Genomic DNA, 144,179 nt, shown 5'->3' on the forward strand with positions numbered 1-144,179 from the left:
ACAAAAGTCACTTAAAATAATAAGTGAAAAATGTCAAAAATAGGAAAAATAGGTTCTGTGCGCTGAAAAATGCTCCTGATGGATTCTGATGGTAATGCTGATGATCATGCTGTGTGCAACCAAAGGATATGCATCTACTCTACGTGTCTGGACATGCATGGTCTGCGAATAGACTCACAAAAGTGCCAGATTACTTCATATTCTAAACTGACTTGACTGAACTGAACCCTAGTCATGATGTAGCTTGTCCACGGACACATAGGGTTGGATGTGTCACGTGACAAGGACATGCATGATTAGGCAGATCATAGTTGCATACCCTCACTTGCACAGTTAAGTCACTTAAACATATAGGCATATGAACAGTCACTTAAGTCATTTATTAATAAGTGACTTTGACATGACATTTATTAAAAGCAGGTTGGACAAATGGCTAAAAGACCTATAAAAGAAGCCCTTTGGGTGCTAGAGAAGGCAGAAAGGTAGAAGACAAAGTAATATTGACAGCACCCTCTTCTCAGCAGTACCCATCAGCCATTAGCGTTTTCAACCAGCCCTGGCGTTTTCCCTCAGCCTCTCCCACCAGAGTTTTCAGCCCTAAGCACCCTAAATTCAGCGATCAGCCCTCACGGATCAACAACGTTTTCAAATCACTCCAGTACAACCAACGTTTTCAATTTTTCAACCATCGCCATCCTCGACAATAGCAGATCAACCCACAACCTTGTCATCGTCGTCGTCGTCACAATACCAAGTATCTCCAACAGTACCCATTAGCACCTCAGCAGCACCGCAATACAAGTACCCCTCGTCGTCGTCGACGGCGCAGTACCGCAACATCTAGCACCCCTTGCATTTTGGCTTGGCTAGCCCATCATAGGAATCATCATGACCTCTAACCCAACAGTACCCGCAGTACCAAGCACCAAGTACCGGCAATACCCAGTCCTTAGCCTTACAATATCAAACATCTATGCAGTATCCTTCAGTATCTCAACAACAAGCAGCATCTACATTAAGTACCCATTAGCAACTCAACATCTCAGCATTTTGTATTAGCATCATTGTATTAGCATTTTGTGCAAGTAAAAAAGCAAGTACTTGCCCTGGAAACAGAGCAAGGGGTCCCTTGGGACCCCACATGCCGTGTCGTCTCTCTACGTCTCTCTGTCATTCAATTCACTTCTTTCAAGTGAAGTAAAGTGACCTTGTGTTTGTGTGGAGTACTAGATCCGAGCTAAATTTTTAAACACTTCCGCTGCACTTGACACAAAAGTATGGGTAACTATTGACTCCACTACAGGTCAAGAACAGTTAAATCAGAATTAGCTGAAGTGAAGAAAGTGCGCAAAGTATACACAAGGGCAAGCAATTATCAAACGATTCCATACCACACTTCCCAAGCACTAAGGACACCTTCCAGTTACATAGTGACAGTTAATTTCATCTCATATAATGAATCCCATTGTAAACATGACTCTCATGAGTCACCTTCACGAAAGGGAGAGCAGACCTTTTTAAGCATATGGCGGCTCAAAGACTTGTTCTCTTCGTGAGCCGCAATCTCATTGCTGTGGGTCTTGGAATTCTTATCCTTTGAAGCATTGTTACTGAGCTTAATACGCTTTTTGGAGGGGTTAGCAGGGGAGGCCTTGCTCAGCTTCCTCTTTGCCAAAGCAGTGGCGTAAACCTGCTTGTCCTTCTTGTGACGCTTTTGAAACCCTTCCTCCTGCGCTTTTACGCGAGGCTTCCTCGCAGCATCTCCTTCCTTCTGCATGTTCTAAGCTCGCGAGCCGCTGCAAGTAGGAGTTGCACCTAGCGAATAGTGAGTAACTGGCGTTGCTATAGAACATTACAGGACATGTGCAAATTTAACATCAAGCATCTAGCACTGAAGTAATGAAGTAAACAAGTACAAAGTGCATTGGCAAATTTTTTTTTAAAGAATTTGCATATATGATTGTTACCTCTATAGCTGTTGTGAAATGGTCCGATTTCACTTCATAGGTGAATTTTAAAAAAAGAATTGCATGTGTATTTATTACTCTAAATCAAGAGCATTCAATTTTTTCTTATTTCTCGTAGAGAGAGAGAGAGAGAGAGAGAGAGAGAGAGAGAGAGTGAATGTGTGTGTCAAATGTTGCCATAGTTGGAGGGTCTTGATTGTCGGTCATAAAACCTGGTGCAAAATATATATGAGGAGGAAAAACTTGGATAAAGGGCTGTCTCTGTGCTACAGAACGGTTGTGTAGAGGAGAACGTTGGTTTACAATATATAAGATGCATTGTCAAACAAGGACATACGTAGATTGACATCAACCACCTAGGAACAAAATAAATATGTACAGAGTGTATCGAGTATTGAGTACATAAGTTGAATTGTCCAACTATGAGAAAAGAAGTATGTACGGTCTATTTGGTATATATACATGATGATCCAGATTGAGCATGTACTACTGAGGAAAACATGTAGTTAGACTTAACTTAAGGAAGCATTGACAAACTCAAAAAATACAAAAAGCATCAATAGACTATAAAAATTAAACTGCACTACCGACCTAATAATCGTGTATGGGTGTCGTCCAATTGTGCAACTGGAGAAAAATGTTTGAGTCAAGCTACATAAAAGCAATGTGAATAGCTAAACATTTCGTCTTGCAACAAAGCGTCACAGAGTGAAAATGTTAAATATATAGTGCATGTCATGCATAAGTTCCATGCAAAAGTATGGTGGAGAGTTGGCATTGTGGTCTCTCCAAAAAAAAAATAAGAAATGGAAGTCGTGCCTTGCCCTGCCCCATAGCATGTGTTGTGCAAAGCAAACGCATAGGCATGGGGAATTGGATGCAGATAACGGACCTTGCAGTGTTTTCTAGTTGGAGTCATGCTTATGCAATTGAAATGTCCAATGTTGTGAATATATTTCCTCTCTGTCAGACAAAAAACACGCGTCAAAACAAATACAAAAGATGCAAGAGATAGATTTAACTTAAAAAGAAGTAGAGAAAACTTTATGTTCTACGTCATAGACGGTGTAGGGTTTGTTGTAGTGATGAGTTCTCAGTTCATGTGCTCGCACAATCACTACAGTAGAATGGATCAATCAATATTAACTTTTTATTCTAAGGGCACCATTAAAGTTTCTCTTTGTTGCATTCATGAAGTTCTCATTTGAGATTTTTTGCTACCTCCTTTGCCTTTCACTAGGGACAAGCGAGCGATGGATCAATTGCAAATTAACGGGAGGGATTGGAAGACCTCCAAAAGTTAGTGTTAAAAAGTCCTTTGACCTTAGGCAAGCTAGGGATGACCTCGAGGTGGGAATCCTACCCAAGCATGAGGTGCTTGTCGGCTTGCTAACTAAAGTGCTTAAAGTGTTTGTGGGAACCTTGCCCAAGCTTGAGGTGATTCTCATGCTTAAATGACTAAGGTTCTTGAAATCTCCAATGTTTTCATGCTTAATTGACTAAGTGCTTGAAGTGTTCAATTCAAAACAAATGACTTAAGAAGCATAAAAGACACATGTCAAAATCCTCCACATGCGGCCCTCATGATGTTCTTGAATCCTATTGGATAGGATTTAAAGGGGTCCAATGAGAATTTAGATGCATAAAAATAAATAATTAAGTTCTTTCTCTCAAAGAAGAAAAAGAGGACACATGTCCAAATGATATAATTAAATAATAAGAGAGAGAGAGAGAGGTGGACCAAGCATGAGAGGGGGTATACTCTCCCACACCACACAAACTCTCTCTCATTGTGTGAAGTGCAAAGTGCAAGAGCTCCATCTCCTTCTCCAAGCTTGTTGAGAAGTAGAGAGTCTACACCAACGCTCTTGGCTATGGAATGCAAATCCAACCAAGAGTCATGCTTCAATGCTTAAGCTTGCCATCTTCTTCATCTTCATTACTATGCTATTATGCTATGCTAAGCAAGAAGAGTGATGATAAGTGAGGAACTATTTCTTTCTCCTATGAATGATTCTTCTTCCTCTTCCCTACCCTTATTCCCTGCTAGCTCTCTCCACCTTCAAAGGTGTTTGAGGCCTTGGGACTAAGACTTGGGATAGTTAATGCTTTTTGCAAATTTTATGTTATGCTCGTAATGCATGAAGGTTTCCATCTTCATAGCATCACCAAGGTTACAAGGAACACAAACATTGTATTCTCTCTTGATGGGAGAATCTATAATACAAACGCCTTTTGGAACGGGGGACCGGCTCCAAAGTAAATCCAGTCCTCAATTATTGTCATGTTCTCTAATACTCTCTCTCATAGCATCACCGAGGTTACAAGGAACACAAAGATTGTATTCTCTCTTGATGGGAGAATCTATAATACAAACGGCTCCAAGTAAATCCGGTCCTCAATTATTGTCATGTTCTCTAATACTCTCTCTCTCTTGCAAAAGTATTGTTCATGCCAAGTTAATTAAGTACTATGTTCATGTTGCCACCATCAATTAAGTTCACCTTCTATGTTCTCAAAGTAATCTCACAAAAATGCTCACTTTAATTCTCTTAATTCCGCTATTCTCAAAGTTCGTAGGCCATTCCCATTACATTGGTATGAAAGCACTTGGTTTCTCTTTTCTTACTTAAGAAGAGAGGTCCTTAAGTAGCATATTAGTGGTTGATTTTGTTAATTATATTAGGGTAAGTGGGATTGGGGTCTATTATCAATTTTGTTGAGCCCACTATATGGGATATGGTGCACACCTCGGGAGCTTTGGTCTTAATAATGGAGTCTTTTTAGACTTTCCTACGGCTTTACCATTATTGAGCCATAAGAAGTCCGAAAGGAGCTATCCCTCGATAATTCTACTATGTTAGACCCACCCCACTACTCTCTATAATTAGCCAATTTGAGCCGTGGGTGTAGATACTTAAGTGCTTACTTTTAAAGGCTAAGAGGAGTAGCAACTAAGGTTTTGAATTCCCAAAGGATACACTAAGTAAACACATAAGTATAATTAGCATGGCTGACAATAAACAAGAGAGTAGAATGAACATTGATAACTTTGATTTTGCACATGAAGGTGCTAATGATGATGCCCCCATGTTTATCAATTATCTTGTTACTAGGTTGCATCTAGCTATGGGCAACCCTACTTAGCAAGCCGAAGTTACCCAACAACTTCGTGCTTATGGGATTTCCCTTCCTCTCCAAGAGGAGAGAGAGTTTAGGAGGCCTCTTGATGAGACTTCCAAAAGAAGACTCCCCCCCATAAGAGAGGAGGAATCCAAAGAACGAGAAAGAAGTGAATCCCTAAGTTCCTCTAAAGAGTAGCTTTATGAAGACGGTGGTTTAGACTATTTCCAACTCCTCCCAAGAGAAACGGTCAACCCATAGTCCTTATTCTCGTCACTCCGAAAGGGAAGAGAGGAAACAAAGGAAGAAAAAGGCAAGAAAGAGGCCAGCCTCTTCTCCTTCTTCTTCACCTTCCTCCCCTTCCGACAAACCTATGGCTATTCTCTTAGAGAATACAGGAGAGGAGGACATCGCAAATCATACCCGGCATGGTGAAGATCACAAAAGCTGAAGAAGTTCGAAGAGGGAAGAAAGAGTATCTCTTTTCTCACCTATGATGGCACCTTTGGTGCCACAAACAAAGTATTGGCCTTCATCCAACAATTTGATGTGGCCTTTGGAGACGAGGGCTTCACGGAGTCCTCCAAGCTACACCATGTAGTTATGCACTTCCAGAAATCTGCTCGTCAATGGTGGGCTAGCCTTCGTGGCAATGGCGAGGCCCCAAAGACATGGAAAACGCAATGAGTTTCCATCATGAAGCAATTCCTTGCAAGTGACGCAAAGGACAAAGTGCTTACAGAATGGTGGAGCTTGAAATTGCTCTTCAACGAGTCTATCCACAAATATATAGACAAGTTTTGGGATTTACATCTCAAAGCTACAGTCTTTCAAAGGATGGATTTCTCCAAGCAAAAGCAACAATTTTGTGCGGTATTACCTGAAGAAATGGCCGAGTATGTCAACTCACAATGGCCTAGCACTATCACCGAAGCCATTCACCACACTATGGTTGCTTCAAGGATCAATTTCCAACAAGGGGTGAGAAGAAATCTCAAGCCCATGGAAAACAAGGATCGAAATGAAGCTAAAGGAAAGAGCCATGCTCAAAACTCTTCCCAAGGCATCACCAACACCAACAACAACAAGGCCAAGAAGAAAGGAGCTTACAAAGGTAAAAATAAGCTCTCTCTCTCGAAGAATTAGAGGCCTTTCATAAAGACCATACATGCTTTAAGTGTGGGGAGCAAGGACATGGTTATCGTTCTTGCCCCAAAAGAAATGTACTCAATGACACTCCTAGAGCTTCCATGGTTGAAGCTCCAAAAGAGGATACTCATTGCAAAGGCTCATACCTCTCCTATGATTGGGGAAAAGTAAGGGAGCATGATGCCCTTATTCTCTTTGACCCTGGCTCTACTCACAACTTCATATTAATGGAGTTGATCACTAAGTTGGGCATTCAAGCTTTCGAGATGGGAGATACTGTAACTGTCGATGGAGCTTTCAAGGGATAGCAAGCCTCCGTTACTCCCTTGATTGTGAAGTTGAGGCTTCATGTCCAAAACTACGTTGACAAAAAAGACTTTTTTTTATCTCTCCTCTCCAACATGACAATGTTATCCTAGGGGCACCATGGTTCAACGGCATGGCTGCCAACATGAAGTTCCTTGAAAGGACAATCTATTTCACCTACAAGGAAAAGAGCATGTACATAGATGCTAATGATTTGGGGAACACCATATCCCTGATAAACACGCTTGCTTTTGATAAGTCAATGAAAAGCTCTATTTTTGCGTATATGATTTTTGTTAGAGAATCTGTAAATGATTCTAATGTTTTCACAAGTAGCAATAAAGGGAATCAAGAGAAATTAGAGTTGTCTGATTTCCTAAATGGATTCCAAGATGTTTTCATTGATGACATTCCTAGTGAGCTACTGTTGGAATTAGGGTTGCAGAGAAACACACGCAGCTTGGAGAAGATGAAGGAAGCTCAAGGCACACAATAGAGAGTGTGTTACTTAGTGAGCAATGGAAAGATAGATAGCCCTAGAGTGATGGGCGTATATACAATGCACGGGGGAAAAAACCTCCTAAAGAGGGAAAAAATGCCCCGGCGGTCCTAGTGTGTTCACACACATCACTACCACATGTATATGGTAACAAATCCCCCCTGGAGTGATGCGGTGAACGAGAGCTGACACATGAGTAAAGGGAAGTGCCATGATCTGAGGACAGGATCAGTCCACAAAGGGGAGTAAGCCCAAAGCTTTGCGGAAAGCTTCAAGCTTCTCACGAGACAATGCCTTTGTGAAAAGATCTGCAAGGTTGTCCTGTGTTGGCACATAAGCCAAGCTGATCTCTCCTGCTGAGAGCCTCTCCCTAACATAGTCGTAATGCACCTCAATGTGCTTTGTGCGAGCATGAAAAATTGGGTTCCTCGCAACTGCCAATGCGCTCTGACTGTTAGTGTAGATAGTGTTGGCAGTGTCCTGTCCAACACCCAAATCAGCCATAAGGTGTCTGAGCCATACACACTCAACCGTAGCTGTGAAGACTGCCCTGTACTCAGCCTCACAACTCGAAGTGGCCACAGTAGGTTGCTTCTTGCTCAACCATGATATACATGAACTACCAAGCATGAAACAAAAACCACTTGTGGACACTCGCGTGTCAAAACAACCAGCCCAATCTAAGTCCGAAAAAGCATGTAAGTTTGGCGGCAATGATCCCCCCTTGGGATAAAACAAGCCAAGATGTAAAGTGCCACTAAGGTAGCGGAAAATCCTCTTGACAGCCTGCCAATGCTTAGACCTTGGGCTATGCATAAATCTGCTGACCTGTGAGACTGCAAACTGAATATCCGGCCTCGTGTTGCATACATAAATGAGGCAGCCAACAGCAGTTTGGTAAAGAGTGACATCAGCAGGATCGCCAACATCATGTAGACTCAACTTCAAACCTGTTTCCATGGGAGTGGCAATAGGTTTGCAATCCTCAAGTCCAAACTTACATAGCAATGTCTCTATGTAACTTTTCTGACACAAGGCAATACCACCATCACACTGCTTAAACTGTATACCCAAGTAATGATGCAACATCCCCAAATCTTTCATCTTGAAAGTAGCATTCAAATCAGCCTTAAATTCAGCAATATGTCTCTCATTTGGTCCAGTGATCAGCAAATCATCAACATAAAGAACCACGATGAGAAATACATCACCCTCACGCTTTACATACAATGTGCTTTCTGTTGGACTGTTACGAAAGCCTTGTTTGACCAAATGAGTGTGAGCTTTCTCATACCAAGCTCGAGGAGATTGCTTCAACCCATACAAAGCCTTGTTACATTTGCACACTTTGTCCTCTTGTCCTTTTATGACAAAACCGCGAGGCTGCGTTACATAAACTTCCTCAAATATGTCACCATTCAAGAAAGCAGTAACAATGTCTGATTGATGTACATCCCAACCAAAATGAGCTACCAATGCACATAGAAAACACACAGTAGTCATACGACAAGTGGGAGCAAAAGTCTCTTCATAATCTATGCCTTTTTGTTGTGCATAACCCTTTGCAACAAGTCGAGCCTTATGGCGATCGATCTCACCATCCGGCTTGCGTTTCAACTTGTAAACCCACTTTGTACCAATGGCCTTTTTGCCAGGAGGCAAATCACATAAAGTCCATGTGTCATTTTCTATTAGTGCATCATATTCTGATTGCATGGCAGCCATCCAATTTTCTGAATTCTGTGCTTCATCAAAAGTCAGAGGCTCCTCAACATCATGTAAACTAGACACAGCCAAAGCATAACAATCTGATGCATAAGATGCATGGCGAGAGCCTGAACGAGTACGAGTAGACAAAGGTGCATCCAATTTACTGTCACGCAAAGTGTGCACCAGCCATTTTGGCATACCTCTAGCCTGCTCATTTTCAGCCCTTTCCTCATCAAGTACATCATGTACATCTGCATCAGTAATAGGCTGATCTAAAACATTTTCAGAAACCCCCATAGGCTGTACATTTACCTCACTGGAACTTACATTCGTATTTCCACCACTGAAAAGAGGCAACAAAGTGTCATAAATGTCCTGTGAGCTTACATTACTGTCTCTAGTACATGACAGCAAGGGCCGAACAGAATCTTCCACAAACACTACATCCCAAGAAACCAGAATACGTTTTGTTTGCGGATGATACAACCTGTAACCTTTGCTTTCAGCACTATAACCAACAAAAATACATTTGACAGCCTTATCATTCAGTTTTTTGCGCTGCACTTGTGGCACCAAAGCATATGGCAAACAGCCAAAAACACGAATGTGCTCAATAGAAGGCTTTCTATCATGCCATGCTTCATATGGAGTAATAGACTGCAAAGCTTTCGTAGGACACCTGTTAAGTACATAAGTGGCACACATGATGGCCTCAAGCCAAAAAGAATGTGGTAAAGCTTGACTTTTGACCATACATCGTGCCATTTCCATCAGTCACCTGTTTTTCCTCTCAGCAACACCATTTTGCTGAGGTGTATAAGGCACTATACATTGGTGTTTTATCCCACGACTAGCCAGAAATGCATTAAATTCATGAGACATATACTCCCCCCCTCGATCGGAACGGAGGGTGCCCATAGTACATTTTGAGACATTTTTAACCATAGCCAGAAATTGTTTGAAGCACATAAAAACTTCGGACTTCGCTTCAAGCGGAAATACCCATGCATGCCTGGAGTAATCATCAATGAAAGTCACGAAGTACAGGTAATTGCCCAAGGACGGAGTTTGCATGGGCCCACAAACATCACTATGCACAAGCTGCAACCTGCATGTGGCCCGAACTGAACCATCCTTTGGAGACGTAGAACGCTGCATCTTACCCAAAATACAGCCTTCACAAACATGTTTGACAGGTGCTTCAAGAGGTGGCAAAGAAGCAACCATATCAGATTTCTGCAAACGCAGCAAACTGGCAAAATTCAGATGACCAAAACGTGCATGCCAAAGTTTTGCATCTGAAATAGCCCTTGAATCTGCAACAGCATTTGCAAAATTTTGTCCACACTTGTCATACAAAGTGAGCTTATACAGCCCACGGCACAAAAGGCCAGATGCAACAATTTCATCACCAAAACTGAGATCATGAACTGTACATCTGTCATCCACAAATTTGACTACAAGTCCAAGTCTAGCAAGTGTGGATACAGACAAGAGATTCTTCTTGATCCCAGGTACATAAAGTGCATCAACAAGTGTGAAGGAACTGCCATTAGCAGTAGTGAGCACGATCTTTCCAACTCCATGAATTGGATAAGAGGCGTTGTTGGCACAAGTGACTGAATTCCCATGAGGGTCAGACTCAAGAGAGGTAAACAATTCACGATGTGAGGTAATGTGCTTTGTAGCACCACTGTCGAAATACCACACATGTGAATCTGCAGCAACGACTGACAAGAATGTATCATGGATAGCAGGATTGTAAGTGCACTCTGTGCTAAAAGCCCATTCTGCATCAACATCAGCAACACAGTCTCCTTTCACAGAAGACTCAACAATGGCTGCATTTGTAGTGGAACCAGCATTTGCAGTGGAACCACCCTCTTTCTTCTTAGCCTCTTTGGACTTCAACTTAGGACACGACTTGATCAAGTGATCATTGGATTTACAATAATGGCAACGCATCTTCTTTTTGCCCTTATCACCAGAATTGCAAGACGAAGTACTGCCAGCAGAAGCATTAGGAACATAATTTTTGCCACTCGCAGCAGAACCATAAGAAGTGGCTGCATTGCTGTTACCACCCTTTCTTTGAGAAGCAATAAAAGCCTGTTCAACTGCACGCTGCCTAGTCCTGTTTTTTCTGGAAAGTGACTCTTGCAACAGCAATGTGCATAATGCATCAAACTTGACAACTTCAGGATTTCCTTGGGTCATCAGTCTCCAAGTACTAGCAAAAGTCTGGTAGGAATCTGGTAAGGCATCAAGAGCAGTCTGCACAAGGGAACTGTCTGAAATGACTTCACCTGCAGAAATAAGCTGCTCATTGATATCCTTGACACTAGCAAGGAAAGTGTCCATATCATCTTCCTCATGCATAATCTTCGACTCCAGCTCTTTACGCAGCAAAGCAATTTTAGCCTCATTGCGGCTTGCATAAAGACCTGCTAGAATATCCCAAGCCTGTTTTGTAGATTTGCTGAACGGATGTGAGGAACAATGGTGCGCTTCACAGACAACGCAATCAATGCATGAGCTTGCGCATCCTTAACATCCCAACGAGCTTGTTCTGCAGTAGGCAAAACAACTCTAACAGCTGCAATCCTTGCAGCAAGACCTGCAACATCCTCAATATCGCCTACATCCTCAGAACCAGGACGTACATCAATGCCCTGCACAATGTTCCAGACACCCTTTGACACAAGAACATGTTGCATCATATAAGCCCACATAGGGTAGTTGTCCCCATCCAACCTGTCCTCAGCAGCAAACATCTTGAACACATCTGTGTTGTTGTTGTTAGCCATGGTAAATGCTGCACCTGATGTGAAAACTGCCCGAAAATAGGATAAACAGAGCGGGAACAAGCTGTGCTATATAGCACAAACCATAAAAGACTGTAAGGCGCCTGTTATGCAGAAAACAGCACTGACAGAAATTCTGCACAAAATGACGAAATAGCATGTGCAGTACTGTGTGTAGTGGAAACGGAGGCCGAAATGAGCCCAAATCAATATTCTGAGCAGACCAAGCTCTACGAGCTTGCCCAAAATTTTTGTCGACGTGCGAACGCTCGCCAAAGCTCACTGAAATCGGAGAAAGTGAGCAGGCGTGTGCTGGAGAAGCTAGCGACTAAGCCCGGGAGGACGTGACCTGCTCTGATACCAATTGTTGGAATTAGGGTTGCAGAGAAACACACACAGCTTGGAGAAGATGAAGGAAGCTCAAGGAACACAATAGAGAGTGTGTTACTTAGTGAGCAATGGAAAGATAGATAGCCCTAGAGTGATGGGCGTATATACAATGCACGGGGGAAAAAACCTCCTAAAGAGGGAAAAAATGCCTCGGCGGTCCTAGTGTGTTCACACACATCACTACCACATGTATATGGTAACAGCTACCTCCAAAATGAGGGGATGATGACCATGCAATAGAGCTTCTACTAGGAATCTCACCGCCTAATAAACCTCCTTATTGAGTTTCACAAGCTCAACAAGAGGAGATCATGAGGCAAGTGCATGAATTGGTGCAAAAGGGGATGGTGAGGCCTAGCTCTTCTCCATTCTGTTCACCAATACTTTTAGTGCAAAAGAAAGATGGCACATATCACATGTGTGTCGATTATAGAGCATTAAAAAAATGATTTCCCGTGCCGTGGGTAGAAGATCTATTTGACAAGTTACAAGTTTTGGCATGGCAAATACTCCAGCCACATTCAAACTCACGATGGACAAAAATCTTCAGGCCACTCAAATTCTCTTGAGGAGTACAACTGACATCTCTAGGTAATCTTTCAAGTTGTGAGAGAGAATACGCTTTTCATTAATCAAAAGAAAAGTGAATTTTTCCTACAAGAGATTCAATATTTAAGTCACATTATCTCTCAAGATGGTATATGTATGAATCCATCAAAGCTGGAGGTAATAAAAGCATGGCCTAATCCAAGGAATCTACATGAGCTAAGAAGCTTTATTGGTATGTGTTCATACTATAGATGCTTCATAGCAAAATTCTCTCAAATAGCAGGACCATTGCATGACTTAACAAGGAAGAGCGTTAAGTACTCATGGACTGCTAAAGAACAATTTTCTTTTGACAAGCTCAAAGAGAAGCTTACCTCCCAACCAGTCCTTATGCTTCCGGATCTCTCAAAGCCATTTGAGGTCCAATGTGATGCTTGTGGTGATTGCCTTGGAGCAGTTTGCTTCAAGAAGGGCATGCCATAGCATATGAGAGCCGGAGGCTCAATGCCGATGAACGGGTCTTTGGGCATATACGAAAAAGAGCTTTTAGCTATTCTACATGCCCTAGACACATGGAAGCACTATCTCTTGGGGACTCCATTCATCCTACGAATGGATCGCAAAGCCTCAAGAAATTTATGACACAAACCAAGCTCTCCGACAAACAAATGAGGTGGGAAAATTTTCTTTTGCAATTTAAATTGCGTGCACCAACCATTTTGGCATACCTCTAGTCTGCTCATTTTCAGCCCTTTCCTCATCAAGTACATCATGTACATCTGCATCAGTTAGGCTGATCTATAACATTTTTTGAAACCCCCATAGGCTGTACATTTGCCTCATTGGAATTTACATTTGAACTTCCACCACTAAAAAGAGGCAACAAAGTGTCATAAGCGTCCTGTGAGCTTACAAAACTGTCTCCAGTACATGACAACAAGGGCTGAACAGAATCTTCCACAAACACTACATCCTGTGAAACCAAAATACGCTTTGTTTGCGGGTGCTACAACCTGTGACCTTTGCTTTCAGCACTATAACCAACAAAAATACATTTGACAACCTTATCATCTAATTTTCTGCGCTGCACTTGTGGCACTAAGCCATAAGCCAAACAGCCAAAAACACGCATGTGCTCAATAGATGGCTTTCTATCATGCCATGCTTCATATGGAGTCATAGACTGCAACGCTTTTGTAGGACACCTATTGAGTACATAAGTGGCACACATGACAGCCTCGAGCAAAAACAAATGTGGTAAAGCTTGACTCTTGACCATACATCTTACCATTTCCGTAAGAGACCTATTTTTCCTCTCAGCCACCCCATTTTGCTGAGGTGTATACGACACTGTACATTGGTGTTTTATCCCACGACTAGCCAGAAATGCATTAAATTCATGAGACATATACTCCCCCCCTCGATCGGAATGGAGGGTGCCCATACTACATTTCGATACATTTTCAGCCATAGCCAGAAATTGTTTGAAGCACATAAAAACTTCGGACTTTACTTTAAGCGGAAAAACCCATGCATGCCTGGAGTAATCATCAATGAAAGTCACGAAGTACAGGTAATTGCCCAAGGACGGAGTTTGCATGGCCCCACAAACATCACTATGCACAAGCTCCAACCTGCATGTGGCCCTAACTGAACCATCCTTTGAAAACTTAGAACGCTGCATTTTACCCAAAATACAACCTTCACAAACATGTTTGACAGGTGCTTCAAGAGGCGCCAAAGAAGCAACCATATTAGATTTCTGCAAACGTAGCAAACTGGCAAAATTCAGATGACCAAAACGTGCATGCCAAAGCTTTGCATCTGAAATAGCCCTTGAATCTGCAACTGCATTTGAAAAATTTTGTCCACACTTGTCATACAAAGTGAGTTTATACAACCCACGGCACTAAAGGCCAGATGCAACAATTTCATCACCAAAACTAAGATCATGAACTGTACATCTGTCATCCACAAATTTGACTACAAGTCCAAGTCTAGCAAGTGTGGATACAGACAAGAGATTCTTCTTGATCCCATGTACATAAAGTGCATCAACAAGTGTGAAAGAACTGCCATTTGCAGCAATAAGCACAATCTTTCCAACTCCCTGAACCGGATAAGAGGCATTATTGGCACAAGTGACTGAATTCCCATGAGGGATAGACTCGAGAGAGGTGAACAATTCACGATGTGAGGTAATGTGCTTTGTAGCACCCCTGTCGAAATACCACACATGTGAATCTGCAGCAACTGACAAGCATGCATCATGGACAACAGGATTGTAAGTGCACTCTGCGCTAAAAGCCCATTTTGCATCAACATCAACATCACAGTCTCCTTTCACAGAAGACTCAACAATGGCTGCATTTGTAGTGGAACCAGCATTTGCAGTGGAACCACCCTCTTTCTTCTTAGCCTCTTTAGCCTTCAACTTAAGACACTGCTTGATCAAGTGATCATTTGCTTTACAATAATGGCAACACATCTTCTTTTTGCCCTTATCACCAGAGTTTCCAGACAAATTGCTGCCAACAGAAGCATTAGGAACAAAATTTTTGCCACTCGCACCAGAACCATAAGAAGTGGCTGCATTGCTGTTACCACCCTTTCTTTGAGAAGCAATAAAATCCTATTCAACTGCACGCTGCCTAGTCCTATTTTTTGAGGAAAGTGACCCTTGCAATAACAATGTTCATAATGCATCAAACTTAACAACTTCAGGATTTCCTTGGGTCATAAGTCTCCAAGTACTAGCAAAAGTTTGGTAAGAATCTAGTAAGGTATCAAGAAAAATCTGCACAAGGCAACTATCTGAAATGACTTCATCTGCAGAAATATGTTGCTCATTGATATCCTTGACACCAGCAAGAAAAGTGTCCATATCATCTTCCTCATGCATAATCTTCGACTTCAGCTCTTTACGTAGCAAAGCAATTTTAGCCTCATTACGGCTTGCATAAAGACCAACCAAAATATCCCAAGCATGTTTTGCAGATTTTGCTGAACAAATGTGAGGAACAATGGTACGCTTCACAGACAACACAATCAATGCATGAGCCTGCACGTCCTTTACATCCCAACGAGCTTTTTCTGCCGTAGGGAAAACAATTCTAATAGCAGCAATCCTTACAGCAAGACCTGCAACATCCTCAACATCGCCTGCATCCTCAGAACCAGGACGTACGTCAATGCCCCGCACAAAATTCCAGACGCGTTTTGACACAAGAACTTGTTGCATCATGTAAGCCCACATAGGGTAATTGTCCCCATCCAACCTGTCCTCATCAGCAAACATCTTGAACACATCTGTGTTGTTGTCAGCCATGGTAAATGATGCACCTGATGTGAACACTACCCGAAAATAGGGGAAATGAAGCAGGAACAACACATGCTATATAGCAAAAACCACAGAAGACTCTAAGGACCTGTTATGCAGAAAACGGCACTGACAAAAATTCTGCACAAAATGACGAAATTGCCTGTGCAGACCTGCTTATAGTGGAAACGGAGGCCAAAATGAGCCCAATTAGAAATCTGAGCAGACTGCGCTCTACGAGCATTCCCAAAAATTTTGTCAACCTGCAAACACTCGCCAAAGCTCACTGAAATCGAAGAAAGTGAGCAGGCGTGTATTAGAGCACCTGGCGACTAAGCTCGGGAGGACGCAACCTGCTCTGATACCAATTGTTGAAATTAGGGTTGTAGTGAAACACACACAGCTTGGAGAAGACAAAGGAAGCTCAAGGCACACAATAGAGAGTGTGTTTCTTAGTGGCAATGGAAATATGGATAGCCCTAGAGTGATGGGCGTATATACAATGCACGGGGGAAAAAACCTCCTACAGAGGGAAAAAATGCCCCGGCGGTCCTAGTGTGTTCACACACATCACTACCACATGTATATGGTAACAACGAGGACCCTTGGTTTCTCTACAACTTTCACTTCAACCTCTGACTCGACATTGATTCCGAGTTGATGAAGATGCTTTGCTTTCCACTCTTTATTCTTTGCAATTTCAACTGCCTCCTCAAAGGTCCTTGGTTGCTTAAGCTCCACCTTCAAGCACAGACTACTCCTCAAGCTTGCAAAAAACCTATTCTTCTTCAACATGGCTCGAGTAATTTTAGTCCCCAAAGATGTACACCACTTTGTTCATAATGCATTGCATACCTTCACAAATTCTTCTATGGTTTGGCCTTTACTCTATACCAAGCCTTGAACAGACTGCCATACCTTTTGTGGGTCTTCCACCTATTGAAAGTGTGTAAGAAAAGCATGTCTTACCATTAAATCATAAGGCATAACATGAGGAGGTTGGGATGATTGTAGCTCCTTTTTGTAGCTTTCCATCCATTCTCTAGCATCTCCCTTCAAACAGAAGTAGAAGATTCATAGCACCAATGTTGGGTCTTGCTTGTCACCAAGAAGGCAAGCAAACTCCATTTTCTCAATGAACCCTTTGGAACTTTCATTTGATTTTCCATCTCGTTTTCCACTAAACTCTGGAAAACTAAACTCCATGTCGTCCAAAACCTATTAACTGAAGGTATCTTGAATAGATTCCTTCGTGGAGGACACCAAAACACTATTGGGCAAAAGAAAAAGTGGGACACTACTATAGATTTATAGCCCAAGAGCGTTAAAACTTCAACCTCAGGACCAAAAAGTATACTAAAACCACTCTTAGTAAACCCCAACCAAAAGTCCTATGCTCCTTTGGGAATTTACAAGCACACACTGTTTTGCAACTCCGCTTTCATGATGAGAAAAAGATTAGAAGGATGCACATTGTGCTTGATTGAAGTCTACTTGATTATTGATTAGTGATCATGGCTTGATAACAAGCTAGTTATAAGCTTTATGTATGCCATATGCGGCTTTCAAGGGTCAAAACCTATGTTTTTGATGCTAAAAGTGGATATATCTAAAGTGACAAACAATGGGGTTTTATGAAGTAGAATTGCAGTGCTCAAGGTTCTCTATGGGCTTGTCTTTATGACTCGTCAATTGGAGCTACGATGAAGAAGTTATGCCAGTTTGAAGTTGGGATTGATTGCAGAATTGTTACCGGATTGGGAAACTGCAGATGAAGGATCGGAGATAAAATAAATGCATGGGCCTGAGGTGCTCATCTTGTAGTGCATGTTGGTCTCTTCAGATCGGCAATAAGAGTTACGATTGCTAGGATACTGTCAACTTATATTTCACTGGGGGCCACTTTCGTACTGGTTTGGTCGCCTCAGTCAATGTGCCATTTGAGAATTTCTAGGCTTCAACCACATTTTGGAATATCATGCAGTTAGTAGAGCAATAAGTGCTTGATGAGATTTCAGCTAAAAGGGGAATGCCGTGCTTGGAAGTGCCTTAGCCGATATGTATGTCAAATGTGTTGTGACAGGCAATGCTTTGGTTTTTGATATGTTGTGCTTGGCAAGAATTGTAGACATGTAGTAGTGTTAGTGTGTATACGCGCTTCACCAGGGGCACTTTTCTCCCACTGGGTTTTTCCCCCTGGACATCTGGTGTGAAAGGACACCTTATCTCTTAGGGTCTCATATAAGCCTTGTAGCTCTGAGTTTGTATATACTCTATTATTCTAATACAGAGAGATAGACTACAGAGATCTCGTACGCAAGCTCTGTGTCTTCTCCTTCTCCATCTTCTTCCTACTCTGAGTTGTTGTCTTCCTTCTGTTTCCTGTTTCATCATCTTCAACAATTGGTATCAGAGCAAGGTGATTTCCAGAGCCTCTACTTGCGTTTTCGCGTCCGCGCGCGCAATTGCAATTTTCAGGCAGTTTTCGGAAAATTTGCTCGTGGGAGCATCCTCGACGTTCCGGGAGTATTCTGAGCAGTCAACCTGCAGCTTTACCCCCCTTTTGAAGCCGTTCGAGCCCGCAGAATTTTGTTCTGAGCAGCGTAGCAGAAGTTACTTTTCGGAGGCGTTTAGATCAAGAGGGTGTGCTTTTTGACAGATTTTCTTCAGGTAAACAGTTCTTTTGGGAAGCAGCTTGTCTTAGCTTTGTGCTAAGATTTTGTGTAGAGTTTTGCTTGCATTGGAGAGGAGATTTGTGAATCTCTTAGAGGTTCTTTTGCTCTCTTGTGTGCATCCACAGTATGGCTCAATCTACGGAGAAAGAGATTTTTGGTGCGTTTACATCCGAAGACAAATTGGATGGTACCAACTATTCTCTTTGGTCTTTTATGGTCAAAAATGTTTTGGTTGGTAAAGGATTGTGGGATTATGTATCTGGAGATGAAGTTCGTCTAGGTAGCATTGCACCTGCCACGCCTGGTCATGGTGCAGCTGTTGGTGCAGGACCCTCACAAGTCACTCCAGAGCAAAAGAGATGGGATACTAAAGATACACAAGCTATGGCTGTGATTGCCTTAACCATAAAGAGGACAATCACACCACATATCAGATCTTGCAGAACTTCTGAGGATGCTTGGAACACTCTGCAAGCTATGTTTGGAGGAAGAAACGCTGCCAGAATAGAGTTTTTGAAGAAACAACTTGACAAAATACAAATGGACGAAGGTGACGATATCGTCGAGCATCTTACAAAAATCAGGGATCTTAAAGAGCAATTGCTTAGCATTGATGAAGTGATTCCAGAGAAGGACTTAGTTTCCAAAACACTTAATTCACTACCACCATCTTATTTGACTTTTCAGACTTCTTTGACTCTGTCTTTGCGAGCTAATCCTGAGCCTCTTCATTTTGAAGAGTTAGTGGCTTTGCTATTGCAGGAGGATCAATCACGTAAGAATAAGTCTTTACATGTGGATGGTATGGATCATGCTCTTGTTGTACATAACAGAAACAAGGGTAAAGAGAGTGCTCATCACTTCAAGTTTGGTGCAGGACAGTCTTCAGAGAAGTCTAAAGGTGATTCCGACAAGTCCAAGAAGAAAGGTAAATGTCACTACTGCAAGAAACCTGGTCACTACATTAGTGAGTGTAAAAAGCGAATTGCTAAAGAAAAGAAGAAAGAGTCAAGTTTGGTTGTTTCAGCTTCTGGTGATTCTTCTACAGCTAAAGAAGAGTCTGCAAACTTTGTGCAGGATTCTTATGCTTTCTTAGTATATTCAGATTTTTCTGCTTATAGTGTTGACGAGACACAAATGATTTGGTTCTTTGATAGTGGTGCATCCATGCATATTACTTCAAGGAAGGATTTGTTTTGTTCATTGGATGCAGCTCCAGCAAGAAAGAAGGTGACATGTGCAAATAATGCTTCTTATCCAATCAAAGGCATTGGTAAGATTTTGATTACCATTTCAGATGGTTCAGATTTATGCTTGCCAGATGTCTTATATGTTCCAGGGATCAAGAAGAATTTGTTGTCTGTATCCTCTCTTGCAAAAAATGGTCTTCGGGTCATTTTTGAGGATGACAAATGTGTTGTACGAGATCGAGAGAATGGTTATTCTCTTATCACTACAGGTACGCTGGAAAATGGACTATTTGTGCTAGATCGTTATGAAAATCAGATTCAAGTATGTATTGCAGAAACAAAGACTCAGGCCATGCAGGATGCTGAGTTGTGGCATGCTAGATTTGGGCATGTTGGTTATGGTAGTTTGATGACTTTACAACGTCATAATATGGTGCATGATTTGTCTTTATTGGAGATGCCACCAAGACATGTATGTGAAGGTTGCGTTCTTGGAAAGATGCACAGATTTGCATTTTCGCAGGATGGTTCAGTTAGAGGGACACGAAAGTTGCAGCTTGTACACAGTGATGTATGTGGTCCTATGAGGACGCCATCTATAGGAAACAACCTTTATTTTGTGACCTTCATTGATGACTTTTCCAGGTTTTGTTGGGTGTATCCACTCAAAGCAAAGTCAGATGTGTTTGCAATTTTGCAACATTATGTCGCCATGGTTGAAAATGAAACAGGTTGCAAAGTACAGACTCTTCGTACCGATCGAGGAGGTGAATACATGTCAGGTGCATTTAAGGATTTTTTGGGAAAGAAAGGCATTAAACACCAATGCACTATGCCATACACACCACAACAGAATGGTGTTGCAGAAAGGAAGAACAGGTCTTTAATGGATACGGCTAGATGTATGCTCAAGGCTAAGAGTTTGCCTCATAAGCTATGGATGGAGGCAGTTGCTTGTGCAACACATGTTTTGAACAGGTGTCCTACTCGTGCCTTGAAAACCATTACTCCATATGAAGCTTGGTATGACAGAAAACCTTCAGTCAGTTATCTTCGTGTTTTTGGTTGTCTTGCTTATGCTCACATCCCTCAGCAGTTACGTGGGAAGCTTGATGATAAGGCAATCAAATGTATATTTGTGGGGTACAGTAGTGGAAGTAAAGGTTATAGACTTTACAATCCTGCTACAAACAAGATTTTTGAAAGTCGTGATGTAATTTTTGCAGAAACTATTGCTCAACCTATGGTTGCTTTTGATGTACCTCATATGTAGACACATGATGTATTTGAAGGTTTGCTTCCTTCTTTTGTGGAGAATCAAGAATCACAATAGGTTGATAATCTTGATCAATCTTTTGATCAGCATGTGACACCTCATGATGTAGAGGAAATTGTGCGTGAAGAGCAAGAAGTTCTCAGGGAAGAAAGAACCTTGCCTAAATGGGTTCAAAAAACTTTGCAGGATAGCAAGTTGGATGCACCGTTGCCACGAAAAACACGTGCTGGTACTACTTTTGGCAGAGAGCAAGTAGATTTGGCTTGCTTTAGCACTCTTTGTGATGCAGATGAGCCTGATTCATTTGAACAAGCTTTAGAGTGTGTTCAGTGGAAAGATGCCATGCACCAAGAAATTGATTCTATTCATAAGAATCATACATGGGATCTAGTGGACTTGCCTACAGGTAAAAAGCCTATTGGTACGAAGTGGGTTTTTAAGGTAAAAAGGAAACAAGATGGTACTATTGACAGGTACAAAGCAAGGCTTGTGGCAAAAGGCTATGCGCAACAGAAAGGCATAGATTATGATGAAACCTTTGCTCCTACTTCTCGTGCGTCCACAGTTAGATCACTAGTTGCAATTGCTGCTCATCATGGTTGGAAAGTGCATCAGTTGGATATCAAAACTGCTTTTTTGAATGGTGATTTGCAGGAAGAAGTTTATGTAAGTCAACCAAGTGGTTTTGTTGTAAAAGGTCAATAGCAAAAGGTATGTAGATTGCGTAAAGCTTTGTATGGTCTCAAACAGGCTCTAAGAGCATGGTATGAGAAGATACATACTTATTTGATTGGCCAGGGATTTCAGAATAGTCCAACAGAAAGTACTTTGTATGTCAAAAAGAGAGATGGAGTTCTCATTATGTTAACACTTTATGTGGATGATATGCTTCTTACAGGCAATACTACAGATGAAATTGAAGCGTTTAAAGATGCTTTGAGAAAAACCTTTGAGATGTTTGATCTTGGTTTGCTACATTATTACTTGGGTATTCAGTTTGTGCAATCAGAGGATGGCATATACATGTTGCAGGCAAAATATTTGCATAAAATTTTGGACAAGTTTGGTATGAAAAATTGTAAACCAATATCTACACCCGTAGAAACTGGATCCAAGTTGAGCATGCACGATGCTGGAGAACCTTTTGATGTACATACTTATGCAGTAGCGGTTGGTTGATTGATATATTTGGCAGGCAACACTCGTGCAGACATTCAATTTGGGGTTTCACAAGCAAGCACATTTATGCACAGCCCAGGTATGCATCATTGGCAGGCTGTGAAGCGCATGCTTCGTTACCTTTCAGGTACCCCTAATCTTTCCATGTTCTTTCCAAGGGGGGATATGTATGGAAAGCACAGTTCTATGCAGCTGCTTGGTTACAGCGATTCAGATTGGGTTGGTGATTTTGACACACGACATTCCACAAGTGGGAATTGTTTTTTCTTGGGAAACGCATGTATATCTTGGCTAAGCAAGAAGCAACCCACAGTGGCTACATCAACTTGTGAAGCTGAGTACAGGACAGCTTTCACGGCAACAATTCATTGTGTATGGATACGCAGGTTATTGACAGATCTTTGTGAGTATCAACAGGCACCCACTACCATTTTCACTGACAGTCAGAGTGCTATGGCAGTTGCAAGGAATCCAGTATTTCATGCAAGAACAAAGCACATAGAGGTTCACTACCACTATGTCAGGGAAAGGCTACATGCAGGGGAGATCACACTAACTTACTGTCCTACACAGGATAACATTGCATATCTATTTACGAAGGCGTTATCACGAGAAAAGTTTGAAGCTTTCCGAAAAGCTTTGGGCTTACTCTCATACACATGATGATTTGCTACCTTGTACGGATTCACACTATCACTACAGGGGGGATTTGTAGACATGTAGTAGTGTTAGTGTGTATACGCGCTTCACCAGGGGCACTTTTCTCCCACTGGGTTTTTCCCCCTGGACATCTGGTGTAAAAGGACACCTTATCTCTTAGGGTCTCATATAAGCCTTGTAGCTCTGAGTTTGTATATACTCTATTATTCTAATAAAGAGAGATAGACTACAGAGATCTCGTATGCAAGCTCTGTGTCTTCTCCTTCTCCATCTTCTTCCTACTCTGAGTTGCTGTCTTCCTTCTGTTTCCTATTTCATCATCTTCAACAAGAATATTGTTTATTGGATACTGTTGATAGCATGATAATATGCCCACTGGCGTTGGTAATGCCTAGGTCGATATGTAGTCAAATGTGGTGCCCTCACAAAGGCGGAGGGACTTCCCATCCAAAATGTCATCGCTCAAAATGCCTTGATTGCGGGATATGCCTAGCAATGCCTTAATTGATATGTATGCCGAATGTGATGCAAGCACAAGGAATGTAATCTCTTGCGGTGCTTTCGTCGTAGCTACGACATGGAAGCCTTGAGATGCTTTTGTAGCATATGAGGAGAAGGCCTTTCGTCGAAAGCAATCACCTATACTAGCATCTTGAGGGCATGAGGCACTACCTTGGTGGTGCATTATGAGGATTAGCCGCCCAAGGGATGCTGCCCATAAGGGCTTAGGCTTATTGTGTCATAAAATATAATATAATTGTGTCACTTAATATGGGAAGATAAAAGGGGAACAAGAGTTAGGATATATATATATGTGTGCTTCTAGACCTATCTCAACAGGGGACCAAAAGGAGGAACGGTTGCATCTCAATAGGGGTCCAAAAGGAGACGGTCTACCAAAGAGCAATGTGCAATAAGTGCTTCTAGACTTACCTCAGCAAGGGACCAAGAGGAGAGATGGTTACATCTCAAAAGGGGTCCAAACGGAGGAAGTCTATCAAAGAGCAACGTGCATCTAATGGAGCCTAAAAGACCTTAGGATTAGCTTCATTAAAGACCTTCAAAAGTTAGTGTTAAAAAGTCCTTTGACCTTACGCAAGCTAGGGCTAACCTCGAGGTGGGAATCCTACCCAAGCATGAGGTGCTAAGATGCTTAAAGTCGTGATGGGAACCTTGCCCAAAGCTTGAGGTGATTTTTATGCTTCAATGTCTAAGATTTTTGAAATGTTAAATTCAAAGATAAATTCTCAAGAGCCATGAACGTTTCCATGCTTGACTGACTTAAGAAGCATAAAAGATGAATGCTTGCTTGATTGACTAAGTCCTTGAAGTATTCAACTCAACCAAATGACTTAATAAGCATAAAAGACACATGTTTAAATGATCCTCCACATGTGGCCCTCATGATGTGCTTGAATGCTATTGGATAGGTTTTAAAGGGGTCCAATGAGAATTTAGATACATAAAAATAAATAATTAAGTTCTTTCTCTCAAAGAGGAAAAAGAGGACACATGTCCAAATGAAATAATACAATAATACGAGAGAGAGAGAGAGAGAGAGAGAGAGAGAGAGAGAGAGAGAGAGAGAGAGAGAGAGAGAGGTGGACCAAGCATGAGAGGGGGGTAAATTGTCCCACACACACACCCATTTTCTCATTGTGTGGAGTGCAAAGTGCAATATCTCCATCTCCTTCTCCAAGCTTGTTGAGAAGTGGAGAGCCTACACCAACACTCTTGGCTATGGAATGCAAATCCAACAAAGAGCCATACTTCAATGCTTAAGCTAGCCATATTCTTCATCTTCATTACTATACTATTATACTATGCTAAGCAAGAAGAGTGATAAGTGTTGGGAGTCCCATCGTTGCATAGCTCCAATGACCAACAAAATTATCAATCCGGAGGGATGAGCTATCCGACTAGGGCATGGAAACACTCACACGGTTAGTGAGCTAATCATGGCAACACGAATGGTTAACTCTATGAGGTGAGCTTCTCGGCCTATGGAGGAGCTAAGCCACAATGAAGGGCAATCTCCACATCCACTTCTTTTCACCTCTAATCAATCCAATCACAGACACTAACGATTGCAAGACGCACACAACACTAATCCTATCATGCAACACATTAATTGCAAGCACACACACATAGATCTATTGAGCGCCACACTCCAATCAAAGTTGCATGCACAAACAAGCAAAAGAGGGCAATCACACAAGATTAGAGCGAGATTAATCACTAATTAGTTAAGATCTAGCTAATCTAAGCATCATAGACAATCATAAGAAGCATGAGAGAGGCATAGTGAGAGAGAATGAATCATTGATTAGTGTTAATCAAGTCTCATGAGAAAGGAGAAGCTCAAGGACTCTATAGCCACATACCTCAAGAGCTCTCACCAAAGAGTGCTCTCAACAAATGAGCTTGAGAACCCTAATTTTCTTTACACATGCCTTATGTACCTAGGGTAAAAACATACAATGCCCGAGCGCCCAAGGCCTTTAGGGCTCCACCACTTACTGCATCTGCTACCTATGCACACTAACTGACCTGTTCTTTACAACCTAGAACTCCCATTGAGCCCATAACACATTAAAACATTACAATGGCTTGAAATAAATCAAGAATTTACAATACATGACCATTTTGGAAAAATGTGGAAAATGTGTATCTCCAATCTTTACTACTTCTTTGTATTCATCCTCGATATGTAGCCGTACATCTTCGGTCTTTAGCAGCTTCTGTTAACTGACGTTGACTCAATAAACATTCTCCCCTTCTGATTTTAGTGTCCATCCTTGGGAACTATTGAAAAGTGTCTGTGGAGGCTATGAAAGGTTTTTGATTGGTTGTTGATAGGCTGATTCTCTTCATTTGTCGTTGAACTTGTTGATGAGGTTCAATTTGTTGCAGCATCTTCATTGGTCCGAATATGTTTGTTATGAGAGTTGATGTTGCATTTGTCCGTTGTAATAGCATAATGATGAGGCTACTGTTTATTTATGAAAAGTATGTACAAGGGAAGTAGAATGATGAGGTTCTAAATTAGGGTCTAACATCTGGATGACCAAAGAGAAAAAACCCAGTGGGAAAAAAGTGCCTTTGGGATACGCGCATTATTGGAGTACTTATTAGAATGGAAAATATTAATAAAGTACTCAAGGGATTATTTGCTGATAGATATGGAATTAAAAAGACAGCAAATATGAAAGGGTAGTATGATGGAACATTGGTTTGCCTGTTGTAGTTCACTCAAGGTGCATAGGTGGAAGCAAAAAAGAGTGTCTAATGTATATGTCCAATGATAGGACATCCTGTTTATGCATACATAAAAATGCATGAAAAACAATATGCTGTGCAAGAAAGATTTTGAGGGGTTCTTCAGAAAGATGGTGTAGCTATAAAAGCATACGACTTGGCTTTGCAAGCTTGCACCCATTTAAGAATGGTTTTCGTTGTTGAGGATATGTGCTCTCATCTTACTGTGTAATGTGCGTGAGTGTTGGACTCTACGACACTCTACCAATTGTAAGTTAATAGACGTTGACTCTTATGCTCATCTCATCCAGCATTAGCGACATGAATTTAGATATGATCAACTCTTCCAGCTTGAGCGTAAGCCTAGTAACTACGACTCTTAACACAAAGTTTAATATGACTTGAAGCTTTGGGACTAATGCTTTGCTCATTTTATGGCTCAGCAGCCCGACTCTGACTATGCCAAAGAGTGTTTTTTGCACCCTGGCGACTTGACTTTTTACATTCTTGTGCTTATTACAAACATTTCTTTAGGTAAAAGTAAGATTGAATCCTCAAAAAGAGGATTAGTGAAGGACCAACTTGGCATTGAAGGTTTCTTTTGCCATACCTGTTTTATCATCTTTGAATCTGCATTTTCATTGATTGGGTTGTCCTTCTTTGACTATAAAGACTCTATTATCTCTTTGATTCTCCAATTAGGCATGTTGATAGGAGTCTTTGATGTTGTTGTAGGCCTTTGTTCACTGTTGGCATCTGGCTTTTGACTAGGAGCATTGGAAGATTTAGGAATCCAAATCTCTTGATGACCTTTGTATCTCCATTGTTGACTCTGCTTCACTCTAGGTCTTGTTGAGCTCTTGAGATCTTTATACAATTCTGGTGTAGCTGCAATTGGCTTATGGTTGACTGGTAGCCATATCTTTGTATAACCTGTGCAGAATCCTTGTCTAAGAGGAAGATTCTTTGAGATCCGTCTTTGTTCTGTATCCTCTTGAGAGTTGTGGTTGTGTTTAGTATCTTTTGATATTGTTCTGTTATATACCTGCTTCTTAGGTATCCTAGGATATTGTCGAGGTTGATACCTTGTGGGCTTTCTTTCTTGGGAGGGAATGGATGCTACTTCATATGCTCTAACCTACGGTTTTGGCACCCATACGTGTTTGTTACCTCTATAGTACTCCTGTTCCTTTAAGCTTCATTGTGATGCTATCCATCCCATGTGTTTGTCTTTCTGTGTTGATTTCCTGTCTTTAATCCCAACCGGATCATTGACTTTGACTAAAATGCTCGAAACAAACACTTGGTTGACTATCTTTTGCTTTCTTGAGTACTTGGGATGATATATCTTTGCTTTTTTGGGTGTCTCCTTAGAGGTTTCAATTGGGTCAGAGATTGACTTGAAGTTTTGAAAGCCTAACTTTCTTGAAGAAGCTGATCCATGAGGGTTCTTTGATGTAGAGGCATATGTTGTCACACCTTCTTTGCTAATCGGTGGAGGTTCCACTTTAGCTTTACCTTTGTCTGCAAGATTTGTCTTTGATTCTTGTGACTTCTATAACTCTGAATCTAGCATTCACGGTACCTGTAAATGTCGCTTGCTTCCTCTAAGAAAGCATTAGCATTGTATCTTCTTTGTAGGCCTTGTGTTGATCTAGCCATTGGTGTCCAAGTATGACATCTGCAAGCATTTCCATTGAAGGCTTCACCTGAAATTTCACCTGCTCTTCATGATTTTGGATGCTAAGGATAACAACCATTTCTTTTTGACTTGTAGCCTTACCCATGATTTCTCTGTTACCTAGCTTGCCCTGAGTAATCTCTAGAATGCTCTGAATGTTGTTTGCAATCATATTGCAATTTTCTTCTTTATCCAGTAGAGCATTGCATCTGAGACTTTGTTGAGCCAGCAGAGGATCACACCCGCATTTTTGCTCACACCCATCATTTTGTAACCATTGATTGTAATAAATGTCTTTCCGACATTTAATTTTGATTTGAGCCATTCATTAAGTAACAGGACTCAATTGAGTTTCCAGCTTGTAATCCCGACGTAATTTCACCTGCTGATGTAAATAATTAGAGATGTTTTCACCTCCAAGGCTGAGGTATATAAGCCAAAGTTTTGTAACCTAAAGAAGATTCAATTATTAATCAAAGTGAGTTTTTGAGCGTCGTGACTGTGTCTGAGAGAGAGAGAGAGAGAGAGAGAGAGAGAGAGAGAGAGAGAGAGAGAGAGAGAGAGAGAGAGAGAGTCTTATCTCCTTGCTACGCGAGCTACGGGGCTGCCATTGGAGAAGCGACACCGCCATTGTGTTAGCAACGGTGAGAGCTACGCACAGATACCAAGAGTGCGCGCTATCGGCTTCTACGTGTGGTAAGTTCCTACGAGCTTCGGTGTGAGTTTTCTTCCAACTCGTGTGTCGGAATAGAGTGTGCAGCATATCTATAGAACCACAACGAGTAGAGCTACACATTAGTACCATCGGGGTCAAGTTTCGGTCACCTGTATTTTTCGGCCTGTCTTCATACGCGTTTACCGCACGGAGTGGTTATAGGTTGATTTTGCAGTTCAAGTCTTTAGGGTGTTGTTCTTACCTAGTGCATAGACTTCCCCTTGAGTTTGAGATCGATTCGATGATTCTAGATCCTGTTTCGTATAGCATTCGTTCGTAGTACGGATTTCAGTCACTTGCGTATTTTAGAACTTAGATTTGATTTCCTTAGTAGTGATTGTCATTAGAAGGTCGAGTAGGTGATTTGACACCCACCTAGTTGTTTCCATGCGCCTGCGGGTCAAGCTCCGTCCTCGTCTGACAAATTCTGTTGTTGGTTGAGTTCTCGCTATTTAGCTTCCGCTAGCGGCGTAACCGCCTTAACATTTGGCGCCGCTGCCGGAGACGAGAGCCCTAAGTAGGTGACCTTAGACTAATCCTACGAGGTGAGTCGTATAAACTACTTTGTATACTTTAGTTAGAAAAGATCTAGGAGTGGTGGACTCCGAAGGTCTCGAGAGATACTAGGAAGTGGGGTATTCCTGGGTCTTCCGCGTTGACAGTATTTTTAGTCTAGCTTAGATTAGATTGTTTTTTGATGGTGTTTAAGTGGTTGTTGACATAAAAAGCATTTGCTACTCCTTGTGTGGTAGTAAATCTCTTTATATTTTCAATTGCAAAAAATCCATTTTATGATTAGAAGTAGCTTAGGTAGGGCCTGATTTGATCCTGATCTAGAGCTATCAATTGGTGTTCTATTCGCTTGATGTGTTTGATTGCATGTTAGATCACTGAAAAAGTCTCTTTGGTAGTGAAATATGCAATAAACAAAGTTCAGAAAATTTTTCTGTGTAACTAATTGTTGCTGAGCACTTAAAAGAGCTATTGGAAGAGTTCTGTGCTGAAAAAATGGAAATCTGCAACTTTAGACATCATACGCGTATGATGTCTTAGGACCTAAACAGAGACTAAAATTGAAAATTTGACATTGCCAGAGTGTTTAGAAGGGGGGTTTTACCCTAAGATCAACTTAAAACAAGAGCATTAACACTCAAAGAAACCCAAAAAGACAAGTCGGAGTCCAAGAAACGCAAAGAATAGGAAATTTTGGATTCAAATCTTGTTTTTACATTCAAACCTGACAAAAACACTTGAAACTCAATTATAAACATTGGAGAAGGCTTAAAACCAAAAATAGTCAAAATCTGGGACATAAGACATCATACGCGTATAATGTCTTTTGGCACTTCCACTGCTTATTTTTGAAATCTGACCTGACAAGATTGTTACAAACACTGTAGAAAGCATAAATATCAAGTTTGGACCCAAATTGATGAAAAAGACATCATACGCGTATGATGTCTTTGACCTAATTTTGGACATATTTTGATACTTTGCTAACACAGATCCATTGTAATAGCTGTCTAGAGGTTATATTTCAAGTTTCATCCCATTTTGATCACAATTGACCCAAAAAACAAGTCAAAAGCAGAAAATTGCCAAGAAAAGCCTGAACTAGCCATAGCTTGCTCAAACAGAGTTCAAACTAAATTTTGTGAGTGAACAGAGCATAAAGGGGCCATTGAGAGTGAGCATAACCAAAATAGTCAAAATCTGTGAAAAAAGACATCATACGCGTATAATGTCTTTTTCAGCATAACTGCAACAAAATTCTCACTTGATGAAACAGAAGTTGCCCAACTGACAAGATTAAACAATTGACCAATTATCAGTCAGTTTGGATCAATTCTGACCACAAAAACTTGGGGAAAACAAATTGCCGAGACGGAAAAGCTACAGTCCTTTAGGGGAATTGATGAATTTGAGATCGGGCAGGAATCTCCAGAATAATCAACCAAAACAAGGGGAACCAGCAAGTGTCATATCAACCGAGGGAAGTGTAAACCAAAGTTGGGTGCAACCATTAGAGCCGATCTTTGAAGGAAGTGTTTCTGATACTTCTTCGGAGAGATCTTACGAGATTTTCACCGAAAACTTGGAACACTTGAAGCTGAACAACAGAGAAAATATGGCAGCAGAATCATCAAACCCTTCCGCCACAATGAAGCTATTGTTCATAAAATACCAGTACGACAATGAGCAAGGTGCCAAGATCTACAAAGATGGAATGGACCGCTATTGTGTAAAGATAGAAGAGAGGCCTAGTGAGTTCAAGGACTTAGTGCCTGTGAGCTATAGCGGAGATAGATATCTAGATGACGAGGGTACCATGTACTTGGTAGTCCTAAACCCTAACATTGTGGACAAGTGGGGATTGATGGGCACCAAGGCCAAAATAGATGAAGAACTCGAGGAGAAAGCACCAATAATGAACTTCCCTAATGCGAGGTTAAGAAGAGAGAATGAAACTATAAGGATCAACACTGATAACATCTATGTGGGGCTGTACAGATATAATAATGGGGAGCAAGATCTCTATTATAGATGTGAAGAACCCTACACCGGAGAGTTGACAGACAAAAAAAGACTTTATGTCTTTACCTACACAGAGGGATCGGAAGTGAAAATTGCCGCTTACGATAAGTATGGCAGGCAATACTCAACAATGGGCAAGAAAGAATTAGAAGGATATACATACTTTGGGGGACCACTACATCAGTATTATGTTACTTCTAGCTCACATAGACCAGCACCAACAAATGGAGTGCAAAACTCAATGACAACAGGAGGACAAAGAACTCAGGTTGCTGACTCTTTCAGTCAACCTTGGGACTCGAAGCTCGGACCAATGGGATCATTACATTCCAGAGAGTCAATGGAGACGAATCGAGGTAGTGCAGTTCCAATCCCCACCTATACCACGCCAGGTCCAAGGTTTGAAGCGGAACCATCACATTTACCTCCTAGTAGTAGATTCAGGGCGGGGGAACCGACAAGGGTAACCCATGAAGTCCATGATGCTAGAGAAAGCTTTAGCCGGGACACAGGAGCAATGAGATTGGTAGCAGATCATAGACGTATGAGACCATCTCAAGTAGCCAAGTGTGTGCAAAAGAAGTATGGTGGTTCAGGAGATCCGTATGCACATGTGTCACTCTTTAAGCAAGTCTTAAGAGCTGAGCAGATAACAGATTTCCATACACAATACGAGGGATTTGGTCTTACTCTAGAAGGTACCGCATTGACATGGTTTCAACCAATGAACATAGGGGGATTCCATGACATTGACCATTTGCTAAGAGAGTTTGCTGAGGAATTCTCAAAACGAGGGATTAAGCACAATACGGTCTCACAAATATATGCTTTTAAACAGAGAGAACACGAAAAAGTGAAGGAAGCTTCACTTCGCTTCAAACAATACATTGAGAGATGTCCAGTACGTGAACGACCACAAGATGACAGACTATCTGTTCTCTTTATTGAGGGACTGAGGAACGACACTCTCAAGAAGGACTTGCACTTGAAAGCTTGTACAAGTTTCGAGCAAGTAACGAGAGAGGCATTGTACTTAGTGGATAACTGTACGGTTTATGGGGAGGTGTCAGCGGATACAGATTCTGCATCCAGTAGCTCCTCCTCCGTAGCGAGCGAGACTACCACTAAAAAGAATGTTCAAACAACAACCATGCCAAATGTAGAGCAAATGATAGAAGATGCTCTAAAAAGGATGGCACCATACCAAAAACCACTGCCAAAAACACTGAAATGGTGTGCTATTGAACAAAAATGGACAAATCATCCAACAGAGGAGTGTTATTACAACAAAGGGTATGTAAGGGAGCGCCAGTATGCACCTCCTGCTCAATTAGCACCACCTCAAATACATCCAGTACCTCGATACCCAACGGGAAATGTACCTGGACCTATGGGGATAGAAAGACCGCAACCTGTATTGGGACAACAACCACCTTTACTAGGAGCAAGACCAGTGGGCATTAGATATGCACCAACCTTAGAGAATCAAGAAGAACAAGCCTTAGTGCCTGTTCAAACCTATTATGAAGAATCGGGTGCACACATGTCTCCGACAGTTTATTACCCACCAGAAGAACCAAAACAACCAGAACCATGGGGCATGATGGGGAATGTTGGAATACCCACAGTTACCAGTGCTTCTGATGAAGAGAGATACAATATGGACGCAAGAACCTTGATGTTCATAGCTCATGGAGGGTTAGCAGGACAGAGACCATCCTATCCACAAAGGACGAATCAAATGGGACCAAGACCAGCACTAGGACCCTGTTACAAGTGTGGAGGTGACCATCTGATGAATGTTTGCCCACATACGGAAATCATTAGAATTAACGCTTATTGCACTGAGTGTGGGGTTACTCACTTCATTGAGAATTGTTCAAAGAATCCAAACAAAGTGCAAAAGACGACATTGAATATGTTAGAAACTATTCCTACCAGCAGTGGGTCTGAAAATGAAACTCTGATACCAACGCAAGTTGTTACTAGAGCTCAAGCTAAGAAAACCACTAGAGAACCTGAGAATGGAAAGTTGGCGACTGAAGTGGTTAGTCAAGGACCGCGGAGTCAGAAAAACACATGGAAAGCTAGAAAAGCACGCATGAAGTTGAGAAAAGAACGTGAAGACGCTATTCTAGCTGAGGAACTAAAGCAAACTAAAGCTAGATTAGAAAAACTTGAAAGTCAAAACGGGAAACGAGAGATGAGCCCGGAAAGAACGAAACAAAAGAGTATCAAAGAAACAACGAGCTTAAGCTCAGGGGGATCAGTGCTAGTAGACAAGGTACACGAACCATTGGACGCACTGATGAGAGCTTACGAAGCTAGGTTAAAGAACAACCAAACACAGGAACAGAGGTGGATGACATACCCAAACGCGGAATTGGAAAAGCAGAGACCTGAAATGTGCCAGAGAATGATCGAGACTGCACAAGCCTTATTAGAACCACCAAAAGAAACAATGAATTGTGGGAAGGAAAACCCAATTCAGCAAGAGACTATCGTTTCACGGGTAGCTGAAAAGACTCCTAGTGCACAAAAGCCTGAAAATACACAAAAGGATGACCGCATAGTATTGAACACAACCGATCAGGAGATAGAGAGTTTTCATCCAGTCATACAGAGGATTTACGGAAAAGATGAGAATTACAATGAATTTTGGAAACAAGTGAGAGAGGCAAACTTTGCAAACGAGCTAAGTTGCCAAGCTAATCAGACAAATTGGGAAAAGGACATCAGGAATCCTCCCATAGTGGAATTTGAGGTAGGATCTCAAGTGGACTTGGATCTGCAATCTTACTGGGGAGATGGGGGCTCTGTTAGAACAATGGAGAGCAAACCTCATTCACTGAAAACCTTACCTTCATACTTAGGAGAGTATGAAGCAAAATCCGAGATTAGAGCACTTCCCTCACGAAGAATCTCATCAGAAAAAGTCATGGACTCGCAAGGATTGATAGAGATTTTGTCAACACCAGTGACATGCACTATCACTCTAGCTGAGCTTTTGAGGCTAAGACCACATATGTGGACCACTGTAGGAAAATGCTTGGAGAAATTCGGAATAAAAGATCCAACATCGAGATTGCAAGAGAGCATTGAGGAGCTGAGCAAGCCACAAAAGAACGCTAAGCCTGTACCCTTAAACAAGGTCGGAGAGTATTGCGAAGGTGAAGAGGGAAATACAACCTTACCAGTTGAATTCCAAGGAGTGAACACAATAGCAATACTAGACAGCGGAGCTGGGGTAGCCATAGCTACAAAAGAAATCTGGAAAAAATGGGGGAAACCAGCAATAAGGAAGACTAGGTTGAAACTCCAATTAGCAGATGGACACATGGAGAAACCTATGGGGTTATTAGAGAAAGTTGTAGTGACTTCTTGCGGCATTGAATACGAACATACTTTTGCTATTGTCGATTTTGGCAAGGAGAATAACTATGATATCATACTGGGAAGACCATTCATGAGACAATTGAAAATGGTCCAAGATTGGGGCTACGATCACATATACTTGAGAAATATGGAAACCACTACCCGGGTGAACCTGAAAGACCATAGCTACAAAGATGTGAACCGAACACCAGTGGAGGAGTTTGATTCAGCTACTTTGGCGGGATCTGAATTTCCAGCTTGGTTAGGTAAACCCAAGGAGTTATGGATGTGTGGAGCTTCGAAATGTGGAAGTCTGAAACGAGAAGAATGTGTTTTAGAAAGGGCTATCGAAGACGAAACTTATGTAAGAGAACCCTTTCCAGAGGACATGTTTGAACCATTAGAATGGACACACATTCTAGCAACCCTAGATGTTTGTGCAATTTCGGATGGTCCCACAACGAAATTTTGCGACAAGGACGGGTACGACGTGGTTCCGTATTTCATGTTGAGAACTGTGCTCAAAAAAGAAACAGAAAAGAACGATACACTGGAAAAGGAAGATGAAGAAGAGGTGTTTCACGACATTCCCGATCATCCAGAGTGGGGAAATGAAGCAGACAACGAGTCAACGGACAATTCAAGCGGAAACGAAGAAACTATAACGGATGTCCGATTTTATGATTTTCCGAACCAAACAAAACAACGCCAGAAACACTGTAGAGCAAAGAAAAAAACAAAAGGGGTTAGAACCAATCCGATGCCTAGAATAAGAGGAAAAAATCAATTCCTAATGCTAGTAAAGGCTGAAGATTGTGTTAAGGATAAGATTTCTGAAAGAATGAGAGGCAGTGATCAAAAGAGCTTACGAAAAGACAAAAGAGGCTCAAGAAATCAAGTTCAAAAGAATGGAACGAAAACTGAAACAGAAAAATCAGAAAAGAACAAGCGCAATAGAGAATACACAGAGTCCAAGTTAGAACGTAGAAACAAGTACAGAGAGCTCAAGAAAACTCTGAAAGAAGTTTGGACTACAGAAATTGAGAGTGGAGAGGACGAAAATGTCAAAATCAAGGAAAACATGGATGTTCCCTCTCACTATAGGAAATTCACAATAGAGGATAGGAAGGTGATATTAACCCCACCTATTCGAGAGAGGAAGGAGAACGAATCTTATGACGGACCGGAGGATGCAAAAAAAGTTGATTTAGCAGCTCCAGGTGAGACGCCTAGACCGGTGTACATAGCCACAGATTTGTCTCCAAGCGAGGAAGAGAGACTTTTGAGTCTTCTCAGAGAGTACAGGGATGTGTTTGCATGGTCTTATAAGGACTTAAAGGGAGTTGACCCATCGATATGCCAACACTCAATCCCACTGAAACAAGACGCAAAGCCTAGCAGACAGAGACCATACACATATAATGATACTTTTGCTAAGCGAATCAAAGAAGAGATAGATAAGCTAATGGAAGCTGAATTCATATACGAGATTGAACACACTGATTGGGTATCTCCGATTGTGGTAGTACCTAAGAAGAACGGAAAACTCCGAGTGTGTGTCAACCTAAAGAAAGTGAATGCTGCAACAATCAGGGACAATTATCCCCTGCCGATAACTGATCATGTTCTAGAGCGTGTATCAGGGAAAACAACATACTCCTTTCTTGATGGTTTTTCGGGATATAACCAGCTAGCCATAGCACTGGAAGATCAACATAAAACAGCTTTTGCAACGGAGTGGGGAATTTATGCTTATCGGGTTATGCCTTTTGGTCTAACCAATGCTCCCGCAACCTTCCAGAGGCTGATGACGCATGCTTTCAAAGAATACTTAAGGCTGTTTCTCGAAATATACATGGATGACTTATGTGTACATTCTCTACTGAGAGATGAGCATCTAGAACACCTAAGAAAAGTATTTGAGAAATGTAGGACATATCGCATTTGTCTCAATCCTGAGAAATGTGTGTTTATGGTCCGACAGGGCAGAATTCTGGGACATATTGTCTCACAAAACGGAATATCCACGGATTTAGAGAAGATAAAAGTTATAGTGGATATGCCTAGACCAACCAATGCGAAACAAGTACAGAGCTTTATGGGACATTGTGGATATTATAGACGATTCATTTACATGTACGCTATAATAGGCCAACCACTTTACAGGCTAATAGTGAACTTTGAATGGACAGAGGAATGTGAGGAATCATTCAAGAAATTGAAAGAGGCACTCATTACCGCTCCAGTCTTGAAATCACCAGATTGGGAGAAGATATTCCATGTGCACATAGATGCTTCGGCATATGCAATAGGATGCATTCTGGCTCAGCCAGAAGAAGGAAACATGGATTTTCCTATCTGTTACGCCAGTCGACAGCTCAACCATGCAGAGAAGAATTACACCACAACAGAGCGAGAGGGATTAGGAATGATCTATGCTGTGAAGAAATTTCGGCATTATCTTCTAGCCAACAAGTTTGTGTTTTTTACGGATCACCAAGCCTTGCTCTACCTAGTGAATAAACCATGCAATACCGGGAGAATAGTGAGATGGTTCATTATCTTACTGGAATTCGACTTCACGGTAGTAGTAAAGAAAGGAAAAACACATCTTAGAGCTGATCATCTTTCGCGATTGACGAATGGAGAAGACCCTATAGGAGTAGATGACGACATGCCAGACGCGTACTTGTTCAACATAGAAATGATACCTAAGTGGTCTCAAAATGTCGTTGACCTATTAACCTATGGAGGAGAGTTCGATAGAAGAGAATACAACCTGAAACATATTGCTATTCAGCAATCCAAGAATCTTCAATTGATTGCAGGAAGGTTGTATCAATTGGGAAATGATCATGTTTTACGACTATGCATCAATCCTGAGGAATATAATATATATCTGTGCGAAGCACATGTTCAGGAATGTGCATTTCATTGTTCAAGAAGGAACACATATAGGAATTTGTTACAATTGGGAGTCTATTGGCCAGGAATGAAAGAAAGCGTACATGAATATGTCACAGTATGTATTGTATGTTCATCAAAACCGCCAGCCGAGTATTCAACATTATATCAGATAATGATCGCTCCAGAATGGAGTCAGTATATTGTTGAATATCTCACAAATAGAACTTTCCCAGAAGGAACGTCAAAAGCTCGTCAGAAATCTGTAGAGACAGAAGCTAGAGATTACGCTTTAATAGGAGATCAACTCTATAAGAGAGGTAAAGACAACCAGCTTAGGATTTGCGCATCAGAGTCTGAGTATGTGATAATCCTGGAGCAAGCTCATGGAGGAGTAGGTGGAGGCCATTTCTCAGGTGATAAGACAGCAAAACTTGTCTTAGCCGCAGGAATATGGTGGCCAACATTACATATGGACGCTGAGGAATACGTTAAAAGGTGTGATGACTGTCAGCGGACCAAAGTACCACTTAAAAGAGATGATATGCCGCTTAGACCAATGATGGGGGCAAGAGCTTTTGCAAAATGGGGGATTGATTATGTTCGGACCCATTTCACCTCCTGCATATAAGACTCATGCACAATACATCATTGTGGCTACAGACTATCTAACAAAGTGGGTCGAAGCAAAGGCAACTCAAAAGCAGATGCCAGGACCACGGCACAATTTCTGTATGAATACGTCTTTGTACGATATGGATTGCCAATAGAAATTGTGAGTGATCGAGGCACACATTTCATAAATGAAGTGATAGAGATCCTTCTAGATGAATTCATGGTAATCCATAGGAAATCAGCCCCGTATCATCCACAAGCAAACGGACAAGCTGAAGCAACAAACAAAACCATATGCACGGTCCTCACGAAGATTGTATCTAAGTCGAGAACTGACTGGGACCAAAAGTTGCATTCAACATTATGGGCATATAGGGTAGCATATAAAACATCCATAGGAACGACCCCATATAACATGGTTTTTGGGCTAAATGCTATCTTACCAATAGAATTCTTGATTTCAACCTTAAGGGTGGCTAAGGATCTAGAGTGGACAGGGCACGAGCTCTCTGATAGAATAGATGACCTGGAAAAGCTAGATGAGCTTCGCCTAAAAGCAGTAGCTTCCATCTACGCTCAAAAAAGGCGACAAAAGGAATTTTTTGATAAGCATGTGCGGACTAAAGAGTTTAAAGTTGGGGACTATGTCCTAGTTTACACTCTGAAACAGCATGCTAAGAAGCTTAAAAAGCGAGGGATGGGACCTCTGGTGATTAAAGATCTATCACCAAGTGGAGCCGTCAAGCTTGCTACATTAGACGGAGAAGAAATGCCCAATTGGATTAGTGGGTGCAGAGTGAAAAAGTATCTTTTGCCGCTAACCCAAGACATGCTTCTCAAAATACATCAAGAAAAGTTGCGTGTCCAGAAAAAGAAAAAGATTGAGGAGGAAGCGCAAGCCGAGGCGAAGGAAAGAATGGAGAAAAGAAGACTACTGCGTTAGAAACAGCGCAATGAAGGAGCAATACGAATAAACGCAGTTAGTATAACATAAATGGATAATGACAAAGAAGAACCCATCATTGAATGCAAAGTAAGAACCAACCAAATCAAAGCCAGAGCACTATTGGATTCAGGAGTTCAAGCTAACCTACTTTCACTCAGTTTGTATAGACAATTGACAAATGACACTAAACTACAAACTGCCAAGCAAGAGTTAAAGAGTTACTCTGAGAATGCAATCAAAACTGTCGGATGCACAGTTTTACATATACAGATTAACCAATATGTGTATCCTCATATGTTTTACGTGGTTGAAGACCAAGCTACACAACATCCATTATTGCTAGGACAACCATGGCAGAAAAAATACAATGCAATGATTGACTGGAGTTCTAAATCAGTGCTTATCAAATACGAAGGTGAAAGTCAATCAGTTAAGTTCACCAAAGGAGCAGAGCCAACTCCAAAGGAAGAATCCACGGACAAGGGCAAACAACAAACAGAGGAAAAGAAGAAGCAATGGCAACCAAAAGTTTCTATACAACCGGATTACTCTTCGACGAGGAATTCTCAACAGTGGATAAGGAAGACAAGCAATATTATAACAGCTCAACCTTGGAAAAAAACGGAGTCAAAGATGGTATGGAGACCAAAAAAGGTGGTGCCAGAAAACACAAACAGAGTCTTCAATACCAGACAACAGAGTGATCCCCGACAATCAAGGACAGTGAAACAGATCTGGATTCCAAAGCAGTTCATGACGGCACAAAGCTATAGCAAGCAAATTTGGATCCCAAAGAATTGTAAAAAGGAACTCCCTTCAATACAATCAACGGAAACTCCTAGGTATTTCAAGGCGAGGAAATCAACACAAAGAACAAAGCAGGTTTGGGTCGCAAAGAGTTTGTGGCAAGCACAAGCAAAGCGGAAGCAGATTTGGATTGTAAAAAAAGACAACAAGGTAACGAAGAACACATCTACTGATTTTACTACCGAAGTGCCAAAACCAACCCAAAACCCGACCACCAATCCTTCAATCAAACAAAGAGCAGCTTTATTGGAAAGACTGTTGTATCATCGCTCTACAACTGCATTGGGAACTCATGACCAAAACAACTACAATGCTTCACCCACAGACACTTCATAGTCGTCCGGGAGGACTCAGACTAGGAGGGGGGGAGGTATACAGGAGCTACAAAGCAGCTACAAGCGGAAAAAACAAAGAAAAACAAAAATTATATTACAAGGGCAGTGTCTTACATGATTTTGCAATTTTTTATGTTTGATTGCGGATATTGATAATATTTATGCCCTTATATACCTTGTTTTGCAACAAGAAGAGATCAAATGATGAATTTGGGTCTCTAGATGTGTAAATATCACTAAATAAGAGTGTTTTTGGAGCTAAAAAGTGGAAAAAAGTGGTAATCCAAGTCCAAAAATCACAAAGAAGTGTATATTCATATACACAGGGTTACCAGCTATTTATCATGTATGTTTGGAATTTTTTGGCTTCAATTTGCTATTTTCCTTTATTTTTTATGATTTTCTTAATAAAAATAAAAGAAAAATAAAAAAGCAGGTGAAATGAGATCAGAAAAAAGAAAAGAATTGACGGTGATGATCCTCATGACGAGGGAAACCCAGGATAAAAATTGGGTACAATTATGAAAAAGTTACGGAAAGCCCGAAATGACAGAATTTTGGCAAAGTGGACAGATTTCTCAGAAACAGGTCAAATGGAGTCCAAATTGAGGAATTTCAAATCCTAAAGTGCATTTCACGACGAGATAGGAGCACATGTCAAATTTGGTAACAAGTGATCCGGGAAGCCCGAAGTTAAGTATTTTTCACTTCACTATCAAGCTCATTTCCACTATTACCTTCTTGGAGAGAGCAAAGAGCACACAGGAGCATCCGACCTTCTACCGCCTTCTACGACTGCTACGAGAGCTCAGAGGACACCAGACATGAGAGGTAGACTCGTTGCCATAAGCTTTTGATGCTTATCGTTAACTTTTGTCGCGAAAACTCACCAAAACCAAGAAACAAGAGCAGACAGGGAATGGGGAAGAACGCTAGGTAGGGGCACAACCGCCTAACCAAACTTTGCAAGAACTTAGAGGTGGGTTACCCTAGTATAGGAGATGAGTTTCTAACACTCAAAGCTCGAGAAAGAACGACTGAAAAAACCCTAGGTCAACAGAGCCTGCAAGAGGCAAACAGAAAAAAGTTGTCGAAACAACACAAAACTTCTCAGGAAGCTTAACAACATCGAGGGCAATGCAACCATGGAGTATCTCCAGGTTTGTACCACCAAAAGTAAGTCAGAACAACCGATTCGGCTGCGGACACACAAAGCGTCATTTTGGCATAACGGCTAAAATTGACGACCAAATGACATGAAACTTCACAAGCAGTTCCAATTATACATGGATGACTTATGTTTGCAAGCAAAACCCAAAAGAAAGCTGATTCACTTACCGATGGTGAAAAAGACGCTTTCGGGCAACCAAATGGATAAAGATGGAAAACGGAGAGCCAAAGTCAAGTCCAACCAACTGGATGGCTTCACAACATATCCAATGAGCTGGAAATGCAACTCTCAAGAAGAAAAGTTGAAGAAATTCAACTCCAAGGCAAAAAGACGACTTCGGAGACTGAAATGCCTATAAGGGGGCTTTTTAGCTAAACTGATGACTTTTTAAGTTGAAAACTAGTTAGCAGGGCTTAGGGTACTAGCACAAAGCATTCTTTGCACAAAAAGACCAACATTTCAAGAAAAGACATCATACGCGTATGATGTCTCACAGCATGATTTTCACATCCATTTCAACATTTGAGTGCATAGCCTCATTCCACATGTTAATCACATCCTATGAACCAAGTATCATGAGAATTGGAGTTAGAAAACCCAAGGAAAACCAAAAAGACGCAAAGTAGGCCATAAAATTGATTTTTGGTCCTAATTTTGTCAAAATAACTCCAAACTCATTGAAACTTTGTAGGATTGTTGATTAACACATCTACAAGCTATCTGGAACCAAAAAGCACCATTTTGACACAAAAGACATCATACGCGTATGATGTCTATTTGCACTTACAGAGCCAAAAATGCTCATTTGTCATCATACATCCATTATATATATCTAATACATGCTACATATGAAGTTTGGAACCATTTGGTCAAGTGGATCACCCCATTAGCCCAATTAAGAGAAAATCCTTCATACAAAGCCTATTTTTGTCCCAAATCCAACATATTCAAGTCCAAACCAAGATTTGAGTATAAACAGTCCTTCACTAGCACATGGAGAGTCCACAGAACCAATCCCATGAAAAATTGATGAAAAAGACATCATACGCGTATGATGTCTCCAGAGCCATTTTTAGCCCAAAATCTATCCAAACTTCATAAATCCACTGAATAAGCCTATCTAAAGCCAAATCCAAGCTTATAGAGAAAATTGGTCCAAAAATGCACCAAAAGACATCATACGCGTATGATGTCTCACTATGTGATTTTGGCATCTAAGGGCTTCAACCACCAAACAGAAGTGTTCTACATGCCATTTGAAGGTGATCCACCAAGTTTTACCCAATTTGGATCATAAAATTCATTTCCCTTTCAAAATTTTTCCAAGAGCCTGAATTGGACTAAACTGGCCAAAACTTGACCAAATGGGATCCAAACTCAAATCCAAGCATATGACACTCATGTATACACTATCAGCTACAAGCACAACCAATATGAAGTCATTCTGACACAAAAGACATCATACGCGTATGATGTCTCAAGCATGTTTTTGAGCCCAGTTTGCATATTTTTTCACCTACATTGCATCCTTAGGCCCTGAATAGCTCATGTTTCAATTTTCAAGTCATTTGAATAGTTAAAAGCTTCATTTCGGCTTTCAGTACTAAAAAGACGCTAACTTCTGAAATTGGAGTTACAGGATCCATGGATTCCGCGAAGTCATCGGCAACTAAGAGAAAAAGACCAACCATCAAGGATGCTCTTGCAGAGGCAGAACCTTTTGATATTCCAATAGAAACCCTCAAGCCAACCAAGACTTGGGTGGAGGAAGCAGTACTAAAAAAAGAGGGAATAAAGATCTACCAGGGGACTTTCAGAGATCCTCAAGGGCAATCGGTCGATGTACCTATGATCCCACGAGAATTAGTGGACTATAGCAGATCAGAGAACATAAGCAGATACCTGGAAAAGGCTGACTTACACAAGTTCTTCACCTCGAGACCATCAGGTGTAGACACAAGAAGAGCGTATGAGTTAGCAACATCCATCCAGAAGGATGGGAAAGCCACGTTGACAGCCATGGATGGAGAAACAGTTGAAGTACAGATCACTCCACAGCTCATTGCAGATGCATTGAAGCTGCACAACAAAGGGAGTTCTGTCAGAGAAAGAAGGGAGGCCATAGAGGTCTATGGATCAAAGAAACAAAATACAACCTACGGAGATATGGCAGATCAACGAGCGGCAACCCTTTGCCGATTATACAACCAGTTTTTCCATGTGTGCAGTAAAAGACCGCAGAAGTATACTACACCACCCCATGCCATTGCGACAACCATCACATGGGCACTGAAGAGCAACGTGCCAAAGGAGGTGAATTATGCTCAATACATCCACGAGCAAGTAATCGCCATGCACAACCAGAAGCCAAAGTACATAGGAGGAGGAGAAATCCTAACAAGAATAGCTTATGAAGCTATTGGAGCTAGGGATCAAGGGCCACAGATTCCCTCCCAGAATGAGTGGCTTAGAGAAGCCGATGAGGAGGAAGAACAACAAGAAGTATCCAAGAGGGTGTCCACAAGAGCACACCGAAAACTAGAAATAGTTTCAGAACCTGAGGAGGCTGTGGACGAGCCGCTCAAGAAGAAAGCGAAGAAGAAGGCCGATCCCAAGCAAACCAAAAGTCAAAAAGCCGCAAGAATGGAAAGGCTGGTGGAGCAGTTTAGAGCGGAAAGAGCTCTAAAGGGGGACTTCGAAGAAATGTGGGTGCCAGACCCCAGTAAAGTCGGAACCAGCTCAGCCAGGCCACATGTTGATCAATATGATCAATATATTAGAGCTTATGAGGAGTCGGAGGCCATACTGGAACAACAACCTGTCGAGCCTTATACTGAAGAGGAAGTACAGCTTTTAAAAGCTGAGCTGCAAAAGGACGACAAGGGGAAGAAGAAAGTAGATGAGTCTACTGAACCTCAAGAGAAAGACGGGCAAGCAAACAAAGGGAAAGCCAAGATGACTGAGGACAATCAGCCCTGTTTTACTGTTGTACCAAGCCCGAAGAAGATGGAAATTATTGTGGAGGAAACCACAATAGAAATGGAAACAGAAATTATGGAAAAACCGGAGGCCGGGACCAAGGAAAAGAGGATAGATCCAGTTCAGCAAAAGAAAGATGATTATGAGGATCTGGTTGCGATCGGATACAGTGAAGAAGAGGCCCTGAAGGCAGTTTATGGGATATCCCTACGGAAACAAGATGATCGGAAAGGGACGAAAGAAAAGAAAAAGGGTACAATGGAGAGTGAAGAAAAAATGGACGAGCCGAAGCCATTGGAGGTGGTGGCAGAAAGAGCTGTCAAGTTGACAGATGACGATGAAAAAGACATGCACATGGTGCATGAACTGCTCAACAAGATTAAAGAAAGATCCAGAGCAAAGGAAGTAGCACTTGAGACAGCAAAACAAAAGGAAGCAGAGTTGCAGAAGAAGTTAGAGAATGCTATGACTGAATCTGAAAGTCATAAAGCATCACTCTACGACGCAGAAAACGAGAGAGACGGCTTGATACTCCAACTAGCCGAAGCTTCAAGAGAGGTAACAAGCTCACAGGAAGCAAAGGAGAGAATAGAAGATGAGCTGGAGGCAGCCAAGGATGAGCTCATTGAGCTAAGGGAAAGAGTCGAACTTCAAGAAAGGACAATCATGAGACTCAGGACCACCCCTAGAGCTAGCAGAGCAGGAACAGAACAAGAGGGAGCCCTCGTACCAGCTCTGGAGGAGCAGGTAAGAAATCTGCAAAGAGAGCTGAGGTTAGAGCAAGTGCAAAGATTGCACATGGCAGAGGGATCATTGGCTGCAGAGGAGAGGCTCACATCAGAAAACCAAACACTAAGGACAGAAAATGAGGCCCTCCGCAAACAGCTCCAAGACCTCCAAGAGCAACAAAGAAGAGAAACAGAGCCACCACAAGAAGAAGCAGGGGGAGCAGCCATAGAGCTACCAGAAACTGGAGAGGCAACCACAATTGAAGATCCAGCCCCAGTTCAAGAAGTGGTCTCAACTTCAGGAATCTCTGAAGAAGAAGAACGAAGGCTCCAGGACCAAATAGAAAAGTCAACAGAGGAAAGTGCCAAGGCGGAAATGGAATGGGAAAGGAGACTCCTCATCTCCATTAGACTTCAAGGGTTAGACACAAAAGTGCTCCATGAAGAGTGGATGCAACCCAGCCTGCCTTTCCCTCTGATGAAATTTGAAGTGATAAAGACGAAAAAGAGAATAGAGGAGGAGCAGTATGTCGCTCTTTATGAAGGCGACATCACAAAGGATGAACAATCAAAGAAGATTGTAGATTCTCAACCTAGATGGAGGAAAGGTTCGCTGAACAAATACCCAGCCTACCTCATCTACTTGGTGGAGGCTCCAAAGGAGATTCGGGAGGATGCAACCTTCTGCCCGGTGCCAAGAGTCAGAAGCTGGAAAGAGCATGGCAGGATTGCAGAAAAGAAGCCAAATTGGCTTAATTACCCAAGGATGCCAGGACCAAAGGAAGGAGAGAGAATAGGTAAAGCCTACATGGTGAAAACCCTAACGGGCACCATCAAACTCTTTACTGGCTCTCCTGACCTTTCGTGTCAGTTGCTAAAGAAAATCTGCAGGACTCTCTTAGCATGCATTGAAGTGTTCGCGCCAGATAAAGCCACGACCTCGAGTCTACTATCGACGGCCGACACAGTGACAGATATGATGTATGATCTTTCTTTGCAGCCATCACCAAAGGTGTTACATCTCTTGTACCAAAGAATTATGTTTTTGCCTAGCTTCCACATGCAAACATTCGAAGAAGCTTTCTACACCGGCTTTTTCACTCACGAAAGCAAAATATTCGGCCCAACCTTGACCATCGGCAACCTACGCTACGAATCACATTTGCAGATGCTCAAGACGACAGGACTCTATTGACCAAGCCTAAAAGTCATGTCAGGGACGACATGAACGCGGAGGGGGGGAGTGTTGAGCCAGCAGAGGATCACACCCGCATTTTTGCTCACACCCATCATTTTGTAACCATTGATTGTAATAAATGTCTTTCCGACATTTAATTTTGATTTGAGCCATTCATTAAGTAACGGGACTCAATTGAGTTTCCAGCTTGTAATCCCGACGTAATTTCACCTGCTGATGTAAATAATTAGAGATGTTTTCACCTCCAAGGCTGAGGTATATAAGCCAAAGTTTTGTAACCTAAAGAAGATTCAATTATTAATCAAAGTGAGTTTTTGAGCGTCGTGACTGTGTCTGAGAGAGAGAGAGAGAGAGAGAGAGAGAGAGAGAGAGAGAGAGAGAGAGAGAGAGAGAGAGAGAGAGAGAGAGAGAGAGAGAGAGAGAGAGTCTTATCTCCTTGCTACGCGAGCTACGGGGCTGCCATTGGAGAAGCGACACCGCCATTGTGTTAGCAACGGTGAGAGCTACGCACAGATACCAAGAGTGCGCGCTATCGGCTTCTACGTGTGGTAAGTTCCTACGAGCTTCGGTGTGAGTTTTCTTCCAACTCGTGTGTCGGAATAGAGTGTGCAGCATATCTATAGAACCACAACGAGTAGAGCTACACATTAGTACCATCGGGGTCAAGTTTCGGTCACTTGTATTTTTCGGCCTGTCTTCATACGCGTTTACCGCACGGAGTGGTTATAGGTTGATTTTGCAGTTCAAGTCTTTAGGGTGTTGTTCTTACCTAGTGCATAGACTTCCCCTTGAGTTTGAGATCGATTCGATGATTCTAGATCCTGTTTCGTATAGCATTCGTTCGTAGTACGGATTTCAGTCACTTGCGTATTTTAGAACTTAGATTTGATTTCCTTAGTAGTGATTGTCATTAGAAGGTCGAGTAGGTGATTTGACACCCACCTAGTTGTTTCCATGCGCCTGCGGGTCAAGCTCCGTCCTCGTCTGACAAATTCTGTTGTTGGTTGAGTTCTCGCTATTTAGCTTCCGCTAGCGGCGTAACCGCCTTAACAGACTTGCTCCAATTGTATTACTGAGGACCATAGCTATTCTCATTGTTGGTTCTATTAAAGATTTATGTCCTGCTTTTGCCATGGTCTTATCTTGATCTAACTGTGTCTCTATTGAGGATGGCTTGAGACTTTGTTTTCCAATCTGACTTACATTGGCTGATTCGACTCGCAATGAGTGATTGATCTTTGGACTTCCTACTGCTTCCTAATTTTTTGCAACCTCGTTCTTCTTAACTTCTGGCTTTGGTGGCATTCTTTGCTCAATAGCTATTGTGGTTGCTCTTCGCTTTGTTTGGTCTGCACTTGCTATTGCCTGATTTGCTTTAAGCTCTTTTGAAGTTCTGAATATTGGAGATGAATCATCTTCAATAAGATCTGCTTTGATATAAGTCTCCATTTTAACTGTGCTTGAGAACCTTGTGCTGTCGTCCATGGGTGAACATTCTTGGTCGTCATTCTTTGGTGTCTGTGATGACTCCGTCATGTTTACATTCTGTATCCCTAACATCTTTTGGGCCATTGGCATTCCCATTATGATGTCTTCTGGCATATCTTTTGTTGTGATCACGTGGAATTGAGCTGTGGTGATCTGTGAACTTACTTCAATGGTAGTGGAGATGATTCCCCAGCATTATGCTCGTTTGTTTCCTAATATGCTCACAAATTCAGGAGCATCTTCCAGTTGTGGTTGGCGACATCTTTTCCAAGTGCGAAAAGACATGAGGTTCTTGTCTAACTGAAAATCTAGCTTTACTTCTCTTGACAGTTTTTCTTCGTTTCATCAACAATGTTGCACTTGATCGTCTCGGGATATTTTTCTGTATTGAGTGCTTTTGTTGTGGCAGTGTTCTTTTGCTGAGATTTATTTGCAGTTTCTTTGCTTTGACCACCTGCTTCAATTGATGTTGACTCCATTGGCTGTAATATTGCACTTTTTGTCTGCAACTGATGAGCATTGTCCGCCTGCATCTGTGTAATCTTTGACCTTAAAAGATCCATTGTACTTTCTGGCAAAATCTATCTCTTCGGAGGAGATTTTGGTGGTGACCTTTGTGTAGCCTTCTGAACTTTAGCTTTCATTGACTTTGACTTTTCTATCACTTGTTCTAGCAGCTTAAGGCTTTGCATAATCTTCAGATAGTCTTTGACTTCAGTCGTACCATCCATAGGGGCTTGTACAAGGTCGTGATCTTGATGATATTCGTTACCATGTGCATCTTGATCACATGTAATTTGTTGAACACTATTGGATTTGTCGGTTTTTGACTTTGATTTGTGGAGATCAATTGAAACTTTTGTCCTTGATGATCTTCATATAAGCATTTGTCTGCAGATTCTGAGGGAACCTGGGTCAATTGGAAACTTCCAACAACCATATGATCTTTCAATGGTTTCTGCTTTGAAGAGGTCTATTGGCTAGAAGCTTTAGGGCTTCTAACTGATGTAGAATTTCCTGGTACATAAGCTGAGCTTGATAAATTTACAGCTCCCGCTCCCCCCTTCCTAGGGTGATCACTATAGCCTGCTTCATTGGCTTTGATTTAGTCTCACCTTTTTGGATTGTGAAGGTACACCTTGGGTAGCACTATCGACATTTGGCATATGTAGACCTTCTACATAGTTTCCTATGTATCTTCGTGAAACATGACAAATTATTCCCCAAGTCAAGCTGTAGATAGCATTATCTTTGCTGTGATATTGTCTATCCCATGGGTCTCCTATGATACGAGCTTCTGTCATTTCAGGACACAAGACATCATAAATGCTAGACTCTTGTCTATATCTACGATTGTTTTGATCAAAAGTATATGCTCGTTTGGTCACAACATCAAAGCTTGATTTTCGATGGAGGAGAGTTTGGCTCTGAACAGATTTCTGGGTTCATTCCGGTAATATCCTTCAGCTCTAGAGAGTATGGGCTATAATAGATTCTTTCATTTGAAATGAACCATCCTTTCTAATCTATCACTGGATGCACTTCTATGAGCTGGTATGTGGGCCGTTCAAACACTGGTTGATCCTTTTTGTACAGTTTCCCTTTTTGGTCTACATAGTGCGCATATGAATTATGTGTACCATACAAAGCTAACAACATTCTGTTTGATGTGTCCCTTAGACTTGTGAATGATTGCACACTTGTGTCAGTGGATGAAGAATCATTTGCAAACCTAACAGTATTTTCAACCTTTGGTGATATCTTGACATCTTGACCAAATTCATGCAGGAATTTGTTGTTCAAAGAATCAATTTTAAGCTTTTCAGGTGCCTGTGCATCTTTATGCGGATTTTGAACTTGCAATGTTTTTATTGTTGCTTCTAACGATAATGAAAAATAATCCGATTGCATTAAAAGTGACGAGTTAAATGCACTTACATCGAGATTCACATTTCCAATTTTCTCTGTACCTTGCTTTGCAATTGATGTATCCCTATTGTCTGGATTTCTTGGACAATTTTCAAAAAAATGTCCACCTTTTCGTCCACAATCTGAGAAATACACCATGACTAGTGGTATTTCATTTGGTTCTATCATGTCAAGCTCTACCTGAGAAGTTTCTGCTTCTATGCTTGCCACGTTGTCGCCATCTTCTTTTAGAACACTGAGCATCAAGCTGTAGATTGCTCCATCTTGACCTTTGTACCGTCTTTGGCTTGGTTCTCCAATTAGACTGGCTTCTATTGGTTGATATGTTGGATCTTGCAATTCCAGTTCTCGATTATAGATCTAACCACTTTAATCCATGTACAATGACCCTGATTGCATATGCACCAACTGTATGTTTTGCTGGCTTGTGTAGGTTTCTAGATAACACTTGGGTTGACTTTCTGAACTTCTTTCTGCACTTCATCTTTGAGCTTGCAGTACCTGGCTCCACTGAAGTCTGTGAACATCTGGGAGTTCTCTAAATCTTGCTTTACTCTAATCAACAGGATCTTGGCTCCTGTGTTGCTGTTGCTGCTCATCAAGTATCTATGGCCTTCGAAATCAGCATAGAAAACTTTATCTCCATTGTAGCCATATAGTTGTAGAGTATGCTCTGTTGTAGTTGTGCATGTGTTGCCACTGCTACTAGCTTGCTCTGCTGTACTTGAATTCTCGGCTCGATTTGAGTCCATGTTGGCTGGTTCTATAAAAACTGTTTCCTAGCACTTTTGCAGTTGACTGCTCTTCAGACTCACAAGAGTTGATTAAGTCTAGCTTGACAATTTCAAAATTAATTGCAACCTTTTGAAACGATTAAAATCTGGGCCTTGAATAGCTTAATCTGCAATCCACCGTGATTGGTCGATTTTCGGCTTGATTTTGACAAATTTAGAAATTTGTATGCCACTCATGGCTTTGAGTTGACCGTTTTCAGCTTTTTTCGGCTGTTGTTTTGTTGTTTTTGACTGTTCCGTTGTTTGCTCAGTTATTTCCTGGCTGCTGTTCTCAATTTTTGCTTGCTTTGCGGTACACTTCCCGACTTTGCTTTTTGACTTTTGATTTTTGTTCGTGCGTGATTTTCTCGACGTTGCTTTTTTTGCTTTTCTGGGTCTTTTCGGCTTTTTTCGGCACTTCTGACGATTATATTTTTATTTTTCTTAATTTTTTGAATTTTCTAAATTTTGTTAGTATTTTTATGACTTTTTATGTTTTTTTGAAAAAGTTTTGATTTTTAATGAATTTTCTAAATTTTATGTGATTTTTGAAATCTTTTGTGATGTTTTGTGTTTTTCTCGGACAGTTTTGGATTTTTTATGAATTTGTGAAAATTTTGGTAATTTTCATATTTTTTTTGTGTGAATTTTAGAAATTTTTATGGTTTTATAAATTTTTTGATCCATTTTTGTTTTTTTTGAGTTTATTACAGTTTTGGTGATTTATCTATGGAATTAAAAAAAATTTAATTATTTTTTATGAGGTTTTTTTCTAATTTTTTGCAATTTTTAAATCCCTTTTTTAATTTTTTTTTTATATTGTGATTTTTTAAAATAAAAAAAATAACTTAAACTAACCTAAGCTAACCTAGAGTTAACCAAACTAAGGATAACTAAACTAACCTAAATAACTAAAGCTAACCTGGCGGGACAGCGGCGCGTAGGGTTGACTCATGGTGTCAGTGCCGTCAACGGCTAGTTGAAGGCAGGCGCATGGACGCGGGACAACATGGCAATGGGTCACTAGGGCGGTAGGTCAGCAGGCGCACGCGTGCAGTAGAAGAGAGATAGAGAGAGCGGGCAGCGGAAATGCAGGGCTTTGACATGTAGCGAGGAGAGAGAGTGAGAGGGGGAGTGTGTGTGTGTGTTTTAATTAAACAAGAAAGGGGGGGTGCATGCTGGGAGAGAGTGGGTGGGAAGAGAGATGGAGGTAGTGAGAGAGTGAGGGGGGGTTAGTGAGAGTAGGTTAATAATTGTGAATTGTGGGAGAGGGGGAGAGAAAGTTAGAGAGAGAGAGAGAGCAAATAATTGTGAATGGGGGTTGGGGAGGAGAGATACAGAGAAAGTTAGAGAGAGAGAGAGAGAGAGAGAGAGAGAGAGAGAGAGAGAGAGAGAGAGAGTTGAAGTGGGGTGGGTTCACGCGGAGAGGGAAGAAGAAGATGAGAATTTCAACACAGGCGGAAATTATCCCAACAGACCATAAGGATCCATCCCCCGGCACCGAATTTTATGCACCGCATGGCATGGATGTCGCAGCTCGAACACGGATTTTTATTAATTTTTTATTTCCAAACGTCCAAAAATGCCAGAAATTGGCCGAAAATTAGCTTAAAATGCTAAAACTCACTTAAAAATCCAAAATTGCCAAAAAAAATTTAAAAACCTTAGAAAATCATCGTCATTCACAATCGAACTTTTTTGACACGCAAAAGCACACCAAAAATAGAAGTTTTTATTGAAAATGCAATTTACAACACAATCATCAACCCGACCCCTGGAAATAGTAAAACGCTCAAAATTTGACCACGGAAGGCACAAATGCGAACAAAATGATGCCTTAAATATGCACACACAAAACAGCTCGTAAAAATCACAAAATATCAAATTTTTATGGAATTAAGCAAAAATTAGCAAAAAATTACAAATATTATCCAAAAAATACCCAAAAATTTTCTATAGATTCTCCACACCTAAGGGATTAGTGCAGCCAAATAAAATAACACAAATCACATCAAATCAATTACCAAATAATTTGATTAATAAAATCAAAACTAGATAATTAAACCGACAAAATTAGTGACAAAATTAGGTCAAAAATTGACACAATTGAAGTGGGTAAATCCCTGTTTTGAGCTTAAAAACACAGCAATTAACCATCACACACATCAAATATGCAATCAAAAAATGAATCAATCATGCAAATTAAACTCTTTTTAGACACACACACACACACACACACACACACACACACACACTAATAATTGACAATTTTTACCAATCTTTAGGTGTGCACACAAAAGGGTAAATCTTTTCGAAATTGCAATGTGATTTACAAATCATTAGTTGGGCATGACCACAACTCATCACAATTGAAAAATCATTAAGCACACATTGATTTTTAGGTGCACAAACAGAGGCAAAATAGTGCACACACACCTAAAATTAGGCATACACACACTCAAATAGAATGCACACACACTTGATTTTAGTGCACACACACTTGCGATTGACCATCCAAGCATGCAATTAACTCAATAAGGCACACAATTAGCAACACACATTCACCAATTAGCAATTGAAGCTTGTCAAAGTCATAAGCCACCAAATCTTAAAAATTTCGGCATTACGACGGCATGAAAACGAACAATGAAATTTTTTTCAATCCAACATAGCATCAACATTACATTGAATCATGGTGGGATCTCTACACAATTCTACACATCTTAGATTCTAGGAGGTTGAGAATACCACCTTGATTACCTTTCCATTGAAGATCAATTGAACGGTTGAAAGCTCCAATCCTTTATAGAAAATTAGTAAGTTAGCAAAAATTATGAACTGGCCTTCATCCAACAATTTGATGAGACCTTTGGAGACGAGGGCTTCACGGAGTCCTCCAAGTTACGCCATGTAGCTATGCACTCCCAAAAATCTACTCGTCAATGGTGGGCTAGCCTTTATGGCAATGGCGAGGTCCCAAAGACATGGAAAACTCTATGAGTTTCCATCATGAAGCGATTCCTTGCAAGCGATGCAAAGGACAAAGTGCTTACCAAACAACGGAGCTTGAAGCTACTCTTCAACGAGTCTATCCACAAATATGTAAACAAGTTTTGGGATTTACATCTCAAAGCTACAGTCTTTCAAAGGATAGACTTCATCAAACAAAAGCAACAATTTTGTGCGGTATTACCTGAAGAAATGGCCAAGTACGTCAACTCACAACGGCCTAGCAATACCACCAAAGTCATCCACTAGACTATGGTTGGTTCAAGGAATCGATTTCCAACAAAGGGCGAGAAGAAATTTCAAAACAAGGATCGAAATGAAGCTAAAGGAAAGAGCAATGCTCAAAACTCTTCTTCAGGCAACAAAACACCAACAACAACAAGGCCAAGGAGAAAGGAGCTTACAAAGGTAAAAATAAGCTCTCTCCTAAAGAATTGGAGGCCTTTCATAAAGACCATAAATGCTTTAAGTGTGGGGAGCAAGAACATGGTTATCGTTCTTGCCCCCAAAAAAAATGTGCTCAATGACACTCCTAGAGCTTCCATGGTTGTAGCTCCAAAGAGGATACTCATTGCAAAGGCTCATACCTCTCCTATGCTTGGGAAAAAGTAAGGGAGCATGATGCCCTTATTCTCTTTGACATTGGCTCTACTCACAACTTCATATCAATGGAGTTGGCCACTAAGTTGGGCATTCAAGCTTTTGAGATGGGAGATACTATAACTGTCGATGCAGCTTCCAAGGGATAGCAAGCCTCCGTTTCTCCCTTGATTGGGAAGTTGAAGCTTCATGTCCAAAGCTACATTGACAAAGAAGACTTCTTTTTACCTCTCCAACATGAGGATGTTATCCTAGGGGCACCATGGTTCAACCGCATGGCTGCCAACATGAAGGTCCCTGAAAGGAGAATCTATTTTGCCTACAGGGAAAAGAGCATGTACATAGATGCTAATGATTTGGGGAACACCATATCCCTGATAAATACGCTTGCTTTTGATAAGTCAATGAAAAGCTCTATTTTTGCGTATAAGATTTTTGTTAGAGAATCTGCAAATGATTCTAATGTTTTCACAAGTAGCAATAAAGGGAATCAAGAGGAATTAGAGTTGTCTAATTTCCTAAATGGATTCCAAGATGTTTTCATTGATGACATCCCTAGTGAGCTACCTCCAAAATGAGGGGATGATGACCATGCAATAGAGATTCTACTAGAAAGCTCACCGCCTGTAATAAACCTCCTTATTGAGTTTCACAAGCTCAACAAGAGGAGATCAAGAGGCAAGTGCATGAATTGGTGGAAAAAGGAATGGTGAGGCCTATCTCCTCTCCATTATGTTCACCAGTACTTTTAGTGCAAAAGAAAGGTGGCACATATCACATGTGTGTCGATTATAGAGTACTAAATAGGTTCACTATTAAAAAAGATTTCCCATGCCGCGGGTAGAAGATCTATTTGATAAGTTACAAGTTTTGGCCTGGCAAATGCCCTTGGCATGTTCAAACTCACAATGGACAAAAATCTTCAGGCTACTCAAATTCTCTTGAGGAGTACAAGTGACATCTCCACGCAATCTTTCAAGGTGTGAGAGAGAATAAGCTTTTCATTAATCAAAAGTGAATTTTTCCTACAAGAGATTCAATATTTAGGTCACATTATCTCTCAAGATAGTATCCATATGGATCCATCAAAGTTGGAGGTAATAAAAGCATGGCCTAATCCAAGGAATGTACATGAGCTAAGAAGCTTTATTGGTATGTGTGCATATTATAGATGCTTCATAGCAAAATTCTCTCAAATAGCAGGACCATTGCATGAATTAACAAAGATGAACGTTAAGTACTCATGGATTGCTAAAGAAAAAAATGATTTTGACAAGCTCAAAGAGAAGCTTATCTCTCAACCAGTCCTCATACTTCTGGATCTCTCAAAGCCATTTGGGGTCCAATGTGATGCTTGTGGTTATTGCCTTGGAGCAGTCTTGCTTCAAGAAGGGCGTGCCATAGCATATGAGAGCCGAAGGCTCAATGCTGATGAACGAAACTTGGGCATATATGAAAAAGAGCTTTGAGTTGTTCTACATGCCCTAGACACATGGAAGCACTATCTCTTGGGGGCTCCATTCATCTTACGAATGGATCACAAAGCCTCAAGAATTTCATGACGCAAACTGAGCTCTTCGACAAACAAATGAGGTGGACAAATTTTCTTTCGCAATTTAAATTTCATATTGCTCACATTACTGGCAAGCACAATCAAGTGGTCGATGCACTTTCACAATGGCCAAGGGTAAATGTGGTGTCTATAGCAACTCACAATGATAAGAAGAAGTAAGGCAAGGAGAGCTTGAAGCCCCAGGGCGTCCACTAGGAAATATGTAAGATAGCACGTGCGAATAAAATAAGGGATTTATAATTAGGTACATTTACAAAAAAATGTACTTACATAATGAGTTTTTTAATTGAGAAAGTAAAAATTTTCATACATAAGGGCTAGGTTTTTTTACAGAAATGCATACACAAGGGGTATATATAGTACTTGAAAATATACTAGTAAGGGATTATTTGAATACCTCTTGTTTGCATGTGCTATATACAATTTTTACATAGTGGACTCCCCGATTTAGGGCAGGGGAAGAAGAAGGCTATTGATCTCTCTCACTCTTTCGACCAAGGCTCATAGAACTCTCACTCTCTATCTCTCTCTCTCCCCCCTTATAGAGAGGAGGCACAAGCAAACAAGGGGTGAGCTTGAAGCAAGAGAGGAGGGAAGAAGAAGGCTACCAATTTCTCTATCTCTCTCTCGACCAAGGCTCGAAATCCAAATCTCTCCCTTGAAGCAACAAAGGAACTGTGGCATAATCAAGGAGATTAGGAGGGCTAACCAAGGGTTTTGAGAAGCATACGGGGAGCTTCACCATTGTTGTTTTTATTATTCTTGATAATCGTACAAAAATTGACATTCATCAACGCGACCATCATCGGATACTCGAAATCACTACAAGATAAATAAATTTGGCCCCAGCTTTTGTAAAAGGAGCTTAAACTCCTTAATGATCAATTGATTAAGTTAACAATGTTGTTAATGACACCGCCTTGACAATTGTGCTCGGATTTTGTCGGCATTTTAAAATTCAGTTGTTCGGCACTTTGTTTCCGTTTAGAAGAGGTTACTAGAAAATTGTGCGGTGTGGTGCATCTTTTCTCTCTCTCTCTCTCTCTCTCTTCTTCCACAGCTAGCAGCCTGGTGCTGACATGGCCCGCCTACACACCCACCCAAAGGACCATCGCACATACAAGCAAACCCTTGTCAAAGTACAAATTTATAGCACACACCGACCAATGAATATGAAGACAAGGGTATCCCGTTTTACAATTGAACATCACAAAAACACCATTTCAACATCAACTCCACAATTCACAGATACATGCCCTCCCAATCTGTCCGCACAAAATTTGCCACTAGGTTGCCATAACAATAACCCTGGAGAGAACTAGTCGTAACTTGAAGAGCACAACTACAATTGGGGAACTTTAAAGCTTGAAAGAAATCTTGAAAAATGATCGGAAAGAAGGCTGGAGATGATCAAAATACATTCCACTATGTGTAAAATTGAAGCGAACAGAGAGCTCTCCTAGTACAGCTACACGTAGAGAAGGTACGGCAAGGACAAAAAACTGCATCCAAAAGTATCAAGACGGCACAACAAGATAAAACCTTCAAATTTTTGATCTTTGGCTGAACTTTTTAAAGTTTTTATGCTCACTTCAAAAAGCTCACTAACGAGCACTTATAGTGACTCGACAGCTGGCGCTACACTAGTGACTTTCCCTGTATGTACACGTGCTTTCTAAATCAAGCTAAAAAAAACACAAAAAGAAAGCTTACACACCCTTTCAACATCGGGCTTCATGTCCATATGTACAAATTTACAAAAAATGGGGTGTCCCAAATGCGTCAACACCCCCTAAGTTGGATAATCCAAATACCAAACTAAGTCATGTGAATGAAGAAAATTTAGTCAACACGAACAATACCCACGTAGGGTTGTACAAATAGAATAATGGTGAGCAAACAAACTATTATAATTGTGATGAACCTTACATTGGAGAGTTGTTAGAGCACAAGAGATTGTATGTTTTTACATACACTAAAGACAGAGATATCCATATAATCATTCTTGATAATGTGGGCATAAGTACTCGACAATAGATAGGAGAATCAAAATCCACACTCACAAAAGCTACAAAAGGGAAGGCTAAAGTGCTTTAGGGTACCTCCACTCAGGTTGTTGAAGATGTGGAGGATTCTAGAGATAAAATCGATGATAGAAAAATGAAAACATACATGACAGTGGGAGAAAATGCTAGCGAGGCAACTTTACAAAAAAAAAATGTTACTCAACGTTAGGAAATGTTGTCAGAACATCCTAAGAATTTAAAGGTTTTTTTTTTGAATTGGATTAGCCAAATATTTGTAGTAAAATTATTATTATTTAAACAATGCAAAAGACGCAGGAGTAGTGAGATACTCCATTACCATGGGTTCCGCTATATCGATTGACAGATCTAGAGAAAGCAAGGCAAGTGAGTTGGGACCCTAAGTGCTTGAAACCATTGGCAGACACATTCTTGCTTGAAGGGTATTATGGACCCTAGGGATCCTTTATTTGTTCGCTAGATGCACTAAGATATCCATCCATCAACTTCAATGGTGAGATCATGCAAAAATGGGCCCCTAATGCCAAGAATCGAATAATTAGTTTGAAACAGACACCAAGGGCACTTGCTTGGAAAATTTGTCTAGGAAAATGCTATACACCTAGGATGGAAACCACAAATTGGCCGCTTGGATGGGGGTCTTGAAAGATAGTATGGTTTTTGTTTTCAATACCTTACAATTAGAACATCACCCAGTAATTCCTCTAATAGTGCTTGCATTTTATTTTTTTTAAGGTACAACTTACAAGACAAACATTAATCTAACCCCAAAGTTTAAGTTGAGCTAGTGATTGTGGACTCAACAAATGAGACTATAATGAGTATTTTTATGCACATAAATAAATATGTCACATCACTGTTGTTGATGCACTTTTTTCCATTAAGAAAGTAAGTTTTTTTTTTTTTTGGATATCCACCCAAGCATAGATTAAAAAACATGGTCTACATGGAAACCGCATACGCATACATGATGTGGATGGTGCGTGGAATGGGTGTAGCTTCTAAAGAAGCTATAATGGCTAAGCTCCCATGCATTGTATACACTTGGAAAAACATAGACATAAGGGTTGGAAAAAAAGGCACAATACAATGTTCTTGTGGCTCTAATGTCACAACTATTGCATGCAATAACTACCTTTATCTTTGGAATATATAGGAATTTGCTAACCATAAGGAAGTCATGCTAGTGATTTAACGAAAGATGGATGTTTGTATAGGAAAAGTACACTCTAACCCTAAAGAAGATTATGAAAAAAAAGGAGTCCATGCTTCCATCCAAGTTTCAAGCCCAATACAAAAAAGCATTCTTCAAAATAGACGGTCCTTCCCGAAGAATGACAAAGCACGCACTGGCCACATTTGACCCATTCTTGGGGGATGGTTGGTGGAGGTGTATGACAATTAATTGACTTAGGATTTGTGAAATCTATTTTGGTATTAGGTTTAATTATTTCATACTTGTTTGTATTTCAAAATCCGTATTTTTTATAAATTTGGATCTGCAAGACTTTACAAATAATCAAATGGAACTCACTGCCAAATTGGGTTCAAGAAGGGTGCTTGTATGGATTGGCTTGTGCAGACCTACCTCGCTATGGCTTCAAGTGACCCTATAGATGTGAAGAGTCTTGACATCCCTCAAATTGGTACTTGTCCTACATATTCATAATGTTTGGTCAAAACTTAAAAATAAATCCATCAACTATTTGAATCTAAGAGGATTGGTGAATCAAGGGAGTCTATTGTCTTTCAAGAATGGTCACACACTAAAAGGGAGGCTCAAAACATGTATAACTCAATAAGAAACCTTCATTTAAAACTTACTGAGGGTGCAAACCTAGACTCATTCTTGGAAGATGCCAAGCATAAATACAAGAATAATTCTTTTGCTTATGAGCTTGGACTTATGAAGAAAAGAGCATTAGTAAATGTGAACAAGGCATTGACACCTGCAGGAAAAAGATGTCTTTGTAGGTAGGTATAAAATGAATGTTGTAGTACACAATTTTCAAGTTCAAATTGAGTACTAATGATACACAAAATGTCATAGATTTTACTTCAACATTAAAAGTGTGAGAAGTCTATATATGTTGCTAGATGAGAAGATCCTGGATAGCATTTTCCCTCCCATGCAACTCTCTTGTAGCTTCAAGAGAACCATGTACACAACTCTACCGTGGTCCCTTGAGTATAGCAAGGGCACCTTTCTTCCATACAAAGAAATGGCACACAACAATGCTGTGAAGGATAGAGAGGATTATGATCAATAGGCATCATAGCACGTGCCTCCCTCAACAACCTCAGAGTTTACTATGGCTCAAGAAACCCTTGAAAAAAGCCAGCAACTGTTGAATCTAGTGTGAAGGTTTCACAAAGAGATCATCATTCTAAGAGAGCCTAGAATGATGAGGATGGTAGAAAAAACTCAAAGAACGTGACCTTCTCAAGTCGCTAAATGTGTGCCAAAGAAGTATAGAGGATCGGGAGATCCATATGCTCATGTTTCCATATTTAAGCCATTCTTAAGGGCAAAACAAGTCGCAAATTTCCATACGCAATATCAAGGCTTTGCTTTGACATTGAAAGGGATGATGTTGACTTGGTTCTAGCCACTAAATATGGAGATTTCTTGAACATTGATCAACTCTTGCGAGAGTTATCCAAGGGATTCTCTAAGAGGGGAATCAAGCACAACACGTTTCTCAAATCTATGCTTTTAAACAAAAGTAAAATGAAAAGGTGAAAGAAGCTTCACTTTGTTTCAAGAAATACATCGAAAGATGTCCAATGAAGAGTTACCATAGGACGATTGCTTATCGGTTCTCTTTATAGAGGGCCTGAGAAACAAAACTCTCAAAAAGGACTTACACTTGAAGACATGCACAACATTTGAGCAAGCTAGTAGGGAAGCATTGTACCTGGTTGACAATTGCAAAACATACGTGGAGGTAATGGAGGATGTAGAGACAAACACCAACAATGCCTCTTCTACCACCAGTGAGTCAACTACAAAGCGCAATGCTCTTGCTTTAATCACACAAAATGTGGATCAGCTAGTCAAAGACGTAGTCTGCAGAATAAATCAAACCTACAGACAAAACCCCAATCTGGGGCCGCAACAATAACAAGCCGTCAATGCTCCAAGAGTATTGAAGTGGTGTGCCATTGAGTAGAAATACATAAATCATGACACTAATGAGTGCTTCTATAACCAAAATTATGTGAGGGGAAGGCCTTATGGATTGCCAATAGTACATCAATTTCCACCACCTCCAAGATATCAAATCAGACCCAACAATGCAGTACAAGGAGGAGACAAACCACAACCTGTGTTGGGACAACAACCACCTCTACCTCATGACAATAGGGCCATTGTGCATTATGTGTAGCCGACGGAGTCATTCATAACCAAACAATCATGCCACCAATTTTTTACTATGAGGAACCCATCAAAATCCATCTGAGGAAAATGGAGGATGCAACTTATGCTAATGAAGAATTGGGCTAGTGTTGATGAAGCTACTGAACCTTCATATGTGGTTAAACTACAAAAAATCAATTCACAATGGATGGAAAAATGATCATGTTCATAGCAAACCAGAACTACAAGCATAGAGGATATCGCGCCAGCCAATGGGGGCACCACTAGCTATGCAAGATTTGGGTACTGAACCAATTGTTCAATGGTTTTTGTTGGCAAGGTTTCATCCAATTTGCATTTTTCGAACAGAAGTTGTTGAAGATGCATTGCCCTCTCTTGAATGCTTGGTTTGCTGAATATCATTTGTGTGTCCAATAATTTTTTTGTCATGATTTCAGGGATCCATTTCAAGATGGTTTTTGCATAGTGTGAGAAGGATTGGCTGTTTGATGATTTTTGTCTCCATTCCCATGTTGTTGCTCTTGTCTCCTTTTGCTTGTCCAAGTTAGCTTTGGGGATCCATTTGTGTTTTGGTAAGCCTGTTGAAGCATGAAGTTGTCGTTTGAAGTTTTCCGGTTGGCATGGTTTAGGACTTGATGTTCTGTCAATCGAGAAGCTGGACTGCATCAAGGGAAAAGATTGATTAGAAACCAGTGTTTTGGATATCCATATCTTTTGCGATTTTGATGCCATGATTGACTTGTATCCAAAATTTCTTAACCCTTACTAGTGCTTGCAGGTAATTATTGTTGAAATTATGATATCTAGTCTCCAATGTTTGAGTCGTCTGAATGCTGTTGTAATATGTGATCTATTTGTACGAAGGGCGTAACGTAAGGTGTATCTTAGAGATAGTAGTTTAGCAGGTCATCTTGCCAATCTGGAACTGCCTTGTAAGTACGCAACCATAAAACTCCCAAAATGATTTTCTCATTGAAATCTGTATCTGCCATGATGTGGAAACGAGATGTGGGTAGTGGTTACCATCTATGCTAATTGAGACATTGGCTTACCCCAAACTAACCATGGTTTCTTTGTTAGCCGCTTTTAGTTCAATTTGAGTTGTTTCAATCATAGAATCTGATAATTTTAGGTAGGTTGAATATTGCATAGCATTGACACGCGCTCTAGTATCCACAAGTGCTCTTTCTATTGTGCCATCAACTAGTTGGACATGGATCCAAACATCCATTATTCCTAGCCAAATTTTCTCTACCTGAGTTGATGAAATAGGAGGTGATGGGTGATGTTGTTCCTTGCACTTTACCATTCCTTAGCTAAATGTATCTTCTCTAATATTTCAACAGTGAGAGGTTGATGATACTTCTTCAATATGCATCAGCTTATTCAGCTAGACATTACCTCTCCCTCCAATGTTGAAATTTGGACGATGCCACTCGATGATATATCATTGATCACAAATGGGCTGCTACCTCGCTTTTTGAGTTTCCTAGAATGTTATTTTAGGGTGTAGACTAAGACGTAGTCACCCTTTTGGAATTCCTTGTTTATTACATGTTGGTCATGGAATTGTTTCATTTATGTTTTTTGTGCATACATGGCTGCAATCAATTTTAGTCTTATATCATCCAATTGTATTAGCTGGTCCAATCTATCAAACAACCCATGTCCCATCCATCCTAAGTCTGTTGGGGTTAGCCTACTTGGGTGGCCAAATCCATGTGAACAAGATGTAAACTTTATATAAGGCCTAAAAATCAAATGAGTAACTCTCTTTTCATTATGTGCAATCATATCTTATCTTATCCTCTCCCTCTCTTCTCTGCACATTCCTTCCATAGCTATGAGTATTCGAGACTCTATTTGCTTTCGCCACACGAGCTCAACAAGTGGTATCAGAGCAAAGGCCTCATCTTGGGTGTTTTCCAAGGTCGTGGTGAGAAGTAGTTAGTGACCAACTTGAAGTAGAAACCAACGAGAGGAGACCCACAGGGAGCTCAACCAACCACTACTGGGAGCTCAACCAACCAAGGTGGACAAGTTGGTTAAAACAGATCCCAAGAGGGAAGCCGCAAGCACTACATGCCAGTCCTGAGGTAAAGCACCCTAAGGCATGTAGCTCAAGGAGGCCAGGAGCCAACATGACATCACCTAAAGCCGGCTAGCTATGGATGATATGGTGCCTATGGAGGAAGACTCGTTTAGTATCTTCTCTTTCATTTTGTCTCGTTTGGCTTTCCATGATTTTCTCTGAGTCCTAACTGATCCATTTTCAAATTCAGTTTGTTCGAGAAGTTTTAAATCATCCGCCACAGGTTGATTTTTTGTTGTTTCTTGAGCTTGAGCTCTAGTCACCACTTTGACTGGGTTTGTTGGCTCAAAGTCAGATCCGCTCATGCACAATAAAATTCCAGTGATGTTGACAGTTGCCTTCCCCAAGTTGTCATGATTCTTCGCATAGTTTTGAATCAAGTGATATCTCCCACATCCATCACAGAATCCAAAAACTATCCTATAAGTTTTGTGCAAAATGGTGTAAGAACATGGATCATGATCCATGACCCCTTGAAGAAGGTTGGTCAGGAAATGGATGCAGATTGTGTACAATGGTCTTTAACTGAAAAGTGTGTCAAATTTTTAGTGTTTAATCTTTTCAATTGCTTCAATTGTCAAGTTTAGCAAAGTCAAAGTGTCAAATGCAGAACTTGTGGTCTTGGGCAAAGTTTTGGCATCAAAAGAAGTTTTTGAACTTGTTGTAACTCAAGAAATTCAAAAAAGTGTCTGAGAAATGAGTTAAGTCAGAGGGCTTGGAGGGTCCAAACCGACTCCAAATGGGATGGAATGAGGATGGAATTCAACAAACAACTTGGATTGGGATGATATTGAATATTTGTCTATTGAAGCTCCAAGAAAAAATGGCCGATGAAGAACAAGTTTGTGGCAGCCAATTAGTTTTTGATGATCAATAATAAGCGGTTGTTAATGCATTTCAGCGCATAAAGTCTCTAGCGCATGATATGTCGGCACAACAAGCGACGTGCATTGCTTGACGACTTTCAAAATGGGCAAATCCAAACCAAATGCAATGAAAAGAGATCAATAAAAAATTGACCAAGGACATAATCAAAACAACATGGCCATGTGAGGATGCGGAGATAAAGAAAGGAAGGTTGAAGGTATCGAAGTGCCTCCACAAAGCGATCAAAGAAAATGCTGAGAGGATCTACTTGGATGTTTATGGTTATCCACTGCACAATGCAGATTGTGCGTTATATTTTGCAAAAATGTTATATATTCATTTTGTGCAACAGCGACCAGTAGACTTTTCATCAAAGGAGACAATTGTTGCCACCCATGATATCAGGGAGAGTTGTGTCACTTTCACCCGAGATGAGCTGGCATTGATAATTGAAGGTGCTAACCTACAGTTAAAGAGAGAGAAAGATATTTACACGACACACCTGGCAGAGAATGATGCAAAAATAACACTACTTTCTATAGCCACCCAAACACCCCAAACCTCACAGGTCCGGATGGAGAAAAATATTCACCGCTAAGCCAAGATGTTTAGAATCTGACACAATGAGTGAATCCTCCCGACTGTACAAGGGACACACGTCACTCACCTTGTCCTACATCTAGATTTGGTCCCCTCACTTCGGATGCATCATCATCTTCCCAATGTCCAGTTTGCTACAAGAATTTTGATGGATGGAGTGGATACTATACATTGACATGTGGTCATTATTATCACTTTGTCTGTCTTATTTGTTTGATGCAAAATAGTAGCCGATGTGCAATCTGCTCACAAGATATTCTACAAGGAATATATGTTATGTTTGGCATGGAAAATGAGTATAAATTCAAGCAAGCCCGCCAAGATACCCCTACCACAATTAGAATTTTTTTTGGTGACCAAGATGCTGGTTCTGAGCATAACAATTGAGATCTACAAACTATGTATAATCACGAATATAAAGCATTGTATATGATCAAAACACATTGAATACAAGCTCTTTCATAATGGTTTTTGACACAATCTTCATTCTACTCTCAAGCTATATTGAATCTGTGAAGTTGTTGTCTGGTTCTAAGTCTGAGTGTTGTGGGTCTTCTTGTAATTCAACTTCCACATCTATTACCAGATTCTCTTCTATTTCGTCTATATTGAGATACACCAACATTGAACTCTTCTCCGTCTTTGTTTTGACAATCATACAACCAGGTTGGCATTTCCTCCTCGTAGCCAGCACTTTTGATGTGATGCAATATCTTTTCATTGCAAATCATATACACTAATTTTTTAGCTCTTTCTGCTAATAGTCTGTTGCGAATAGTGCTATGAACATACTTGTACATACTCTAGTTTCTCTCTAAACTTGAGTTTGCTGCACATTGTGCCAGTACTTTCATTGCAAGGGGATGTAAGCCTCGAGTTTCCACCATTCATCATCCACCACTTCCATGCAGGTTACTCTTTTGCCATTGACTGTATAAAATCATTTGCAAAAGGACCTTCTTTTAATCTAAATGCACTCATTTCTTTGATATAATCAATTCGGTCCTGAACGTTGGAGTAGAATGTGTTGACACATGATAGAAATCATTGAGCACCTCTGTATTGGACATCAGATCTAAATTTCAATACTCCGGACCGAGCATGTAAGCTACACTATGGAGTGGACTATGAGGGCTCTTCCATCTTGCATGAAAATACTTGGCCAAAATCCTTCATTGTTTGCCAGAGAATGGTAGTCGCCACTCCTTCTCTACTACAGATTCTTTTAGCTCCTCGGGTTTTTCAAGACTCTATTAGACTGATCACCATGTCATCCACATTTTGTCCATATTTGGTGCCTTTTGATTAAGGTTGCGAACCATGAACATAACGGGCATCATTACATGGTATGCATCCATTACACTCCTCCACCAAGCAGCCTTGTTTATGTTGCCACGTAGACATGTAATTTTCTCTTTCATTTTTTCTTTCTGCTCAAGCAACCATTCATCAAAGGCCGTGCAATTGAAAGTGTCAATCACAACCCACTTATTGCAAAAAAGTGATTCCAATGTATAAAAATGCGTGCAAAAGCGAGTTTTAGTAGGAAGTTTCAACGTCACTAACATGCACATTCTGTACAAATCGAGCACTCCGTCGTTTCAAGATAAATTTCACAACTTCACACACTGTGTCAATTATTTTGGCGAACCATGTGGTTTCTTCACTAGTGTACCAATCCTTCAGTACCAAGTTTAAGCTATGCGGATTACAACCATTGGCAAAAATGTGTGGAGAGCACTTCTTTATTAATTTACTAGCATTTTTACAATTATTTGCGTTGTCCATGACTACTTGAACGACACGTTCAACACCAATTTCTTTAATTACATTAATCAAGACCTCAGAGATGTATTTGCCACTTTTAATTACATTAGAACTGTCAATTGACTTTATGAATGTTTCTCCCCTTGGACAAACCAACATTACATTGACTAGTGGTCTTCTTTGAACATTTGACCAACCAACACTCACAATTGTGTATCGTGAAAGAAAAATATTCCCAAATATTACTTTGCCAACACGCTCTTTGACTTCGATGTAACATTTGTCCAAGAGAACATTTTGTATCGTGTGATAAGAAGAAGGAGCTGAAAATCCTAGGCCAAACTCACCGACTTTTTTCCAAGCGGCCTTCCAATGATGCTGTTTGCCATGACCAGAGCACTTTTAGTGAAGAATATTGCTTTGGCTTGACAATGTATATCAACTCAAATCTATGATGGTGAAAAATAAAAGACTTCAAGGATCTTTATATGCTTAGTACACTAGTATAGGAAATCCAACCCTTGACTATTGACTCGTCATTTGCATATGCTCATCTTTTAAAACCAATTACAGGACTCATTTGGATCAATGGCTTCATCGCAATGAGCATGATTCTCCAAATTTTCAATTGTTTTGGTTTCGTACCTTTATGTTCGGTAAAGGAATTAAATATTTTTAGAAGAGGTTATTGAATTAAGAATCACGTTTGGCCCCAAAAAAAGGACTGGTGACTCTATAACCTTAGGTCAATTCACAAGGAGATGACTGTACCCGACACTCGAATATACTCCCCAAGGATTTTCCTAGTCAAAGCACCATGATAAGTGCTGCACGGCAAGCATCTCAAGCTTGGGCCGGGTTCCCACCTCAAGCTCAGCCCTAGCTTACCTAAGGTCAAATGAATTTTTACACTAACCTTTGGAGTTCTTCAATGAAGCTAACCCTAAGGTCTTTTAAGCTCCATTAGCATTGCTCTTTGATAGACCATCTCCCGTTTGGACCCATTACCTTTGGTTCCGTGCTGAGATGCATCTAAAGCACATACCTATATTCTAACCTTTGTTCCCATTTATTCTTCCACATTAAATGATTAGTTTAATATGAGAAAATAATTTGGGTTGATTAGATATTAGATTTTATGACATTACCTCTCTCTTGAAATCATAGTTGTCCTCGATTATGAGGTAGAAGAGATAAAGCCTTAGTCATTAGTCAACCATTCTTAGCAGGTAGAGGATCCCTTTTTACCCTACAACATCATTCCAAGATGGATGACCAATCCATTTGGTGCTTGGGAGACATAGCTGCCGCAAGCATGTCTGCTCTTTAGCCCGTTTCATTCTCCCAAGTAGAGTGACAAATTTGACTTGGTGTTTGATAGACGTCATCATCACAACCATGATTCTAAGCACGCATACTATTTTAATTTGTGCACAATAAAAAGAGAATTAGTCTTATAAGACAAAAACATTGGTCATTTAAAAGAAATTTGTACATTTGCTTACTCTAATGTAGCATTGTAAGCATTGACAAGGTTCATACTATCCTTAAGCTATATTCCTTGCATCCATCTAGCATCTTCAAAAGGATAATTTTTGAACTTAATAAGATACCGTTGGATAATCTTACCATGTCATAGTACCTTGTCTTCATTCCAAAGGATAGCTTTGGGTTGTAGCACCTCTTCTTGGTCTTTCAATTTCGGGAGGGTCTTCAATAATTGGTTCACTTGGTGGCTCTCCTTTGTAGGGCTTAAGTAGGCTCACATGAAAAGCATTGTGTATGAGCCAATGGTTGGGCAACTTGAGTTGATAAGCCATCTCATTGATTGGATTCAAGATTTGGAAAGGGCAAGAGTATCTTTTTGCTATTTTAGCATAATACTTTTGATGCCCCGTAGGATTTTTGCCCACCTTAATCGAGCCTTGGGAAATTGAAGTAAGATGCAATCATTTTCTTTAAACATTAAGGTCTTTCTGTGGTTGTCAGCAGAAGCTTTTTGCCTTTGTTGAGAGATGGATATAGCCTCCTTAATCTTTTGAAAAGATTCTTGTAGGTCACGGCTATACTCATCGGTAGCGAAGATCTTCCCACGTACTTTAAGTAGCAAGGGACTTTTAGGTCTTCCCTCAATGATTTCAAAAGGTGCTTTTCCCGTAGGAGTATGTACAGTATTATTGTACGCATACTCTACAAGAGGTAATTACTTTTCCCATTGTGAGCATTGATCTACTTTGGTAACATAAGTCTTAAGTAGATCGAGTATTGTAAGATTGTCTATCTCACTTTGGCCATCCGTTTTGTGGGTGATAGGCCGAAGAGAAATTCAATCTTGTACTTAGATTTTAAAGAGACCTTTCTAGAAATTACTGGTCATTCTAGGATATCTATCTGACACGATGGATGTTGGAAATCCATGGTGTTTGAAAATCTATGATATGAAGAGCGTTGCCATTTGGTGTGCCTTAATAGTCTTTTTGACAGGAATAAAGTGTGCTTGCTTGCTAAACCTGTCGATTATTGTCCATATTCTCGTGTTCCCATGGATAAACTTGGGTAATACAAAGATGAAATCCATGGATATACTCTCCCATGGTGAATTTGGGATAGGCAATGGCTGGAGTACTCCAGGTTGCTTCCCTCTATCATACTTGGTCTTTTGGCATACCACACATTTTGAAACATACTCGTGTATGTCCACTTTCATGGTAGGCCAAAATAAATACGTCTCTACTCCTCGAAGAGTAGGTTGAATGCCTTTATGCCTGGCATAGGGAGGAGCATGGTATTCATACATAACTTTCTGACAAAGGGAATGGGTATCACCTAGCCTATTGCCATGGAGAATATAACCATCCTACAAGGTGAATGTTTCCTCTTTCTTCCCCAAAGCAAGGGTTGACATTATGTCTTTAAAGTCAGGGTCAGTAGCATACTCATCTATCATAGAAGATATATCATTGTGAGCTGCTATAGAGACCGCATTAACTTTTGGTCGTCGTGAAAGTGCATCGGCCACTTGATTGTGCTTACCAACAATGTGAGCAATATGAAAATAGAATTGCAAAAGAAAATTTTCCCACCTCATTTGTTTGTCGGAAAGCTTGGTTTGCATCATGAAGTACTTGAGGCTTTGATGGTCTGTTCGTAAAAATGAATGGAGTCCCCAATATAGTGCTTCAATCTGTCTAGGGCATGTAGAACAACTAAAAGATCTTTCTTATAGATGTCTAAGACTCGTTCATCCGTATTGAGCCTTCGGCTCTTATATGCGCTATGGCATGCCCTTCTTGAAGCAAGACTGCTCTAAGGTAATCACCACAAGCATCACATTGGACCTCAAATGGCTTTGAAAGATCTGGAAGCATGAGGACTGGTTGGAAGGTAAGCTTCTCTTTGAGATTGTCAAAAGCATTTTTCTCCTTATCAGCCCATGAATACTTAACATTATTCTTTGTTAAATCATGTAATGGTCCTGCTATTGAGAAATTTTTTCTATGAAGCATCTATAGTATGCACACATACCAATAAAGCTTCTTAGCTCATGTAGATTCCTTGGATTAGGCCATTCTTTTATTACCTATAACTTCAATGGATCCATATGGATACCATCTTGAGAGATAATATGATCTAAGTTTTGAATTTCTTGAAGGAAAATTCGCTTTTCTTATGATTGAGAAAAAGTTTGTTCTCTCTCAATGCTTGAAAAATCGCTTGGAGATGTTGTTTGTGTTCCTCCAAGGACTTGGAGTGGATGATGATATCAGCAAAGAACACTCCAGTGAATTTGCGATAGGGTCTAAATATTTTCTCCATTAGACAATTGCATGACTAGGTATTCATAAAGGCCAAACATTGTACAAAATGCGGTCTTTAGGATATCTTCATCCACTTTCCTTATTTGATGGTAGCCACTTTTAAGGTCAATCCTACTGAAGTAGGTAGAGCCTTGCAGCTTATCAAACAGATCTTCTACCCGAGGCACATGAAATCTGTTTTTGATAGTGATATGGTTTAGTGCTTGATAGTCCACACATAGATGATATGTACCATCTTTCTTTTGCACTAAAAGGATTGGGGAACAAAAGGGAGAGGTGCTAGGCCTCACCATCCCTTTGTCAACCAATTCTTGTACTTGCCTCATGATATCCTCTTGTTGAGCTTAGGAAACTCGATAAGTAGGTTTGTTAGGCAGTGAGCTTCCTGGTAGGAGCTCAATATGATGGTCATCATCCCCTTGTTTTGGAGGTAAGTCCATAGGGATATCATCGATGAACACATCTTGGAATCCTTTTAGAAAATTTAGACAAGTCTAACTCTTCTTGATTCCTACCATTTACATTTGATGAAACATTAGGATGTTTTAGGGATACCTTGACAAAAATCATGTACACAGAAACTGAGCTCTTCATTGACTTATCAAAAGCAAGAGTATTTACAAGTGGTATAGTATAACCAGACTCACTAGCATCTATATACATGCTCTTTCCCCTATAGGTGAAGTAGATTCTCCTTTCAGGGAATTTCATGTTGGTAGCCATGCGGTTGAACCATGGTGCCCCTAGGAGGATAGCATCCTCATGTTGGAGAGGAGAGATGAAAAAGTCTTCCTTGTCGACATAGATTTGGATATGGAGCCTCAACTTCCCAATCAAGGGACTAACGGAGGCTCTCTGTCCCATGAAAGCAGTGTTAGCCGTTACATCATCTCCCATCTTGAAAGCTTGAATGTCCAACTTGGTAGACAACTCCGTTGATATGAATTTGTGAGTAGAGCCAGGGTCAAACAAGATGAAGGCATCATGCTCCCTTACCTTTCCCTAAGCATAGGAGAGAGGTGATCCTTTGCAATGAGCATCCTCTTTTGTATCTTTGATAGTGGAAGCTCTAGGAGTCTTATTTTGAGCATTTCTCTTGGGGTAAGAACAATATCCATGTTCTCCCTCCCCACACTTAAAACATTTATGGTCCTTGCAAAAAGCTTCAAGCTCTTCAGGAGAGAGTTTGTTTTTAGCTTTGTAAACTCCCTTCTCCTTGGACTGATTGTTGTTGTTGTTGGAATTGCCTTGGGAAGAATTTTGGGCATTGGTTTTCCCTTTTGCATCATTTTTTTCTTTGTTTTCCATGGGCTTGACATTCCGTCTAGCCCCTTGTTGACATATTATGTGCGAAGCAACCATGGTGTGGTGGATTACTTTGATGAGATAACTAGGCTATTGAGAGTTAACGTATTCAGCCATCTCTTCACGTAATCTCGCACAAATTAAATTGTTGCTTTTTCTTGACAAAGTATTTCTTTTGAAAGACAGTAGCTTTGAGATGTAAATCTCAAAACTTGTCTACATATTTGTGAATAGACTCATGGGAGAGAAGCTTCAAACTTTATCATTTGATAAGCACTTTGTCCTTTGCATCACTTGCAAGGAATGGGCTTTGCTGTTGCCACGAAGGCTAGCCCACCATTGACAGGTCAGTTTTTGGAAGTGTATAGCTACATGGCGTAGCTTTGAGGACTCCGTGAAGCCCTTGTCTCCAAAGGCCGCATCAAATTGATGGATGAAGGCCAATACTTTGTCCGTGGCACCAAAGGTGCCATCATAGGTGAGAAAAGAGATACTCTTCCTCCCTCTTTGAACTTCTTGAGATTTTGTGACCTTTGCCATGTAGGGTAAGATTTATGATGTCCTCCCCTCTTGTATTCTCTAAAAGAATAGACATAGCTTTTGTCGAAAGAGGAGGAAGGTGAAGAAGAAGGAGAAGAGTGTGACCTCTTTCTTGCCCTTTTACTCCTTTGTTTCCTCTCTTCCCTTTTGGAGTTACAAGGAGAAGGACCGTGGGTTCTCTTGGGAGGAGTTGGCGATCGTCTAGACCGCCGTCTTTGTGGAGCCACTTCTTTAGAGGAACTTAGGGATTCATTGCTTTCTTGCTCTTTGGATTCCTCCTCTCATATGCCAGAGAGTCTTCTTTTGGGGGTCTCTTCAAGAGGCCTCCTAAGATCTCTCTCCTCTTGGAGAGGAAGGGTAATCCCATAAGCGCAAAGTTGTTGAGTAACTTTGGCTTGCAAAGTAGGGTTGCCCATAACTTGCTGCAACCTAGTAACAAGATAATTGACAAACATGGGGGCATCATCATTATCACCTTCATGTCCAAAATCAAAGTTATCAATGTTCACTCTACTCTCTTGGTTATTGTTAGCCATGCTAATTATACTTATGTGTTTACTTAGTGTATCCTTTGGCAATTCAAAACCTTAGTTGCTACTCCTCTTAGCCTTTGAAAATCACCTCTTAAGTATCTACACCCATGGCTCAAAGTTTTTAATTATAGAGAGATTGGGTCTAATATTGCAGAATTGCCGAGGGCTATCTCCTTTCGGACTTATTATGGCTCAATAATGGTAAAGCCGTAGGTGGCTAAAAAGACCCCATTATTAAGTCCAAAGCTCCCGCACCATATCCCACATAGTGGGCTCAATAAAATCGATAATAGATCCCAGTCCCACTCACCCTAATATAATTAACAAAATCACCATTAATAGGCTACTTAAGGTCCTCTCTTCTTAAGCAAGAAAAGAGAAACCAAATGCTCTCATACCAATGTAATGGAAATAGCCTATGAAATTTGAGAGTAGCAAAATTAGGAAACTTAGAGAAAGCATTTTTGTGAGATTAATTTGTGAGCATAGAGGGTGAACTTAATTGATGGTAGCAACATAAACAGAGTACTCAATTAACTTGGCATGAACAATACTTTTGCAAAAGAGAGAGTTTAGAGAACATGACAACAATTGAGGACCGGATTTATGTGGATCCGGTCCCCCCTCCAATATGCATTTGCATTATAGATTCTCCCATCAAGAGAGACTTGCTACAATACAGTCTTTGTGTTCCTTGTGACCTAGGTGATGCAATGAAATTGGAAAACTTCATGCACCACGAGCATAACATAAACTTTGCAAAAAGCATTAACTATCCTAAGCCTCAGTCCCATGGCCTCAAACACCTTCAAAGGTGGAGAGAGCTAGCGGGGAATGAGGATAGGGAAGAGGAAGAAGAAACATTTCATAGGATAAAGAATATATTGCTCTCAACTTGTAGGCAAATACATTCCAGCTCATCGGCCAGCTGCAATCTCGGGGAGTCCACTATGTAAAAATTGCGTATAGCACGTGCAAACAAGAGGTATTTAAATATCCCTTACCTTTATATTTTCAAGTATTATATGTACCCCTTATGTATGCATTTTTGTAAAAAAACTAGCCCTTATGTATGAAAATTTTCACTTTCTCAATTAAAAAACCCTTTATGTAAGTATATTTTTTTGTAAATGTACTATAAATCCCTTATTTTGTTCGAACGTTCTATCTTACATATTTCCTAGTGGACGCCCCAAGGCTGCAATATTGTTTCTTGGGTGAGAGAGAGAGAGAGAGAGAGAGAGAGAGAGAGAGAGAGAGAGAGAGAGAGAGAGAGAGAGAGAGAGAGAGAGAGAGAGAGAGAGAGAGAGAGAGCATTTCTATCCCTCTCTTCATGTCTAGTCGTATTGGATTGGTGTACGAGACTTTAACCATTCTATCTGTTTTGAAAGATGAGAAAGGGTGACATAAAAACCCCGGGGGATTCACCATGGAAAACTTACCGCACCACGTAAGTTCAGGGGAGGGGGGTTTTCTACAAGTTACTTACATGCTTTTTCAGAATGAGATTGGGCTGGATGTTTTGACATGCGAGTGTCCACAAGTGGTTTTTGTTTCATGCTTGGCAGTTCATGTATATCATGGTTGAGCAAGAAGAAACCTACTGTGGCCACTTCGAGTTGTGAGGCTGAGTACAGGGCAGTCTTCACAGCTTACGGTTGAGTGTGTATGGCTCAGACGCCTTATGACTGATTTGGGTGTTGGATAGGACACTGCCAACACTATCTACACTGACAGCGACAACGCATTGGCAGTTGTGAGGAACCCAATTTTTCATGCTCGCACAAAGCATATTGAGGTGCATTACCACTATGTCAGGGAGAGGCTCTCAGTAGGAGAGCTCAGCTTGGCTTATGTGCCAACACAGGACAACCTTGCAGATCTTTTCACAAAGGCATTGTCTTGTGAGAAGCTTGAAGCTTTCAGCAAAGCTTTGGGCTTAATCCCCTTTGTGGAGTGATCATGTCCTCAAGGCATGACACTTCCCTTTACTCATGTGCCAGCTCTCGTTCACCGCATCACTCCATGGGGGATTTGTTACCATATACATATGGTAGTGACGTGTGTGAACACACTAGGACCGCCAGGGCATATTTTCCCTCTTTAGGAGGTTTTCCCCCCTGAGAATTGTATATACGCCCATCACTCTAGGGCTATCTATATTTCCATTGCACACTAAGTAACACGCTCTCTATTGTGTGCCTTGAGCTTCCTTCGTCTTTTCCAAGCTGTGTGCGTCTCTATGCAACCCTAATTCCAACAATTTTGATCACACTGAAACTGAAATCATGTATTGTACATATGTCATCCACAAGTTTTACTACAAGACCAAGTCTAGCAAGTGCAAATATAGACCAAAGATTCTTCTTGATCCCAGGTACATACAATGCATCAACACGTGTGAAGGAACTACCATTTGCAACAGCAGTAAGCCCACCAAAACCTGCAGAATCCTGAACCTTGCTTACATCCTTAGAACTAGGACGTACATGAATGCCTTGCACAATGTTCCAAACGCCCTTTGACACAAGGACATGTTGCAAATAAGCTCACATAGGGTAATTGTCCCCATCCAATCAATCCTCAACAACAAACATATTGAACACATCTGTGTTGTTTTGTCATCCATGAAAAATGCTTGCACATGATGTGAAAACTATCCAAAAAGAGGAGAAATGAAGCAAAAAAAAAAAACACCTGCTATATAGCACAAACCATAGAGGACTGTAAGGGACCTGTTAGTAAGGTAGAAAATGACACTGACAAAAATCCTGCACAGAATGACAAAATAGCCTACGTAGTATTGCATGTAGTGGAAACGGAGGCCAAAATGAGCCCAAATGAAAATTCACCAAACTCTACAAGCTTTCTTAAAGTATTTGTTGACTTGGTGACGCTCGCTAAATCTCACAAAACTTGGAGAAAGTGAGAAAGCATGTTCTGGAGCTACTAGCGACTAAGACCTAGAGGATGCAACCTGCTCTGATACCAATTATTGGAATTAGGATTTCAGGGTAACACACACAACTTGGAGAAGATGAAGGAAGATCAAGGTACACAACAAATAGTGTGATACTTAGTGTGCAACAGAAAGATAAGATATCCCTAGAGTGATGGGCGTATATACAATGCACGAGGGAAAAAACCTCCTAGTGAGGGGAAAAAATGCTATGGTGGTCCTAAGTGTGTTCACATACATCACTACCACATGTATATGATAACAGCCTTCCCTCTTCGCAAGGCCACATTGTTGGTGTCCTGTGAACACTCTGCAATCAAAAGATATACAAAAACACATGAAAGACATAAACCATGTTACCGTTTCTTTGTGGGAAATATAGGTGCACATCATTCTTGCATTTAGATCCACCTTGATTCTCCTTTCGGCTGCTACAATGTCTGGCTTGGGCCATTCCAGACTGTGCAAGGTTGGTGATTGAATTGAAGAAAGATTACCATACCCATTTCGCCTAGGTGTGACATAAGTATGGTAATAAAAAATAAATTTGTGAGGAAAGCTCAGAGGATGGAAAACCAGCATAGAAAAACTTTTCAAGGTCAGAGTGAATGGCCTCAAATGTTCCTATGAAAACTCTATTGGCTCCCACTCTACAAAATTGGAAGGAAAAACATTTGCAAACATGAACAATCGATGGAAACCTTACAGTCATCAAAAGAAACATTTACGACAAATGCAAAATACACAATCTAGAAACTTGACAAAGGAGTGAAATTCTGGTTTAGAGGAAACCTTGATGGATCCAACGTTGCCTCTAGATTCAGTTGTGAAGCGACATACACATGCTGCACCTTCTCAAGCCACTTGCCTTCTTGGGTTTGCTTGAACTCCATGATTCTTCCCTTGCAATGGTGTGCTTGAGAATCCATGTGTGTCCTTGAGACCTTGTGTGCACCTCTTGATCAGGGCTACAATGTCACCCACATCAATCATTTTAGCTCCATTATCATCCAACATCCATTGTCGTCTTGTACATTGCTACATGCATGGAGTCAATAACACTCCTAGGTTGTCGAGTTCCTAATGATGCCATGGGGATCAATAGCACAACATGCACACAAACACTTACTATTAATCTCTCAGCTACATAAAGAGAAAGATTATTTATGGTACACAAAGATGATACTTATTACTATGCTATTCCACCTGCAAGTTGGCTAAAGGGGAAAGATAATGTGAAGAAGCTATAGAGGGAAGTAGATCCACTCTAGAGATCTTGATGGATAAGGAGCAAGGAACCTATTGAGTAAAGAAAAGGGAAAGATCTAGTAGAAGGATATACTGCAGATCTTCAGCTTTAGGTAGAGGTGTAGTGATGTTCATGAAGAAATGGATAACTTCGGCTTGAGGAGAATGCAACAAGCTTGAGGAGGGAAAGTAGGGTCCAACTTTTGCTGCAAAGCTTTTTGAGAGGGAAAAGTGACATGAGGAGAGAGATGCAACTTGCAAGGTGGAGTGAAGAGAAATGAGAGATGGTATAATAGAGAGAGAGGGAGCAAACGATTAACACATTTTGGAGGGACCCCCTTTTAGGAGAGAGAGAGAGGGGGAGAAAGTGGCAGCTACTAGAGAGAGAAAGTATTGATTTTTATCCCCAATTTTTAGAAAAAAGTTCAATTATTTGAATTTATAAGAGATTTTCTCTTTATGTTTTATAAAAGAGTACAAGTTTGACCACTTACTTTTAGGCTTTGCCATACCCACCATTTGAATCCCCACCCATTTTCTCCTTTCATAATCTCATTTTTAAACCCATGGAAAAAAAGCGGGCCCCTTAGACCCCATTCCCTTCCTAATTTGCTCAGGTTATTTCTTGAATGGTTTTTTTTGTATATAAGATTACTTGTCATTATGTTTTGGATGACCTAATACTAGGGTTAGTTACATAAATTTATGTTGTGGAAATTAATGTTGATGCCCCCTGGTTAATATATTGAAAATAATTATGCTCATTGCTTAACATGGGGTAAATTATGAATGTGGCCTTGAACCTGTCGGATCTCTGTATATTGATGGCTTGGGTGGGTAACATCTGATCAAGATGTGGTATAAAATTGGAAAAATGCTTTCTTGTGCAGTATATTGCATAGAATTAATGCTATTTTTTGTTACTACCTGTTATTGGGACACTTTGTTGCAACACTTTTTATGCTCACATCTCAAAATTTGAAATTGGACAAAAACCTATGGGTGAATGCTTGGCCTTGATGATTTGAGAAGTGTGATAATTATAACCTAATGACTACTACGATAACTAGGATGAGGATAAATAAAATTTTTCTTAGAAGCATGGAAAAATTAAATGTACAACTAGGTTTGAGGTTTAATCTGCAATTAGGTTTTTTTCAAAAACCAACACCTTGGGTGATTATTGATGCCCTTCTACATTCTATAAAAAATTGCTCATTCAAAAATCTATACATGGTATCCTTTTAGCATGGGCCTATTCTATTTGATAAGGAGTGCAACCGTACTTTCAAATCGGGTAGAATCAATGGTCATGTGTGGGTTTTACCTTGCTTGAGTTGATATGAAGAGATGGATGCTATATCTACTGATAATTGTTTCACCGTGGATATTATCATTACCTACTATGGCCAACTGCTATGGATATTATTACATAGAGTTTCTCTCACTAGTTTTGGTCATTTACATTATTACTGGCTTAAAATGTTTTCCGACTTGGATCATAACTTGAGCTTCGACACCTTTACTGAGGTGTGAAGACCCTATTAAAATGCAACCAGTTTTTTGGGTTATTTTGGTAATGCTCTAAGTTTAATCTTAGCTTGGATATTTGGATGTTGACCTACTAGGATGGATCATCCTCTCAAGAAGATTTTGATTTGTTTGCTGAATACAAAATTATCTTTTTAGATTGCTGAAATTTGATACTCCATATTTGTACAATAGACTTTTGAGGGTGGTGATCTACTTTTATGAAAATTATGACTTCTTAATAACCTTTCATGGTACTGTTGTTTGATTGGATAGCTCATACACTTTTTCCCAAGTATGGATATCGTGTTAGTTTTGCTTGTCTTCTTTTGTATACCTATTGGTTGGTACAATAAATTTTGGCATGATAGTTTTGGAAATGTTTACCTTTGATGTGGTCGAACTAATGAGTATCGGTTGCCATATCTTATGAGATACTGCTTTTTATACTCATATAGGGTGAATGAGAAAATTTGCTGAGATTCTATTGTGTATAGTTGAGTTGCTCAATCTTGAAGCTTCTCTAATTATTATGGAGAAGATTTACAAGCTTTGTTGTGTTTACACTTTGGAGATTCTTAAGCTCATAGCTTACATTTGAGTTGTGTTCTTGACCTTGGTTAAATAAAACTAGGATTTCTTTTTGGGCCTCAATTGGAAACTAATAGCAGATGATTGATTGTGTGGGGGTGTTCTTTATTAAAGGATGCTTTTTAGATTAGCACTCTAGAGACTAGCTCCTTTGGATGGATTTATACTTCTTGTCCTTAATTTCTTTTAAGTTGTGTCACTAGGATGCTTCTAGGTTGACACTCTAAAGACTAATTCCCTTGGATAGAGTCATACATGTGATCCTTACTTTCTGTTAAATGCATGATCCCATATAATTTGTACTTAAAATGGTTATGAGTCGCCGCACTAGGTTATTACTCTGGCATTACTTATGCATTTGTTGAAATATGGTCTGCCTATGATTTTGCTTGGTATAGCTAAGCGATATGGCTTTGAGATAGTATTCATGGCCCTCCCACCCTCATATCGTACTAAGTTTTGGGGTTTTGGTGTAAGATGATACTGGCTATATTACTTACTTGGTGTGACTCTTTTTTTCCTTTAAATAGTAGCCCATATTGGTGTTTGTCTAAGGATAGTTTCTTTCCACTACACATTAGTTTAAAATAATTTTTTGAGGACACCTTGTTTATTTACCCTTATGTGAGGTCCCCAACCTCGAGAAGATTGGGACGACTTGATAGATGGCCTTCCTTTATTCTCCTTTTCCATTGACACCCTACTCCGTTTCCACAAAGTAGAGATACAAACAACATAAGAGAGGAAGTTCTCTATCCATTGTTTACGTGGTTATAAGGGTCATATGCCACAAGTCACGTCGATAAATCTAGGATTTTAATGAAAGCTGTTTCCTAACATAAATATAAAATCCCATTGACATATTTACAATCCATAAACAACACCTTTTCTCCCACGTTTACGAGGCACGGCCGCCATCCATAAACCATAAATATGATATGAGACTTAGTCTAAACTAATCAGTAATCTTATAAAAAGTACCTGACTAATCGGTCCATAGCTTTCAAGGGCACATATATTTAGGACTTCTCAACTCTTGGCACAATGAGTCTCTAATTTTGATTCTCTTAATAAGAAGGAGTGGAGAGTTTCTCGACTAATCAAGACCACCCATCCTTGACTGGCAACTTGAACCAACCCCCACTTTTCATCCCACATTCACACTTTTTTAGCTTGTTTTCTAATTACTACCACACTATTTTACATATACAAACAATGTTCTTTTTTTAATTCCAGGCACATGTTTTTTCATCCAGCCCTTCAAACATCAACAAAACATTTCTTTCTCAAACATGGTCTAATAAAGACAATCCTATAATTCAACAAAAATTAATCTTTCAATTATTCCTAAGAGTTTTCCGCTACCACGGACTTTCTCTGTCTAACCAAAGGATTTACTTATTCGCTAACCACTGCAAAATGCGCATACTTTTCCAGTCATCGCTAACCGCAAGGGAACATCTCGCTAACCGCAAGGCATCCTGCTAACCGCAAGAATCTTGCTAACCGCAAGTGACAAAAAGAGAGCTGATTACCTCGGCTTATTCTTCACTAACCGCGGAATCACGTCGCTAATTGCGAGTTCCATCTAGAAACAAGATATTCTTTCAACAAATTTTTTTGTAATTTATTTCTCAAACATGATTAACTAACTTCTAATATCAAACAAAGACAGTTTATCAAATTGAGGGATGTCACAAATGTGGAGCACCTAACCATTGGAAGACCACCACAAGATCGAGAGGGACTAGTGCCACTGCCAGCCTATCGCACAATGCATAGAATGTAGCAAAGAAGGATGACACTTTCCTAACGACTACTCAAAAGATCCCTATAACAAGGGAAAGATACATATGAATTTGGTAGAAGTCACGCCATCAAGTTCATCAAATGCACCAACAATACCCAGCAACGTAATAACGAGGGAAAAAGAAAATTTATATAAACACTAAAACCCTAAGAGTTTGGGTGGTAGTGTCAAATCTTCAATGGTATGAAGAAAATGGAAACTTAAAGCTCAGGTAGAATCTAAAGCCTAGGATATTATCGAAAAAAGAACCAAGTGTGAGTCCAAAAAGATCTTGGAAGTTTTTATTATATCAAGAGTATTTGTTTTAGTAGATAAGATCTATGAAACCATGAACATAGCCTTAGAAGCATATCAAGCACACTTACAAGTAGGAGAGAACTAAGGAAACAAATGGAAAATTTATCAACATCCAAAGCTTGCAGCAAAACTTGAAGGCTTTGAAAGATTGGTCATAGTAACCCAAGAAATTATGAGCCTCTAAAACAAGCATCATAAAAACTAGAAGAAAAGGAAACCAAAGAGATGGATGTTGAGGCAATCATTCAATCTAAACCTATTGAGAAATTAAAGGAAACACTTCAAATAAGTGCCAAAATATAAAGATGGGATGGAAGAAATTCCACCTGTGGAAAAGATTGGCCATCACAATGATGGAAAGGAGTTAGGGGTGAAAGTAATGAAAATAGGAATAAACAATCTGCTCCTTTTGAATAAATCTGGTTAATCAACCTCCTTTGGAGGTAGATATACAATATTTGTATAGAGATTGGGGGTCAAAATTGTCAAAGGCTTCTAAAGTGGATACCCTTGGGACCCTACCCTTATATTGAGGAGAACATGGAAGAAAATCAATGGTATACAAGGGTATTAGACTAGACACAATGAAAAATACCTTGGATGTAAACAACTTGCATTTGATTTTGTCAAAACCCATTAAATATACCGTCACAATGGGAGAATTGATTAGGATTGAACCACAACTATGGACTGATTTCCAAAACAATCTTGAGAAAATGGGCGTTAAAGGGTTGACAATAGAGCAAGTTCAACACTTGAAATACAAAAACAAACCAGGAAATATAGTCAAACCTTAATAAAGTGGGGGGTTAATTTGAAGGGGGAGAAGGCAATATTAGGTTGCTATCAAACATGAAAACATCAAATCTCTTACCATACTAGAAAGTGGAGCAAGGATCACCGTTGCTACTAAATAGATTTGGGAATCCTAGGGAAAATCGGCAATCAAAAAGACTTGAATGAAAATGTAACTTGCAGATGGACACGCAAAAAGGCCCTTGGGATTATTATAAAGGGTTACACTTTTTCCATTGTGGACTTTAGATCCGAATCAAATTATGAAATCATGTAGGAAAGACCGTTCATGAGAACTCCAAATGACTCAAGATTGGGGCTATAATACTATATATCTTAACAAATATAGGGCTATAATATGGGTGAGTCGAGTGGACCATTCCTACATGGATACACACATCCCGTTGATAGAGGATTTAGATACTGAATGCTTGAACTCTAGTTATAAAGATTTACCATCATGGTTTAAGGACAAAACACCTATGTGGATGCATGTCATGTCAAGACACAATAGCCTATAAAAGGAAGATTTTATCCTAGAAAAAGATGTGGCTGATGATGTATATATTCCTAAATCATTTTTAGAGCACTTATGTGAGCCATTTGGCTGGATATATACACTAGCTACTATGGTGGTATGTATCAATGGATCTAGACAAACCAGATTCTGGGGAACAAAGCCATACCCATCCAAATAATTTCCTTGATAGACTCACAATTGAAATGGAACTAGAAGAGGAGGACACTCCTGTGAAACCTAATGGTGAAGCAGCTAGTGAGATACTGTATTGCAGAAATTAGAAAAAACTATATTAGATATCTAACCCACCCAAAGGAGAGTGAAGCATATTATGATGCCATCAATGAGTTTGAAGGTAAAAATATCACCATAAGTGATTCTAATTCAAAAATGGAAAGTTTGAGGGCACGAGTGTTCAAAAAAATGGATGAGTGAGTTGACAGAAGAGATATCAAAGAAAAAGGTGATAAAGCAAGTGCAAAAACAAACTATGTCAGTCTAACAAAAATCAATACCCTCTCAATAACTCACATTAGTGGAAGCCCAAGATTGCATCAAGAACAAGATAATAGGTCATTATGTGATACATAGAATGGACTCACAAAAAATACAAAATAAGAAAACAAATGAGCAAGAGTCAAAACAAAATGGGAAGAATGAGAAAAAGGAAACTAAATTGTCCAAGTTTGAGAGAAAGGCAAGGTATCAACATCTTACAAGGACCCTCCAAGAAGTTTGGACAACAAAGATTGAATCTAAAAATGACAAGGGAAGTGATGTTATCTATGTCTCATCCCATTACAAGTAATATACCCACCACAATAGAACACTTGTGATACAACATCCCATGTGAGAGTTGAGGGATCTTGGAAAGTCTTATGGTGGACCTAAAAATGCAAAGAAAATTGATTTAGCCCTTGTAAGAAAAGAACCAAAACCAACATATAGGCCACTTACTTAACTTAAGAGGAAGAGGATATTCTCATCAAAAGTCTAATGGAGTATAGGGATGTGTTTTTCCGATCATATAAGTGCTTGAAGGAGGTAGATCTTGAAATATGTCAGCACACTATTCCAATGAGAGAGGACGAAAAACCCACGAAGCAAGGATCATACACATATAATGAAGTCTTTGCTAAGAAGATTAAAGAAGAGATAGATAAACTCAAGGAAGTGGAGTTCATATGTGAAATCAAACACATTGATTGGGTGTCACCAATAGTGGTAGTGCCCAAGAAAAATGGTAAATTGAGAGTCTGTGTGTTAATCTCAAAATACTAAACATAGCCACCATATGAGATAACTATCCCTTACCTATATTTAAACATGTATTGGGAAGAGTAGTGAGAGAAAAGACATGTAATTTTGTGGATAGATTCTTAGGATACAACCCACTAACCATACACCCCCAAGATCAACATAAGATGGCATTTTCTACCAAATGAAAAATTTTCACCTTCCGTGTCATGCTATTTGGTTTAACCAATGCCCCATTCACTTTCCAAAGATTGATGAGTCACACCTTTAAAGAATACTTATGAATATTCTTGGAAGTGTATGTGAACCTTTGTGTTCATTCTTCCCCATGAGAGATTCATTTTGATCACCTCAACAAAATCTTTGAGAAGTGTGCTTGTATAGGATTTGATTTAAATCTTGAAAAATGTCTTTTTATGGTACGATGATAAGGGAAAATACTTGGGCATATAGTGTCAAAAAATGGGATATCGACAGATCTAGAAACGATCAAGTCAATTAAAGATCTCTTAAAGAGTTGGTGCAACCGATCATAGTAAGGAAAGTACAAGCATTTCTGGGACATTGTTGATTTTATCACCACATGTATGCCATTATTGCTAAACCTCTTTACGGTCAAAACAAAAGTTTCAATTGAATAGATGAGTGCAAATGCTCATTTCAAAAACTAAAAGATGCTTTGGTCTTAGTACCCATTCTGAAGGGACCATATTGGAACAAAATAGTCTATGTTCACATATTGGCTCATCCAAGTGAGAGCACCATGAATTTTTCCATTTGTTATGCTAGTAGACAACTCAATATAGGTAGAAAAAATTACACAACCATGGAGAGAGAAATATTGGGCATGATATATGTTGTTAAGAAATTCAAGCATTATCTTCTAGTAGCAAACAAATTCACATTATGGTTCTACAAGTCCTCCTTTACTCGCGAGTTTCACTATATGTAAGACCTACTTATAAAACCCCCTTTTTATGAAATTTTCATGAATAACAACACCATTTCTCTATTCAATCTATAAGGACCCCCTTTATGAAGTACCCTTCTGTATGGAAAAAATGTCAAAAATGGCATTTAAAATACTCCTTCTGTTGATCCCACATGCTATCCTTACATATTTTTGTGAACCCCCCCCCCCCCCCAAGCTCCTATACTTGGTGAATAAGACTTGTAATACAATATGAATTGTTAAAAAATTCTTCATTCTATTGAAGTTTGGTTGTACGATTGCTGTAAACAAAGAAACAACTCATGTGAGAGCTGACCATTTTTTTAGAGTCATAATAAGAGAATAACCAATAGGGGTACATGATGATCTACCAAATGTTTTTTTCTTTTTGACCTAGATGGTCAAGGCAGATAATGAACTTAATGACCATTGCCCAAATGGATTTGGATATTCCTCTACCCATTACACCAAGGCTGATTTGTCAGATGGCAATGTAGCAGTTACTAGCAGCACATTTTTGTTAAAGAACACTTGGGGGATTTCTTCTTTTGTGAATAGAACCCCATGAATAGATAGAGTATTTGAAAGAAGCTCATAAGACTATTATGGGCCTTCATTGTTTATTGTCCATCTATGATGCGGGATGCTATAACATATATAGATTCTTGCAGGCAATGCCAAAAGATGAGTCCCATTCGAAGAGCCAATAATAAAAATTAGCATCTCCATAGAGTATAGGACACATGTATGGGTCCAAAATACGAATTAAACTCCATTTCCATTTCCATAGAGTATTAAAAACATGTATGGGACCAAAATTGAAATTCAACTCCATTTCCATCTTCTTGACCTAACATAATAGGAGCATTTATTGTTTTGGTGGGGGGGGGGGGGGGGGGGGGGGGGGGGTTCCCTTTTGGAAAAGTGCATTGACAAAATTATTGAGAACATCATATATAGAACAATTGGAGAATTGAACAAGCTAAATCTTTGAGCAAGGAGATCTACCCACTTGTTCCCTTTAAGGTTACAAAGCATCATTTTGACCTCATGACCACCAAAGTTCATAGGGAGGTTAACCTTGACATTTCTAATTTACTCCTTACCCACTAACTCAACAAAGTAATGTATTTGTACCCCACTATATCTTAAGCCAAGCGAGAGGCCTCGAGCACCAAGGGATCAACTCAAGCATAATGAAAAAAACTAGGGTTACAAACAAACTTCAATAGGCTATTGGACACCATGTATGGTGATGGCCGATTTCCCCCCCCCCCCCCCCCCCCCCCCCCCCCACCCCCCCCCCCCCCCCCCCCCCCCCCCCCCCCCCACCCCCCCCCCCCCCCCCCTCCCCCCCACCCCCCCCCCCCCCCCCCCCCCCCCCCCCCCCCCCCCCCCCCCCCCCCCCCCCCCCCCTTTGATTGGCCGGCCTTACCAGTCTCATGCCCCCGCCCATCTATGCCCTACAGTAGGCCGCCCTTGGTTTCACTCTCCCTTCTGTCTCTCTCTCTATAGTTTATTCCCTAGGCGAGCATCGAATGAAATATCCTCCATCTCTATCTCATTTTCCCTACACACCTCCCTCTTCCCCTCTCTCCCTTCTCGGAACCCACCGAGCCCATAGCCGCATGCAAACTCTCTCTCTCTCTCCCGTATTCTTATCCAAACTCTTACTGCCCCCACCCTCTCACACCCCCTCCCTTCCTCTCTATGCAAGCCAATAGCCCGAATAATATTCCCTCTCTCTCTCCCCCACTCGCTCTCCTCACCCTCCCCTCGGCCTCATTCTCCTCCCTTGGCCCGCTAATATTCTCCCTCTCTCTCCACCCCATTTACCCTTCCCCCCTCCTCTCGTCCTGGAGCCACCAAACACAACGGCCGACAGATAAGGAATCTCTCTCTCTCTCACCACATACCCCCCCCCTACCCCACTTCGTTGCCAAAGCCCCTCCCCTTCCCTCGCTCACTGTCGGCCGATGGTGGCCCGCCATCCCTCTCTCGCTCTCAACCGCTCATGATCACAGCCCAAAGGTGCACAAGGATAGGGTTACCCCTCCCCACTCATCCACACACACACACCCACCCCCTCACCACCGCCTCAATCACCCCATCTCTCTCTCTCCTTCTCTCTCTTGCGCTTTGCACACGGCTCCAGCCTGCCATTGAACTCTCTCTCCCTCGCGGGCCTGAGAAGGCACATAATCAACTCTCTCTCTCTCTCTCTCTATACACACAACACACACACACACACACTTGCTTTACACACACACACACACACACACACACACACACACACACACACACACACACACACACACACACACACACACACACACACACACCATTCCCCCCCCTCACTCACCCTCGCGTAATCTGTAGCAGTCCGCCAACACACAGAAAAAAAATAAAAAAATAAATATATACATAATAGGAGCCCGTTCCCACACATGCTTGCGCACACACATATACGTACCACAAATACAAAAAAAATCAAAGGATTCCACGACTACGACGACAACAAAAAAGAAGGAGGACCCAAATCACGCGCCGCCAACAGTAAAAAGGAGAAATGCGCCGAAGGCATGCCCCGGCGGACCCCGAAAAGAAGAACCGACGCACCGGAAACACACCATTCGCCGGCATCACGCAACCACGACGCCATTTATAGGTTATGTTCATCATTTCCTTAGTTTTCACCCAAGCCATTGTAAAATTTCCACTTTGTAAATTCCCTCTCTCTAGGTGATGGTCACAAAGGCCCACCTAGAGATTCTCATCGTTTAATAACCCCCCAAAACAAAGCAAGGGTCAACCACACCGGGCCCACCACTTGCTTTGTCTCCCCGATAAGCTTACCCTAATCACACCCGGATTACTATAATCCAAGCAGCCAACACCTATAAATTGGCACTGAGAGGTCACTATCGGGGGGGGGGGGGGGCAGCTCACGAGAGGTCAGCACTTGGTAGAGTATAGTGGGAAGAGTGGACACTATTGGCATCACGGGAAGGGGGATTGTGTGTTGGTTTGCCTTGGGAATTGCACCATGTGAAGGGAGCCATGCCCACCTCTCGACTCCAATGGTCGATGCACACACATATACACGCTCTTGGTAGCAAGCTTCACAATCATTGAGTCGTCTTAGAGAACGAACCAAGTAGTTTTCACCATTCTCTCTCCCTACTTCTCTATCACCACGGTGTGTTGCCTCGCCGGAATGAAGGTCATTGTAAATACTACAGAAATAATTCTCCCTCACACCCCCGAGGGTTTTCTTCATTTTCAAATCTGTGTGTGTGTGTGTGTGTAGGTTTGCGGTGTTCATATCATCGTGGTCTGTGTCGTAGCCGCTAAAAGCTAGGTGGTGCCCCCTGTTCGCTTTATTGTGGACAGGCTTGAGGCGTGCCATTCGGCCCTCGGCGTTTTAGAGGCCGTCGGGGTTCGGGGTTTGCTTTGTGCCCATCATTTGGTGCCCCCACTGAGGAGGGCTTCTAAGACCCTTCGATTTACAATGCTGAAAGTGACGCCCACTATCAATCATGGACGAATGGCTGAAGGAATTCTATAACTGGAGGACGCAAGAAGAGGAGACGAAGGAGGCACTAGCCGCCTTCATTGAAGTACTACTGCCAGGCTGCAGTGTTGTCAGTATTCAAGAGGTAATTTCTCCATCTCATGTTGCTCATTCTAACCACAAATTGAGAGCATCAGGTGGGAGGTCGGTGAAGTGCCATCACTATTGTCAACCAAGATACATTGTCTATGAGTGCCAACAACGAAGGCAGGGAAAGGGCTGAACTCGTCTACATCGACGTTCATCGCGAAGAAGTCATTCACATCAAAGAAGGAAAGAAAACGGTGAGGCCTCTTTTCCCTAAAGAAACTGCAGTCAAAGTTATAACCTTTACTCAAAAGTGGTCTAAAGGGGCTGCTCGAGCCAAAGGTAAGGAGAAGTTAAGCCAGTCTGGAAACACATGACCCCGAAGGGAGAAGCATCTGGCCAAGCAAGTGCTTCAAGCTCAGAAAGCCAAGTTGTACCCAGCTTTCCAAAGAGGAAGTCATCTGAAGCTAAGCGGCGGAAGGTTGCCTACCGATTTTCACGACGCATGCGAGTGCTACCAATCCACTTCGATCCTGAAGAAGAAGTGGTAAGAAGATTCCCATGTCCTAGGGAAGAGTGGTTCGGCTACTGCTCTTGCTGTTTTGGAAGACGGATAGAGGATCTTCCTCCTCTCCCTATACAACTTATCCTAAAGAAGCTCTCTACCACGGGTGAAACCCAGTGGGCTGTGGAAGAATTGCAACTGAATGGAGTAGAATTCATGCAACACGTCGACTACGGAAATTACCTGCAATTGCTACTAGCCAAGAGGCTGGGAGTGGTCAGACGCGTTGCCATCACCCCGTACGTACTGAGCGACGAGGGAAAGGTAGAGACCATGAAAGGCGACGACCTCTTGTGGATGTGCCGACTCATCATCAACACTGGCACGGTAAGAGTATAAGTAAGTATTCCACCCTCTGTGCATGATGGAAAACGGACCGACGGCATTCTCGTTCAGATTCCTGCAGCATATGCATGTGAATATCTATGTAGATAGGAAAGTTCTACCAACAGAAGATCGTATACCTATTTGGTGCGGCGGTACTAGGAGAAATCCTCAATTCCCCAAACCCTATCATTCTCCCCATATTGGATTACCATCATTCCTTTAATGTTTCTATCTTTATCCTGTTTTAACCTATCCACCCGACCCTGTAAAAAAGCCGCTATGAGCCGCTACTGTTGTTACTATAAAAAAAGAAAAAAAAAGGTTTGTAATTTCTTGAGTCACTACCATGGCAAGTGTTTCTTTCCCCACGTTCAGTGGAAAGAAGGGAGAAGATCTCACCACCGACTTTTTGGATGATTTCGACAATGCTTGTGTCGTTTCCAACAAAGATGACAACGCTTCACGACTTAGAATTTTTCCTCTATTGATGAAAGTAGAGGCCAAGTCCTGGTATAATGCATTGCCCCAGGCTACCAAGAATGCATGGGATGTATTAAGGGCTGCTTTTGTAAAGAGGTTTGGTGGAGGCACAACCTCGGAGAAGCTATGGCAGCTACTGACAGAATTGAAGCAGGGAGCTCTGCTAGAGTATGCCACCTACGAGTCCAAATTTGTGGAATTATGGGAGAGATGGGTTGCCTCACTCGAGGAAGACGAAGGAGCACCTAATTTCCTAAAGAAGGACCGTTTCATTGTTGCTGGTCTATGGTCGTCACTTAGAGAGAAGGTGAAGGGAAGGTTTCCTACAACATATGAGTTGGCAGTCGAAGTAGCCCACCTTAAAGACAAGAAGCTATGCAAGCAAGAGTAAACGAGTAAGAGGAAACAAGCTTGGCTCGACCAACCCCAGTGACTGCAACAGCCAGTCATAGAGCCCAACCGTAAGAGGCATCAGAAGAGCAGCAAGACCTGCTGAGTTGCATCACCACCCAATTAGAGAGTTTATCTGTGCATCTGGTACAACAAGGGCATGCACCTGTCAGGAATCCAGAACAAGGAAGAGGACAATGAATGCAGAACCAAGAGTACCACTATTACAACTGCGGGGAAGACGGCCATGGAATGTACTACTGCCCACACCCAAGGAGGCACAATTTCAATAGAGGAGGGAGACAGAATCACATCTCTCCGCCAAGAGCAAGACCACCACCACCTAGACAACCAGGACCGATCCCACCGGTCCAAATCCTTCGACCACCTGTACAACAGCAACCACCACCCCAACCTCTCATTCCACCACTGCCCCCACCACCTGCTGTGAACCAAGCGGTGAGTGTTATTAGCTTGGAGGCTAAAGGGAAGGCAAAGGTAGAAGAATCAGTTCGAGAGAAGCACAAAGGAAAAGCGAAGGTAGAAGAAGTGGATGCTATGGGAGTGAAGCGTGCTAGGCACGAGGAAGCCTCTCAAAGAGAAGAGAAGATGAAAGGGAAGGCTGAGTCTAGCAAGCAAGCAGCTAAACCGCGACGGAAGATAGACATCGTGGACTTCTCACTAGGTGAGTATGCAAAACCCTATGATTTAGTTCAGGATGTGTTAATGCAGGGCCCGAAGATAACTTGGCCCCAATTACTCCACCTTGCACCAAGGATGAGGAGGCAATGGACAAAAATGGTAAGTACCAGGAAATAAAGACCCAAGATAGCTGAGGCTATCTCTGGAAGGGATCTCGACAACATCCTACCGACCATGGATGCTCACATCAAGGGGCAATGAATCTCAAACGTCTATATAGATGGTGACACACAAATATGCGTCATGAGTGAAAAGATGATGCACCATCTAGGTCTAGAGGTAAGTAGGCCGGCACCCTGCCGAGCCAAGATGGCAAACAATGTAAGAGTAAAATGTGTAGGCATTGTAAATGTGGTCAAAGTAAAAGCATTCAATACAGAAGTGGAGGTAGACATCTTTGTCATGCCACACAAAGGGGAGGGCTACCCCATCATTCTTGGGAGGCCTTGGATTATGGCTATGGAAGCTAAACAAGATTGGAGCACCGGAATGATTCAGATGAAGGACGCTAAAGGAAAGTCCATATTCTACAACATGAGGACTGGAAATAAGTGCAACATGATCTTGGAGGCTTCAGAAGATGAGTCCACCAGCGACTATTCGTCCACCTCAGGAGAAGAGACAACCACCACCGACGGAAGTGACAGTAGCATCGAAGTGATGGGGGTCATTCTTAAAGACCCAAAAAGATTGACACAATCTGAAACACCCTTGACAAACCAAGAGGAATCATCAGGTACACAATCCTTGAAGGATGCAGGTAAGTTACAAAAAATGCTCTCAAATGAGTTAACAAATGAAGAGAGGAAGGAGTATGTCTCCATGCTAGGTAACTTCACTACTTTGTTCATTGATGGCTATGATAAGATCATAGGAATTACAGTAGTGCAACACCACATAAAACTCAAGGAAGGTAGTAAACCCGTAGTGCAAAAGCTCAGAAGACTTGGAGTAATCCAACAAGAAGCACTACTTAAGGAAGTGAGAAGTTTGCTACAAGCAGGTTTCATCTACCCTGTCGAAGACTCAGAGTGGGTCTCCCCAGTAGTAGTCACAAAAAAGAAAAGGTAAGTGGAGAGTCTGTGTGGATTATAAACCTCTCAACGCAGCCACAAAGAGGGATCACTTTCCCCTCCCATTCCAGGATGAAATACTCAATGAAGTGGCAGGTCACGAACAATACACAGTGTGTGACGGCTACTCAGGATCCTTTCAGATTAGCATTGCGGAAGAAGATCAGAAGAAGACAACCTTCATCACACCTTGGGGATGCTTTGCCTACAGAGTGATGCTGTTTGGCCTCACTAATGCCCTGACCACATTTCAGTGCTATGTGACCTTTGTTTTCCAACCCTACTTTGGAACATCAATACGGGTTTTCATAGATGATTTTTGCATCTATAGTTCACGAGCCCTTCATTTAAGCAAAGTCTATGATGGCTTAACCAGGCTGCAAACCTTGGGGGGCCAGCTCAACGTGGATAAGTGTCACATTGGCCAAAGCAAATTGGCCATTTAATTTCAAAAAAATGGATTGAGGCTAACCCTAGTAAGATCCAGGCCCTGGTATCTTTGTCGTCACCCACCACCGCTAAGCAGCTGGTTTCTTTCCTTCAAAAGGTAAGATACTTAAGCAGGTTCATTCACTTGCTATCTCAAGTGGTCCTTCCCCTACAACAACTCACCTAGAGGGATGTCTTCTCATGGAGTGAAGAGAATGAGTAGCAATTTACCGAGGTAAAGCAAATCCTAGCTAAGCTTCCCACCATTTCACCTCCTAAGTGGGACGAGCCATTTTATGTGAACCCTAGTGTAGGAAGTGATACACTCGGAGCCATGCTAATGCAAAAGCACCCCTAAAATTCTTTCATGTGTCCTATTTACTTCTCTAGTCATGTCATGACCCCGTCAGAAAAGGGATTTACTGAAGTAGAACACATGGTTCTAGCACTAATGTTTGCTACCACAAAGTTCCGCTCCTATCTCTTGCCTATACCCTTTGTAATCCTGACAATGGAAGAGGTTTTCCCATATGTAATGCGACACATGGATGTCTCATCTAGGATCTCAAAGTGGTTAATTAGATTACAAGAGTTTGACTACAGCATGCAAGTAAAAAACTCCACCAGGGCTAATTTAGCGGGAATTCTCACTCATCTCCATTATGAGAAGAAGCTGAAGGTCAACACGGAAGGGAAGGAAGAAACATCAATGGTAGAGAATCCTAGGCTAGAAAGAGCTCACTCTCTTTTCTTTGACGGAGCATACAAGAGAACAATGGACCAATCCCAGCAGCAGGCATAGTCATTTTCAATGAGCAACAAGAAAGAGTATTCTCCATCGGGCAGTTATTACACTCCCGCTCCAACAATGAAGCAGAGTATGCAGCCCTCATTCTTGGGTTGGAACAATGTATCGGCTATGCTTTGCTTTTGATAAGGCAGATAAATGGCACCTGATTTTGTAAGAATCAGGTTTTAGTTGGTCAACTACGTGAAGTTAAGGATCTTCTAAGGAAGTTTGAAGTAGTGAAACTATTTCAGGTCCCCAAAGCAGAAAATCAGGAGGCAGATGCTCTAGCCAAAGAAAGAATACAAGACGTTCCCGTAGGAGCCATAAAACTGAAGCTACCCCTTAGTGATGCTATGCCTGATGTCGTCAGTTTTTAGATACAGGAAAATGTCCGGAAGAATACACTAAAGGCCAGAAACAGTGGCTGGTGAGGAAGGCTACTAGGTACCGCCTTGTAAACGACCACTTGTATTGTAAGGGCAAGGATCATATTCTTAGGCGGGTACCAACCTCCAGTGAGATCACAGAGGTAATTTCAAGTTGCCATGATGGCATCTGCGACGGTCATTTTGCTCTAGATATCACCAGTAGGAAGATTCTACAGGCAGGATACTCTTGGCCTAGCTTGAACAGGGATATACACCATTGGTGTAAGACATGCAAGGCCTGTCAAGTGGCCAGTGATCGCACATTGACCTACGAGCCACAAACTCCTATCATCTCATATGGTCCATTTGAGAAATGGGGAATAGATGCAATCGGTCCTTTACCAAGTGCCCAATCAGGTAAATTGTACATCATAGTGGGTGTAGACTACATGACTCGATGGGCAGAAGCAACATCCACCACCCGCATTGCAGCCCAAGAGGTAGCAAAGTTCATTTTTTAGCATATCTGTTGTCGTTTTGGCACTCCTCTTGAGATAATATCAGATAGAGGACCAGGATTTAGAGGTGATTTGGTGGGAGAACTGATGAAAAAGTTAGGCATCACACACCGACATTCCACACCATACTATCCACAATGCAATGGTCTGGTAGAGAAGGTAAATGGAATGATTTGCAAAATCATCACAAAGCGGGTGAACAATCACACAGGGGACTGGGATAAACATCTCATGGCAGCTCTTTGGGCCTACCGAACAACGTTCCGAACATCGGTAGGTTTCACCCCTTTCCATCTAGTTTATGGGAAGGAGGCAATTCTATCCATTGAGGTGAGGTATAGATAGCCAGCTTACAAGTTTTGGCTAGCCAGATACATCGTCCAATTGTAAATCTCCGAAACCACATCTTGGATTTGGAGAGACTCCAACTAGATAGGAAGAAGCAATCAATCAATATGAAAAACAGGGAGAACGACACCGGCTCACTTTCAATCAAGGGCTTAAAAAAAAGGGACTGGAAAAAGGTATGCTAGTGCTGAGATACGACAACAGATTTGACACTAGGAAGGACAAGAAATTTCAACCCAGATGGGAAGGGCCATTCATCATCAAGAAACGCTATAACAACGGCAGCTATAAGCTGATAGAAGCAGATGGGAGAATTCACAAGACTAGGTTCAATGGATGGAGACTGAAAAGGTATTTTCTTAGGTTTGATCCATAATTCATGTTAGACATTCTAGAGGAGGGAGAACCCTCTAACTCGACAACTAAAGATGCAGAGGAATGGCTAGAAGCATGAATGCCTCTAGCCCAGAGGAGAGGGCTAATGATGGCCAATTTTGGAAATCAAAGAAAAAAAAAAGAAAAAACTTATTTTTTCCTCTGTCGGAGCCTTGACGACACTATTGGAGGGCTCGACAACGCCTGGTCAACCTCACAACACTTTTACGGGCATGAAACTTGACACACACCCCCCCCTTCGATTGGCCGGCCTTACCAACCTCATGCCCCCGCCCATCTATGCCCTACAGTAGGCCGCCCTCGGTTTCACTCTCCCTTCTCTCTCTCTCCCTGTGGTTTATTCCCCAGGCAGGCATCAAATGAAATATCCTCCATATCTCTCTCATTTTCCCTACACACCTCCCTCTTCCCCTCTTTCCCTTCTCGGCACCCACTCTCTTCCTCATACACTCCTCCTCTCTCGCTGAAAACCCACTCTCCCCAGCTCTTGTCGCGGCCGCATGACCACAGGTGGCCCGACCGTTTTCTCTCTCTATCTCCCTCGTTGCCTACCAATAGCCGATCACAATCTCTCTCTCTCTCTAATATTCTCTCTCTCTCTTACCCGCACCCCGTTGACCTCCAATAACCCCCCCCTCACTGGCCACCACCCTCGGCCAGTAGCGGCCTCGAGCACTCACCCCCCCTTCTCTCGCTTTCTCTCTCGCGCTCCTGCTACACCGAGCCCATAGCCGCATGCGAACTCTCTCTCCCGTATTCTTATCCACACTCTTACCGCCCCCACCCTCTCACACCCCCTCCCTCGCTCTCTATGCAAGCCAATAGCCCGAATAATTTCCCTCTCTCTCTCCCCCACCCGCTCGCCTCACCCTCCCTTCGGCCTCATTCTCCTCCCTTGGCCCGCTAATATTCTCCCTCTCTCTCCACCCCATTAACCCTTCCCCCTTCCTCTCATCCTGGAGCCACCAAACAGGACGGCCGGCAGATAAGGAATATCTCTCTCTCACCACATACCCCCCCCCCCCCCCCACCCCACTTCGTTGCCAAAGCCCCTCCCCTTCCCTCGCTCACTGTCGGCCGACGGTGGCCTACCACCCCTCTCTCGCTCTCAACCGCTCGTGGTCACAGCCTGAAGGCGCGCAAGGATAGGGTTACCCCTCCCCACTCATCCACACACACACACCCACCCCCTCACCACCGCCTCGTTCACCCCATCTCTCTCTCCTTCTCTCTCTCGTGCTCTGCACACGGCTCCAGCCCGCCATTGAACTCTCTCTCTCTCTCTCTCTCTCTCTCTCTCGTGGGCCTGAGAAGGCACAAAATTAATTGTCTCTCTCTCTCTCTCTCCCTCGTGGGCCTGAGAAGGCACAAAATTAACTGTCTCTCTCTCTCTCTCCCTCGCGGGCCTGAGAAGGCACAAAATTAACTGTCTCTCTCTCTCTCTCTCTCTCTATGCACACACACACACACACACACACACACACACACACACACACACACACACACACACACACACACACACACACACACACACACACCATTCCCCCCCCCTCACTCACCCTTGCGTAATCTGCAACAATCCGCCAACCCACACAGGAAAAAAATAAAAATAAAAAAATATACATAATACGAGCCCGTTCCCACGCACGCTTGCGCACACATACAAATACACACACACACACACACACACACACACACACACACTCACGCATGCGCACCCACATCTATATACATACACACATACGTCCGCTCACACACCCATACGTATACACACACACACACACGCATATACGCACCACAAATACACAAAAAATCAAAGGATTTCACGACTACGACGACAACGAAAAAGAAAGAGGACCCAAATCACGCGCCGCCAACAACAAAAAGGAGAAATGCGCCGAAGGCATGCCCCGGTCGACCCCAAAAAGAAGAACGCGTTACACCGACGCACCGGTAACACACCATTCGCCGGCATTACGCAACCACGATGCCATTTATAGGTTATGTTCATCATTTCTTCAGTTTTCACCCAAGCCATTGTAAAATTCCCACTTTGTAAATTCCCTTTCTCTAGGTGATGGTTACAAAGGCCCACCTAGAGATTTTCATCTTTTAATAACCCCCCAAAACAAAGCAAGGGTCAACCACACTGGGCCCACCACTTGCTTTGTCTCCCCGATTAGCTTACCCTAATCACACCGGGATTACTATAATCCAAGCAGCGAATACCTATAAATTGGCACTGAGAGGTCACTATCGCGGGGGGGGGGGGGCAGCTCATGAGAGGTTAGCACTTGGTAGAGTATAGTGGGAAGAGTGGACACTATTGGCATCACGGGAAGGGGGCTTGTGTGTTGGTTTGCCTTGGGAATTGCACCATGTGAAGGGAGCCACGTCCACCTCTCGACTTCAATGGTCGATGCACACACATTACACGCTCTTGGTAGCAAGCTTCAAAATCATTGAGTCGTTTTAGAGAACGTACTAAGTAGTTTTCACCATTCTCTCTCCCTACTTCTCTATCATCATGGTGTGCCGTCTCGCCGGAAGGAAGGTCGTTGTAAATATTGCAGAAATAATTCTCTCTCACACCCTCGAGGGTTTTCTTCATTTGCAAATCTGTGTGTGTGTGTGTGTAGGTTTGCGGTGTTCATATCATCGTGGTCTGCGTCCTAGCCCCCGTTAAAAGCTAGGTGGTGCCTCGTGTTCGCTTTATTGTGGACAGGCTCGAGATGCGCCATTCGACCCCCGACGTTTTAGAGGCCGTCGGGGTTCGGGGTTCGCTTTGCTCCCGTCAATGGAAGTAGGGGGCCCAATAAGTCATATTTTGATAAATCTATATTAGACATGCCTCAAATGCCAGGCTATTTTTTGCACTTTTTGCACCTCACCTTTATTGCACATATTTGTCTACATATATTTACACACATTGAATACATCTCACCATCACTAAAAGTTATATTCTATGAACAGAGGCCAAAACACACACAAAGACAAAATACATTGACCCAAATTAATCATAACGAGGTGATAATGCATGGGAGGACATGAAATACCACCAAGTTTTGATTCCCAAACTCTGGAAGAAAAAATTCAAAAGTTGGCAAAGTTAGATAATAGAAGCGCTTATTTAAAGGTACCATTTTGGAGGATGTTTTCATCAAAACTAGACATGGAAAGCATGTATACATGGTTATATACCCCTATGCCAAGTTTCATCCAAAATGGTCATGCCTATTTAAAGAATTGCCAAACTTTGAATTATATGGTTTCCCTTCTATGTGGATGGTCACACGGGTGAGCAAAGACCAATTTGAGGCTCAATATGTGACCATGTACCACAAGATCTTCAAGGATGCAGACAGACACATGCTACCAAGAGAGGCCGTAGATTTGTCCAAGGCACCCACAATAAAGCCCTTAATGGAGAAGGTGAGCTTGAGGGAGTTTTTAGAGCTACCATCTTGCGGTGTGGATTTCAAAAGAGCTTATGAGTATCATACATCAAAGAAGAAGTGCTACTATCTCTGACCTAACCTACACAGTGATAGAGCTAAATCTCTCAAAAGACTTAGTGGAAAAAGTAATCCAAAGAATGAGACATAGAGACTTGGAAACTACGAAAACCTTTAGGATACCATTAACATCTTTTTTTGAACTCAAAGCAACAACAACTAGAGAATTCCCTAAGGTTGTATCATCAACATTTCACTACAGGCAAGAATCCACCTAAGTATGCATGCCCAAGTCATGCAGTGGCATCCACCTTTGTACAATCATACAAGAAAGCAGGAAATCTACTAGTAAACCGAATCCAATAAACACTTACAAAGTTGAACAAGCCTAGCTTCATCACCTAATTGGGACGGTTGACATACCATGCTATGGGGAAAGTAGAGCACCTACCACCTACACCAAGACAGAATGATTGACTAGTCTAGAGAGAAGAGGACAAAGAAGAAGAACCACCACCTCTGCCAAGGGCACCTCCCATCTCTACTAGACTTAGAAAGAGACTAGTGAGGGTCCACCAATTGTTGGAAGATTGAGAAGATGCAATAGCTGCAACTCAACATGAGGAAGCTACTATGGACTTAGATCAAGAATGTATAGCTGAGGCACACAAAATCCTTCTCACAATGAATAAGAAAATAGTAAAGTTGCCAAATGCAAGAAAAAGGTGGAGGAGCAAGGTAGAGGCCCAGTGCCACCGTCCCGCTAAAAGTAGAAAAGCCATCACCCAAAGAGCTGCTCACTTGGAAAGAAAGAGAGAGACATTCGATCTTGAAAGGGTTTTGAGGGGTGATTTCAAAGAATTTTTTCAACCACACCCTAAGAAACTTCACACAAAGAATCCTATGTTCTGCCAATAAGATGACATATAAGCACAACTAGCATTTCTTTATATAGAAGAAGAAAGAGCACGACTCAAGGGGACAACAAGGATACAGAGGAACTCCTTGCAAAGGTAGAGAAAATTAGCAAAGACCAAGCAAGAACTAGAAAGGCCATTCCTAATGTGCAGTCAATGGAAGAGGCTACTATTACACCAACTGCAAAACCACCTGAAGTAGAAACCAAAGAGACATCAAAATATGCAGTGCAATATGTTTTGTTATCACCTATCCATGAAGAGGATCCAAAAGTACAAGGAGGGTGATCTACAAGAAGACACAAACAAAGACCAAGAGCACAACAAAGAAGAAGGTAACCAAGGAGAAGGTAACTTTGGTGGACAATAGGAGGTTGACACCTCAAATATGGCCTCTCTAGAGGACATTCAAGAGTACACTGACTATGTCCATAATATCATAGACAAGATGAAGACAGAAGTGCACTCTAGATAAGGAAAAATTCAAACTTTGCAAAATATGCTCAAGCTCAATATTGTACAACTTGAAATACATGAGAAGTCCCAAAAAGAAACCAAAAACTTACAAGAGTTGAACCATATGGAACTTCAAGAAATCATTCACTTGGCTATGGTCTTGGAACACCTCTCTACAGTGAGTGAACAACAGGAAAAAATATAAAAAGTAGTGACAACTACCCTTCACAACACAAGTGCACATGCCCAAAGGTTGCAAGTACAACTACAGTGTGACAAAGAATAATGAGCAATTCCAACTCATCAACCAACTATGTACCAACCCCTTGGTATTGACATTACAAGGTATCATACTTTGGAGAAGAATAATAAGGATCTAGAGATGGAATTAAAGCCAAAGTAGATGCAATGAAGAAAAATCTCATTTAGCTTCATGCAAAAAGAGGAAGCCTAGTTGCAAGAAATAGAGAAATTAAAGTCAGATTCAAAGAAATCTCAGGATCCCATTGAAGGTAAACAATTGGAGACAAATAAAGAGCCAATAGAGAAGCCTATGAGAGACTCTAAAGCCTGGCGATTTTTGCAATGCCTAGAAGAGCCTAGTGGTGGATCATCATCATCAATGCTAGAGATAGCTCTTGTAGAGTTCAAGGATGGCCTTTCTAAGATCCTAGAAAGCTTGAGCATCAAGGAAAAAAAAGCACTCAAAGAAAATATCATCGAAGAAACAGAACAAGTAGGATTTCTCTAAATCAATCCTTACAAGTCAAATATTTTGGGGGTCGATTTGTTTTTTAATTGACACCTTTACCAATAGGCTCAAGAGGATAAAGTCAAAATATGAATTTATCATCATCACAAATGTTCTCCAGTGTACGAGCTACAATCTCCTGGACATACATCCTCCCTTTCTAAAGAAAGGCAATTCCAACAAATTTCTCTAAGTACTCATGCTTAGTTGCTCTGATAGTTTTTCACGTGCCTTTGTTTTCAAGCTGGAACTAAAGCCAATTTCCACTAAGCTTGAGGGTAGAAGTTTCTTTCCTCGGGACACACGTCGCGAGGGGTGGGATGCCGGGGGGGGGTCAACAAAACAAAAGAGGTAGTCAATCATGTGATCTATAGCATCGGAGCCAAGAAGCATACATGGAAAGCATAGTTAGTTTTTAGAGCATACCATGTATGCCCAGCTTGAGCATGAAGTCCACACAGGATTTGACGAGGGACGACCATAGCTGTAGATTTGGGTCTTGTCTATCCAAGTGTGAATGGTCAAGCTAGGCTTATATAAGCATGAGACTCCTATGGTTGGGTGGACAATTCTAAGCAGTGATCCTATCCAAAGAACTCACAAGTGATCTCTTTCATATGTTTTCTAACTAGAGGCGTACGATGCTTATGATTGGGATTAGAGCATGCAAAATCCTTATGAGTAAGTATTCATTCACACACATGCCTGAGTCATGAAAGAGAGTGTCTTATACATACTTATATACATATATGGAGACAAGCACTAGGCAAAAGTATTTTTGCTCTACAGACAGGACAAAAGAGGGTGCAAACCCTAGTAAAGGTCATGTATTGACATGCACTTATAAAGAAACAAAGTGCATGCCAATGTAACATTTAACGCACTAATAACTTGTGTGTAGCGGAAATTGATAACATAGTGAGAATTTCATTAAGAACAAGTTTCTAAAGAGCATCGAGAGAGTACTTAATTTAAGAAAGCAACATAGAAATTTACACCTAGCTAATTTGGCATTGACAATACTTGAAAAGAGAGAGAAATAGAACTATTGACAACAGTTGAGGACCGGATTTACATGGAGCCGGTCCCCCCTCCATAAAGGCTTTGTATTATAGCTTCTCCCATCAAAGGAGGCTTTTTTACAATACAATTCTTGTGTTCCTTGATATAACTCATTGGTGCAATGAAGATGGAAGCTTCATGAACCAAATTATGCTTGAAGAACACACCTAGTGTCCCTAGCCTCAGTCCCAAGACCTCACACACCTTCAAAAATGGTGAGAGCTAGCAGGGAATGAGGAAAGATTGAAAGGAAGAAGCGTGCGAAGAAGGTGTATCTTATAAGAAAGAAGTATTTTCCTCACATAATCACTCTAGACTAGATTAGCTTAGTAATTAACATGGTAGAGGAGATGAGCATGCCATTGAAGCTTGGCTCTTGGTTGGATTTACATTCCATAGCCAAGAGTTGTTGGTGTAGGCCTCTACTTTTCAATGCTTGGAGAAGGAGATGAAGTTCTTCTTCCACACATGATTTGTGTGTGTTTGTGTGTAGCATTGTGTTAGAGTAAAATGCAGCCCTCTCTCTCATGTTGGACGACCCCTCTTGCTAATTGCTCGTGATGGTCTCCCATTGGCTCCTATAAAGCTTAGCCAATCACAAATTAGAAGCATAGTTGATAGACTTTTGACAAGTGTCTCCCTTTCCCTTTTTGTGAGAGCTTTAGGAAATTAAATAATTCAATTAAACTCTCATTGGACCTTTTAGTCTTTTGGCCAATAAGAATCAGGCAAGCCATTGGGCTGCTGAATGCTCATTGGACCCCGTGGTGGCAGACTACCCAATAGTCTTCTAGGGAGATTAATTTCTATTAGTTATTTTATCAAGCATTTTGAATTTGATTAGACTAATTTTACTCTAGCCTAATTCTCATTGGTCCACCTCTATGGCCATCCAATAGGATTTGAGGGGAGCGTGGGGGAAATTGGCCTAGGAGTCTGACATGTGTCCAGTATTCCCTTTGTGTAAAGGGGAAGCCTTGGAGTGTGTATGTGTGTGTGTTTCTCTCTCATCCCCTACAATTAGGGCTCACCCCCTCCTTCTTTGGGATGTGTGAAGACTTTTAAGTCTTCCCATGATCATCCAATATTTCTCCTATTTTGGCCTTTGGACAATAAAATTAAAATTAGAAACTTTAGCCTATGGAAGTCTTAATGGGGTTGAACCTTAGGTCTTTTAAGCCCCATTGAAGCACATTGCTCTTTTTCCCTATTTTTCCTCCTTTGGATCCTTGACGAGACCGGTCTGACAGCCTTACCAATATTGTAGCTTTTACTCCCCTGGTACTTCCCCATCTTAAATGATCAGTTTAACAAGAGAAAATCATTTGGGAGAATTAGATATTAGTTTTTATGACATTACCTCTCTCTTGAAATCATAGTCATCCTCGACTATGAGGTAGAGAAGATAAAGCCTAGTCCTTAGTCCATTTGCTAGCGTGTAGAGGATCCCTATTTTACCCCCTAGGGATTCACTATTGGTAAGGGGGGATGTCACCTGCGTGCATCAAAATTAGAGAAACCCTCCTATGTACGGTATCTTACATGCTAACCTACCCCACTATATATGCACAAGATATGGACGTTCTCGCAATGAGCTATCCCCCCTCATACGGAATGTAATGACCCACTATTTTATGTATACTAGTAACATAACAATTTTAGAAACACATGCTTTTGCAAAAATACATGTTAAACTGCAAATGAACAGAAGTGTACATTGTAGTGTGTTTTCATTTGCAATAGATGTTAAGAAAAAAAGCCATGAAAAGCAACAAATATAATGAATACTAAATTGAAATAAACCAATCGTTTCAATGTAATTTGTCAAAAAAGGAATAACATTTGCCTTGTAAACTGTTACAAATCTCAATCTCAAAACATATGATACTAGCCACCTACTTAGTAAGCATCCCACATGGGATTTAAGACACACATATGAAATGGATTGTTCTCTAAATAACAAATAATGCATACTCTTAAACAACCATGAAAAACTTCACTCGTCCAATCAAAACACATTACAAAACAACTCATTAAAAGATTAATCTTTTTCAACAAAAACAATTATATGTGATATGAATGCACGTCTATGCTTAAGCAAAATGCACTTTAAAAAAGCACCATCTGTATTTAATTTTGAGTTTGTACATAAAATATAAATCTTAAAAATTTCGCTAGAGCCTCCTTTGTACGGAGACCTCTTTCTATAAAAAAACAGTACACCCTTTTCTTAGGCTCCCACATAGGATTTTCATCACATAATTTCTTTTCCAAAAAAACTGTCCACCTCATCTTGGGCTCCCACGTGGGATTTAAGGATTATCTTACACATTAAAATCAAACACGGTCCACCTCATCTTGGGCTCCCACGTGGGATTTAAGGATTATCTTACACTGTCCACCTTATCTTGGGCTCCCACGTGGGATTTAAGGATTATCTTACACATTAAAATGGATAGCTCAAGAGACCCGGTCAAGCCATATGCATAGGTAGAAGAACTGAAGGTAAAAATCGATAGCTCAAGATGGCACACCCGATCAAGCCATATGACCATGTGACAAATTGAGACTATAGAATTTGTAACTACATGGAAAAAAATTAACAGTCTTAAACACTTTAACGCTTTTTATCGTAAAAAGAAGCACACCTACACATTTTGTAAGAATGGATAGCTCAAGAGACCCAGTCAAGCCATATGCATAGGTAGAAGAACTGAAGGTAAAAATCGATAGCTCAAGATGGCACACCCGATCAAGCCATATGACCGTGTGACAAATTGAGACTATAGAATTTGTAACTACATGGAAAAAAATTAACAGTCTTAAACACTTTAACGCTTTTTATCGTAAAAAGAAGCACACCTACACATTTTGTAAGAATGGATAGCTCAAGAGACCCAGTCAAGCCATATGCATAGGTAGAAGCACTGAAGGTAAAAATCGATAGCTCAAGATGGCACACCCGGTCAAGCCATATGACCATGTGACAAATTGAGACTATAGAATTTGTAACTACATGGAAAAAAAACTAACAGTCTTAAAAACTTTAATGCTTTTTATCGTAAAAAGAGGCACAACTACACATTTGGTAAGAATGGATAGCTCAAGAGACCCGGTCAAGCCATATGCATAGGTAAAAGAACTGAAGGTAAAAATCGATAGCTCAAGATGGCACACCCGGTCAAGCCATATGACCATGTGACAAATTGAGACTATAGAATTTGTAACTACATGGAAAAAAAACTAATAGTCTTAAAAACTTTAACGCTTTTTATCGTAAAAAGAGGCACAACTACACATTTGGTAAGAATGGATAGCTCAAGAGAACCGATCAAGCCATATGCATAGGTAGAAGAACTGAAGGTAAAAATCGATAGCTCAAGATGGCACACCCGGTCAAGCCATATGACCATGTGAAAAATTGAGACTATAGAAATTGTAACCTGAGGAGAGCTAAACATGCTCATATGATTATCTTAACCATTATATTGTACCTGACCTATGTCCCCTTTCCTAAAACCAGTTATATAATAGTTCTTTGCCTCACCTTTGCAACACACCTTCCAAGCAAAACTAGCATGCGAATCGAACTCTAGAATTCTCATAAACAAATCATACTGGCTAACCACAGCATCGAAGCACCTAGACTGTGAAGGCGCTTTGTTTGTTATAAAAAAAAAACGTTCGTCCTGTGCCATCCCTACCCGGCTCTCTGAGCCTGCCGCGCCTAGCCTCACTACTCGCCCTATGCTCCATGGTGACGTATTCTCCTCCCCGACACCTACGGTCAGTCTCCACCTTTGCTTTCATTCTCTTTTGCTTAACACCACCAGGGCATCTCCAAGGACCTGCGTACTCACCTGGGAGAGCATTTTCGAAGATTCTGGAGATTTTTTGATTATCTTGCAACTAGTACCACCTAATTGATATGTATTCCTAATGGCTTCAAAAAAATAAAAACCATTGATTTGTTTAGAGATTCCAATTTCAGATAAGGGGTGGCAAGCGCATACATCTTCATGCATCATGCTGCCATCCTCATCCGTTTCGAGTGCCGGCCCGTCCTCATCCTAATGAGCTTAGTCTGGCATTTTTATGCGGTGCAAATAGCAGTCATGCATCTTGGCCCATCCTAGATTTCTATGGCCACCACAAGCACGACCACAAGTCATGCATTCGCTTGCAAGGTGATGGCCTCCCATTGTGAGCGTCAGCACAAACTCCTCCTCACATCGTCATCATCCTTGCCGAAGAAGTCTGAAAAGAGGAAGCTTTGCCACTACAGAAGCTTGCATCATAGTGTATAAACAAACATCTCAAGCATAGAAACAATATACAGTTTATAGATCAACATTAATCGAAGAAAGAGTTTGTGGCAAAGCCTTGCTAACTTGAAACAAATTTGGAATCCAGCCCTGGTTGGCAGTGGTGAGCGTAGATCTAAAGCCAATGTCTACCAAGTGAGGGGGATACTAGGAAACTAGAGAAGTTAGAATAGCATCAGTGAAAATTTCACTTAAAGAAACCTGACAACCTTCACTGAGGACAGATCTGAACATTGTTTTCAAACCTTCACTGAGGACAGATCTGAACATTGTTTTCAAACAAGACGATTGCACAGGCTAGCTACATAGTCAAATATAAACAAACTGACAACAAATTCATTATACCAGACATAAATGGAACTGTAACATCGGAGATATGGCAAAGAAGGCATGACGAAGCAACATTTCACTGAATAAAATAGAATAAAGAACGATAGAATGAGATCTTAAAAGCACTCACCTTGAAGGCAGTCGCAATTTTTAGCCTCTTTGTGGACAACGTAATTTCAGCCTCTCTCCAGCTGCACGTCAGCGTCGCCGATGTATGACCCCGTGGAATCAATGCCGTGCTCTATGCATACCACCTCCCAGAACTTGAAGCCGATTTGGTTGCTGCATTGGCCCCCTTGCAAAGGCTCCTCCTCAGTCAAAGTGACAACTCTGCAGAATGACAAAGGTACCGAGCACTATCTACATACCCCATGAACAACTGTACAGATACTGTAAAAACCACTTCAAACCCTGTGATACATGTGTCGCCTCAAGCCTTTACGTGTGCTGAAATCTGAGCCTCAGTAGTTTGTAGTTGAAACATTAAATGAGGGCCAAATACAATATATAGTGTTTCAATTCCTATAACTAATATCTGCTAGATCTGTGGAAAAATGTCAAACCACAACTGTTCTTTGTTTGTGCAACCTGGTCCTAAAGCAATTATCAACCAAGGAATTTAAACATTGCCAGAACATTCATGCTAAAACATCTTTACCCATTGCTTGTAGGTGGAACTGACCAAGCCAAGACTGCACCAATTAAGGGTGGGTAGGGCTCCTCCCATCCTGTTCAACCAATAATGTCACTCCTACCCAAAATATTGAAGCAATAAGCAGACTCGTGTGTATAAGACATCTTGCATTCACCTTCTAAAGTAGCCGAAAGAGGTGATTCCGCAACATGGACAGATATTGTTGAACTATCAGGCCACCAAATGAATGCCCCACCAAAACAGGTGGCTTTGATATTCTAGATCGAATAAAGTGAGATGCATCGCTTGCATGAGACTACTAACTCCTCAGAAAGGAGATCAAAAGTAGGATATTGATGTATAAGTACTGAACTCAGATATAAAAGAATTCTCGGGTTGGAAAATTACCTGAAGAGTTCCCCCGACTCTTGAAGGTGGAGTATCACTCCGTCCTTGAAGTAAGGAGAAACTGTCAAAACTTCAAGTTCGCTTCAGAATGAAGACCTCAACAATGCAGACGGTTTCCTCTACCAACAAAGCAAGACTCATTTTAAACCTCTAATAAGGCATGGCAAAATTTAGTGAATTTATACAAAGAACAAGACGAAGGATTCAAGCAGCCTGCAAAGAGCTCAAAGATTTTCTAACATGCAAGGTAAGTAAACCATCTTAAAATGAAGAGTCATTCACAAGTAGGGTTGATTAAAGTAACCAAACAGCCTGAGTTAAGATAACACTGGCCCTTCGGCATACCTTTTCACATGCTTCCCATCCATTGATGACTGAACAGACAGATCAGCTAGCTTGCTCACGGGTACATCTGCATAGCGGTCATCTTTCTCTCCAACTACTCGGTCGACCTTCCTTCACTACTCCACAGCGACTCCCCCTTATCACCCCTTCATGTGGCTCTGAATTTGGCCCTCCTGCTCTTCTCATCTAACTGGCGGCCCCTGCAGCCTGTGAGCTCGCCCCTTCTTTGTGGCCCATTTCTGCATGCTTCGGGGCTTGTGCTTGATTCCATAAGAAGATGTCTATGAATAAGCTGGAAATGCCTCCTCTTAGGTTATTATTGTTCACGTAGAAGCCCACCATGGACACCATCCTCGCATACTAAGGCGCGTCAAAATAATGACAGCCTTGTTCTAAATAGTAAGCAGGATGATATCCAACCAAAAATGAGTCTCTCAGTTGTCCTTCCCAAAATCATTACTAAGCCCCAACTTGTTGAACCCAAATCATTGGCTAAAGCGTGATCCTTTAGACAATGGGCTAAAAGGCGCGGGGCGATGCTTCAGACATTGTGGATAGCAAGAAATGAGAAGAAAAAGCATGAAAAAGGACTGTCTTTGAGCAGTAAAGTTTCTCAAGAGGCACTCAAAGAACCCAAACAACAGGCAATCCAAGACCTTGAACTGTCCTTCACAAAAGAAATGGACAAATCGCTCTCACCTTGCTGAAGTCTGGAGGCTTCCAAACATGAAGGCAAAAATGGAAAGCTTTGACACGAGCGCTTGAAAGCAGATCTTCAGAAAGTAAAATCGGCCTCTCATCCTCCTGCAGTTGCCCGTCGCCGCTCAATGGCCTGCATCAACTACAAACGTAGTCCCTCATGGTCCATCAACCAATGAATATTGGGCTTCCAAGGACTGCAAACATGTTCACGCTGTACACCATGTGATCTTCATCCCCTGTCACAAGTGCCCTTCACGGCCCCGCCTGCCTCCAGTTGGCCCCCATAGTGACTCTGCTCACGACTACTACCTTCACTGCGTGCATAGCTGCTCCAGGCCGTCGATAGTGTAATTTTGCAAAAATACTGGCTAGTATCGTAAAATTTTCGGTTCAGATTTGTCTTGGAGGGATTTTTGTATGTTTGTGAAAATGGTTTTTTTCGAACACTGATGTAGGGCTGCGGGCAGCAGGTTGGCTGTCACCCTTTTGCCACATGAAAGGTTGGTTGGTGCCTTTCTTCAATCGATGTAAAGCACACTTTTAAGCAAGGTAGAGGTCTCCAAAGATGAAGACAAATTTGAGAGAGAGAGAGAGAGAGAGAGAGGAAGATTTAGTAGAGTAAGAGAGAGAGATTGAGGCAACCTTGATGTGCATAGTTTGCCAAGAGAGGCAAGGTCAAACACAAGCCTATAATATTGTTGTTATTTGCTGGGTTGATGAGAAATTTGAAGGCTTGGACAATATTTTGAGCTTTTCTAATATGGTAATGGGGATCTATCACAAAAGGAACCATTACTAGAATATCTATTGTTTCATGGAATGGTGTCATCAAACTGAAGGTAATAATTTGTTCCAACCGGTAGAGAAGGTGATTTAAACGTTACCTATAGAAGAGCTAAATAGCTAAAGTTGTATCGGACACCCTTTGAGCACTGTAGTATCGTCCAAGTATTTGGTGTAGTTCATACATAAGGGTACATTGTTGCCATCATGTTGCTATGAAAGGTGGTGAAACAAATATAGAATGAAAATCTATGTTCTCACGATGTGTCATTTCTACATTTGAAGTAGCATAGTAAATACCAGCTTTAACATTCTCTCTCTCTCTCTCTCTCTCTCTCTCACACACACACACACACACACACACACACACACACACACACACACACACACACACACACACACACACACACACACACACACACACACACACACACACACACACACACACACACACACACAACAGGTCTTGAGTTCAACTCTCCTCGTCGGCTAGGTATCTTGGGATAGTTTCCTATGACGTTAAAACTCTTCTTCTTCTTCTTCTCTCTCTCTCTCTCTCTCTCTCTCTCTCTCTCTCTCTCTCTATATATATATATATATATATATCCAATGTGTGGCAGGACAGAGAGGAATTAGAATGTATTCTTGTTCTTCAATGATTGACATTTTGTTGATGAGTACACTTATGTGTTATCTTTGTGGACATAATCACCTGTTTTGTGAGTTAATATGTGACAAATTACATGCTAACCACTCAAAAAATGCATCTCAATTGTCAAAAAGGAATAAAATTTGAAACGTTTGATCAATCTGACCAAAATAGATACATGGCTACTTTGGAAATTTTAAAAATTTGAAGGGTATTTTAGGAATTTTGACAAATTAGAGCGGTTTGAGCTTGGCTTTAAGAAAACGAGGAAATTCACATAAGTTTCAATGTAATTACCGACAAAAGTTTCTAATTTTGACAAAAAAAACGAGAGAATTTCAAGTTTTCCGTTACTTTCACCACGCCATGAAAGTATTTATCGATGCACAGAGAGAGAGAGAGAGAGAGAGAGAGAGAGAGAGAGAGAGAGAGAGAGAGAGAGAGAGAGAGAGAGAGAGAGAGAGAGAGAGAGAGAGAGAGAGAGGCTTACTAATGTATTTAAGGTGGCTCAGGTAGTTGAATGTAGCCCCAATGTAACCCCCCTCGTCCCCCCCCCTTATGTGTACGTTATGAGTATGAAATAATGAGGGGCTACCCCTATTGTATACGCTTATGTACAAAATCTAAAAACTCCCCTATTGTACACTCACGTGGTACCGTACGAAAAAACACAGTGAATCCCCCGGGATTTTACCCTATGACACCATTCCAGAATGGATGACTAGTCCATTTGGTGCTTGAGAGACTTAGTTGTTGCAAGCATGTCTGCACATTAGTCTGTATCAATCTTCCATAGTAGAGTGACAAGCTCTACTTGCTGTTGGGAAGACTTCGTCTCCACAAACATGATCCTAAGCATGCATACTTATTAAAATTTGTGCACAAATAAAGAAAAAAAGAGTCTTATAAGACAAAAAATTTGCTCATTTATACATATTTAAATTGATCTTCCCTCTATCACCTCAAAAGGTGCTTTTCTAGTGGAAGTATGTACAGTGTTATTGTAAGCATACTCCACTAAGGGTAAGTACTTCTCCCATTGGGACTTTTGATCTACTTCTGTGACATAAGCTTTTACTAGATCAAGAATTGTTAGGTTAGCTATTTCACTTTGGCCATCCGTTTGGGGATGATAGGCCAAAGAGAAGTTTAGCATTGTACCTAAATTCTCAAAGAGACCACCCTTCCAGAAGTTATTGGTCATTCTAGGATCTCTATCTGACACTATGGACATTGGCAAGCCATGGTATTTGAAGATTTGTGATATAAAGGGGGTTGCCATTTGATGGGCCTTGATAGTCTTTTTGACAGGTAAGGTATGTGCTTGTTTGCTAAACCTGTCTACTATCGTCCATATTCTTGTATTCCCATGGATAGACTTGGGAACAAGAATATGGACGATAGTAGACAGGTTTAGCAAACAAGCACATACCTTACCAGTCCATGGATATGCTCTCCCATGGTGAATTAGGGATCAACAACGGTTGAAGCAATCCAAGTTGCTTCCCTCTATCAAACTTCGTCTTTTGGCATACCACACATTTTGAAACATACTCTTGTATGTTTGATTTCATGGCAGGCCAATAGAAATATGTTTCTATCCCTTTTAAGGTAGACTGAATCCCTCTATGCCCTGCCTAAGGACGAGCATGAGATTCATACGTTACTTTCTCACGTAGTGAGTTAATAACGCATTGTCTATTTCCATAGAGAAGATAACCATCTTGGAGTGTAAATGGTTCTTCCTTCTTCCCTAGTGCAAGGGCTGAAATCACATCTCTAAAATTGGGATCGATAGCATACTCATCTATCATAGGAGATAGATCATTGTGAGTTGTTATGGATACCGCATTCACTCTCGGTCATCTTGAGAGTGCATCGGCTACTTGATTATGCTTTCCAACAATGTGAGCAATATGAAAATGAAATTGTGGAAGGAAATTTTTCCACCTCATTTGTTTGTTGGAGAGCTTGGTTTGTGTCATGAAGTGCTTAAGACTTTGGTGATCCGTTCGCAGAATGAAAGGAGTCCCTAGTAAATAGTGCTTCCACGAGTCTAGAGCATGTAGAACTGCTAAGAGTTCCTTCTCATATATGACTAGAGATTGCTCAATAGGGTCAAGCCTTTGAATTTCAAGGCTATGGTGTGCCCTTCTTGGAGGAGAAAAACTCCAAGGCAATCACCACAAGCGTCCCATTCGACCTCAAATGAATTTGAGAGTCTCGGTAGTGTAAGCACACGTTGAGAGATAAGCTCCTCTTTAAGCTTTTTGAAAGCATTGTTCTTCTTGTTGGACCATATATACCTAATGTTTTTCTTTGTTAGGTCATGTAATGGTCCCGCGATTTGTGAGAACTTTTCTATGAAGCGTCTATAGTATGCACACATACCTATAAAGCTTCTTAGTTCATGCATATTCCTTGGATTAGGCCATCTGTTTATTACCACTAGCTTTGATGGATTCATTTGGATGCCATCTTGAGAGATAATGTGACCTAAATACTGAATCTTTTGTAAGAAAAATTCACTTTTCTTTCGATTAATACAAAGTTTATTCTCGCGTAAAACTTGAAATATTACCTGGAGGTGTTGTTTGTGCTCATATAATGAATTAGAGCAGATGATTATATCATCAAAGAACATTCCAGTAAAGGTTCAGTGAGGCCTGAATAGCTTCTCCATCAAGTGGTTAAATGTGGCTGGTGCATTGGTCAAGCCAAGATAATGTACTCGTAAAGACCAAACGTAGTGTGAAATGCGGTCTTTACAATGTCTTGATCAACTATCCTTATTTGATGATAGCCACTTTTAGGTCAATCCTGCTGAAGTAGGTCAACCCCTGTAGCTTATTAAATAGGCCTTCTACCTGTGGAACGGGAAACCTATTCTAGATAGTGATCCTATTTAGTGCTCTATAGTTGACACACATACGATATGTGCCATCTTTCTTTTGCACTAATAACACGAGTGAACAAAATGGAGATGAGCTAGGCCTAACCATGCCTTTCTCAACCAACTCATGCACTTGCCACATAATCTCATCTTGTTGAGCTTGAGAAACTTGATAAGGAGGTTTATTAGGCGGTGAACTTCCTGGAAGAAGTTCAATTGCATGGTCGTCATTCCCTCGTTTGGGATGTAGTTCACAAGGGATATAGTTAATAAAAACATATTGGAACCCCTTGAGGAAATTGGATAACTCTAGTTCCTTTTGATTGTTTAGATTTTCTTTTGCTAAAGCATTAGGTTCATTTTGAGAATCATTAACAAAAATCATGTGCACGGAAATAGAGCTCTTTATTGACTTATTGAAAGCTTGCTTATGTACAAGGGGTATGGTACTACCGAACTCCTTAGCATCTATGTACATATCTTTTTCCCTACTAAAGTAGATTTTCCTTTTAGGGAATTTAACATTGGCAACCATGCGATCAAACCATGGTGCCCCTAGGATTACATCCTCATGCTTGAGAGGAGAGATGAAGAAATCCACCTTGTCCACATACTTTGGAATGGAGCCTCAATTTCCCAATTAAGGGAGTGACTAAGGTTTCTTGCCCCTTGAAAGCACCATTGGAAGGTAGGACATCTCCCATCTCATAGTCTTGGATGCCTAGCTTGGTGGCCTAGCTTGGTGGCCAACTCTTTGGATATAAAAATTGTGAGTAGAACTAGGGTAAGCATCATGTTCTCTTACCTTTCCCCAAGCATGGCAAAGAGGAGATCCTTTGTGATGAGCATCCTCTTCTTGAATTTCAACCAAGGTAGCTCTAGGAGACTCATTACGTGTATTCTTGTGGGGGCAATCACGATAGGCATGCCCTTGCTCCCTGCACTTGAAAGAACGATTATCTTTCTGATAACACTCTAGCTCTTCAGGAGATAGTTTATTTTGCCTTTATAAACTCCCTTCTCCTTAGCTTTGTTGTTGTTGGCGTTCCCTTTGGGAGACTTTTGGATGTTGTCCTTCCCCTTGGGCTCGTTACGATCCTTGTTTTTAGTGGGCTTAAGATTTCTCTTAGTCCCTTGTTGGAAGTTGATTCTTGAAGCCACCATAATATGGTGTATGACGGAAAATATGGTGCATGGCCTTTGAGAGTTAACATACTCTGCCATATCCTTAGTTAAACCAGGACAAAATTGTTGTTTTTGCTCTCCAAAATCCATATTTTTGAAGACAGTGGCTTCAAGATGTAAATCCCAAAACTTGTCGATATATTTGTGAATAGATTCGTAGGGAGAGAGCTTTAAGCTTCATCATTCGGTGAGTACTTTGTCTTTGGCATCGGTAGCTAAAAACTGCTTCATGATGGAAGCTCTTAAAACTTTCCATGTTCGTGGAGCTTCACCGTTTGCTCATAGGCTAGACCACCATTGCTTGACGGACTTTTGAAAATGCATAGCTACATGATGTAGCTTAGAGGACTCCGTGAAGCCCTCATCTCCAAACGCCGCATCGAATTGCTGGAGAAAGGCCAAGACTTTGTCTGTAGCACCAAAACTGCCATCGTAGGTAAGGAAAGAGATGTTCTTTCCTCCCTCTTTGAAATTTTTGAGCTTGGACAACCTCTTCCAGGTGGCATAGGATTTCCTATGGCCTCTTCTTTTTGGTGGTTCAAGAGCTGCACCATCACTTTCTTCAAAAGAGGAAGAGTATGAAGAGGATGGAGAAGAGGGTGACCTCTTCCTTGCCTTTTCTTCCCTTGTTGCTCCTTATCTGCACCATCACTTTCTTAAGAAGAGGAAGAGGACAAAGAACAAGGAGAAGAGGGTGACCTCTCTCACCTTTTTCTTCTCTTGTGTTCTCTCTTCCCTTTTTGAATTATGGTGTAGAGAAGTATGCGATGGTCTTCTCCGTTTAGGGGGTGTTGGAGAGCGTTTTGCCCGCTGTCTTCCTGGAGCCGTCTCTGCTGAAGTGGCAGGAGACTCACTTCTTTCTTGTTCTTTTGATGGGGGCTCTACCATTGAAATTTGGGTTCTCCTTTGAGAGGGAGATGCATCATCCAAGTAGTAAATTTTTGAGCCCTTCGTACGGATCCTCCTCTTCTTCCCTTATCGGAGACAGTCCTCTTTTGGAAGTCTCACTAGGAGGCTTCCTAGGTACTATCTCTTCTTGGTGGGGAGTTTGGAGAATACCATGGGTGCACAATTGCTGTAGCACTTCACCTTGAAGGGATGGATTGTCCAGGTCTTGATGAAGCCTAGAAACAAGATAATTTACAAGCATAGGGGCATCATTAGTTTCTCTTTCATTAACAAAATCAAAGCTATCAACATTCATTTCAATCTCTTTTCCCTTGTTAGCCATACTAGCATATGTAAATATTTACTTGTACTTTGGCACTTCAATCCCTAGTTGCTACTCCTCTTCACCTTCAAAGATAAGCACTCAAACATCTATACCCGTGGCTCGAATATTATTAATTGCAAGGAATATAAGAGAGGGTTCAACAGAGCCAAGACATCACCGGTTCCTGTCAAGCTTCTAATAGCTCACTAATGGTTAAGCCATAGGCAAGCCCCGTAGGACTCCATTATTAAGACCATAGGTCTCGACGGTATCCCCATTAACTGCATAAAGCAGGCGTGCTTCAAGGATGAAAAATTCATATTCTAATTACTCTTTTGCAATTAAAAACACCAACCATTTAAAGCAAGCTTGAGGACCTCTCTTCTTAAGCAAGAAAAGAGAAACCAATAGCTCTGATACCAATGTAACATTTAATGCACTAGTAACTTGTGTGTAGCGGAAGTTGATAACATAGTGAGCATTTCATTAAGAACAAGTACCCAATTAATGAGCATATAGAGAGTACTTAATTTGAGAAAGCAACATAGAAATTTACACCTAGCTAATTTGGCATTGACAATACTTGAAAAGAGTGAGAAATAGAACAATTGACAACAATTGAGGACCGGATTTACATAGAGCCGATCTCCCCTCCATAAAGGCTTTGTATTATAGCTTCTCCATCAAAGGAGACTTTTGTACAATACAATTCTTGTGTTCTTTGATATAACTCATTGGTGCAATGAAGATGGAACCTTCATGCACCAAATTATTCTTGAAAAACACACCTAGTGTCCCTAGCCCCAGTCCCAAGACCTCACACACCTTCAAAAATGGTGAGAGCTAGCAGGGAATGAGGAAAGATTGAGAGGAAGAAGGTGTATCTTACGAGAAAGAAGTATTCTCCTCACATAATCATTGTAATAGCATAGCTTAGTAACTAGCATGGTAGAGGAGATGAGCATGCCATTGAAGCTTGGCTCTTGGTTGAATTTACATTCCATAGCCAAGAGTTGTTGGTGTAGGCCTCTACTTTTCAATGCATGGAGAAGGAGATGGAGTTCTTCTTGCACACATGATGTTAAGTATAGAGCCTGATTTACCCTTGTAATTTTTTGTGGTAAAAGCGCACATTTGTAAGGACCCCATTATGAGGAGAGGCCATCGTGCGTAAAGATAAATCACTCACCGGAAAGAAAAATTTTCACACAGTCAAAAACCAGGGGCACTTTAGGGGCCGGAATATTCCTTTTCGTCGGAATATTATGGCCGGACGACGGCCGAAAAGTGGTCGTAAAACAACCGTCGGTTGGGCCGGTGGCCGGTAGTCAATGGCCGGTGGTCGGAAGTCAATGGCCGGTGGACGAATTCAAAAGCGGACTTGTCTTCTCAAGGGCGGCCACACATGGGCGGATTGGAGGGTCTGATTTGGACTTATCTACACAAGGGCGGATACACATGGCTGCCTCGCATGAGAGAGGGCAGCCCTTTTGGCCTATAAAAGGAGGCCATTTCTACACACATTTCAGAGTGTGAAGTTGACGCAACAAGGTAAGTGTGAGGTGGTGAGAGTGAAGCAATGCGAGAGCTCCATTAAGGGTATAATCTCTTTGTAAACTACTTCTTGTTTTGAAGTACTAAAGCCATTGAGTGGCTGCTTTCGTGTGGACGTAGCCCACATTGGGTGAACCACGTATATCGTGTGTACTCTCTCTCTCTCTACTCTATAATCTCGTGTATGTAAATCTGTCTCTCTCCATTAAGTAATCTACTTAATTATCTATTTAGCTACGTCTTATTTCCTAACAACTGGTATCAGAGCAAGGTTTGCTCGTAGCTAAATTATCTCAAGGAAAGGATTCCTTGAATTGAGTGGGAGTTATGGCGGAGGAAGGGAAGCTCAAGATTGAGAAGTTCAATGGCAAAAACTACCAACATTGGAAGATGCAGATTGAAGACTATCTCTACCAGAAGGACCTCTATTTGCCACTAGGCGGTCTTGCGAAGAAGCCCGCAACAATGGCATATGAAGCATGGATTGTCCTTGATCGAATGGCACTGGGAACAATCCGGTTAAGCTTAGCGTCAACAGTGGCCTTCAATGTTTCGGAGATGAAGACCACGGAGGACTTGATGAAGTTACTTGACGACTTCTATGAGAAACCATTGGCATCTAATAAGGTATTTCTTATGAAGCGCTTGTTCAATCTAAAGATGGCAGAGAATATTTCAGTTGCAGAACACCTAAATGACTTTAACACAAACATAAGTCAACTTCGATCGGTGAGAATCAATTTCCATGAGACGAAGTGCGAGCTCTCCTTATACTATCATCTCTACTGGATAGTTGGGACAGCCTTGTGATGGTTGTAAGTAATTCTATCTCTGGCACAAATACTCTTAAGTTTGATGATGTTGTGGGTGTTCTCCTAAGCGAGGAAATGCGAAGGAGAAGCACAGGAGAATCATCAAGTGCTGCACTATCAGTGGAAACAAGAGGAAGGCTTAAGGAGAGGTTCAAAAACCAAAAGGGTCGTGATCGCTCAAGGCGGAGCAAGTCACGCACAAAGTCAGTTCTTGAATGTTGGAACTGCGGCAAGAAGGGCCACGTCAAGAAGGATTGCTGGTCCAAGAAGAAGAAGGAGACAGAGTCTCAAGACAACAAGCCAACATCGGAGGCCAATGTGGCAGGTAAAGTAGAGCAAGATGCTCTAATTTTCTCATTAGACAATGTGTCTAATTCCTGGATAGTAGATTCCGGGGCTTCATTCCATGCGACACCACACAAGCAACATTTCCAAGACTACACCAAAGGTAATTTTGGGTATGTATACTTGGGAGATGATGAAGCTTGTGAGATTGTCGGCAAAGGTACAATTTCTGTCAAAACTGCTAACGGAAATGAATTGAAGCTTAAATATGTTAGGCATGTTCCTTCTCTTCGCAAAAATTTGATCTCTACAGGACAATTGGACGATGAAGGTCACAACATTGCATTCGGAAACAAACGATGGAAGATCTCAAAGGGATCTTTGGTGGTTGCCAAGGGTGAAAAAGTCAGTACACTTTACTTGTGTATTGTTAGCACGCAACCTTCAGCTTGTGCAGCAACTACAGAAGTTGACAGTGCGGTGTGGCACTACCGACTTGGGCATATGAGTGCCAAAGGAATGCAAATCCTTCAAACAAAGAAGCTTCTACCAGGTTTGAAAGAAGTGGACTTAGAGTTCTGTGAAGATTGTGTTTATGGTAAACAAAAGAGGGTAAAATTTCAAAAATCAGGAAATGAAAGAAAAAATAAAAAACTTGAGTTGGTTCATTCTGATGTTTGGGGTCCTGCAAGTACACCATCACTTGGTGGCTCATTGTACTATGTAACATTCATAGACGATGCGACTAGAAAAACATGGGTTTATGTCATGAAGAATAAATCCGATGTATTTTCCATATTTCAAAGGTGGAAAGCCTTTGTGGAGAATGAAACAGGTACCAAGGTTAAATGCCTCAGATCCGACAATGGAGGCGAATATTGCAGCCAAGCTTTTGAAAGATTTTGTGCTAGCAATGGCATTTGGAGGCAAAGGACAACCCCAAGGACACCTCAACAAAATGGGATTTTGGAAAGGATGAACAGGACAATCATGGAGCGAGCACAAAGCATGCGGCTACATGCGGGCCTACCGCTTGAGCTTTGGGCGGAAGCTGTAAGTACGTCTGTGTACTTAATCAATCGGTCACCCTCAATGGCATTGGATGGGGGAGTTCCAGAAGAGGCATGGACAGGTAAACCGGTGAATTATGCATTTCTCAAAGTGTTTGGGTGTGAGGATTTCATGCACATAGATAGAAGCCTAAGATCAAAGTTAGATGCAAAGTCCAAAAAGTGTTTCTTCATTGGCTATGGAGAAGGTGACTTTGGGTATCGCCTATGGAATCCTGAAGATGGTAAAATCTTAAGGAGTAGGGATGTAATTTTTAACGAACAAAATATGTACAAAAATTACTTGGAAAGAAAACAAACAAAAGAAACAGGTGATGAGTACATGGAGCTTGAGGACGGTGAAGACTCAAGGAATCCAAACGGTGACAATGTGCAACAACGTCAACCAAATGAGGAGCCTCAACCTAGTCCCCGAAGATCTACAAGAGCAAGTAGACCTCCAGAAAGGTTTGTTCCTTCCTTCAACCATCTCTTGATCTCAGATTCTGGAGAGCCAGAATCATACGAAGAATCTATGCAACATGAATCCAAAGAAGAATGGCCAAAAAGCATGCAAGTGGAGATGGACTCACTACATCGCAACCAAACATGGGAGTTGGTTGAGTTGCCTAAAGGTAAGCGGGCACTTCAAAACAAATGGGTGTACAAGATGAACGAAGAAGAAGGTGGGAAGAAAAGGTACAAGTCTAGGCTTGTGGTAAAAGGGTTTTCTCAAAAGAAAGGTATTGACTTCAATGAAATATTTTCTCCTGTTGTAAAAATGAACTCAATTAGGCTTGTCTTAAGCCTTGTGGCTGCTCATGATCTAAATCTCGAGCAAATGGATGTAAATACGGCATTCCCTCACGGTGACTTAGAGGAGGAAATCTACATGCTTCAACCAAAGGGGTATGAAGTAAAAGGTAAGGAGAAAATGGTTTGCAGATTAAAGAAGAGCTTGTATGGTTTAAAGCAAGCATCAAGACAATGGTACTTGAAGTTTTATCGATGGATGTTGGATCATGGATTCACAAGATGCAACTCGGATCACTGCATCTACACGAAGAATTTGGGAGATGGGAAATTCATCATCCTAATGTTGTATGTTGATGACATGTTGATTGCAAGTGCTAACATACAGGACATCAAAGACCTAAAAGAGGAGCTATCTAAATCTTTTTCAATGAAAGATTTAGGTGCTGCAAAGAGGATACTTGGTATGAAAATATCAAGGGACAGGACGAAGAAGACAATAAAGCTATCTCAAGAAGATTACATCAAGAAGGTACTAGAAAGGTTTGCAATGCAAAATGCAAAACCAGTTTCTACACCTTTGGCTGGTCATTTTAAACTAACGAAGGATATGTGTCCAAAGACACAAGAGGAGATAGCCTATATGTCTAAAGCTCCATATACTGCAACGGTAGGTTCTCTAATGTATGCTATGGTCTAGACAAGGCCAGACATTACACATGCAGTGGGAGTTGTGAGTAGGTTCATGGACAACCTAGGTAAAGAGCATTGGCAAGCTGTGAAGTGGATACTTAGGTATCTAAAAGGGACAACAACAAATGCTTTGTATTTTGAAGAAATTGATATTTTTCTAGAAGGGTATGCTGATGCAGATATGGCAGGTGACAAAGATACTCGAAGGAGCACTACTGGCTATGTGTTCACGGTTGGAGGCACAGCTGTAAGCTGGGCTTAAAAGCTGCAGAAAGTGGTTTCACTTTCTACCACGGAAGCAGAGTATGTAGCAATGACGGAGGCAAGCAAATAAATTCTGTGGCTTCACAGATTCTTAGAAGAGCTTGGATTCAAACAAGACAATTGTGTCTTGTACAGTGATAGCCAAAGCGCTATCCATCTTGCAAAGAACTCAGCCTTTCATTCAAGGACAAAGCACATTGAGGTGAGGTATCACTTCATACGCACTCTTTCGGAAGAGGGACAGCTAAAGCTAAGAAAGGTGCATATAAGTGAAAATCCTGCAGACATGTTTACAAAAGTGGTCAACAAGGAGAAGTTGAGCTTTTGCTCATCTTCAATTGGCATTCAAGGATAAGAAGCCAGAATGGAAAGCAGTCACAAGTTTGGTTTGGAGATCAGTCTCCAAGTGGGAGATTGTTAAGTATGGAGCCTGATTTACCCTTGTAATTTTCTGTTGTAAAAACGCATATTTGTAAGGCCCCCATTATGAGGAGAAGCCATTGTGCGTAAAGGTAAATCACTCATCGGAAACCAAAATTTTCACACAGTAAAAAACCAGGGGCAACTTTTTTTCCCTCGCCGGAATATTCCTTTTCGCCGGAATATTATGGCTGGACGGTGGCCGAAAAGTGGTCAGAAAACAACCGTCGGTTGGCCGATGGCCGTTAGTCAATGGCCGGTGGCCGAATTCAAAAGCGGACTTGTCTTCTCAAGGGCGGCCACACATGGGCGGATTGGAGGGTCCGATTTGGACTTATATACACAAGGGCGGCTACACATGGCTGCCTCTCATGAGAGAGGGCAACCCTTTTGGCCTATAAAAGGAGGCCATTTCTACACACATTTCAGAGTGTGAAGTTGATGCAACAAGGTGAGTGTGAGGTGGTGAGAGTGAAGCAAGGCGGGAGCTCCATTAAGGGTATAATCCCTTTGTAAACTACTTGTTTTGAAGTACTAAAGCCATTGAGTGGCTGCTTTCCCGTGGACGTAGCCCACATTGGGTGAACCACATATATCGTGTGTACTCTCTCTCTCTCTCTCTCTCTCTCTCTACTCTATAATCTCGTGTATGTAAATCTGTCTCTCTCCATTAAGTAATTTACTCAATTATCTATTTAGCTACGTCTTATTTCCTAACACATTAGTTGTGTGTGTGTGTGTGTGTTGTAGCATCGTGTTAGAGTAAAATGCAGCCTCTCTCTCATCTTGGTCAACCCCTCTTGCTAATTGCTCATGCTGGCCACCCATTGGCTCTTGCAAAGCTTAGCCAATCACAAATTAGAAGCATAGTTGATAGCCTTTTGACAAGTGTCCCCCTTTCCCCTTTTGTGAGAGCTTTAGGAAATTAAATAATTCAATTAAACTCTCATTGGACCTCTTAGACTTCTGGCCAATAAGAATCAGGCAAGCCATTGGGCTGTTGAATGCTCATTGGACCCCTTGGCAGACTATCCAATAGTCTTCTAGGGAGCTTAATTTCTATTAATTCTTTTATCGAGCATTTTTTAATTGATTAGACTAATTTTATTCTAGCCTAATTCTTATTGGTCTACTTCTATGGCCATCCAATAGGATTTGAGGGGAGCTTGGGGGCAACTAGCCTAGGAGCCTAACGTGTGTCCAATATTCCCTTTGTGTAAAGGGGAAGCCTTGGAGTGTGTGTGTGTGTGTTTCTCTCTCATCCCCTACAATAAGGGCTCGCCCCCTCCTTCCTAGGGATGTGGGAAGACTTTTTAGTCTTCGCCTTTGGACAATACAATTAAAATTAGAAACTTTACCCTATGGAAGTCTTAATGGGGTTGAACCTTAGGTCTTTTAAGCCCCATTGAAGCACATTTCTCTTTGTAGACTGTCCCCCTTTGGATCCCTTTTTTTCCTCCTTTGGATCCCTGATAGTGACCGGTCTGGTAGCCTTACCAATATTCTAGCTTTTACTCCCTTGGTACTTCCCCATATTAAATGATCAGTTTAACATGAGAAAATCATTTGGGAGTATTAGATATTAGTTTTTATGACATGAAACATAGAGACAGCGCTAGGCAGAAGTGTTTCACTTGTACGGACATGACAATAGGACAAAAGAGGGTGTAAAACCCTAGTAACGATCATGTATTGGCATGCACTTATAAAGAAACAAAGTGCATGAAAGATGAGATACATACGGCCGCACATTGGTGAGGGCAATCGTGGATTCAATTTGGTACCATAGATGCTTTATCGTATGGGCTAATCATTTGAAATTGGCACAAAAGTATGAAGAATTGACATAAAAAATTTCAAGGGCGGAGGAAGTCACCTTCACCTAAAATCCTCCGCTAAGGATGAGTAGGAATTTGGAATTCCTACTAGATTGCATGTTAGCATTAAAGGGATGCTAGCTTACAAAGTCGGTGCTATCTAACTCACTTGGGCTGCAAAAGCAAGAGAAGTTCTATGAACTTACACCCTTGATAAAACCATTATAATGGGTCATCTTAAGATGGTGGGTTGGTAACAATTCAAAGGTAGTTTTGCATGGATACCTAAGAATATGAAAAAAATTCAATCAAGTGGTTTGTGCATGGCCACCTTGGTCCCTCAATAGTCTCACATGTAGGAGGCACCTTAGTGTGTCACTCATCTGGAACAATTAGTCTCTCAATTGTTTTGTACTCAGACGATAGAGGGATTCTAGTTCACTCACCCATGGACAAGTGACTTCCTAGGTCAGTTAAATGACCAAAGCAAAACCAAAAGATAATATCACACATAAATGTTACCAAGTATGTTTATGATTTGAATATCTAGTCTCAATGAATAGTATACTATTATCCTCAAAAGACTTTGTCAGCAAAGTGACCTTGAATGAAGCCATGTGGTATGGTACACATGGTTTCTTCTTGGAGCACTTTTTCCTCGTTTTTTTTCCCTCAGCTTCCAACACACAGGTAGAAAGTGAAGTTTAAAAGGTATTTACACCTAATAGAGAAGTTTTATATGAGGACAATAACTTCCTTAAAGGAAAATGAGTAAGAAGATAAGGGAATAAAGGAATATCTTAAGTTAACCTTGTAGGAGCCAAAGTGTAATCTCTTAAGGCTAAAGACTGGAAACTAGTCAAGAGCTCAATGTAAGTCTCAAGACAAAAAGTCTCAAGACAAAAGAAGCCACTCTACGCAATGACACATCGTAAGGTGAGAGACTTATTGATCCTATTAACCTATGGGTGAAGGTTAAACTAGGAATGTGTGTGTGCTTTATTGGGAGAAAGCGGTATTTTGATTTGAACAAGAAAGTTTTGGGTAGAAGGCCAAAGATGCCGATTCAATAATAGTGACGTCTTGAGAAAATGTTCTATCTCTCAAGATCTCACGTGGCTAGTGGTTTAAATATCTCCAAAGATAGGTAGATGACAAGTACTTAAGAGGGGCATAATATTGTCCAGCTAGCCAGTATGGGATGATTAGTCTAAGATTTGTAGCACAAGACTCCAAGGTACTTGTACTCAAGCAAGTTTTTTACCTTATTATTTCGTGTCGTTATTAGGAGTCCTGGGATGTTTACAATGACGTAAACTTTGCTTAAGAGGGAGGCAATGCCACGTCACCTATAGCATCAGGATCAAGGAGCATGTGTAGCCTGGCACATCGTAAGCTTGGGTCATGTCCGCCAAGTGTGAACGACAGGCTAGGCTTACATAAGCATGGGACTCCTATGGTTGGGTGGACAATTCTAGGCAATGCTCCTATGCAGAGAGCTGTTTCATATTTTTTTCAAGTAGAGGCATATGACACCTATGTTTCGTAGTCCTTCTCCTAGTGAAAAGCTACCATGTTACATGTGTGAGTTGTGCCATTGAACCCAACCTAAGGAGGCATTCATTTTTCCCAGTGCGATCAGCATACTACACATCTCTTTTGCACTTCATATGATACAACCGATGTGACTTCATTAGCTAAGCTGCATGAAGTGTTTGAGGGTGACATTATCAAGTCGTAACAATAGAGCATACAATGTTTCGTGAGTCAGCACACCAACCCATTTGTGGCCCTATGCCGCTCTATATCTTGAAGCTTTGCAAAAATGTTAATGAATGGTGTTCTCTTATCCTTGCCAACTTGTTAATGATCTCTTTGTAGAATTGCTACTACCACTTTGTATCTTCTCCACTTTAAAGCTTTGTTTGCTCCCAGATGATCCATTGAAGCTGCCCAATTCTTCCATCACTTCAGTGTCCTGTGTCGTATGTGCCATTTTGTCAGTTTCTTGAAGACAAGCTTCACATGTAGCCGATATTTTGCAATTTAAAGCAGCAAAGAATTCATGATAGGCTCTCTTTCCTTGTGAACATTTTTGACCCTCTCATACTACGTTATAGTTTAGATTCCCTTATGGTGGCACCAAAAAAACCTAGATTTAGTTGAGTCCTATTTAAAAGGCCTATAGGATAAAGGAGCCACTTTAGAGACGATTCGTGGAAAAATGGTATTTTTGAGGGGAATTTGCAAATCTAACGAGTATTAATATTTAGACATTGTACCAGATTCCTCATGAAAAGGTAAATCAAATGATACCAAAAGCAATATTTTTTAGATTCCTTTTGAGTGCTCCATTTGAAAAACTTCACATTTTGAGGTTTTCGGATGCAGTAGAGACACTCAAAGCCCAGCAAATCACAACGTCACACACAAGCTATGTGGATCAAATCTACTTAGGGGTCAATTTTTTTTGTCTCTAACCTGGCTCACTTACCCTAGCTTTGTGGATAGCGCTCGTCTATATTTGACACAGGTTGAAGTTGAAGGATCAAAGATGGAGAGAACCAGCACGCTCGAGTTTGGAAAACTTTGAAAAAAAAGTGGTGTCGTGGTTGAGCTTACACCTACGCCACTCGCCCTCATGCCAATGCTTGAAAAAATCTTGGTTTAGTGTAATCACACCTCCAAATTTCAATTTGAAGGTGAAAAAAATTTGTGTAAAAACCTTGTCCTAAGACTTCTCAAATGTAGGTTTTCTAAGTTTTAGGAAAAAACGTTATCTTGAGCACTGCGAGGCTCAGGCAGGCGCCTGATTCTGCCTCCTGCCTGCTGCTCCTCTTCTATAAAGCAGAGACATCTCCTTAGTCAGGTGGGAGTTGCTTTGTTGATGATCAGAATTCATCAGCTTTAGTTTGACTCAGGATTCAGAGTCACCCATCAAAGCAGCAAGATCTGATGCATACACACAAGCAAGAACAAACTGCATATACAACATACTTACATGATTTGTACTTGCAAGTAAAGACTTACAACCTACTTACATGATTTGTACTTAAGTAAAAACATAATCCAAAACCACCAAAAAAAAGGAAAAATGGTGTAGATATTGCTTTATGGGAATGTAGTACCTGATTCACCAAATTGTCCACATGAGTAAAGCAGAAAAGCATCAGGCCGGCTCAAATGAATTGATACACATGCAACCGTGTCTATTGGAAGCCATGGACGTGTGCAAAGATCATATAACAAGGTGTCTGTAGGACGAGTGGCACTGTCGGTCGAATATGTTCCAAGTATTCGCTCTGAGACGAGCATGCTACCTGCTCTGTCAAGATCGCTTGCTGCATGCGCACGCCTGAGAAAAGTAGCTCAGTCGCTCTCTTGCTTGCTTGTTGCAGTGCGCTCGCCTGAGAAAAGTCCCTCTCTTTCTCTCTCTCCCTCCCTCGCGCCTCCATCCCCCCTTTAAACACACGTGCACCCCTTTGCCCTTGTTCTGGAAAAAGTAAGTTTCATGCAAGCAAGCGAAATTCGAGGCCACACTTTTTGTAGTCAGATCGAATTGTTGCATTGGCAACTGCCTCCGGCAATGCCAAGAAACGTGAATAGGTCAGTATTTTCATCCTTCAATGGCCCCCTAAGAACGGGAAACTTAGCCCTCCTATTCATGTTTCCATAATCATGCATCATCACACCCTTACCACACCCACGTAAGTATGCAGTGCATCGTTTGCAAATGAAGCCAATGTAAACACGTTTTCTTTTGAACATTTAAGGTGGGAAAATTACCAAAATTATCTTGTGAGCTTGTTTCTGCATTAGACTAACACAAATTCAAATTCATCATTGTTTATGCCAGAAGAAATGAACTTAGAAAACCTACATTTGAGAAGTCTTAGGACAAGTTTTAGTACCGAAAATAAAAATAAAATAAAAAGGAAAGGAAAAGGTGCTTAAAAGGGAACTACATATGAGCAGGGAGGGGTCAAAGTAGTGAATGAGGGCTAATATGAAACAATGTGGATATGTGTGTGGTACAAGATGAGCAGAGTGAACAATCCTCAAAAGAGATGAATCACAAGAGATCTATCATCGGTCGTTGGCGGATCTCATCAATCTCCTCCATGGTTAGTAGTCTGAGTGGGTGGTGTGCATGCCGGGCCAAAGTGACCCGGATCCTTTGTTGCAGTCTCTGATGGTATTGTGTAGTCCTCTGATGTCATGGGTGTCTGAATCTCCCAAGCTCAGTCACTCGATCAATCAGTGTGCCTTTGGTATACGGAGAATGTGAGCTCTCCTGTGGTAGTTGCTCCTCCTACCACCCAATGTTCGCTTTAAAGAAGTCTATGATCCATCTTTGAGACTGACTAGCCTCTCATCTCATCAGGCTCTCTCTCTGTCTGCACAACTCGAGCAAAAACAGTCCCAGACATCTCTAATCCTCATATATCATGACTCTAGAAAGTGGTACAAAGCCCTCCCGGAGGAGGCAGTGAAAGCGACCTCGTATCTCGTAGTAAACTGGGCAATGGCATGTATAGTGTAACTCTCTCTCACTCCATGTGACATAGGGGACATGGCTTGGCCTCTGCTGGTTCTCCGTTGTACCTACCAGTCTCGATCTGAGGCTGGTGTGAAGATGTGCGTATCTAGCCAATAGCGCATCATATCCCATGAGATAAGTGGGTGTTCATGTATCTGGGACTCGTCACTAAAGCATCCTCAGTGAGCTAGAGAAGATGCTCTCTATAGAAAGCCATCTTCGTGCCCAGTTCATGTGCCGACTGTATCTAGGTCCTCCACGTGTCAAGCTGAGTCAAGTCCTAATGGATGAGCCTGGTGATCTCAGACTGTGTAAGAGTCAGCGAGGGTGCATCCAATAAGTATTGGAAAAAGGGCAATCAATCCATGCTGAACCCATGTCCCTGAAACCATGATGTCATCTCTCCATACTAGCATGTTTGTATCTCCTTGCATAGCTAACTGTCGAGAGGACTCAAGTGCTAGGCGGGAATATCTATCTCTAAGGAGGTCCCATAAGCAGTGTATAAAGGAGACTGATCTGGTGAGCGCCTCAATCACTAGTGGGGAGGTAGCTAGCTCTGCTCAAATAATGGCATGTGGTACTGAAGCCTTGGCTCTGATGAGTTGTAAGATCATAGAGACCAAGGGCTTCTCCATGTCTCTCCATCCATCAGTGCAACCCGACCTCCCATGATGGTCCAAAGAGGGCCATAATATTTGAACTCCATAGAGCAATGCGGAGGCCACCAAGGTGTCAAAAAGTCAGAGCTTGGTCTGAGGCTCCTAAAACTAGATCTGTGAACACATCCTCTCCAATCCCCCCAATGCTGCATGGTTGGTTAGTCTAGTCTCTGCTGCTTGTTGGAATTAGGGTTGCAGGAAAACACACACAGCGTGGAGAAGATGAAGGGAGCTCAAGGCAGAGTGTATTACTTAGTGTGCAATGGAAAGATAAGATAGCCCTAGTGTGATGGGCGTATATCTCCGGGGGGGGGGGGGGGGGGGGGGTGTCACTTCAAAATCATATGACTATCACATGAGTGTAATAGAAGGGGTTATTAAATTTTCTTTTTTCTCACATTTTCACATACAAAAGGGTACCCTAAAATGGATTTGGCAAAAATATTTATAGATAGAATAGGAAAAGAGTATATTTTATTTGTCAAAAATTCACAGATAAGGAGTTTAATAAATAGTCCTTGAACACACGTGATATGCACAATTTATACATAGTGACCCCTCGAGGCGTATACAAGCTATGAAGGAAAAAACCTCTTAGTGAGGGGAAAAATGCCCCGGCGGTCCTAAGTGTGTTCACACACATCACTACCATATGTATATGGTAACAAATCCCCCCTAGGAGTGATGCAGTGAATGAGAGCTGGCACATAGAGTATAGGGAAGTGCCATGCCCTGTGAGGACATGATCAATCCACAAAGATGATTACCCAAGTAATGATGCAACAACCCCAAATCTTTCATCTTGAAAGTAGCATTCAAATCAACCTTAAATTCAATAATATGTCTCTCATTTGGTCCAGTGATCAACAAATCATCCACAAAGAGAACCACAATGAGAGAAACATCACCCTCACGCTTTACATACAATGTGCTTTCTGTGGGACTGTTACGAAAGACTTGTTTGAACAAATGATCAGCAAATAATCTAGATAGAGAACCACAATGAGAAAAACATCACCCTCACGCTTTACATACAATGTGCTTTCTCGTAGGATTGTTATGAAAACCTCGTTTGAACAAATGAGTATCACCTTTCTCATACCAAGCACGATGAGATTGCTTCAACCCATACAAAGCTTTCTTACATGAAGGAGAGGAGCCGGGAGCACAGCGGAAGAGAAAGATGAATACGCACATACACTCACACACACACCACCATAGCTACACACATAGGTTGGAGGGGGAGAGCTGACACACATTGTGTGCCCCCTTTCTTTCTTGTCTATCTTATGCACTTAGTCACAATACACACTCTACTTTGTGTTAGTGGCTCACACAAGTGTATAGTTGTACACTTAGGGTTAGTAGCAGTTAGTGATGGGCGGTCGGCCAGATGTCCATTAAACCTGAAATTCTTCCACTTGATGGCCAATGTGGGAGACCATAAGAATGGAAGAGAACCACGCTTCACCCAATGCCCATCAACTCATGATAGTGTTGAAACTGATGGCTGGAGAGACTTTTAGTGAGTGCATCCACTGTGCTCTCTGACGTAGGAATCTTCACTAAATCAAGGATCTTGTTTGCCAGGGCATTCACGATTGAAGTGATAACGCACATCAATGTGTTTCGTTCTGGAATGAAACACTGGATTGTTAGCCAAGGCAATAGCACTCTAACTATCACAATGTAGAACTGGTGTACACTGCTCCAATCCAAGATCTTTCACTAGGCGAGCAAGCCAAATAGCTTCTTTGCATGCTTCACTCAATGCAACATACTCTACCTCTGTGGTAGGAATGGATGTACAGTCTTGAAGAACGGATCTTTAAGAAATAGCAGAACCAGCAAATGTGTAAATCCAACTTGTTGTTGATTTACGACTGTGAATACAGTCTGCATAATCACTATCTACAAATCCCTGAATGGATGACTCTCCACGACCATAGCATAACTGTCTATCTGCAGTGCCACTCAAGTATTAAAGACTTGACTTGATAACATCCCAATGCTTTTTACCAGGGTTAAACATAAATCTGCTAACAACTCCCACTGCATGTGCAATGTTAGGTCTTGTAGCCACCATGGCATACATGAGATTACCACAAGCTGAAACATAAGGAATCTCAGCCATTGCAAATTTTTCCTCAACAGATTTTGGACATTCGTTCTTGCTAAGTTTCAAATATGCAGGCAATGGAGTACTCAAAGCCTTCCCCTTCTGCATGTTGAAATGATCAAGAACCTTGTGCACATACTCTTTTTGAGAAAGGTACCATAACCTCTTCTTACGGTCACGAGTAATGCGCATACTCAAAATGTGATTGGCTTCACCCAAATCTTTCATGTCAAATTGACTTTTCAGCTTGGTTTTCAAGTCCGCCATGTCCTTCTTGGAATGACCAGCAATAAGCATGTCATCTACATAAAGGATAAGCATAATAAGTTGTCCATTGGGTTGTCTTTTCAGTAAAAAGACATGGATCCTCATTACTGTGCTTATAGCTTAGGAAACGCATAGATGCATCAAACTTTTGATACCATTGTCTGGATGATTGCTTCAAGCCATAGAGACTTTTCAAAAGCTTACATACCAAATGTTCCTTTCCCTTTAGCACAAACCCTTCAGGTTGCTGCATATAAATCTCTTCCTCGAGATCACCATGTAAGAAACATGTAATGACATCCATTTGATCAAGCTCCATATCTTCAGTGGCAACCAAGGCAAGCAACATTATCAGTGTGGTCATCTTGGCCACTAGAGAAAAGATTTCTTGGAAATCGACACCATATTCTTGCTTGAAACCTTTGGCCACTAAACGAGCTTTGTAATTGTCAATCTTCTTCTTGTAAACCCATTTACAAGGCAATGATTTCCTACCTTTTGGCAATGGAACAAGTTCCCATGTTTTGTTCTTTGCAATACTGGACAACTCCCTCTTCATAGCATGTTCCCACATTGAACCTTATCATTGGCTAGCATAGCCTCTTTGTAACAAGAAGGCTCACCGCTACCTGTCAGCAAAAAAAAATCCACGTGTCATAATAATCAATATCTAATTCTCCTAAATGATTTTCTCATGTTAAACTGATCATTTGATATGGGGAAGTGCTAGGGGAGAAAAAGCTAGAATATTGGTTAAGCTAGCAGACCAGCCATAGTAGGGATCCAAAGGAGATAAAGTAGGGATCCAACGAGGGGGGCATCTGCAAAAGAGCAATGTGTAACAATGAGCTTAAAAGACCCTAAGGTTCAGCCCATAAAAACTTCCAAAAAGCCAAGGTTCCAAAATTCAAAGGTTGTGTCCAAAGGTCAAAAGACTAGGGAAATTGGATGCTTTATGTGTGTCCCAAAAGTCTTTCTCAAGCCCTACAAAGGAGGGGGCGAGCCCAAGAAGTAGGGGATGAGAGAGAAACTCACAAACACACACGCACACAAACTTCTTTTGTACACAAGGGGAAAGACGCAATAGTTTGGTTACTTTGGCGGCAAAAGAAAAAGGGACACATGTCAACTCCCTAGCCTAGATGCCCACAAGGTGTACTCAAATCCTATTGGATGGCGTTGGAGGTGGACCAATGAGAATTAGGCTAGAGTAAGTCTAGTTTAATTAATTTAAAAACACTTAATAAAAGAACCAATAATAATTAAGTTCTCGAGAAGACTATTGGACAGTCTCCCTAGAGGTCCAATGAGCATTCAGCAGCCCAATGGCTTGCCTGATTCCCATTTTCCAGGAGACAAAGGGGTCCAATGAGAGTTTAGTTGCATTAATTAATTAGCAAAATCTCTCACAAAAGGGGAAAGGGAGACACATGTCAGAAGGCTATCACTTATGCTGCTTAATTTCCATTGGCTGAGCCTAGGGAGGTCTAATAGGGAGTGAGCATGAGCAAATAGCAAGGGGGGTCTACCAAGAGATAGAGGGGGGTGATTTTTCAAAGCCATTATTCACTTACACACTCACACAATCTATGTGTAGAGTAAAAAGACTCTCTCTCTATCTCTCTCTCTCTCTCTCTCTCTCTCTCTTCTCAAGCTTTAATGGAAAGCTTACCACCTACTCCAAGCGTGTGAGAAGGGAGGCCTACATCAACAACTCTTGGCTTTGTGATGCAAATCCAATCAAGGTCCAAGATTCATTGCATGCTCATCTCCTCTACCATGCTAATTACTAAGCTAAGCTATGCTAATATGAGTGATTATGTGAGGAGATGTACAACTTTCTCGTAAGACTACTCCTTCTTTATCTCAATCTACTCTCATACCCCGCTAGCTCTCACCATCTTCGAAGGTGTGTGAGGTCTTGGGTCTAAAACCGTGAGGGAATTGATGTTGTGTTTGATAAGTGTTTTGCTTAGTGCTTGAAATTTCCGTCTTCATTGCACTAGCTAGTATTGAAGGAACACAAAGAATTGTATTGTAAAATGTCTCTCTTGATGGGAGAAACCATAATACAAAGCCTTTTGGAGGGGGGAACGGGATCCAAGAAAATCCGGTCCTCAACTGTTGTCAATTGCTTAATTTATCTCTCTTTTGAAGTATTGTTCATGCTATCTAACTAGGTGTTATGCTTTTTGTTGCTCTCTCCACCCAAGCACTCTTGTTATTCTCATTAGGAATATATTTCTAATGAAATGCTCACTATGTTCATGCTATTTTCCGTTACGCACAAGTTACTAGGCCATTAAATGTTAAATTGGTATCAAAGCACAAGGTCTCTCTTTTCTTGCTCAAGAAGGGAGGTCCTCAAGCTAGCTATAAATGGTTGGTATTATTAATTGCATGTGAGTAAGTAGAGTAGAGATTTTTCAGCCTTGCAGTGCGCCTACCTTTGTGCAGTTAACGGGGCATCACCGTCGAGAGCGATGGTCTTAATAGTGGAGTCCTATGGGACTTGCCTATGGCTTAACCACTATTGAGCTATTAGAAGCTTTGCAGGAGCTGGTGCTGTTTTGGTGTCGAACGACTCTCTCTTCTATTCCTTGCAATTAATGGTATTCGAGCCACGGGTACAATAGCTTGAGTGCTTTTTCTAAAGGGGTAAAGAGGAGTAGCAACTAGGGCTTGAAGTGCCAAAGTACACCTAAAAAGTTTACACCTAAAAGTTTCTAGAATGGTTGACAATAGTAAAGAGAGTGAAATTAATGTTGATAACTTTGATTTGGCTAATGATCAGGCTACTAATGATGCCCCTATGCTTGTTAACTATCTTGTTTCTAGGCTTCAACAAGCCATGGGCCATCCATCCCTCCAAAGTGAAGTGTAACAACACAGGCTAAACTTCTCTTCGGCCTATCACCCGCAAACGAATGGCCAAAGTGAAATAGCTAACCTAACAATTCTTGATCTACTAAAATCCTATGTAACAGAAGTAGACCAAAGATCCCAATGGGAGAAGTACTTACCCTTAGTGGAGTATGCCTACAATAACACTGCACATACTTCCACGGGAAAAGCACCTTTTGAGGTAATTGAGGGAAGATAAATAAGTCCCCTACTACTTAAGGTACACGGGAAGATCTTCGCTATAGATGAGTATAGCCAAGACCAACAAGAATCTTTCCAAAAGATTAAGGATGCTATCTCTATCTCACAGCAAAGGCAAAAGGCTGTTGCTGAAAAGCACAGAAGAGCCCAAGACTTTAAAGAAAATGATTGGGTCTTATTAAAATTTCCCAAAGCTCGATTAAGGCACACGACGGGCAAGAATCCTATGGGACACCAAAGGTACTATGGTCCCTTCCAGATTCTTAGGCCAATCAATGAGATGGCCTATCAACTCAAGTTGCCTAGCCATTGGCTCATACACAATTCTTTTCATGTGAGCCTACTAAAGCCTTACAAAGGAGAGCCACCTCAAGAACCAACTATTGAAGACCCACCGGAGATTGAGGACCAAGAAGAGGTGCTCCAGCCCGAGTCCATCCTCCGACATGCAGACAAGGTACTAAGAGGTGGTAAGACTAACTGACGATATCTTATTAAGTTTAAGAATTATCCTTTTGAAGATGCTAGATGGATGCAAGGCATACAATTAAAGGATAACCTAAACCTTGTCAACAAGAGTAAAAAAATGTACAAATGTTAAAAATAAACAAAGTTTTTGTCTTATAAGACTCTCTTTTTCTTTATTGTGCACAAATGTGAAATAGTATGCATGCTTAGATCAAGTTTGCGGAGACGACGTCTCCCAAACACCAAGTAGAGCTTGTCACTCTACTATGGAAGATTGATAGGACTAATGTGCAGATATGCTTGCGGCAGTAGCTTAGGCTCTCAAGCACCAAATGGACTAGTCATCCATTTTGGAACGATGTCATAGGGTAACATAGGGATCCTCTACCCTCTAGGAAAAAGGACTAATGAATATGCTTTATCTTCTCTACCCCATAGTCGAGGAAGACTATGATTTCAAGAGAGAGGTAATGTCATAATAATCAATATCTAATTATCCTAAATGATTTTCTCATGTTAAACTGACCATTTAATATGGGGAAGTGCCAGGGGAGAAAAAGCTAGAATATTGGTTAAGCTAGCAGACCGGCCACAGTAGGGATCCAAAGGAGGGAAAATAGGGATCCAAAGGGGGGGGGGGGGGGGGGGGGGGGGGGGGGGGGGGGGGGGGACCATCTGCAAAAGAGCAATGTGCAACAATGGGCTTAAAAGACCCTAGGGTTCAGCCCATTAAGACTTCCAAAATGCTAAGGCTCCAAAATTCAAAGGTTGTGTCCAAAGGTCAAAAGCCTAGGGAAATAGAATGCTTTGTGTATGTCCCAAAAGTCTTTCTCAAGCCCTAAAAAGGAGGGGGCGAGCCCAAGAAGTAGGGGATGAGGGAGAAACTCTCTCACACACACACACACACACACACACACACACACACACACACACACACACACACACACACACACACACACACACACACACACACACACACAAGCTTCCTTTGTACACAAGGGGAAAGAGGGACACATGTCAGCTCCCTAGCCCAGATGCCCACAAGGTGTACTCAAATCCTATTGGATGGCCTTGGAGGTGGACCAATGAGAATTAGGCTAGAGTAATTCTAGTTGAATTAATTTAAAAACACTTAATAAAAGAACCAATAAGAATTAAGCTCTCTAGAAGACTATTGGACAGTCTCCCAGTTGGGGTATAAAGCCCAATGTGGTCGCCCAGGTAAGTGGGCGGGCCGCCAGGTATGTACACATATTCTTTTGTAAAAACCTAATAAGAACTCACTATGCTCTACACATTATAGTAGAGCGAGTTCACCATATCGTCGTGCTCTCTTCTCGCACTCTCTCTCGCGTCGCACTTCCGCTCGTACTCCTTTAACTGGTATCAGAGCTCAGATTGAGACTCGGGGCAGCACTGCAGGAGGCTAGAGTCACCAACTCAGATTGGAGTGAAATTCGACAGGCGAAGACACGGCCCCAAATCTCGTGGGAGAGCCCAAAGGGCCTGGTGTTGTCAGAATTTCATTCTGAGGTTATCTCGGCCACCGTTCGGCTTCGACAAAGGTCTGCGCAGGCCATTTTCGACTACGTGGTCTCGACGGGTGAAGATCCGACTCTGCAAATTTGGGGTTTTCGGCCTACGATTGCAGGTGCTGAGGATATCGACACTCCCAGAGTGCTGATTTGTGGTTGTCTACACATCGAAGGACGGCTCACAGTTCTTGGAGGCATGTCACATACGACACGGGCGCATCTACACACAGACTGTAGGTGACATCCACTAGTTCATCAGGTTGATATTGGTTCAGAGGCCAGTTTACAGGGGAAACTCTGCCGAATTCTTCCCAGGTAAATTAACTACTGTGAAGCGTAGCTATGGCTGGATCACAGGATACTGCTCTTTACAATATCAAGAAGCTGGATGGAACCAATTTCCCATTGTGGAAGCAGCAGATTTGGCACGTGTTGGTACAAAAGAAGCAAATAAAACCTATAAAGCTCAAGGGGATAAAACCAGAAGATATGGACGAAGATGAATGGAGCGAAATGGATGAATTGGCACTTTCTACCATTATGCTGACTTTGGCAGAAAGCGTTTACTTCAATGTAGCAGACGAGATGTCGGCTTATCAAGCATGGTTAAAGCTGAGTGATCTTTATGAGAAGCAGAGTGCAACTTCACAGGTATACTGGCTTAAGAAGCTTGTTGACTTGAAGATGAAAGAAGGGACACCTATGTCCAATCATCTGAATGAATTCAACACAATCTATAGTCAGTTGTCAGCTCAAGGTGTCAAGTTTGATGAACCTGTTAGAGCTATGTTCCTGTTGATCACATTGCAGGAAAGTTGGGACACTTTTCGCACAGCTTTGAGTAATTCTGCACCTCCAAATGGTTTGAACATAGCAGGTGTAGAAGGAAGTCTGCTTACAGAAGAAACCAATAGAAAGACAATGGACAAAGGCAAAGGAACAGCCTTAGTTGTCAGGGGAAGGACCAAAGAAAAGTACAAAGGTGGAAAGAGGAATCAGTCTCGTAGCAAGTCCCGCCGTGCTAAAGGCAAGAGTGACATAGAATGCTACCATTGTGGCAAAAAGGGTCACATGAAAAGAGACTGCAGAGAATGGAAAGCAGAAAAAGGCAAAGAGAAAGCTGAAGACCATGGTGAGAAGAACAAGTCCTCAGTGAAGATTCAAGAAATAAATGTGACAAACACTGTTGCAGAGGATGACAATCTAGTGTCAGGAGACATCTACTTCTTGAAGAATACAATGGACTCAGCTCTTCTTATAGCATCTGATGGAAATGCACTGAGTGACTGGATTATAGACTCAGGGGCATCACTTCATGTGTCTCCAAACAAGGAGTGGTTTACTTCTTATGTGACCACTAAAGATCATGTTCGGCTAGGCAATGGGCAGACATGTGAGATCTTAGGTGTTGGAGATGTTCAATTGAAGTTTCAGAATGGCTCTTCTTTCACGCTAAAGAATGTGAGACATGTTCCTGCAATTACAAAGAGCTTGATCAGCACAGGTTTACTTGATGATGCTGGCTACGTCACCACTTTTGGACAGAACATGTGGAAGATATCCAAGGGTTCTATGACAGTAGCACATGGAGTAAAGTCTGGAGGACTTTACATGATTTATGTATCAAATGTCTCTAAAAATGTAATCAATGTAACCGAGCAGCCGAACGTTTCTTTGTGGAATAGCCGGTTAGGACATATGTCCAAGAAGGGAATGGAAATCTTGTCTCGTTCTGGTTATTTGCCTGGCTTTTCATTTAATGATTTTGAATTCTGTGAACATTGTCTGTATGGTAAGCAAACACAGCAGCCACATAAGCATAGAAGCAGTAGAAGAGATACACAGTTGGCACTTGTTCATAGTGATTTGTGTGGACCTATGCCTAACCTATCTCTACGGGGAGCTTCTTACTTTATGAAATTTATAGATGATTACTCGAGGAAAGTATGGGTTTACTTTCTCAAGCACAAGGATGAAGCGTTTAGTGTTTTCAAAACGTTTGTGACACTTGTGGAGAATCAGAGTGGCAAGAAGCTTAAATGCTTACGCACTGACAATGGTGGAGAGTATGTTTCAAAGGCCTTTGAGGAATTTTGTAAGTCAAAAGGTATAAAACGTGAACTTACTGCTCCTTACAATCCTCCTCAAAATGGTGTTGCTGAGAGGATGAATAGGACCATACAAGAGAAGGTCAGAAGTATGTTGTCTAATGCACAGCTGCCAAATGGGTTTTGGGCTGAAGCTGTATCAACAGCTGTTCATCTTGTAAATAGATCTCTTAGCAAGGTTTTGCAGAAGGATTCAGTGCCAGAGATGGTATGGTCAGGCAAAATGCCCTCATACAAGCATCTCAGAGTCTTTGGCTGTGAGGCATATACTCACGTTCCAAAGGAATTTAGGAACAAACTTGAGCCAAAGAGTAGAAAGTGCGTCTTTCTAGGCTATGGTAATTCTGGTGAGATGGGGTACAGACTTTGGGATCCCGAATCCAGAAAGGTTGTCCGCAGCAATGATGTTCACTTTAATGAATCCAAATATCATTCTAAACCAAAGAGGGTTGAGGAGATTAGAAGAGTTTTCTTCCAAGAAGATGGACCTGCACGTGCAAGACAAAATGTCAGGGCTCAAGAGGAGCAAGGACAGAATAGAGTGGAAGCACAGGTTGTGGCTGAGCCTGAGCCACCTATTGTGCGTAGATCTGGACGTGTCACGTGCCCTTCTGATAGGCTTTGAACTATGTCATGTTGATTGATTGCAATGAGCCTTCATGTTACAAGGAAGCAGTGCAAATGAAGGACTCCGGGAATTGGCAATTGGCCATGCAGTCAGAGATGACAGCTCTGCATAAAAACAAGACATGGAAGCTAGTTAAATTACCACAGGGCAAAAAGGCTCTACCTTGTAAATGGGTTTACAGGTATAAGATCACCGCTCATGATAGTCAGCCAAAGTACAAAGCAAGGCTTGTTGCCAAGGGCTTTAAGCAAGAACAAGGCATTGACTTTGATGAAGTCTTTTCTCCGGTGGTCAAGATGACTACATTGAGATGCTTTCTTGCATTGGTTGCCATATTAGATTTGGTGTTGCACCAAATGGATGTCAAGACAACGTTCTTGCATGGTGATTTAGATGTGGAAATTTACATGCAGCAGCCAGAAGGGTTTGTTGAGAAAGGCAAGGAAGATTGGGTATGCCAATTGTTAAAGAGTCTTTATGGCTTAAAACAATCACCGCGGGCATGGTACCATAAATTCCACAAGTTTATGCTTTCTCAAGGCTACAAACGTAGTGAGTTCGATCACTGTCTATATACAAAGAAGGCTAAGGATGGTAGTTGGCTGATCCTTATTTTGTATGTGGATGACATGTTGATTGTTGGCAAGCACTTGGAAGAAATTTTAGCTTTGAAGTCAAAGATGGCAAAATCGTTTGACATGAAAGACATGGGTGAGGCAAGTCATATACTTGGTATGCGCACTGAGAGACACAGATCAAAGAAGTTGATTTGGTTATCTCAAACAGAGTATATTGACAAGGTTTTGCAACGTTTCAATATGGAGAAGGGAAAGGCACTGAGTGTTCCATTGCCACCATATGTGAAACTTAGCAAACAAGATTGTCCTGTGTCTGAGGAAGAACAGGCTGAAATGGATAAGATTCCATATGCGTCTGCAATGGGTAGTTTGATGTATGCAATGATTGCTACTCGCCCAGACATTGCATTTGCAGTGGGCGTAGTAAGTCGATACATGTCAAACCCAGGCAAGAAACATTGGGAGGCAGTGAAAGGAATATTGAGATACCTGAAAGCTACAAAGAGTATGCGTATATGCTATGGGAGTCAGGAGCTAAGTGTAAAGGGTTTTACAAACTCAGATTATGCATGTGACTTAGACAACCGAAGGTCTACGTCAAGGTATGTCTTTACATTGGTTGGTGGAGCAGTATCATGGCGTTCTAGATTACAAGATTGTGTTACTCAGTCTACTACAGAGGCTGAATATGTTGCAGCATCAGAGGCATGCAAAGAATCAATTTGGCTTAATCGACTAGTAACAGATTTGGGAATCAAAGAAGAGATGCCTGTGTTATATTGTGATAGTCAAAGTGCTATACAATTGGCTCGCAATCCAGTTTATCACTCAAAGACAAAGCATGTGGATGTGAAGTATCATTTCATCAGGGAAATGCTCAAGGATAAGCAACTTCAGCTTGTCAAAGTTCACACCACAGAAAATCCTGCTGATCTACTTACAAAAGGACTTCCCTCAGAGAGCTTTGCGCATTTTCGCAAGCAGTTAGGTGTAGGGTAGTACATCACTTCTCTACATCTCTTGTATATTAGCTTGTATAGTAGCTTCTCTCACACTTAATGTACCACATTGGACTTTAAGTGGGAGGTTGTTGGGGTATACAGCCCAATGTGGTCGCCCAGGTAAGTGGGCGGGCCGCCACATATGTACACATATTCTTTTGTAAAAACCTAATAAGAACTCAATATGCTCTACACATTACAGTAGAGCGAGTTCACCATATCGTCGTACTCTTCTTCTCGCACTCCCTCTCGCGTGGCACTTCCGCTCGTACTCCTTCACTCCCTAGAGGTCCAATGAGCATTCAACAGCCCAATGGGTGGCTAATTCCTATTGGCCAAGAGACAAAGGGGTCTAATGAGAGTTTAGTTGCATTAATTAATTAGAAAAATCTCTCGCAAAAGGGGAAAGGGGGACACATGTCAGAAGGCTATCACTTATGCTGCTTAATTTCCACTGGCTGAGCCTGGGAAGGTCCAATAGGGAGTGAGCATGAGCAAATTGCAAGGGGGGTAGACCAAGAGAGAGAGGGGGCTGATTTTTCAAAGGCATTATTCACTTACACACTCACACAATCTATGTGTTGAGTAAGAAGACTCTCTCTCTCTTCTCAAGCTTTAATGGAAAGCTTACCACCTACTCCAAGCTTGTGAGAAGGGAGGCCTACACCAACAACTCTTGGCTTTGTGATGCAAATCCAACCAAGAGCCAAGCTTCAATGGACGATCATCTCCTTTACCATGCTAATTACTAAGCTAAGCTATGCTAATATGAGTGATTATGTGAGGAGATGTACAGCTTTCTCGTAAGGCTACTCCTTCTTCCTCTCAATCTACTCTCATACCCCGCTAGGTCTCACCATCTTGGAAGGTGTGTGAGGTCTTGGGTCTAAAACCGTGAGGGAATTGATGTTGTGTTTGATAAGTGTTTTGCTTAGTGCTTGAAGTTTCCATCTTCATTGCACTAGCTAGTATTGAAGGAACACAAAGAATTGTATTGTAAAATGTCTCTCTTGATGGGAGAAACCATAATACAAAGCCTTTTGGAGGGGGGACGGGCTCCATGAAAATCCGGTCCTCAATTGTTGTCAATTGCTTAATTTATCTCTCTTTTGAAGTATTGTTTATGATATCTAACTAGGTGTTATGTTTTTTGTTGCTCTCTCCACTCAAGCACTCTTGTTATTCCCATTAGGAATCTATTCTAATGAAATGCTCACTATGTTCATGCTATTTTCTGCTACACACAAGTTACTAGGCCATTAAATGTCACACCATGCCGCCTGGAACAAAATGTTATGGAGGATGTGAGACTCTTTGAGATCTCGACCGGGTGATCAGACTCTTTGAGATCTCGACCGGGTGGCTTGGGAGTTGTCTGGACAGGAGGTGATACATAAAAAAACGTCACTTTTTGGAATTCAACCTCTTTCATTAGCTGTCTATGCATCTTAGTCTCATTAAAGACAACATCATTGTTATGGATCACTGATTGAATTTTTGGATCCCATAAACGATAGTCAAATTGACTATCTACACCATAGCCAATGAAGATACATTTTCTGGACTTAGCATCTAGCTTAGCATGCAACTCCTTGGGTTCATGTGTATATGCTTCACAACCAAATGTGTGGAGTTTTTCATAAGACAATTTATGTCCTGACCATAACTCCAAAGGTACACAAAACTATAATGAAGCATGTGGTGATCTATTAATCAAGTACACAGCTGTGTACTTGATCAAGTATATGACTGAAGCATTATACACGGCTGTGTATAATGATTTAGCCCAAAACGCTTGCAGTAAATTAGCCTCTGATAGCATAGAGAAAATCCGCTCTTGGATGGTCCTATTCATTTGTTCCGCAATGCCATTTTGTACAGGGATATAAAGAGCTGTAAACTCATGCTTGAGTCCCCCACTTGAACAAAAGTTTGTAAAATCTTTGGAGACATATTCTCCATCATTGTTTGAGCGCAAAGCTTTCAACTTATGTTCAGACTGAGTTTCAACACTAGACAAGAGCTTCTTGAAGCAAGAAAAGGTCTCATCTTTAGACTTCATGAATGTAACATAATAGGTCGCACCACCATGGGATTTAGAAGGCATTGGCCCTCATAAATAACTGTGCACAAGCTCTAAGGGTTTTCTTTCTTTGTCAAAAGAATGTGTATGATGTGTTCGTGTTTGCTTTCCATATTGATAGTGCTCACAAAAGGGAAAATCAGAAAATGACAAAGACGATAAGTAGCCCAAACGAGAGGGTGTCTCCATTTCCTTCTTTGACATATGTCCTAACTGGCTATGCCACAAAGCAAAGGTTAGCAGCTTGATTACAAAAAGAACACTTTTTTTATCAGGTACATAAAGAGGATAAAGTGAACCAACTCTTGAACCATGGGCTATAATAAGATGATCCTCCGCAACACGCCAAGACTGCTGATGAAAAGTGACTTTGTAACCCAAGCCATCAAGACGTCCAACCAAAATCAGATTGCGTGTCAAGGTTGGAACATGACGAACATTATGGATGATAAGCTTCACCCCGTTGGCCATAACCATGTCAATATCACCTACGCCAACGATGTCACGAGAGTAACTGTCACCAAGTGTTACAGAGCCAATGGTTTCCTTGTATGTAGTAAAACAATGCCTATGAGTGTGACATGCAATGAAGCACGCGAATCAAGAATCCATGTATGGGATACTTCACCACTAACAAGGAGTTCAACTGGCATAGAACTTTGCAAAGATAGGGTTTCTTGTGCATCATAAAAGACATCATTATATTCAGTCAACATATTAATGTCTTGCACATCATTGTCATCCTGAACTATGTTAAGTTCTTCAATCTTAACCGAACTCTTTGGTTTCTCTTCTTTATCATCATGATCTTTGCCTTTACCTTTTTCCTTCTCTTTGTCATGCTTCCAAGCATAACAATCCTTCTTTTGTGACCAAACTTATCTTATAGAGACCACAAGAATTTGATCTACCCTTTGATGTATCTATATTGCCCTTTCTTGGACTCACGTTGCAAAGAACGGCCCTTATGTTTCTTATCATCTCTTTGCACATAATGAGCTTCCCCATAATGCAAGCTAGTCATGGTCTTCCGATGCATCTCCTCTGACAAAAGTGCCCTAGTAACATCATCGTATTTTAGCGTACCATTAGGAGTAGAGTTACTAACAGCTATGCAAAAGATATCCCAAGAGGGTGGCAATGAACGAATGAAAAAGATTGCTTTCATCTCATCATCAATGGGCATGCACTGTGCACAAATCTGGGCAAAAAGAGAATCAAAATCATTGATATGGCTGACAAGCTAGCTGACTCCTTTATACAAAGGTTGAAAAGTGCTCGCATCATGAAAACCTTATTGCTAGCCGTATCCTTTTCGTAAGTGTCACATAATTTCTGCCATAAATCATGAGTATTCTCGCATTCTAACACTAAAAAGTACACCTACTCACCAAGGTGCAGTCTAATCGTAGACCGACATAGCTCATCAAGCTCCTCCCACTAAAACTGAGTCATGTGCATATCTTCAGTTCTAGCCGCATAGGCAATAGGCAACTTTTGCTTTTTTTGGACAAGCACATCATGCATTTGGTTCTTCCAGAGCTGAAAATTAGTGACATCAAACTTCTTTATGTCATAAATGTCACGGTCTTTGCTAGTAGACATGGTGACAAACGACCAAAAGATTATGGGAAAATTTCGGTAGAGTCTCCTTTGTATTTGGGACTATGTCAACCAAAATAAAATGACCAAGTATGTCACTCACAAAGCACAAAAGAGGGCAATGCCTCTCAAAAGCACACTGTATAGAGACCAACTGAGGCGTATAAACTGCCAAACTGACCATAGAACGCCAACTCGATGTCAAAAGCACCTATACCACTCTATACATGTCCTATGGCGAGGCCTCGGAAGGTATGCTCCAGCTACCTATATCACCGAAGGTATCTCCACATTTGTGAATACCCTAGCTCAATGAAAACCTCATGCTATCGACCCTCAACAATGTACGTTATGCAGCAAAATGTATAGCCAAGTCTTAAAAATGGCTATCATCCGGACCAAGTCTAAAAAATGACTAGGACTGCCATACTAGCCAAAAGATGGCTCCACAAAAGCGTAGAATGGCAGATCCACAAAAACATACAAGTTTGTCATGATGATCAAACATGCGCCAAAAGCATGTGCATGCAAAGAAATATCCATGTGGGGAGTCAACTACTCTCAAAAGAGCTCAAACACTGTAAGTGCCAACATATGCATGTACGCATAAAAAACTGCTCCCACTAGAATATTGCAAGCACTGAAACCTGTAGACTGTGAGTCGATGCTGATGCCGTAGCCAAAGCCAAAATCAAGGCCGAGAAGCACATAGGAAGCTAACCAAGCGGCTCTATGTACCTGTATCTGTACCTGTAGTCGAAGAAGACAATGCCATCAAACTCCCACTCTATGTGTGTGTATGAGGCCACTCCAAAAGAGGCTACACACTCCCAAATGAGCCATGTGCTTTCGTAGAATGAAGAGACTGCAACAATGGTACCTGTAATGGCTATGGAAGCTCTATAGCAAAAACTACCAAAAGAGAGCTGAAAAATGCGTGTCCTAAATCGTAGCTTGAATGAGATTTTTGATGGTAGGAATGGCTCCGAAAGGGGGGAAAAATTGCAAGACACTTGATGGAAATGCTCTCGGAATGTTGAATTTGCCGATGCCGAAGTTGAAACCTTGTTTGCACTCTTGAAAGTACGCGCGCATGGAAGCGATTTTGGGAATGAAACAACTCTGATACTAGATGAACTAGAGGAGCCGGGAGCACAATGTAGAGGAAGATGAATACGCACATACACTCATACACACACCACCACAGCCACACACACAGGTGGGAGGGGGAGAGCTGACACACAGTGTGTGCCCCCTTTCTTTCTTCTCTATCTTATGCACTTACGTACAATACACACTTTACATTGTGTTAGTGGCTCACACAAGAATATAATTGTACACTTAGAGTTAGTATCAGTTAGTGATGGGCGGTCAGCCACATGGCCATTAAAACTAACATTACCTCTATACACTTTATC

At 41.3% G+C, this 144,179-nt stretch overlaps 1 protein-coding gene across 1 annotated transcript in view; it reads right to left on the reverse strand.

Annotated features, from left to right (window-relative positions):
• PUM24 (pumilio 24) overlaps positions 1-1,857 on the reverse strand; it is a 112,877-nt gene extending 111,020 nt beyond the window's left edge. Inside the window, exon 1 of the mRNA XM_086515547.1 lies at positions 1,514-1,857. Coding sequence (XP_086371673.1) covers positions 1,514-1,777 — 264 coding nt within the window. The 5' untranslated portion in view covers positions 1,778-1,857. The remainder of the gene's footprint in view (positions 1-1,513) is intronic.
• Between the last annotated feature and the right edge of the window lie 142,322 nt (positions 1,858-144,179).

Source organism: Adiantum capillus-veneris, chromosome 1 (genome assembly GCF_014529385.1).
Source record: "Adiantum capillus-veneris isolate H3 chromosome 1, ASM1452938v2, whole genome shotgun sequence".
NCBI classification, from domain to species: domain Eukaryota; kingdom Viridiplantae; phylum Streptophyta; class Polypodiopsida; order Polypodiales; family Pteridaceae; genus Adiantum; species Adiantum capillus-veneris.